We start from the raw sequence: 144,179 nt of genomic DNA on the forward strand, positions 1-144,179 counted from the left end.
ATAGTATAAAGTTTATTCATATAGCTTTGTTTTCTAGGTGACAATAGTACATCACTGGGAAAACAAATAAGTGCATAGTGGTTTGGGTTTGCAAGGACACTAAAAAGGGAGAAAAACCTCATTTATTTTTTTTTTACTTTCTGTTTTCTCTTTCCTATTGGAAGACAAAAGACAAGTTAACAGTGTAGTTCATATGCTGTATTATCTCCTCTCAGCCACCTATTTTTGTGTTCTGATCACATTTACTCTCGTATGGTGTGTCTTCAATTTTCATTTTTCATCCTTCAAATGTTTATTGCATGAAAACAAGTCTTATCAATCAGTTCCTTGAATATATTGCTTATGGCAGAAGAACTACAGAGTCTACTTTAGTGAATAACTTCATCATCTTTGCCTCAGCATCTCTGATCAGATAGGTGTCTGAGCTACTTTTCCCCTGTAGGTGGACTCCTCTCTAAATATTATTTAGAGTATTGCTGGAGGTGGTCTACTGCAGAAATTTATTTGGCACTGCAATCTTTGTGCATAAAATATGTGCTGATCTTTTAAACATGAAAAGATTCATTGCTAGTCCTGCAAAAAGGTTAAAAAATTGAGGAAACATACCATATTGGGGACGAGCAGGAAGAAAATGGTTAACCAAGTGTAATTTACCAATCATTCCAACAAAGAAGCACATGGTTTCAATTTTCTTGCTGAAATTGAATTATTGGTTTAGAACAGGTTGGCAGAGTAAAACCATTTCATATGTAGCCATCCAATACTCCCTCCCTTTCTTTTTAATCTCCAAGTACATGTGGCAAGTTCAGAGATTGTTTTCTGGAATTAAGGAATCCCAAGCCAAAGGATTCTCTCACTGTGGTATTATTTCACACTTTTTATTTTTCATTTTCTGGTAATACAAACAGAACTTTGTAGACTTAAAATATCAGAGAATTATTTTTCTTACTTTTTGAGTACATTTATCTTAAATGTCTATAAATGCAGACACTCTGTTCTTATGTCCATCAAATGAGAGGAATATGCGAAGGAGTATACTTTTTGGGGAAATAGGTTAACCATGTACATCATCATTACTTGAATTGTCAGGAAAAACACCTAGAATATATTTTATCGTTCTTATCACTATTAAAAACCACCTGACACAAATATTCTAGTGTAAATATGAAAGAATGCCTCAGTAATCAATAGATTTATATTAGTGTTATTGCACACCTAAAAATATCTTTAAACATCTGGGCAACATTTTGTGGCATTCGCAAACCTCTGCTCCTCTGTCTCCCTGGTCTGTATGTGGTTCACATGCTTGCACCATAGTTGTGAGACATTTGCTTGCAAGGTGTATGTAGCTGTTTCTGAGGCTATTGCTGTCCACCTTCACTACAGACTCTACAGAGCTTCACTCAAGTGAACCTGTTCTTCCTTGCACCCGAGTCCACTATTGGACTTCCTGCTAAGAAACCTGAAGAGTCCCTACCAGCATCTGAAGTGTGGCTTCATCTCAAATTCCTGTAGCTATTTTGCAAACAAGGTTACGCCAATGCACAGTTTCCTTTCATGAACATGCACATACCTACCAAATTCAGGGTGGTCCTCAGAAACTCAGAGCATCAGATCTTGTCAAAAAAAATGTCGTCCTCCTCTTGGCATCGTTGGTTTAGCTATGGTTTGCAATAAATTATGTGGGGAGGCAAGTTGGAAGGTCCCAGAGAAAGCGGAGAAAGGACATGCAGTGAGAATGAACAAATAGTGACAGCTGAGAAAAGATTTCCCAGTTGGATCAACAGAATCACAGAGCAATGATCATCGAATCCAACTCATGGCCCTGCATACGACATGCCCAAGAGTCACACCACAAGCCATAAAAAGAAAAGATGGGGGCAAAGACACTACTGCACAGGCTTTATTCCCTTACTTGCTTGACTCATCATATCAAATGACATCACAGAGCAGGTGTCTGAGCTTCACAATGCAAAATCAGGCTTTTTTTATTAAATTAAACAAAATAGAGCTAGGAGAAAAATAAGATCACAGCTCACAAACAATAGATTGAAAGCTGAAGAGTTATTTTTCAAATAGATTTCTTTATTAATGTCATTCCTTAATATCTATATGAATAGGTTTTTCTTCATAAACTACAGAGTGACTGTTTAATAACTTTCACTAATTCAGTCTGGGAGCAGGAATCATTTTGTCTTGGTGAATGATCATTAGCATGAAAGAAAAACTGTACAGGTGACGTTAAATGTGTGGGAACAGACAGTTGGCTCAAATATGTTTTGATAATCCATAGAAAACTTTGGGAATTACAAATACCACTGTAGAAACCAGGACGGTGAACTAATTTCCAAATGAACAAAATCTAGGAACACATCTGTGACCAATTAATCTATGTGATTTGTTCTAATATATGTTATTATTTTCCCAGGTAGATTTACAATATGAAAAGATGAACAAAATTACTTTCATAATAACATACATCCTTAACTTGATGGATAACATTTCTTATTTACTTCATCTAATACTTCATTAACTCAATGAATGCTTCCAAGTTCCAAAAATAACACTTTCCAGAGTTAAAGTCTTTTAGACAAAGGATTTGAGAACAAAAGTGAGCAAGTGCATTGAAACTAAGAGAGAAATCAAAGAGAAGGGTCATGAATACCAGCCATAATGCAGGTTGCTCTCCTACAGCCCATTCCATGAGCTGTTGCTGTCGCCCTAATACTTTATCTGACTTGGGTTTGGCTCCTCCTAATTTTTTTTTAGTATTAGAAAGTCATTTTTGCCTTAGCTAGAAGACTGCATTTCTAGGCAATCCTGACAACAGCTGTTATTTCTGTTGATTTTTATAGACTTCCAGAATTATTGAAAAATTTATAGATCTTTATACAGGTATATTTAATTTTTTTTCTGTATTATAAAGAATCCTCTTTATTAAAAGAAAACAAAATTATTTTTAAATATAAATTACCGTGTATTTTTAGTGAAACTCGGAAGCCTTAGTTATATATACTTTCAAAACCTTGAAGAGGATATTCTCCCTAAAGGTGGAATGAGTACTTCTTTTTTAATAAAATGTATTTTCAATAGCACTTTCTAAATTTAAATACACTCTATAATCAATTTGAACAGTGATGTGTGTAAATGTAAATAGAATTTCATCTCATAAAAAACTGTGTTTTGTCCATGAACAATCCTGTTCATGAATGAGAAGATACAGACAAATAAAATGCTAAATTGGAAGCATGAGCAATTCAAAATCTGCCTTCCAGACTGACCCACAGAAACAAAGTTCTGCTCTGAGGCCCTTAGAAGGAAATTTGCCACTTGTCATATTATAATCATGAATATTCCTTATTTTCCAGCTGTAACTGAACATGTTGAAGACACTCATGAGCTGGTTTGGCAGATACTTATTGATGCAGTTTAAGTCTTCTGTTAGCTATAGTCTTTAGCCATTTTAGTATATTGAGAACTAATCTCCAAGTCTGTCAGTCCCATTTTGCATTACAAATCATTTGTAGTTTTATAACTGTCATTTCCAAGGACATCTGGAAAAGATGGATTTATGAAAGGTTATCATGCATTCTAAGGAGGCCAGGAATTAGCATGACTTTGTAAAGGTTCTTGTAAATTGAGCAGCAGCCATCACTAGCAATAAGCTGTTTTCTGCTCCAGTCAAGTATCTTTATTTAAATATTAAGGAAGAGGTGTGACCTTTGGCCTCAAAGATGACTATGATACAGCAATAGCACAATCTATTAGCTGTCAATGCAGTATTATGGCCCTGGCTCTCTCAAGACACCTATTTGTGGACAGTGTTATTATAACCCTTCCATTAGGCATCCCCAAGGCAAATAACCTTGGCTTTAACAGAGTCAGTTTAAAATTCCTTGGAGTAACATTAAGAGAATATCTGGTTTGTGTCAGTTTAGGATCAACTACCAGCATTAGTCCCATTCTGTAAACTGTAAGTAGCTGTGGATTTATTAGAATTTTTTTATACATGCCCACAGGTAAATATTAAATACAAAGAATGTGAAAACTTATATTGCTTTCTACTTCCTACATGGAATATATATAGATTAATGGACATCTGACAGATCGGAGCATTTTAAAACAGGATCCATTTTCTACTATATACATTTAATTTCTTTTGTTGATGAAAATTACACAGTGCCACTAGAATTAAATTGCATTGGGGAAAAAAAAAGAAATAAAACAGTAAAAGCCATAAAAAGTAGTCTAGATAACATTCCTATGAGTTGATATGTTCTGCTATATAAACTGTTAGGTACAATAAGATTAGAGGACTATCTAAAAAGCCAAGAAATTTTCACATGCCGTGTCTTGTTTGCCTCCACTGCATTTCTATCTCAAGATGTCAGTGTATTTAATACTCAAAGTTCAGTCCAAGACAAAGCATTTTCAAACTTATGTGGGATGTTCAGAATAAGTCCGTCCTTCATGCCTCCTTTATTGTTTAGACAAAATAAATGTGATTATTCCCCTCTAATAACAGTTGAACAGCCTTGAAAACTACAAGATTTTCCCTCCATATATAGAATCTGCTAAAGTTGTGTTTTGCACCTTGTGCAAGAGAACTGCTCTAAAGTTGCCTTTTCTCAGAGGTAACAATCAAGGTCAAACTCCATTTAAACATTTTGCAAAATTAGAAGTACACGCAAATAGTAAAAACAACCCACTAAAAATCCTATTAACTTTTCAAATATTTTGGCCAGTATCCTGGTTATAGTGTTTCTTCTTAATCCAGCTTTAATATCTTATACAAATGGCTTTTGTTTTTGAAACACAAACAATTGAATGCGCTTGCTGTTCTGAAATCAGAAACTTGTCTGGTTCTGTAAGTACGGCTTCTGTAAAACTTCATTTTCTGTTGATTTTTAGCAGTGGAATATAATTCCTTAGCCAGGAATAAAAGCATTCATGTGGTGGGGAGCCACATGAGCTGTCCCCCAGCAAGGTTCAGTGCCTCCACGTCACCTCCCTGTCCCCAGAAGGGCTTTGATGGAGCCAAGAAAGTAATGGATCCCCTCCAGCCACAACCCCCAGGAGTCCTCTGCTCAAGGAAGGTTTACACATTGCAGAAGAAGAAAGCACCTGAATTAAAATAACTCAGTGCTAAATTGGCTAGTTCTCTCTGCTAGTTTTGAAGAGTCCCCTCACCACCCGCAGTTCTTGACCTCCTTAGAGGGTTTTACAGGAGGAAGACGAATAAAGGAAAAAAAAACTGTAGAGGCAGTAGCCTACCATGCTGTGATCCATCTTCTAATGGGTGCATTGGGATTTATCCCCTTGCCTAAGAAAGGCAGACAAAACAACTTGTACGTGGGTCAAGACTGGAAAGACTCAAAACTGTCATTGCAGATTCATGCTACAGCCAAGAATATCTGGCTCTTTTACGAGTGCTATCACTACTCTGGGCAATATGGACTTCAGGATTAATATTTTCAGCCTGGGAGCTCTGCTTCCCCCCAGGAGGTCATGGCATAGCAGACAGTTCCTGCAAGACGTAGAAGATCCTGAATCAGACTGGACAATTCAAGAATGTTCAGCAGGTATTTTGACCCTGACATTCTCAGAGTTAAAAGCTGTGGGTCCAAAAAGTACAGCATGGTGAAAGATGCCCTCACCCTTCCTGTGACTCTGACAAGCTTATGGCAAACCAGTGTTAGGGAGCTCCACATAGTTACAGAGCAAACAGTTAAGTTGAGGATTACAGCTGTTGTTTTCAAGTGTTCAGTTCTCACATATTGCACACCATGAAGGCAATTTTCTCTCTCAATAAAGGGCACTTGACTTTTGGTTCATTCTCCCTTTAGCACTCCTCTTACAGTGATATTGGATACAAAGCCATTTTCTTTCATAGGGCAATACATGGCAGAATCTAGGATGTAATTTAAGGGGCTCTATTGATATCATAAATTACAAGAAGTCTGCTGAAGCAGTTTATGAATGGCAGTAAAAACCTGAAACTGAACTACATCATTAGAATCATGCATTGCATACATGTATTATTATTTATAATACCGATCTAAGTATCCTTGCCTTTTATAGACATGGGAGATAATGTAGGATCTTGCCCTAAATGTGAACAGGGCTTTCACAGCCTTCTTGATAGCAGATGTGCTCTAACAATGGAATAGAAAAGTGATGTTTATGAAGTTACTTCATAAAGGAGGAAAGAAACAAATCTTCAAAAGTATAATACTGGCACAATGCTTTCTATAACATCAGTTCCTTGTTCCACTCTCTGAGTAACACCTTTGCTCCACATACCAGCAGACTGAATTTGAAGAGGACACTTAGGACCTTAATTATTTCTGTACACAAAATCTGTGTCCATATTTCAGAGTATATACAGAAGTCTGATTTGGCTGTAAATCACATCACTGTCTCTGTTCCTACTTTTAAATCCTCTGGCTGCTGCTGGTATCTAGCACAAGCGCTTTAACAATACAGTTAAGCAAAGAGAGAAAGAAAATAAGAAAGCTACCTTCTCACTGAAAGTCTATGAGTAGTCCCAAATCACTTGCTCTCTGTTCGCTTAAGAACTTAGTTCCCCAAAACAAAGTAATTCATAGCCTTCAAACTTCAGACATCTGCTTCACAAAATGGGCTTTGAAGGGGAAAGTCCAAATAGTCATATTTTTGCAAATATTTTAGCATGAAATTTACTTAATTCTCTGCATTACTTCACTGTTCAAAACAGGACATGAGGCTGATGGCTGCAGTAATAACCATATTTTTCTTAACTATCCAAAAATAATTTTGAAAGTGCAAGCAAAAGCCCTTATTTAGAAGGAAATTCTCAGTTAAGCCATGTGCTCTTGATGCAAAATCTGGTCCCACCAGCAGTGTTACTAAGAACAAGCCATGTGCACCACCTAGCAACACTAAGAGTGCCTGAAGCCAACAACCATCCAGTTTGGGACTTCAGGGGTCTGAGGGAACCAAATATTTATTTCTTACTGGATTTCAATACACTGAGCATCCAAACTAAATTAGCTTTTCTGAAACAAAAAGGAGTAAAGGGCAAATATGTTTATTTTATTCTCATGCTTGGTAACTTTTAAGATCAAGATACATAAAAACCCATTCTGGCCTTTAAAATAATCACATAAATACTTGACACCAGTAATGTATTGGCACTGTTTCACAGTTACCAACCTGTTAAACCACGGACTGGTCTGGCAGATTCACTTGGGGCTGCAGCTCTCCCTGAGAAGCAGGGAGAGCTGATGCTCCTCACACTTCCACCAGCCTCTTCGGGAGGAAGAGCAGTGAAGAAGGGAGGGGAGAGATTTTTTTATCTTTCAGAATTAGGCACAGTTTGAAAAGGGAGAGAATAATGTGAGAGCTGGGCAAGAAGCAGTACTCATAACTTACGCTACTGGAAGCTTCAAATACCCTGAAATAAGCTCCTTTCTTTTCCTTTGGGAAGGGACAGGTTCTGACAGAGCCCCAGTATTTCTCTGCCTGCTTCCCAGGCATATATTTGCCCTTGAGCAGAGATCTTCCTTTGGGTGTAACAAATCCCATTTGTGACATTTTGGGATCAAGAATGTACCTTCTTTTGCTTTCCATGCTCCTTAACTTCAGTTTTATCATGTTTTGCTTTCACTTGCCCAAAGGATTCTCTGCCCACTGCAAAAGAGCAAGTCAAATTTAATGTAATTTGGAGTGTAAATTTCCAAGTGGAGACAATGCCCCCTGGGTGCTTATTGCAGAAGTCAGTTCTCTGGTCCATGCTTAAAACTGACCATGCTTACTTTACTTTGCAGTAAGATTAAATTGCTTTGTGTCAGTTTGTTTTTATAGCAAGCCAGCTGTGTATATTAAGTGTTCTACAGTAGAAATTATTTTCCAGAGGAAATGATGGAACGGTGTTTCTGCAATTACTTTTGTTATTCCCTTTACTTTCCAAGTGGCTCTGTAAAAATACAAGATTTTTTTCTTTGTTGAGGTTCCTCCCCAGAATGATGGCAGGAGGTGCACGTCACAGAAAAGCTCATTGATAAAAAGACTTATATTAAGAATTTTTAAGGTTGTCACGTTAGGTTTTAAAAAGAAATATTTCCTTTAACTCAACCTACTCCTGCAAGAGTATGTAAAATACTTTAGCTAACAAATTTTTGTCAAATTCTGAGTATTAAACTTAAACAATTTGGATTCCTTTGTAACTGAAGACAAATCCTTTACAAGTAAATACAACGTACAAACGTGGTTTTCAGTAAAATGCTTAAAAATAAAAACCAACCAAAACTCCTGTTAACCACCATTAACAAAATTAATGTTCTCAGTGGGTCTGTAGGAGGGAGCTCTTTTGGTCTGACACTTTGGCTGCTCTCTTACTCAAATCTCCTCAGGGCTCAGAAGTCTGGGAGGTCTGCAGAAGAGCTCAAGTATGTTGTCAAATCGTGGCTTGGTATCATGGGCCAATACCAGATTGTGTAATATCAGTATTATACTTACAGATTTTGAACCTGTTGGATGTCAGCAGGGTTGAAAAGTGACCCAGCTCTGGATCTGAGGCAGGATGATAAGGAACCCTGTGCCAGCTCTGAAGAAGAAATCCAGGTGGAAAGTGAGACTGGGAAGAGGTGTCCGTCCCTGGAGAGATGGGACCACGGGGCTCACCACCAGAGCCTTTGTTCATTTGAATCTGCTGGCAGTGGGACCGGCTGCAGAATGGAGGGAATGGTGTCACTGCTGCCTCAGTTGTACAGCAGACATGTGGTCCTGGGATGTCCCTGAGGTATCACTGGGTGGTGACTTAGGCCACATAAATGTTATGTTCTAGAATTCCAGAGGCCTAAAAGAGGAAGTAAATTTCTAACCCAAGGAGTATGTTTCAAAAATGTAAAACCTTTGGGCAGCCACTACTTTTTCAATGGTCCCTCTTTTGCAAGCAAAACATCCATCTAGAAATATTTATGCATTGATTCCAGAAAATTAATAGATAGGATATCACTTGAATCAAGGCCCTTCACAGAAAACGTTGTTTATTGCCTCCTTTCACAAGGAAAATTTCCAACAGTAATGTATCTGCTAATGACAGCAATCTGTGATTTGCAGCTTTCTTGACAACCTAGCATCAAAAATCCTCACAAAATTTCAACAATTGAAAATTAACATGTTAAGTCTCACCTGGAAATCAAAGGGAAAAATGTATCAAGTCTAGGTTTAGGTGCTAATGCAAGGACTGATAGGTTTTCCAAGAAGGTAAGATAATTAAGATGATTTGCCATTGAAATCTTTTGAGATCCAATTTACTATACACTGATATATACTGCTGTAAAATAGGAAAGTAAGTATAAGAGTCATGAAATTTTCTGAGGAAACTACGTGGCAGGTAAGGATGACAACATCTTAAAGTGCATGAATTAAATGAATGTATTAAACACAATCTTAGCGCTTTAGTACATATGCTTAGATACAGGGATCTTATTTGGGCAGGAAAATGCAGTTTGGAAAGACCAAGATTGTCTATCTCCGTGACATTTGAAAAAAACTCACTGGTTATTTCTACCATTTGGAGCATTTCCCCTTCTTATACAAAGTGTTGTCTCGAACTCATAAGCATATGAATCTCTTTGACTATACTACTGTTCAATCTGCCTGTTCATAACTCAGATTCTTGTTCCATTATAATGCTTAAATGATTCACATGCAATGTTTCCAATCCACTTTTCCTATCTTGTGAAACTTTTTAACAAAATGTTAGCGTTTGCAGGCACCAGATGTTTTGACAAAAGGAGAAGCAATATGTAAATATTAATCCATGGTAGGAACAATAGCCTGGAGGCACCTTCTTCTTATTACATGAATCATATACTTAACCACAATGTGGTGGATTATATCAAAATCATCACCACCCTGAATATAGAACACTTGTCTTGTGGTTGCCAATTAATGAAACTGATATATATTTAACTTGATGGGTACCAGTGATTTAACCAATAAGCCTTAGCATACTTCACTGCTGTAGTCTCCTTTACAATAGGACTTTTGATCTGATTATTATCACAACTTCATACATTTTCCTCTAATCTTCCACTGGTTGTCATCACAAATGATGCTGACATTAAATCTGTTTGTCTGTCAATTGCAAACCTCACTACTTTTAATCAAGCAGTATATCACATAGGGCTTTCCTAATCTCTGAAATAACTTCTGATTTTATTTTCTGATGTTGTTTATTTAATCATTAAGTGTCTGAAACAGGATAAGCATTGGCTTTCTACAAAGCAAAGTGGGGGCTCTCAGTCCTTTCACAAAGGATCTGAGTACCTTTTATGGTCAAATCCTAAGTACATAATAAATATGTAAAAAAGCAAAGCTTCTTTCCATAGATAATCACTGAACTTTAAATAATATTTGTAATAATATTCCGTTTTAATACTGATGGGGTGTCTTAGCAATTTGACAAAATAGAGACTGAAGAAATCTTTATTACAAATAAAATATTTATCTGATGTATACAAAAAATGAGAATATTTTCCATGAAATGATGAACTATTACAAAACTGTAGTTGAAACTTATATTACTACTCAACAACTTTTACATCATTTCATGCACAGAAAGCACCAAATATCTTCTAAAGAAGGCAGCACTTTTGATATTAGGAATTCAAAATGAAATCTGAATCCTTACTTACTTCCTTAAGTGAGGATCTTTTAGTGCCAAATGCTACCTAATTATCAGCTTTAAAAAATGTTTTACATCTTAAAATACAGTATTCTGTTTATCCTAGATTGTCTGGGGAACATCTAGTACATTAAAAGGTTTTTGTAGAGCTTCTTAGTGATTTAACTGATATCATCATGCCTGCTAGCAATTTCGCAACATTCTGAAAACACTTTCCATAAATCAAAGCCTTAGCAGCAGGAATAAGCAGATGGCAGGAGACCATATTAAAGAATGTATCAATTATTTTTATTAATGGGATGCTGCTGGATCATGATGTATCATAATGGCCTAAATGTTTAGCAGTTGTGAAGTGTTTTGTCTGTTAGGTATCTCAGATGTTCTTACTGGTTGTAACTATATTGCCTTTTGGTGGCATTTTTGAGGGTCTGGACAGTGAAGTTGCACAAGGGACATATAAAAAGATGTTTTCATTTCAGTCCTTTAATTATATTCATGTGATAAACATAAAATGCTAGCAAATAAAAAATGTAATTGTAAAAAGATTGCATGTATAGTGTGCAATAAAGTACATTCTGTCTGCATACAATGACTTAGAAAACAAGATACTGTATGATTAACAATGAAAAATAACAATTATTATAAAAATATTCTACAGTCTCATAATAGCAATGTAAATGCCTTTACTTATCTAAGAGACTTAACATAATTTTAAATTACAATAATTTTACATCCTCCATTCATATATACAACTCTATTAAATTCAGAAAGTATTATAATATCAATGTTCTTATTAAGATTATGCAACTGAATTATATTTAGTTATTTTATTATATAAAGCAACTGTGTTCCTGTTTGTTAAAACTGTTTGCTTTTCTGTAGCTTTTCACACTATCCACACTATGCACAATGAAATAATTTAGTTTTCTGTTCTTAGTATAGCATCTATATCCATGTCATGAATTAAACAGGATGTTAATATTTCAACTCCCTTTCCTTTTGTGTAATTATCAGTCTGCTGTTTTGTGGACTCTGTAGGACTATGTCCACCAGCTTTGAACGGCTGCTACTGAAAACATCTTGACAAAAATACATCTTGACAAAAAGAGTCAGTTCTCCTACCCCCTGCCCTGCTTGAGGTCAAGATCTGTAAGACTTTAAATTCATCTCTAGGCCTAGAGCACATTGTGCATCTTTTTCATGAGATTTCACTAAACAGATTTCTGCTGGAAATAGCTAAAAAGTGTATTTTGCTTGCACCACATTTCAGCCCAACAAAACAGCAAAGAAATTCTACCTCACAGAAGATGTCAGGATTTGTCCCTGTAGTCATGAAATCCCTTTCCTGTGCAGAAGTTGGTAGGACCAGACTTGACTCTGCCCTAGAAGTCCTCTCAGCTTCACAGCAGTGTCTCCAAGCCTGGAGTGGGTGAGGGAGTGTTTACTCCAGAAAGTCTGGGTTGTGACTACCAGCACACACATCTCCTAAATACCTTCAGTAGCACCTATTAATCCCCTGAATGTCCTAGACTGGTTTTGCAGTCTGTACCACCATTTAATTTCAAGGATGAAGCTGTAATCCAGGTTATAATTATTAGATGAAATACTAATTATGATGACTTCCTACTAGAAAAAGTGTTGGTGAAATACCACTGCCATTAAAAACACTTAGGAGTATTGATGCATTTAGTGTTTTGGGCAAGGAGGCTGGGGGTTTTGTGTGAAGGAAGAGAGCTTGAATATTTTTAATACAGTGCCTTGCAAAAAGAGCCTTGACTATCTTATGTTAAGTTTCTCATGCAAGAAGAGAGAGAAAAATTCTGGTGCTTTAGACTGAAGCAATTGTCAAAAGAATGAAAATCAACTTTAAAAAATTTAATGGATGCACTATAATGTTTTTTTAGAACAGTGCTTATAAAAGTGATGAAATTCAGGATGTTATTTAAAGTCAGTATAGTTCAGAAGTATAATCTAACTCACATGTAAAAGTTCAATGGGAAAATCATGTAATACATTCATATTTAATTTCTTTTTCTCCATTATGAGCAATCCACACTGGTATATTTAAAACTAATGTAGTAGAAACTGCAGTACAAGGACAAATGGCATTTGATATCAACCAAATAACCCTTCCTTTCATCAACTGAAATGGACAATACTCATACTATGCTAGACATAATATGGGCATAAATGCTACTTTTAATTCATTATGTTTTGTATTCAGGTGTCAGTATTAGCAATTGTCTTCGGCAAAACTAGGAAAAAGTTGCTCCTCTTTTAATTAATCCAATTAAAATGGCAGTCAGTTCTATATCAAGTTATCTTTGGTTAATACTTGTTTGTCTTTCTGATGTGTTACAAAAACAAAAAAACCAAACAAACAAAAAATAAAATTGAAAAGCTAAACCAAAAAAACCAAACAAATAAAAAGACAAACAAAAACACCAAAACAAAACAAAATACCAGAACCCTGTCTGTTGCTGTTATTTTTATCCATGAAGTGGGAGTGTATCAAAGCCCCTTCTAATGGTCAGGTCTGTTCTTACAGGTCAGTTTACATCCAAGTAGTTTGCACAGACTCATAGAAAACCTTGATATTCCTAAAAGCATAAATATTCTTGTGAAATAGGACACACCATCATCTTTCATAGCCATCTGGGTGTGATTTATTATCCAGCTGCTAATTTTCCAATTATGAAACTATCGTGACACTGTTGGGGTTGGTCAGGCACGTGCTGTGGCCTGAGAGGAACACAAACCTCACAAAGACTGTTAGGAGGGCCCAGGTACCAATAACAGAAGATGCAATAGTAAGAAATGATTGCTCTGGCTTTGGATAATATGTTTTTAAAAAATTAAAATATGCATGCAAACAGTAATCCACTTTAATCTCTTCTTACTGTTTCCAAACCTGTGACACTTCTGGAGTGAGGCAGGCTCAGTGATAGCAAAATTAATACACACTTTTGAAACATATTTTGAATCATTACAGAACTCCTGTAGTGGTTTCAGCTGGGGTAGAATTAATTTTCTTCACAGTGACTAGTATGGGGCTGTGTTTTGGATTTGTGCTGAACACAGTGTTGATAATAGCTGGTTTTGTTGTTGCTGAGCAGGGCTTACACAGAGACAAGGCCTTTTCTGCTTTTCATGCTGCCACACTGGCAAGGAAGTTGGGGATACATGGGAGGCTGGGAGGAGACACAGCTGGGACAGGTGACCCAAACCGACCCAGGGGACATTCCAGACATTCCATATGCTATGTATATAAAGTGGAGGGAAGAAGGAGGAAGAAGCAACATTTGGAGTGTTGGTGTTTGATTTCCCAAGTCACCACCATGTGATGGGGCTCTGCTCTCCTGGAGAAGGCTGAACACTTGCCTGCCCATGGGAACCAGTGACTTAATTCCTTGTTTTGCTTTGCTTGTGTGCACAGCTTTTGCTTTCCCTGTTAAACTGTCCTTATCTGAACCCATGAGTCTTCCAGGTTTTACTCTTCCAATTCTCTCCCCAACCTCTCTGGGCAGGCAGTGACCAAGAGGCTATGTGAGACTTGGTGGCTGCCTGGGGTTAAACCACAATGGCTCCCTAATGTGATCTTTTGGCTTTGATTGAAGAAGACCTATGAAGAACCTGTTCCAGTTTATTTTGCTGTGTTTTAATATTGCAATTAGAATGATTGCACTTAATGTTCTTCAGGGACATACATCACTCTCCAGAATTTCACTATGTATACAAGCAAGTTTTCCAAATGCCCCCTCCTAGCAAGCTAGTTATGAGAGCTAGTACCTCACATCAATGTTTCTGAGCATCCCCTTCGGTTTGACTAGTCTTCCTTTCCAGCTTTTCTGTAGTGAGTCCAAAGTCAAATTTCAAATTAAATCCTCATTGTTTAGAGTGTATGCAATGAGAATCTTATCATTTCCCTCTGCTTTCAAATGGATCAAAAGCACATGTATGGACAGAGTCCCTTTGGAAAAACCTCACTCTGCTGTCAAAGGATGCTGAAAGTGTCATCCAGCAGCCCGGTATTGTATCTCTGAATTCCAATTTCATCCACATAAGAAAGGACACAGTTTCAATATTCTTGGAATAAGCACCTGACATAGTACTGTTACAAGTACTGCTTGTTCTAAATTGTGCTAATTGTAACATGGAGTGTCTGTGCTGTCTTGTATATCCACACAGTCTTTCTGCTGCAATGCTGTATCTTTTTCTATCTGAGTTCATTTGAGTCACTGTTGCTATGTTAGTTTTCATTTTTCTTCTGTGTCATTAAAATATATATTAAAAAGAGTGTTCTTTTTCTACAAATGAAATTTTAAAAACTAATGACATTCCATGGAAAGCTTAATGGATTTTCTCCTTTTAAAGAGAAACCTACACTTCATGCTTACTTGTGTGAAAGCATTACCATTCTGGCTTTTTCAGATTTTAAAAACTGTAACATCTCTGCAGTTCCAAGCTTAAATAGTTCTCTCTTGCTTCACATTTTGTAGAATTTTTTGTTATAAAAAAATAAAAAAAATTAGCAAATTACTAAAACTCATATTTGCAGCAGAGAAAAGTGTAAGCAGATTGAAAAGAGTTTGAATACAGTTTTGCAACATAGGTATTCCTTTTGTGGTAACAGTTTTCTTAGTACTGTAAAAAGTCATGGAATGATAGTAAAAATATTCCCAGTGAAGAGAGATTTGTGCAAATGCCAGCTGTGAACAGATGGTGAATATGGGGCAGAGTGGTATGAGTTCATGTCCATTTATTTTCCTGTGAAGTAAGGGCTCATTGAAAACTTTGTCATGTAATAATTGATTTTCACAGTGTCTTTCCTTATAAGTATCTAAAATAAGAATAAACACCATGCTTACGTTCAACTCAGTCTTTTAACAAGTGGTTTAGAGAAGTATGAGACCCTTTCTGCTTTTATAAATCATCTCCATCATCTGTGCTAAAGCTGCTTCTCCTGCTGCTCTCCTTTGAGGCAGCTGGGGATGTGGAGGACAAGAGTGGGTCTGTTCCAAATGGTGACACTGTGTCATCCAATAAAATTTCCTCTAGACATTGTTCTTCTTTTAGAGCTGCGCTGAAGGACAAATCCGTGAAGTGTGAAAGTGGATCAGAAAAGCCTGTAGATCCATCGCAGACATCAGAATTTTGTCCATGTACCAGAGGCATTTGTTGAGAGTAGTCTACAGAGTTCTCCTCTGGATAAGACTGTTGCTTGATGACCTGTGCAGCTGAATCGACAGCAGTGAGTGAAGACATGATTGGAAGACCATGTGCACGTGCCTGGATCTCCAGTTCCTAGCATTTCAAAAAAAATTAATTAAACAATTTTAAAAGAGAAAACAGTCTCTTCAAAACAATTGCAGAAAATATACAAATCATGCATGAAAATTTATTATACCTGCTGCCCAGTTGTGAGATTAAATTTTAAAATATTAATTTTTTAATCTAAGAAAATTAGCCACTCAAGTGTTTTTACATCCCCTTCTGTCATTAAGCAACTATTCTACAGGAACAGAAGAGATAGGACAGCCTCTCTAAAACCACTGCATACTGAATCCAATGAAGGTAGCAGAAAAATGTTGCAACTTGATAGTTCATTATAAAACTGTTATCCAGAGAAACAGAAGATTCTTTACTTGATAATGCTTATGTTATACAGATATATGAGTAAATCAACATACATAAGGTGATCGATTTTATGTCTATCCAGCTATTTATCCATCCCATTTCCATAGGTGTGTGCCTATATTAGAATATTGCTTATCAAGCCATGAAGGGCTATATTCTGCCTCTTCATGTCAAAAGTAGATATAACATAATACCAGGGAGTGTAATGCATTAAACAGCTTGAAAGGGAAAATTAAAATACTGAGGGAACTTTGTGGCCAGTATTGATTTTTGGCTGCAGGAATATACTTATTTCCTTTTGTTTTGTCTTTCTTTGTTTCTAACACATGCATAATGAAACTGTTTGTACAAATACTTATTACTTTTCCACAAATTACTTTATGTAAGGTATAATTATCAAAGAAATTTCCTAGAAATCTAAAGAATACCCCCTCCCCAATATACACAGAAATAAACAGGAAAAGTAAATTTATTTTTAATAAATGTCATTTGAGAAAAAATTATATAGATTAACAAAATTTGATGAGGGATAAGTTCTGAGAAAGCTTTGTAGTTCGTGGCAACATTTATACAAACCTGAATTCGGAGTAGAAGTCTTCTGTTAGCGTGCTCTAATTTCTTCTGCCTGTGTTCTAATTCTCTGGCTCTCTGTTGTTCTTTTTGTAGCCACTTGATGTACTCCACCGATGCTTTTAAAATAGTTCCTTTGTTCCAGCGCATATCACTGCAGAATGTAGAGATAACCTTTTCACAATTGTGCATGTCAGCAGAATTCATAAGAACTTACAAAATCCTTTACATTAATATGAAATAATGATTTACATGACTATTATTCACTCTTAGATATTATTGCTTCTGAATGGAAATTTTAATAGAATAGTTAAGAAGCCCTTATATAGTAAAATTAATCCCAGAATGAAAATAAGTGTCAAAAGAAAGTAATAAAGTGACTTTTTGTGGGAGAGCTAAATGCAATATCATGATTCTACCATTACAGTTTTTATATTTTTAGTGAAAATTGCTTTTATTATTAACTCTAAGATTAAAATCTATGTGCAGTATTTCTGCATTAATGAACTAGGAAACATACATTACTGAGGACTTAAGCCTAAATTTTTAAAGATCATTTTGAATATACTACTCCTTTTACCTGACTTACTAATGAGGTTGCTTTTATGCTTGCAGAGAAAAAAATGATCTGTGCTGAATGCCACTCCTCAGTGATGACAGATCAGAAAAATCACACTTTCATAACCATCATGACTAGGGAATGACAAAAATCATGTTCAAAAATCTTGAAACAATATAAAAACCAAGTTAAAATTTACAGCTACATGCAGACCCCAAGTCAAAATAAAAGCTTTGCAAAAAAAATCGGATTAAATCTGCCCATCATTCAGGAAATCATGGTTTGACCTCCAGCTTACAAGCGGCCTTACTAGCAACAAAACACTTGTTCAAATGAATCTGTCCAAAGACTTTCATGTACCCATTTATCAACTTTTCATGTATTCCTTTAAGTAAGGTCTTGGAACAAGAATGAATTTTGTTTCAAATGTTTAATTTCTAATAAATTTCAGTATTTTATGATACAGGATGGGTTCACTGCATTAAATATACCGATATTTGGCTTTATCCAAAATATTCACTTCACTGCAAGATTGCTTAGGCTGAGCAGAAGGTTGGCAGAGCTTCTGGTCCCATAACACAACCCTGAGAAAGAAAAGCTATTTAAACGGGTAAGAATCTGATGTTGGGAGGGACAAGCATTTTTTCAATACCTATTCCAAAAACATGTATTTGCACACTGCCATTTTTGGAGCCAAAAGAAATATAAATTATACTCCAGGCTATTATCACTTTGTTCATATCTCCATAAAATTCATCACTAAGATTCACAGAATCATAGAATATGCCGAGTTGGAAAGCACCCATCAGGATTAGTAAGTCCAACTCCTGGCTCTGCACAGGACGCCTCAAGAATCACACCATGTGCCTAAGAGCATTGTCCAAACACTTCTTGAACTCTGTCAGCCTTGGTGCTGTGACCACTTCCCTAGAGAGCCTGTTTCCAGGGCTCAACTACCCACTGGGTGAAAACCTTTTCCTGATATCCAACCTGAACCTCCCCCAACTCAGTCTCATGTCATTTCCTTGAGTCCTGCCACTGGTCACACGAGTGAAGAGATTGGTCCCTTCCCCTCCAGTTCCCCTCATGAGGCTAAGCACCATCAGATATTTCTGCAGTTATTTTTCTTCTGAATGTATAGTGAAAAAACCAGGCAGGTACAGGATTTAGGGACCTAGACCACCCAGCTTTTCCTGATGCTTTACTAGGCATAAAACCTTATGGAGCTGATAACTTTAAGACACTAAGAAGAATACATAAAATTATTTGTGATAAAGCATCACAGTGTTTAACCATACTGTAGAATTCAGAAAATTTGCTAGAGATTTGAGGGTAACATTTTTTTGATCCAAGAGTGCTCAAATGCAAATGTCTGTTCTCTCTGGGCAGCACACAAATTGTGGAGCTTCCCTCCTCTCTACGCTGCAGGCCAGGAATCCAGAGCTTTTGGGATTAGAAAGTGAGGAGGTCAGAGAGAAAATAATTGTTGTCTACAACCCTACTGTCTACAAAGCCAAAACATAATTGGGTATGTATTCTGATTTAGACATTGGCTGGCCAAAAAAGCCAGAACAGAGGTGGGACTGGGAGCCAAGAGAAGAATACATCTCCCTCATCATGGCTGAATCATCTCTTGGAAGCTCCTCTGCCTTCTCCTTCCTGTCCCTGTACTTCTTGACCAGGTGGGAGGACAGAACAGTTTCCTGCCAGCATCCCATGGGCTCCCTCCTAGGAGAGGACTTTCTCCTCTCAAGTGCTTTACCTATGTTCAAACTGTAAAGGTTAAGGAAGATTTCTGTATGCATAATGCATTGTTTCTGGGCAAATCTTTGACTGCCATCACCATGTAGAAGTTTAATTTTCTTCAGACCTCTTTGGAAAGTTAGGTAAAATACTGAGAGGTCCCTGTTTATGACTAAATTGCAGTGGAGTTTGAAAGGCAGTAAAGTGTCTGTCTGCCTATGCTACAGCACTCATGAATAAAGAAGCTAAATAAAATAAATAAAGTTAGAAGGACAGAAACTTCTCAAACTGGGATTCTCCACTCCCATCTTGGATATGAGCTATATGTGCTATATGGAGAAACACAATCCTGCTCAACAAGGAGGTTAGTGTCTAATAAGTACTAAACACAAAACTAAGACAGGTTTGAGCTGATGGTCAGAACCTAAAGATATAGCACTATGAAATTAGAAACAAATCCATAGCTGGAAAAATTGAAATAATTGAAGAAATGTAACAACAGCAGGAAAATTTGAATGTATCACATATTTAGAAAACATTTCATAGTGTTTTCACAAAAAATTTCATGTCAGTTATGAAATTTTATGAATTCAAAATCAGAAAAAATTATTTTTGGTTGATTTTTCTGATTGACATATGAGTAAGTCATACATTCATGACTGTATTTGGAATATTTTTTGATGAAATTAATTCATGTTGCACTTAATTGTTACACTTTATATCACCTTGTGATATGGCTTACTTTTAGTTCCTGTTTCCTTGATAGTTTTAGTTTTTATTTTATGGTAATGATTTTTTTTCATTGTTTTAAATAAATCTTCACTGGAAGATTAATTGCTGGATTTAAACTGCAAGAGAGATGGACCTGGTCAGCTTCTGCATGAGATACATAGGGATAGATATCTCTCGTGGCAATATTTACAGATCTGAGAGGCAAAACTGTAATGAAGAACTAGGATAAAAATGCAGTGGTCACTATTATTATTCAAGAGACTGTTCTTTAAGCAGTGTACACGTGTGTATGTGTGTGTGTCTGTGCTTATGTGTGTGTCCCCCATGTTGCTTCTACATCTCTTCTCATATGTACATATACTGGTTAGTGTCTTATTAAATGAGGAATATTGAAGTTAAACCTTCCAGTGTCTGAAGGCAACACAGCAAAGGAACAGCTGGTGACCTTAGAAGTCAATGTGTATTTCACTTTGTGTGCCTCTTTACCAGGATGTAAAGAAAATACTGAAGGTGTCTGTGCTGATTATGCATCACAGGCATTCTTCATTCATTCTAGCCCAGAGCACCACACAGCAGTCACAGGACAGTGCTGTGGAGCAACAGAGGCTCTATGCAGATGTGCAGAGCGGCAATGCAACTGGTGAGGATGCAGGCAAATTTGGGCTGGTAAAGGTGAGATTCCTGCATAGCAATAGTATGAAGTGCATCTAGCTCTGCATATCAGGCAGGCAAGAAGATTCGTCTATGATGGGAAGAAAAAACCTCAGCATTTGAAAATGGATTAACTCAAAGCACGACAAGTGCATAAGAAGAACTCAGAAATTCTCCAATAAGTTATTGGGTTTCTGTTGTTTCTCTGAAAACAATGGTTTCTAAATTGGTTGTAAATAAAACTATCTCAGAAGTTATAAACATGTCACTAGGAACTTGTAGTTTTTGCTTTTTAGAGATATATAGATTGTGCTTATATATAATAGAGATAAAAATTACAATGAAAAGGCCTACAAACCCATTTGAGAAACCTTAAAAATTCAGGAATCGCTGGCAGTCGTTACTCATATAATTGGAAACTTCTTTATAAAAACAGACAAAATACTTGCATTTTTAACTGTTTTGATCCTACAAACTTAGATATAGATCTACTGATCTTCAGATATGGCAGGAATTCTTTTCTCCACTTTGATCTTTCAGTTCTATTAATTTGATTCTTGTTTGGCCTTTTTTTTTTTTTTTTTTTTTTGGTTTGGCTTTTGTTTTCCTTAGTCTTGATTTTTATTAAATGCATGTATGGCACCATCCTGTAAATACTGAAATACATGGGAAATTCTACATCCAAACCAAGTCATTTGAGAGCAGTAAGACATTTTTCAGGTCTGGTCATCAGAAATGGCCTCTGCAAAGAATTACTTCTTTGTTCCTGTGTGTCCATATGGTAAAGTAATTTGAACTTTTTAGCAACTACAGATGTGTTAGTGAGTTTAATTAACAGAGGTCTACCAAAAATAACAAGATTCACATACAAATTAAAAAAAAATAAGTGAAAAACATGTTTTATTAGTCTCTGCATCCTGTCTCCTCCTAACTTTAACACCTGAATTTCTCTACAAAACTCAAATGCCCAGAACAAAACATATAACTCTCATCAAGTTAAGTTTCCCATTTTGGAGAAACGAAACATAGAAAGAGACTGATCTTCATCTCATTTCCATTAATTTAACTTTATTGAAGTCAAAGGATCTTTACTAGTTTACAGAAGTTGAACTCCTGTAGGAAGGATAAGAGCATCTGGTCATCTAAGATTAGATCTAATTAACAAAAGCAGTGTTTGAGAGAGTGTGATAGTTACAGAGCTTGCCAGAGACAGGTCAGTTACTAGTAACAAATGCATTTGCAAAGCTGAAACTGTGTTTGCAGACCAGCTCTTTCCCTGTTTCTTAGAAATTAAAGAAATTTGCTCAAAGAAATAGTTAGAAGGACTTTGTACTTGTTTTGAGGACTTGCACAATTTTGAATTGTATTATTCTGAAAGAGGCAGCAAGTTTCCACTTTATAATAGCACGAGTGTACACAAGGTTTTCCTTTGCAAGAAATGTGTCTGTGCTGGCTGCTAGAGGGTCTGACCACAGACACTAGAGAGGTCAGGCACAGGTAGATGCAGAGAGCAGAAAGGAGAGAGTGAGAACAAGCCGCTGCTTCTGCCCAAATTCTCAGCAGTTCTCTCAACATCCCATTTCTGTAATATGACTAGAATTCCTGAAGGAAGGGGCTTTTTCTTGTTTAGCTTCCTGGCAATTCAAGTCCAACTACATTAAACTGTTCTTGTGTAGGCATTCCCAGGCTCCATCACAAAAAGAAATCCTGTTAACCATGTAAAAGGTGGATTCAGAAAGGTTGAACACAAGTGGAAAGGTGGGTATAATTAAAGGAGCAGGTTATGAGATTTTCAGCAAAATACGACAGAGTATTTTTGGCATTTTTAAAATTCTATTTTTGAATTATTCTGTAAAACTGATTTGCATTTCTGAATCATCTAGCACTTGGATATCTAAGCATTGAAGATTAAACAAAAGAGTCATAGTTCTTTGTAACTTATCTTCATTTTCTAATGCTGATGAAGTGAACTTAGAACACCCATTCATTTATGTAATGTAATCCACACTTTTCATCATTAAATTAGAAAAAAAAAAAATACATGGAAAGAATAGGGGTTTAATCCAGTCAAAAGAAAGTCCCTGTGGAAGCTCTGCAGGAGCCAAACAAGTTCACTACATAACTAACAAAACAAAAGTGAAATAAAAACCCCACACAGCACTTCTAAGAAATATAAATCACAAAAGGTTTCCAAGTGGCACAAAAAATGTCCTTTTCTATTTCTGATTCTGAATGTAATCTTCTTGAAGCAAGCCATCTGGGACAGGCATGCTAACCACAATGGCTTAGTTATAGTAGTATTTGCTCTTCAATGCAGAGGCTGATTTTCTTCACCGTCCTTAGTCTAAGTATCAGTAAGCTTTCTCCTTTTACAGCTAAGTTTCCACTATAAGAAGAATCTTCTAAAGTCAATATGAGGCAAAAATGCTATGTGTGATAAAATGTTACAGATGAAGTATTGTAAGCCATGATAAATATCTTTCTTTCAAAGGAGAGGGGGCAGATTGGGGGCACAGTAAGCTGTTATGAAGTAAAAAGCAAGAACTGCAAGATAGAATAAAGATACTGAGTTATGATTTGGCAAAACAAGACCATACCAAAAAGTAATAATAATTTTGATCTACTAAGCCAACAAAACATGTTCAAATTAGTCTATTTCCACCTAAAAATACAAATACAAAAAAAAAGGTGCTTACACTTCTTTGAATAAATTTATCCTTGCACTAAGCTATAGCAAAATCATCTTGCAATCTGCTTTTTCAAAAGCCCTGCACATTCTGGTGCCTTTTTTTTCTTAGCACCAATTTAAAAGCTTTTCAGTAGGCCTGCTTTCCAAAGGAGTACTGATTATCAGCCTTTTGAAGACAGCAGTCTTCAGAATGTGAGATACTTAAGTTCACCTTGTGCTTTTGTAAACATAAACCACTCTGGGTCTGGTCACGCTGCTGAGCTCAGTCATGGGTTTGCAAACTAAAACAAGTAAAGGCAATGACTTCAAAATCTATACCTGAAACTTTTTCATCAGGCAGCAACACCAAGATCTGAGGATAAAGTCCACCATCCGCTTACTGGAGCAAAACTGCAGGTCCAGGTAAATAATTTTAAGAATAGCTTAAATGATTGCTCTAGATATTACAGTTTTGATTAAGTTCACAACGTAAGCCTGAATCCAGACCAAAACATACAAGTGAAACACCTATATAGGCAATCAAAAAGTGCAACTGGAATTTGTACCCCATGCCCATCTCTAATTGCAGTGTAACCTATTTCTATTTTTGCTTTATAGCTGCAAACCAACAGTGCCATCCACTGTTTTTCTGAGAAATCTTTCAATTACTTGCCCAAACAGTATTGGATACTGAAACATGCACCAGCAAAATTAAAACACTTGTATCACTTTCTGCTTGCAACAAATCACATGGCCAAAACTTTATTTAGGTATTTAAAGTGCTTTTTATTTTAACTCAGCTGTAACACCTAATTCCATATTAATAATAAAAACATGCCCATTTACCCAATATTTTGTGAATGCTTATAGAAGGAGCTGAGTTTGTGAATTCTCTAAATGGATGCAGTATGTTAACTTTCTCTCTGGTGACTTCACTCCAAGTAAAGCCAACCTTGTACTTATGTAAGTCTCACACAGTTTTATATTGTTGCAGAAATCCTTAATGTAAGCAAATTTTCTTAATCCTAAGGTAAAAAAAGCTGAAATATCAATAGGTGTTTTCATTTGAAGTATCATGCAAGTCTGTATGCAAATGATGCAAATGATAAAGACAAAATCTGTATAATCAACTTTATGCAAGTGACAATCATACTGGTATATTGTCTTAAGTTTTCCCTGAGTGACAAGAGAAATCTAAGGCTAAAGTTCAGCATTAAAAATCACTCTGAATTGTTATTACTAATCCTGCAATGGGCTTTTCTACAAGGCAGTTTCCTTCCTGTTGATGACAAATATAAGCTTTAAGGGAATGCGCACATAGTTCAAGCAATATGCATTTTGTGTTTCTTTAAGTATATGCATTAGTATAAAATGATATTATTATAGCAATTATAGCAATTATTACTTTTATCCTTGCATTTTAGGACTTGTGCTTTCCCTGCACTGAGTTGAGGACTTCTGAAAAATGCTCAGTCTACAGACTCTTAAATTGTTTTTTTTTTCCTTTAGTCAAAGGGCAGACAGTGACAATGTAAATTTTGTGTTATCCCACTAGAGGGCCATGGCAAGAGCTGAAAGCATCACTACTTCCTTCTCCAGAGACACCACACAATTGTGCTCAGGGACAGAGAGATGGACTTTCTGTTGTTTGGCTTATCTTTTCCTTTTTTCTTCTTTTTCCTTTTGTTTGGGTTTACTTTTTTTGTTTGTTTTCCCTTGAAGTGGTAGTCTCTCTTAAACACCCTGAAATTGCTTTCATATTATTATGTTTTCACATAAGTTTTTCCAAGGCACTAAAAATCTGTCAAAGGTTTGCTACTTCAACAGCCTGATCTGAGCCAGTGACCTGTCATAGAAGAATTTTGTATCCCATTACTTAATCTTATAGCCAGTATATGCAACTGTCTCTTTTCTCCTGTATTTATACTGTAAATATTATTATAGGAAAGACAGTTGAACTCACGGGTCATTAGACTTGGGGATGAGTGTGCCAAGCTCCTTGATTCGGTAATTAATATTATACCTTCTTCTTCTCTCAACTGTTAAAAAGAAACGGTTACTATTTTTATGGTGAAATATTTTTGGAGAAATTCAACATAAAACGTTTTAATTAGTTAAAAACAAGTTAGTCAATATACAGAAAATGTCTTCCTCAAATAGCAGTCCCAACATGAGCTCCTACTCTGTCTCTGACTTATTCTCCAGACAAACTCCATGATTAGTACCTTCTGTATCTTACCTTACCTATAGGTTTTTCCCCAATTTAAAATTAGATTTCCAGAGAATAAATAGTCACATATTGTCTAAATGTGAGTTAACACTTCTTTTTTACTGATGTTAATATATTCTTTCTCTACCATGCTCCCACAGAACAGAGATTTCAGCTTAGTGGAGTTTTGCTGGTGACTTCAACAGGGATACAAGACAATTCATTCAGCAGTTGATATTTTGGCAGAATTGCTGTTACAGAACACAGGTAACAGCTTTATTATCCCTTATTTATAATTACTAGCATTTAAAACCACAGAGAGCACATGATTACAACCATATCCTGTCATGGAAACAGAGCAAGATTATGTCCCAGTAACACTTTGTCCCCAGTACGTCTGTTTCCTTTGGTGACAGACAGCACAAACATATTTACGATAATTTTTAAAGCAGAGAGAAAACTAAAAAAAACCCCATGGTTTAAACAATGAAATCTATTTTCTGGATTTAAATTTATGCTTCTCCTAAGACAAGCTATGTAGGTTATCTTTGTTTACGTTGTGGTTTAGTTAGAAGGAAAAAAGAGAAAATAAATGTCTTCAAATTAGTACCCCCTCTCTGTGCTCTCAGTTCACTTTACCAGCATTGTACTGGTATCCAGTCTGGTGTATGTGATCCTTCAGAAACTTTACATTTTCTTAGTGGATAGGTGCAGAGGACATCTCATTGGTTTGGGGAATTAATGGTATATAATTTTGACACAGAAAGTGTTTTTAGTGAGAATGTAGTCCCACTGGGGTACTGCTGGCTATCAGAGACTGGTGTTCTACTGGTGTGAACTCATGCTTTTGTCCACTCCCTCCACTTTAACTCAATCCAAATCTTGCTGAATAAGCAGGAGTCAGCTTTGGTCCATCACTAACATCACACTGAGCTCTTTCTCTTCGCCTTCGCATCTTGGAAGACCTTACCTTGGGCTCAATATGCTAAGGCCACTGTTCTCTGTCAGACCAGCCCTGGCCAGCCTAGAACATGGGCAGAATGGATACATGTTCCAAGTTTGGAGATGTTCACTTTAAGTCTAATGTCCTAATTTTGAATGTTAATACAAAAAGGTTGGTAGAGCTAAGTTGTAAGTGTTCAGCCAAGGGCATCCTGGTGGGTCTTCCAAGGCTGACTTAAATATTCTCAGTCATATGAGCATGTTGCTTTCAGTCTCAGCCCCACCACCTGGATCACTTTTAGTCTTCTTCTTCCTGTGTATAAAAGTGTTTTCTTCCAGTCTGTGTAGGCTCCTAGGTTTATGCAGCAGTCAGTTACTTCTTCCCTAGCAGATTCAAGCTCTGGGAACAACCTGAGTGTTTTCATTTACTCTGATTAAGTACTCTACCTTGGTGGGATGTATTATCTTGTCTTGCTTTCTATAGAAACAGGAATTTCACTCAACAAATTAAAACATCTCAGATTTTTTTCATCATGATTCACATATTCAGAAGACGGGGTTATAATCCTCCTAAGTGTACTGCTTAGTGAGCCCCCACATCCCATTGGAATGAATGTGCAGGATCTTGTAGGAGAGCAGTGTACAAAAACACATAGCAACTGAAAAATTTAAAAGATATATTTCAGTTGTGTTGGCAAAATTATGGCATGGCAAACAAAATTGAAGAATGTGCTTAACTGTACTGTCCTACAGCATAATAGCTGTTGTTTAATCAATATTTATATTGTGGAAAACTCTGTAAGACATTCATCAAAAAGCAGTCAACTAAGCATTTGCTATGAAGACAAAGAAAAAATTATGTGGATGCTTACAGAATTCTTTTTTCTTTGTATTTTTCTTTTTCCTGAAAAGAAACTTCCATTGGTTGTGTTAATGAGTTAGGGGGGATATTTTTAAGCTTGGAAACATGTTTCAACAGAACTTTCCTGATGTATGTCTGTAACCTTTCCAGAGATATCCTGAGTTATCAGTAATATGTCAAGCATCAAATATAAACATAAGACAAATCAGAAAATGATTTTTCAAACTGCGTGGACAGGATGATGACATAACCCCAGGATGAAGAAAAAAACCCTAAAGTCAAAAAAAATTAAATAATGTTTTAAACTCTGCTACATGAAGGGGTTCCATTTCTTAAATCTAAATCCCTTTTCATGGTTTCATCCAATATACAACCTTTCAAAAGGAACTTTTTTCAGTACTTTCATTCCTTCTTGTTATGAGAATGTACAAGAACATTTCTGTAAAATTTAGACCTTAATTTGACCTGCAAATTGAATTTTTGTATGATTCCAATCAACTTCCAAAAACTGATTTTTCAGACCATCACTAAGAAACCTGATCCTCATAAAAGAGTAAATCACACAGATAAAGCCTTTATAGGCAATGCATTATTATGACCAAGCCTTTAGATAGTAGAGCTATCTCCAGAGAGACTTTGAGCTCTGTAGTATACACCTGGAGCTAAGCCAAAACAGATGCTGCCTGTCTGCAGTGGGATCTTTATGGTCTTCAGTTTAGTTGCCAGTGGTGAGGGAAAATTCTCAGACATTTCTTCTGTGATCAGGAAGGACTCTGATAAACCAAAGCAAACAATGGAGGCAATAGTAAGGCCTGCCATTCCTGATGTACATATGAGCCTCTCTTTCCCCTTGTAGCTCCAGATAACTCCTACCCACCCCCTTTCCCATCCAGCAAAACTCCCCATTTCTGCCCTAACAAGACAGACAGCAGCTGCATTGGCATTTCAGAGATTACGTGCTAGCAACATGTCTAAGAATCTTCATGGTCTGTCTGTAATCCACAAAAAAATCACAGACGAACATAAGGATGACTTCTGGAAATTCTGAGTAGCAGAAGATTGTCCACAGTCATTGCTAGCACATTGTGCCAGTGGATGTATACTTTTGGGTGTGTAATTTCATGCAAAGAAAGCCATAAACCCCTCTATGGAATACTGGAATATCCAGAGAAGCAAGATAGAAATAAGAGAATAAAGATACAAAATAGTGGCTATTAACTAATTACCAATTTAGTTTTAAATTCATAGAATCATAGAGTATCTCAAGTTGTAAGTGATTCATAAGAATCATTGAATCCAACTCCCATACTATTTCTGTTGGAAGAACTGCAAAGGAGAACTTGGAAGTGTACCTGCTGTACTCAACACTTTCCAAAAAGAATCTTCAGGCTTTTTGTTTCAAATTATGCTTTAGAGGGAAAAATTGTGTAATTTTATAGGCAATCTTCTTCCAGTAATGAAACAGATTTTTTTCTATTCTATATAAACCAAAATGGTTTTTTTTATTTTTATAAGTCTAATACTTAGACATTGAACTATGAATTTCACTATGTTCCAAGACTATTTATGTTCCAAGACTATTCTTCTAGAACCAACATGCCATCTGTACATAGCTGCACTGCTGTCCATAATGGAAACAGAACTGTATATCAGGTGACAGAGGTTACAGGGCTTGTGTGGCAGAGTCCTGCACTGATCTCCTTTGGTGAGATACAATTTCCATAACTTTAAGAGCTAAACAACCACTTAGAAATTGTCTGATAGCATATGCATTCTTTTTTCCTTCCCCATCACCCATAAAGAAGTACAGCCTCTTGCTTGGGTGTTTCAATAAATACGGTGTGAAGACTGGATTTTCACTGTTGTTTTTCCTCATAATCTGCCTCCTTTCTTGTCTGCTTTGCACTGTAATTCTTAGAGAAAACATCAAGTAAAGTGTGCTACTGTAAAAAAAAATAGCAGGAGATGATATGGAAATAAATTAATTGCAATATGCAAAGTATTTTGAAAGACAAAAGTCAGTGACAGAAGTTGATTTCAAGAAAGAAAGCTTTGTGGTTGGCTGTGTTTGCAGTCTGAGTTCAATTTGATTAGCCTGCTAACATGCTGATCTAGAAGAAGAGCAGAGATGTGGTAGCTAATGTATAATGGTTTTGCATTCTCCATACATTCCATTTAATGAGATGGAAGATGAACATATACTTACTGAGATTGTGGTTATCCTTTTTTTGTCTCTCCTTTGCCATTGCTCTTGTATCTGCTTCTGACAGAAAGTAACATTTATTAAAATAGTCCTTAAAATGCAATTCCCATACTTCTTTCATCTTTTGAAAATGGCCTCGTATCCCAAAGACCAGACTTCCAGTACTTTTACTACATTACTATTTTTATTATTAAAGCAGATCATAGGCAAATCTATATTCTACCAGTACTAAATTTTTACCAAGTCTGGCAGGTTGCTTAAGATTTTTTTTATTGCACTTTTTTTTAAATTTAAGAATGTAGAAATGCTGTGGAGGGGTATTTTTTTCTCCAATTTCCTGTATTTTACATCAGGATAAAACTTACAATACACTAAGGTGAATATGGATTTTTTATATCCCATAATGCAAGAGTTAATCAGATTTGTAAGATATTGAATAAACTCACTGTTTCCTCTGAGCAACACTAATAAACTGTACATGATTTTTAGCATTCTTTGGATTAATTGAATGTAACTTTTAAAGTTCTTAATCCACTAATATAGCTTTACGTTGAATAGGCTTATTGTTAAGTTTTAAAAGAACTATTTGTTCTAACCTGGAACAAATTTAATGGATGATAATTTATTTATACTGTTGGCCAGGAGCCAATATTTAGAATAATATAATGTTTTCTAAAATACAAGGTTTTTTTAGAAACATGATGTTCATAAAAACAGGGGGCAAACATGGTTTCTGAATTGCTAAAGAGAAGTACAGAAAGAAAATATTTCTCCTTGATCTTTGTTCTTTTCCTTAAATGAAACTACAGACTGAAAATTCTCAGGAATTTAATTATGGACATCTTTTTCATGGATAAGATTTATTCAACTTTTAAGAGACCCACCATCACTTATGCAGTTATATGCCAAAAATCTCAGAGTTCTTTTACCTGTTAGCTCCCTTTTTACTGGTAGATTAGCTGGGCAAGAGGCATTTGTGAGACCCATATTAGCTGGTGCCATTCCCTGGTCACTGTTATATATATCCAAAATGCTGCTAGATAGCTTGAGGGGTAGGGAAGGAAAGAAGAATAAGAAAAAAAATTTAAAAAAGTTAAAGACTTCAAAGATCAAAAAAGCAAAACAACATGCATGCAAGGAGCAAACATCTTTGGATATGAGTCTGGTGTTCTTTAGGAGGAGTACACGTACATATAAAGGGAAAGTTTACTGTTACACAATATTAAGTAAAATTGAAAGCAAAGGGTCAGTGTCTGCCATTTTTCCACAGGTGCCGTTTGTGTGGGTTTCAGATCTACAGTGATGGCAAGATATGGGCCCCAGTTTCTATTTTCCAATTGCTTCTACAGCATATTTTCTAAATCCAGGGTTGCCATGACTGCACTTCAAATATTCATTAGGTTGAAAGCCGAAATAACCTCACTGATTTTGACCATACTCACCAGTACGTTTTTTAACCACAACTCTAAACTCTGAATTGGTACTTCCTATGGGGCCTGGTTTAGCAGTACAAAGATTCAGGGACCTAGTTACATGTAACAGTTAAAATTAGAGTGGACAGAATATCAGAGAAAATGCTTTGAGGAAAGGAACTGTATTGTTGTCAGGATAGACCAGATAACCTGATGGATTTAACATGCATAACATATAACCATGTATATCAGTATCCTTATTACCTTAAAAAATACCATATACTATTATTTAAATAAACCCATAGAATGCACCCAAAGAAAAGTAAGGCTAAAGTATGTGGATTTCAGGTAATTGCGCAAATATTACCTTTACTTGGACAACTTTACATTTATGAAATAACTGTAAAATATGTAAAAGTTTACTGAAGAACACTTCAGGCTTTGCTCAGTTTCTATGACCCTATGATCAGCCTTTCAGCACTGATCCTTTGCAGTAAGAGATAAACTTTTTTATCATGCATATAAAATTTGTACTAACATCTTTGGGGTTTTTTTTGTGGCCGGCACACAAGGACTCATAAACTGAGTTTGGGTCCACATGGCCAAAATAACAGAAAAAAAAAAAACCAAAAGAAATCAAAAGAAAAACACCAAAAACCCCAAAAGGATTAAAAAGTGGGTGAAAAAATGTGGATAAAACCCTGACCTGAGACAGAAAAGCATGAAGGGAAATTAGGAGTTATTTAAGAAAATTGTTTTTCATGGACAAGAAAATGTGTTTTTACAGATTTGCCCTGCACCTATGGGTCCTGAAACAACTCAGAATTTTCCAGGCAGGTCACCAAGACACCAACTGTTGGTCTGCTGGGAACCAGCTTTTTTCAGGCTCTTGTAATTTCTCTTTTTGTAGAGACTGTGAGCTTCACCACAAGTTACTTTGAATGGAGACAACTTTCCCAATTACTTGCTCAGTGTGAAATTGTTCCATGGCAGTGCTTCCTATATTTTATGTTAAATCTGAAAGTTTTAAATTGGTTTTATTTTTAAATAATGATTTTATTAAATTAACTAATAACTTTACTAGATCATCTGAGAAACTATTTTGAGTTAAATTCTCCCAGTTCTATTGCATACAGTGAAATGAAACAATCAGAATTCTTTTCGAACACACGTAAATAACATGTTCATCTTTAAAGTAGAGCTTTATTACTTAGGAAAACTGACAATTCTTGAATACCATTAGAAATCACAACACCAAGTCAGTTTTGAAAATCTGCTTACACATTTGATCTCTCAAGGAAAATACTTTTTAAAAGAATGTTTGGAATTCAAATGAGTATTACTCAGAACAAGCCATGTTTAATATGCAGGATTTGAATGCTAAGAGCATTCTCACGTTAAGTACCTTTGTTTCATTCGAGGGGTAAACTGACAAGTACTACAGAATTCACTGCAGTTTTACTTTTGCATTTTCTTTGTTCCAGTGATAGGATAACTACATTACAAGAGTGAACTCAGATTAGCTCTAGTCATATTTAATTACTTCCTACATTCATGTAAATGAATTTGGCTCATTGAAACTATATGAAAACAGAATGACATAAAAAATGAGAGTCAATGTGACTCCTACACTCCTACATGTCCAAGTTCCAGTGGACTTTGGTAAGGCTGTTATATGATTTAGGCTACTGTTTTTGTGAAATGCTAGGAGATAGTAATGACTAAAAATTATATAATCTAATAAATAATCTAATAAATGAGAAATACATATCTGGCATACTTTACATATTTCACACAGCTTTGTACATAAGTTCAATAATTTTCATGAAACTGGTGGCAATCTTCAATTTAGCAGATTGTCAATGCCATTAATGAAAAAAACAGGCTTGTAAACCACAGTTTGACACAAACATGAGATACTTAATTGATTACTTCTAAATTTCAAGCAGAAACTCACATTTATACTTGCAAGGTAGTTAAATTTCTATAGCCTATTCACAAAGGTGTGAATTTAAATGACAGTGTCCAAATCCAAGAGAAAAGTTCATGAATGGCCAATTTAGCTGGCAAGGAAAACATAATACCAATACACTTCAAAGTTCAAAACCATGTGATGGTTCAAAAGAGAATGAGTAAATTCAACTTAAAACCACAGGTAGACATTTCAGTTGAATCCAATAACACAGCTGGTGAAGGCAATTCTATGTAACTGCTGCCATTGTCCAGAGTGATAAGACTTCATGTACTTCCTTCCATCACTAGAACCACTGGGGCAGTGGCTGCAAGCATCTGTCCGTGATCTATATCTGACTACGTTAATACTTTCATCAAGCAGCAAAAGGTATGAAACATCACAGAATCATAGAATACCCTGAGTTGGAAGGGACAGACATGGATCATCAAAGTACAACTCCTGGCCCTGCACAGGACAATCCCAAGAATCACACCATGTGCCCAAGAGCATTTTCCAAACACTTCTTGAACCCTGGCAGGCTTGATGCTTTGACCACTTCCCTGGGAGCCTGTTCCAGTGACCAACTCTGGGTGAAGAATCATTTCCTGATATCCAACCTAAACCTCCCCTGACAACTTCAGGCCATTCCCTTGCGTCTTGCCACTGGTCACCACAGAGAAGAGATCAGTGTGTGCCCCTCTTCTTCCCCTCATAAGGGAATTGTAGACTGTGATGAGCCTCCCCCCTGCCCCCAGTCTGAACTGACTAAGTGACCTCAGTCACTTCTCATATGGCTTCCCTTCTGGAGTCTTCACCATCTCTGGGGCCCTCCTTTGGACACTCTCTTGTAGCTTTATATCTTCCCAAACCTGACCAGAATATTCACGGTGAGGCCACCCCAATGCAGAGCAGAGAGGAACAATCCCCTCCCTTGCCTGGCTGGTGATGCTGGGCCAATCCCCCAGGAGAGGGGTGGCCCTCCTGGCTGCCAGGGCACTGATGACTCATATTTAACTTGCCATAGACCAGGACTCCAAGGTCCCCTTCTGTGGTGCTGCTTTCCAGCATCTCATTCACAGTCGGTCTGTACATTCACGACTGCCCCATCCAGGTGAAGAATCCAAGACTTGTCTTTGTTAAACTTCATTCAGTTTAACAAAGTGACTGTCCAGCCCTCTAAATTGTCTAATTCTCTTTGCAGAGCCTCTCTGTCAAATGTCCCATATCATCTTTGTTTCTTGCAGATGCTTTCCAGCATTCTTCCCCTTGTCATTTCACATTTTTTATCAGCCAAAAGGAAAAGAGGATCACCTGTTCATCATATGGAGATGATGAAAATCAAGCCCAAACCCAAGTCATTTAACTACTGATGACTACAATCCTATCATCTGACTAATTAGAAGGATTCACATAAACACTACTCCAGAAGGGATGGGCAGGGAAGAAGAGACAGTGGGGTAGCTCTGTATTTTAGAAAGTGTTTTGATTGTCTAGAGCTTAATGATGGTGATGATAAGGTTGAGTGTTTATGGGTAAGAATAAGGGAGAAGGCCAGCGAGGCAGTTCTCGTAGTAGGACTTTTTATAGACCACCCAACCAGGATGAAGAGGCAACTGAAATATCCTACAAGCAAGCAGCTGAGAGAAATCTTGCAACTGCTGTGCGAAAAGATGAGCCAGTGAGGAAGACTGGCCTGGCTGAACAGAGAGCTTTGGCTGGAACTGAGGGAAAAAAGGACGGTACAAGTAGAGCCAGGCAATTTAAGAGGACACCAATGATGCTGTGAGATTATCCAGGGAGAAAATTAGAAGGGTCCAAACATAGTTAGAACTTTTTCTAGCCGCTGCTGTAAAAGACAATGAAAAGTGTTTCTATAAATAAATCAGCAACAAAAGGAGGGATAAGGAGCATCTCCATGTTTGTACTGGATGTGGGAGAAAACACAGTGACAAAGGATGAGGAAAAAGGCCTAAGTATATAATGCCCTCTTTATCTCAGTCTTTAATAGTAATACTACTTGTTCTTTGGGTGCCCAGTCACCTGACCAGGGAGACAGAGCAGAATGAAGACCTCACAAGGGAAATGGTCAGTGGCCTGCTATACCACTCAGACACACACAGGTTCATGAGGCCAGATGGGACACACCTGAGGGCCCTGAGGGAGCTGGCAGAAGAGCTCACTGAGTCACCTTTAGTCATTTACCAGAAGTCCTGACTAACTGTGAGGGTCACAGTTGACTGGAGCAAATGTGATGCCTGTCTACAAGATGGGCCAGAAGGAGGATGGAGGAACTACAGGCCTGTCATCTTGACCCCTTGACAAGAAATGTTACAGAAAGTTAGTGCCAATTGCACTATCAACTGTCTCTTTCTTCTGTAAATTTAGTACAAATCTCAGTTATATGTCAATGGCCACTATGACAGATAAGTGTCTTTGTGGATACGGCCACTGGTGGTCTCCGTTTGACACACTGTCTTCTTTCCCAGTTAGTCAGCATAAAAAATCTGCTATGAATTAGTGTGCAAGGAATAATTTTCAGTGTCAGGATTCAGGATCAGGAGAAGAAATAGAGCATGATTAATCTGACCTCTTTTGGACACTTAGAATGAACTGAATAATCTCTGTTTCTTACTCTTGACTCTGTAGAAAGTTTGGGGTGAATGTTGCAGGGCTCCCATGTGTGCCTTCTCAGGAAACCTCACTGGGCTCCTCATGCGAAAATTTTCAAATAAACTCTTATTTTAAAAATCATGTAAGAAGGACTTCCTTTAAAATTAATCATATTTCTGATTACCAGGGAGTTTTTAAAAATACAGTCAAAAATATATCAAAGTATTTTGTTGAAACTCTCTACCTGAATTTGATCTGCATTGATATCAAGCATAGAAAATCCCAAGGAATTTCCTTGCTAACGTTGCTGAACACTAAGAGCCGTCTTAGAGTAGAAATTGGCCGATTTTGATACAACATGAGGAAACATACTATTTTTGTCTGACAAAGAAGGAAGTCCTTTTAGAAATGTAGACATTTGTAAGTAACTAATTTTCAAATTATAAAATCAAAATATGTAGCACAATATATTATAGGAATTGTGAGTAAAAATACATGTAGCTGTTTGCATGTGTACCAAAACTCCATACATCATAATGCGATTTATTGTTTATAGTGCCATTTAAGCAGGGAAAGTTTTTGCAGTACTGAGGCTTCAAATACCTTCCAGTCTTACATAAAAGGATATACATATATATATATATACACACACACACATAATTCCACAAAAATTCAATGCAATGTTACTAAATGTACAAATCATTTAAAGTGGCACAATTATACAATATGCTTGCAATGATGATCTTACAATTCTATAGCATTGTGAAACCTGATGAATCCCAAAGCACTTTAAAATTCCAGCTGATTCCACCATATGAAAAGCATGTTCCTGCTTTCAGTTTAGATGTGGAAACAGAGATATTTGGATATGAAAATTCCCAGCCATCAGGAAATCATTTGTCCTGCAGGTATCATGAGCTATGTTGGTTCACACCTGTGCTGTTCTGAGAAGTTCTGGTAAGTCATATAATTTCCAAACCTTATATTCATGATACTTATATTTACATATATGTATCTGAGAATTTAGATGCAAGCAGCTCATCAGGAATGAGAACGCAAATATTAAAAGTAGCAGAATATAATACACCATCTTTCCTACTTCTGAAATACAGACAGCTTTGGACAAACTATCAACAACCTTTAGCACAGCAAATGGTTAATTGGGAATAACCAGTGACAATGTGGTACAGGAAGAGAATAATACAATATCTAATTAAAACTGCAAGGAGCATTAAAGAAAGCAGACTGTAATTAACAAAGTTAGCATTTGGCAAGGACACTGGGGTTAACATTCTTCCTTTTGTATAAAGTGTCATGGGATCTTCAATGCCTGTGTGCAAAGACTGGAACATGAGAATTTCCATTCATGGGGCTCAGTCCTGAAAGATACTCAGCTTTGAAGCTTAGACCAATTATAAAAGCAAACTTCAGCTGTACTACCTGAGTGAATACACCTCACAAGAGCCTGTGACCTTGTGCTTGCTGACAGTGTCCAAGGGAAGTACTATGGAGGTCTCATCTGGAGAAGATTTTTATGTTCGATGCTTGGGTCTGAACTGCTATGCAGGCAGGACTGTGTAGCAAACACTAAGAGTTTGTTAACAGCATGGATGACTAACAATGGACAGCTGTGATCACAATTTGCAGTCTCTAATAACAAGTTTGGGGTTTTTTTAAAGGAAAACATTATATGAAAGACATTGTCTTATGAAAGTAAATTATGTGGTATTCCAAATCCTATAGCACGATAGTTATTGGTAAATACCATGTAATTTTAAGGGAGACTTAAACCAATAGCATTTCCATATCCTCCAAGAGAAGGACTCTGAATGCAGTAATAAAATATATGAATACAGATTGTCCATGCCTGTTCACTTGTAGTTCTATGTCACAACAGTGTTCATTTGTATGATCACATATTATTTAAGTATTTTTCCATTTTGGCTAATCTTTGCATGATGTGTTTGCCCTACAGCAACAGTCTGTAAGGATCATGGTTGTATCACAATCAGTGTTGCGCAGTTAGAAAATAACAGCCAAAACCTTTTCTAAAGTCAGCTAGAATTTTCTTAATTTAAGAATCCTGCTGAATATGATAAGGCCCAGTCTGGACTAGAAAGCATTTCCTGGACATCAAGTTCATTTAACATATCATTACATAATCTGGTTCATAAGCCAGTAATGCTCTGTCTAAAATCAGTTAGGTTTCACATCTCCAAGATTTTTATTTGGAGTATGCTAAAAAAGCTGAATGATTGCAAATTATTGTCAAACAAGCATATCTTTAATTTCCATTTGTAGACAAATTTTATTTTGCTTTGTGTTCCTTTAACACATATAGTTTATTGTTCAACTTCCCCAGGTGACTACTGGGAGTGAATTTAGCTCCCTTAAGACTTTGCTTTGCTAAATTGAACGGGCCATGCTTCTTTAGACAGACTTCCCATGCTATGATAAGTTCTAACAAGCCCCTCTGTACCTTCCCTGCTTTGGTTTAGCTTTCCTGAAGGGAGGAGACCTTTTTTTGCCTACAGCATTCAAGGAGTTCTGCACCCAGTGAATCCCATGCTGGATATTTCCTCATGTCTCTTGGAAACCAGTCTCATGATGGATACTAAGACCATATTTATCTCCTTTATGCAGTCCCATCATTTTGATGGCTTATAGTTATCCTCTGAACAACTAATGTAACCAGATCTTTTTCTGTCATCTCCAGTTAATGAGCTCCCAGCTTACAGCAGACATTCCTGTTATTAGTATTTAAATGAATGGCCTTCTTCTCAGTACTATTACATTCCTTCCATTTAGACTATTCTGTCATCACAGTCATATAATTCTTCCTCTATGATATCCTCATCCTTCTTTGTACTGGCAATACTTTTTACTTCTTCTACCTCAGTAAATTTCATCAGCATAAATGTATTTTTTGTAGCAAGAACACTAATGAAAATATTAAGTAAACTGAGATCAAGGATTGGTTATTGGTGCACTTCATTAACATATTTTATTTTAAAAAAAACAAATTTTATAGTCTCTTTAGCTTGCTCCTTAGGCTGAAAGGAACTCTGTTCTGTTACTTTCTAGATAACCTGTATTGCATTTTACTACTAAGTGTTCATACACAAGGTTGTAAACAGCTCTTCATACATCCAAAGGATGTCACTACTCAAGGATGATGGAGAGTGTGTGTATATCATTGAAGAGCAGACACCTGACATGTTCTAGTTGTCTAAAATGGCTAAACCCTAGGATATCAAGAGCTCTTCATCAGAGTTATATGGACTGTCCTGATAGGCCAAAAAAGTTCATCAGCTACCCTGCTTTCCCTTGAAGAACCTGCAAACAGACAACAGGAAAGACTGTCCTGCAAGCCAGCTACCATTTCTCCCAGGGACTTACTTCCTTACAGTTACATTGACAAGCCCAAGTGTGTGATTAGAAGGGTCAAGATGTCCCCAGAAAAGACAGAGGTCAGGACCAGACTTCCTCCACCAGACATCTTCATTCTGCCCAGATCAGAAGTGCTCATGAAAAGAGGCAAGTGGGAAGTAAGTTGCAGGAATAGTCCTGCTAGCAGAAACTTCCTTCCCTACCCTCTTTTCCAAGGTTAATAACTGCAGACATACAACCCAACCAAGTGTGCCTGTTTCCTGCAGTAACAACGTATGGCACGCTTCCACAGCAGCTGCTGTGCAGTACAGACCATTCTGAGGATCGCTGACCCTATTACACATGGTCAGGTTGCCTGTACTGCACCTGCAGCCTTGGAAAACTTAACAGGGAGCCACAACACTTGTGGCTTTACTTGTCACAAGAAGAGAGAGACTGTGTAGCTGCCTAACCTGAAAGGTTGGGTACTGCATCTGCAAGAGAAAATTTCTTTTGGTGCTTGTTAAAAATTGGTACTTGCTCAGACAGCATCTAAGACAAAAGATTTGTGCAATATTTTATCATTTCCCACCCCTAAATATATCCCGCTTAAATCACGTTTTCACGAGCTTAATTGATAGCATCACTTCAGAAAACAGTTTTGTAAAATGAGGTTACTTCGCCTTCTTAGCCGCGAAAAAGTTTTAGAACCCATCTATTTCAAGGTGGTTCTTGCTTATTCATTTTAATTAAAAAGAAAAAGAGAAAGAAAAAAAGAAAAAGAAAAAAAAAAAAGAAAAGGAAAAAGAAAAAGAAAAAAAGAAAAAAACAAAAGTAGGAATTTTGCAAAAATTTTAAGTTGTCATCCCATATATGCATCCCAAATATAACAATCTCATTATGGAATTGTGTCCACAGTTCATTTTGCATATCAAGTAAGAGTTTATATTTGTGTTACTGGGGTACACAACCCAGTTGAAAACATAGTTAATTGCTTGTCGTGCCTTTACAATTTATTCATGACAGGTTGACTTTTTCTCAATCCTTTACATTCACAGATTGACATCAAAATGTGCACTGAATTTGGCCAAATAATGAGTTGATCAATAAATGCATATTAACACATATTAACAAATCCTTTTGCTAAATAACAATGCCTGGTATAATGGGTGTTTCCAGGTTTTGACAAGGGGAAAACTGGGCCAATTCTCGTATCTTCAATGTGTGTTTCAATAAATTTTGACTTTTCATCTTTTCAAATTTCTTGCAGACGGGATGCACAATCTTGTCAATACAAGCACTGTGCTGAAAGACTAGGCCTCAGCTTTCTTTTTCAGTTGCTATCCTGCTTGAAGAAAGTTGAACATAAGCTGTGTTATCCTTTTTATTTGTAAGGATGTGTTTGCACTATCAATTGCCAAAGAAGTTGTAGTGTACTGTTTTCAGAATCTACAAGATCCCATTTACAGCTAAATTTTCTTGGTCCTTTTTTAATTGCAATACAAAATACTTGTATTTGAGTACATAAAGTCAGCAATAACAATTCAAAAATGTTCCAGTTTATCTTTTTATTGTGTAGAGACTAGCAGAAAATACTATCCTTCTCAGTTTTGTTTTCATCTGAACAAATTGTATCTCCTTCTATATTTATCTTTAACATGTTTCATAATTACACAATCCTCAACCAGGGACTTAATGTTCAGATGTCTTATATTACATATTATATATTATGCATGAAAACTGGTTCATTTTTTATCTTCCAATAATGATCATAAAGCTGGTTCATTATTCATCAGAGAAAAATGAACTCTCTTCATATTCCAGTCATAGTACATTTCTGCCCTGATCATATACATAGAAGTCCATTGTCTAGATAAATGTCTGATCAAATATGACCAAGCAAAGGAATTTTCTGGAGAATCAACCTTTTGCAAGAGGTATACACTCTTTCAATTACCATCTTTTAATTGTATATTTTTAGCTATTCTTGTCTTTGCTGGTCACAAAATTAACATAACAGACACAGTCCAGAAGTGGAGCAATGCTCTGATAATGTCATCATCCAACTTGGAGCCAGAAATCAAGTCATGAGGGTACTGCCCACTAAACCCCAGGTTCTGAAACCCAAAGATGCCAATTAAATGACATACCTGTTAGCTATTTTACTATTATTTCACTAGTAACACCAGTTAATGTACTAATGCCTGGTTCTGCCTTATTCAATTTTGTTGGATAGCGCATGTCAATACATATATCAAATCATTCAAATTCTTCCTCTGAAAACAATGACCAAATGTCAGCACAAAAAAAAGTAAAAAATTGAGCCTGAGGAAGAAGTGAAAACCACATTTATTTATGTCATATACTCTATATATTATATGCTTTATATCATGTCCTCTTAGATTTCATCTAACACCTAAATCTCTGAACATATTACAGTAAGGCTTCTGTGTTCTAGTGTGTTCATATGGATGTACCATGCAGAATTTAATTTTGGTTGAAAATTCTTCCTGTAGTGTTTGATTTCAGATATATTCACAAATGTTTATTTCTAGTGTGAATATAAATATGTATATATATAAATGTAAATATAGTGTAAATAGCTACTTCATAAACTACTTTACACATATATTAAAGGTCATGGAAGGCCTAAGCTGATGGAGAAGGAAGTGCTAAGAAAATCAGTCGTACTTTCAGAAGTTTATTTCTCAAAATGTACTTCAAGAAATCTTTGTGTTTTTCACAAGCTAGTTTTGTCTTGCAATAAAAAGCTTGACTGCTCCTGCAGAACAAAGTGGCCACTGTTGTCGCCTCCAAGCTCACAAGTCTTTTATTCAACCTATGTAAATGCCTTTGATGGAAATTCATAAAGTTTCTCTCAAGAAGGGATCATAACCTATATGCTGCAGACAGCAGTGAGTTTAGCATAATCTTCTTTATGACCTGTCATGTCCTAAGGACTTCAAGCCTTGCATTGCTGTATACAGACAACAACACAAGATGCAGCAGAGGCTTTGGGATACAATAGAATCTTCTTGGTGGCCCCAAACAGCAGGAGTTTTCTGGAAGATCCTGCTGCACATGGGTTTGGAATTAATAAGGAATGAACATTAAGACAATTAGAAGTTTGTTTTAACTATCCTTTTCTCTTACTTCTGTTAAACAAATGTTAAGGTCTGAGATAAAGACCAGGTTTTTAAAAGGTACTTGGATACAAACAACTGTATATTTTAGAACAATACTTTCATTTATGTCTATTTACCTTTTAGAAAGAGAAAACCAAAGAGAAAAAAAAAATTTTTCTCTTAATTTCAGAGTTATGGAAACTTTACTACAGTTGCATGAAGGTTGAATCTTTTCATTCCCTTTAAGCCAGAGAGTTCTGCCCCCAAAATAGAGAAGGATTAGTAAACACTTGTCTGTTAGCATGCTAGAGACAGAGCTGAAATTGTTGGTCATTTTGCACAGCTTTTGAATGCTGCAGCTAAGTAAAAACAGACCACAGTTCTTCTCCTGACCCAAAGTAATGTGTGCTCTATTCTATGAAGACCTTTGCTACAGCATGAGGTAAATTGTGCAGGCAAGAAAGCTGTACACTGCCCATTTCCACCTCAAACTTCTAAATTGCGTGAAATACCAAAAGAAAACCTTCATCTGACATTTGTATGACATTCAAAACAGCAGTGGCAGTAATAACAAAAGATACTTCCAGCTGCAGGAAACAGGCCTGAGGAGTTCTGCATTTGTGCTTTTCATAGTTAGTTTTTGCAACTGAAGCAACTGAGAAACACAATTTCCTACCTAACACTTTTATAGTATTGAAAAAAGACAAAGAAAATGTTTTCTCACCAGTTTCATTTTTGAGGTGTCTATTATTTCCTCAATAGCTACCGACTGTTCCTTCTCCTTCATTTTTCTTGTTAAACTTGTAAATGATACTAGAGAGCGCTAGACAGAAGTTTATATACTTAGATGAACTTTGATTCTTCCTTGGACTTTAAGACTAATCTAGTGTAGAATGTGATTGACAAAGCATTTTCATTGATGTTATGCAGCCTTTTCAAGTTAGCCAACCTAAGCAAATGAGGTTGTTAATGTTTACTCTGGCCCTTTCTCTAAAATGGTTTTGAACTTTAGCAGATTTTATCAGCTTACAAGGGTTGCCAAATTACATCAGTATTCACTAAATAAAAAATACTCATGATTATGCAGTAGGGGGCTGCCTAGATCAGCAATGCTATATTCACCTCTAATGGAAAGCCGGGTTTACTTCATGATTGAATAACTGCAGCAATTATTGAATAAAATACTTTGGAGCATATCTACTTGAATTTCTTCCTTCTGTATGATTTCTGAGAATGGGACAGACAGCAGGTTTTGTAATCCATCCAGATGGTCACCATCAATATTTAACAAATAATTAATACAAATACGAATTATTAATGTCATGATGAGAAACTGTGACCTCAAAGACCTTGTAATAGGAGAGAGACTTTGCAGACAGAGTGAACTATGCTTTTACCAATAAATAGTGTCTCCATAAAATCAAATGCAGAGTTAACAGATGTAGTCAGAACTTTATACCAGCTGTAGTTAATAGAATCATAAAAATTAAAGAAGGAAAACATCTATCTGTCCTGTCCTGATCTAACTTCTACTCCATACCTCTCCATACTCCATACAAGATTTTTTTCAAATGCCAAAGGAGCAAAACAAATACAAGCGAGCCATGCAGCAACTGAGGATTTTCTCCACAAGCTCTTTTCCTGCAAGAGTGGCAGAAGTGAAGGAATCCCACTGACCTGACTCCCAAGCAGACTGGATATAGACAGTAGCTCCCAATCTTAGTGAAATAGTGAAATATGAATACATGAAATGAAGTCATGAAAGGAAAGGAGTGAAGCCTCAGAAGATCCCCCAAGAGGTGCCATTGCAAGGCATCACCTTTGCAGAGTATTTCCACCTTTCCCCTGTCCAGCTTTCAGCATGCCCAGGTGCTTTTGCTTCCCTTCTCTGTTAGTGGTTTAAATCTTCTTTTCCCAACATTCTTGCTGCTAAGCTACTTCAAGGGGATAGTTAAAGAAAACATTTCCTAAATATTACAAATAAATCATAGTATCATAGAATGTTGAGAGGTGAGTATGGCCCTTAAAGACCATATAGTCCCAACCCTCCCTGCCATAGGCAGGGACACCTCTCACTAGATCAGATTGCTCAAGGCCTTAATCAGTCTGGCCTTGAACAATGCTGGGGTTGGGGCATTCACAACCTCCCTGGGCAATCTGAGCCAGTGTCTCACCACCCTCACAGCAAAGAATTTCTTCCTACATGAACATGGAAACCTTTTTTTCTTGGTTTTATTTGCTACTGGACATGGAAAAAAATTCAGCAAAAAGGCTTTCCATGAAGAAGGTTTCAATTTTCTTCCAAGCAATCTGAAAGGAACTGCTCCATTTAGTTTATTCATTCAGTATTGACTACTCCAGCAACATGGAGCTGAACTGATCCAACATACAAGCAGTTGGGCCTCTCCTGGTGACTTTTTGAAATCCAATTTCATGGTAGTGCTCTGCCTGAAGCACTTCTCTGCAACTACTTCTTAGCTCTCATTGCCAGCCATCTAACTGCTACAGAGCCTCTGTCCCCAGGCTTCTTCAATAATAGTGCTGAAAGCTCATGTTTTCTTGTGCACCAGAAAAAAAAGACAACTTAGAATCCTTGAAAATGTTCACAAGATTAAATTATTTTTCTTGCTGGTCCCACCCAGGTCTGTGCAAGAGAGGCCCATGCCATTGCAGAACATTAATTTCCTCTCACTTCATTCTCATTCCAAGCCAGTCAATCTCCTAATGCTTTTGACATAAGTTTTAGTGGACTGCATATCAAGTAGAGAATATTATCACAGTTGTACAGTGATTATCTGGACTGCAACAGTTATTTCTGAATGAAGGTACTGGTAAATTTCCAGCTGCTTTCATACAGATCTCCACTGTGATTGCTCGATTACTGGGTTTACTGGTGAGTCTTAGAGCTGTATACGTATAATAACAAAACATTTAGTATTAAGAAGTGGTTCACAAGATCACACACTGTTAAATCCCACCCCGAAAAGCACAGAGATCCTATTTTTTAACTCTGCTTTTTCCTGTGTCTCTTCACTGTGACTAATGCCCTCCACATCTGTTTTAATACAACGTTCCTTAAATTTCTCTTTTTCAGATATTAAAAGCAATGTAGAGCACAGATTTTACTACCTGCCCTAAACTTTTAATGATGGTGCAATATTTGCTTTGTATTAACAGATGTAAACATCTACACTTCCTGTGTTCTGAACATTTGGAAGTATTAATATACTTTAAATTCACTACAGAATGTTAAATAGACTGTAAGGATTTTGATTAAGAATGAACTTTTGATTAAAAGTATTTACTTTTCAAATGCCTTCCAACATATCTGACCTACATGACAGTAGTTCACTTCTAAAACTCACTCATATTATTTGTTTCATTTTTTTTAATGATTTCTGTATGGTCAGGAACAAACCTGTTGCTCCTAATATGATAGTCAGAGAAAAAAATATTTTCTTATAATAAATAAATACACTGCTGTCTGTTAATAAGATTTTCATAAAACTAAATTATTACAACAAGAAAAAATTACTTTAAATTGGTGTCATCTTCAAGGGTCTTTTTAAATTAAATCTTACCTTCTCCATGATGAACAAACAGTTGTCATTAAATGATAGTTCATAAGAGTAGTTATGGTTTTATTTCAGCTATGTTTTATGAACAAAGATATTATTTGGTTTGGAAATACTTTCCGAAGAATCAAGACCTTTTGCATGTATGGAGCACCTAATCTTACATTTTAACTGAACTTTAAAAAAATTGTTGTAAAATGTAGGTCTCTGCCATAGGGTACTCTGAAGAGCAATAGAAACACAGTCAGAAAATTCCCTACTTTGAGCAATTCTTAAGTGACCACCCAAAACCAGACAGTTTCATGAAGTTATAAATTTGGATCCAAACACAGTAAAAGCCAGATAATCCACTCTTCAGAAGCTGTAATTATTTAAATGAGAGATGGAGGAATGTTCTTCTTTTCACTTCTCTGATTCTACTAATACATAACTGTAATTCAGTAATTCAGGGTGAGATAATGAGCCTTTGAGCAATTATTCACGAGTGGTCTCACAGAATTCAATGTCTTCATTTAATGTGCCATTAAAATGGTACATGGGTGCATTTGACTAATGCAAACTAATGCATCATACAACAGGTTACACTGTAAAAAGTGGAAAAATTACTCAGTCACTATCCATTGAGAACACTGAGACAGGAAAGTGGCATCATGAATTTGTTTTTTTTTAAGAAAAGATTTTGCTGAAAAAACACCCGAGCCTTTTACCACATTCTGAAAACCAAGTCAGCCCATTTCTGAATTTCAGAGAAACTACTCTGCCCAGTTTGCAAAATCAAGACAATCCCAAGTAAGGAAATTCTAAGAAGAAATTCTAGAAATACTTAAGCATTATGCTGGAGAAATTTAACGAAAAAACAAATGCCAAATCAGCCAGATACAGAGGCAACTCAGTCTCCCCTGAAATCTCACTTACTCCATGCTCATGTCAGCCACCACATTAAGGCATCTTGTGCAGAAGTACATCAGAGCTACAATGGGTCCTTGCTGAAGTACAGCACAAACCCAGCACATCTTCTTGGGGAAATTAGATATGCTCCCATTGCTGATTGTGTCTCCTAGCCCAGTACTCTTTTAATGCATACATTTTTAGCCCAGATAACAAAATTTCATTATTCTTATTGTGATAATGAAAAGCTGGATATAAAAATATTATTTCTACCTGTCTCTCTATCTTTCTCTATTGAACAGCTTATGACCAAAATTTTGCTGCCAGATTTAGGATGTTGCCTGAAAGATGGCATAAAACCAAGTGGCATGAGCTAAATGCCTGACATCATCTCCATATGCCTAATTCTTTTGTATATTTTTAGAGGACATGATGCTAAAAGAGAGATAAAAGAAGCAAAGGCACTGCTCAATTTCCTCATACTGATGCAGTTTGCAAGCCTTGTTGAAGACAGGCTTTATTTTGCCATAGTATTGAACAGAGAGATTGGAAAATGCATGCTATTCCCAGGCTTACCTAGCAGTCTGCTGATTTCCTCAGCACAAATGAAAATCCAAATACCATTACTTGTCCCAGAGGCACTTCAGGAGTCCCAAAACTTTGCAAGTACGATACCAGCAAGGCCTAAAAGACACTGCATATTTTCTTCCTCATCAAGAGTAGGGTATTCAATAAATTTTAGAGAGAAATGTCCTTCATGGCTGAAGATAAAGGCTAATGAACCTGGAATTAGCATAGATTAACATCATCCAGTTTTAAAAGGTTTTGAGGGAGTATGACTTCAACCCAAACCCAGAATTCATACCACTCATCACCATCCCACAGTATCATACCTGACAGAATCCTCCCCTGCCTTACTTTAATTTGAGCCAAAATATTAATTCACTCCCTGGGGACCACTCCTTTGCTATGTTCTCTACTGAGATATGCATAAATCAGTCCAGCTGCATCAGTTTTGTAGTTGGCATGCAAACTTCAGGTGTTCGTGGAAATGTTAATTGGCATTAATGCTGGACTCTATAGTGGGCAACATAGAAGAGTAGAGATTTTGTCTCCTAAGGTATTTTTGTAGCCAGTGAAGTTCTGCAAGTCAGAAAAAGATGTTCCTCCAGAGGGCGATTAAGAGCAAGCACCTGACTGTATTCCGAAGTGAACTTGGTAGATTGTCAAAGCCTGTGAAAATCCTTCTGCCTTCATCAGGGTGAAATTCCCCTTTACTGGTGTACAGTTTAAAGCCCTGAGGACAAACAGTTCCCTACATAAGCTAGGGTAGAGAGGACAACATACATCCTTCTGTAAAGTGCATTACAGTTATTGATAGGTATTACTTTCATAAATAATAATGCTCTGTATGTTGTTGTGTCCAGAAAAGAGTCATCCTTCCTCTTCAAATATGTAACATATATGGAAACATAAATAGACTTTGTTAGTCCTCTCACATTTCTTCGCAGACACATCATAAAATTGAAGTTTGTTACATTAATTCCCGTGAAGAAATCACATTTCTCTTGTTTTTCCTTGACAAATTATTCAACTAAATGCCACTTGTCTACATGAAAATCTAGAACTAGAGCCTTGCTTCAGCATAAGACACTGGAGAAACCACCATACCATAGAAACTATCACATGGGGAAGCTTTAACTTTTTTTTAGTTGAGGTAGAAGGATCTTTAAGAAAGGCTATAAAAGGCCTTCTAGGATTCAGACACTTTTTATCCTTATTATTTTTAGCACTGAACAGGAATTAGTAGGTTATGCACCAGACATTTTTCTGATCTAGAACCACAAATGTTATTCAGACTACTTAAAAGAACTGTCTCACCACATTCGTGTCCTTTTCTGTACTATTTATTGACAAAAAGGCAATCAACTGAAGGGAAAGGAGAATAGTCCACTGGTACTATTCCTTAGTCTCTGAACTCTGATACACTTGAATCACTCAAAGAAGTTTTTCTAGTATAAAAAGTAAGATGAAATTCAACAAAATACTTACAGTTCTTTGCATTAGTAAAGGAGTTTCAGAACAACCTATCCCTTCATCATTAAAATTTGATTCCATATTGATTATGTCTTCAATCACCTCTTCCATCTGAAAAAATAATATTTTAAGACAAATCACTACAGATAATAATGGAAAAAAGTTATTTTAAAAATACAGAGGAATTAATCTTGAGTATCTATTACAGCAATAAAACTGAATTTCAGAAGTTCATATCTTAAAATTCAAACACTTCTATACAATCTTCACATTTTTTACTTCTTGTGAAACCAGTTGTGGTTTAGCAAGATACATCTTTCCTCTTAAACATCAGCCCATGCCCCTATTTTAACCCCTTATTGCAACACCACGATCAGATGACAGAAGGGCATGGTTAAGTTGTAACTGTGACCTGTCATGTTGATCAAATGTGTCATATTGCTGCATTGGTGCAGGAAGACTGAAAGGAACCTCTGGTTCTGCAGCTGTAGGGGTCACTCAAGGTTTGGTGTTACATGCTGCCCTCTTCAGCAGGTAGGGGTTTTTTTGTTTAGCAGTACAGTGGATACTTTTCCAGACAGCCTTCTGGTCCCACTTTTGATCTAATCTGAGCCATAAACTATTGAGGCAGATGGAATAGCTCATTAATTACTTGGGATGAAACAATGAACACTTTGCAGGCCTATAGAGATATATATATAGATTTGGACAAAGTGCAACATGAGTTTTCAATTATAATTTTGGTCTAGTTCCATTCACAAAATAATTTTGGGGTAGATCCCATGGTGAGCATGTCACTTTTAACTCTACTATCTTCAGCTCTTGGTTGCTGAAGGAAGTGTAGATGGTCCTATGCAACGAAAGTATCACACAGACATTTCAACACAGACCTTTCAACACAGACTTTTAGGCCACATGGCCCAGCACAGCTCATACATGCATTTCTCTTCCTCTCTAAAACCAGAGAAGTGTTGTGCCAGGAGCTGTGCCCAGACTTATCTAGGAAAGCACCACCAGGGCCAAAAAGGGTACCAAGAAATGTTGGCACTTAGACAACATGAAGGAGTGCAGTTTACTGGGTGTTGGGTCTATATTACTTACTGATATAATTATACCCTACTCTTAACCACAGGGAACACCCACACTAGGAAATTACACTGTGCCAGTCATCCCCCTGAGATGAGATTATTCAAATCATTGCAAAGATGCCAGGATCTTGGCCAGTGCCGACCATCATCCTCCCAGTCTTCACCAGGCACTGGTCTTGAGAGGGGTTTACAAGAAGCCTTCTTCTCACCAGAAGTGACAGAGAGTGGTACAAGGGCAGGCTCCTGATCAGACCCAAAATGCCTGAGAACTGTTCCAGCACACTGCACTTTGACAGCATGGAGGTGGTCACATAGATGTCCACAAAGGCCGTTTAAAATAGCATTTTAAAGTAGCTCCAGTAATCCATAAACCTGACTTAAAATGTCAGTTGTTAATGCAGGAGGAATAGAGAGGCCCCAGATGAACTCTCCAGGAAGCTTTATGGGCTCCCTCATGCTTTGCTACATAACATCCAAATGCTCAAATGAGTCACTGTGTATTTGTAAGATTTTTCTGTTCTATTAAAGTCCAAGACATGATACAGCATCTCCATTTCTCATTTCTGTAGGAATTCCCCTTTTACCTAATAAACAGTCTCTTTTGAAATCTATTGAAGTATTAAAAGCCATAATGACCAACGTCTCACACTGACTAAGAATCCGACATTGTATTATAGCTGCACCTCTATTAAAATCGATGGTGACATTAAAGTTAGCATATCTTTGCCAATTTACCCAAGATAACCCATATAAAAATATACCAGCTAACTGAAAAATGAATGAGTGGGTTTTTCAGTTATATCTTGAAGGTAATCAGTATTTAACTTTTTTTATGCGGCTAGGTTAATACCTTTACACAGAAACAACTCCCATCTGAACGAAAAAGTTTTGCTTTGCAAAGTGCATATTCAGCAAACATACAGCAACATATGATGCATATAGAAAAGATGCAACAGTACATTTTATCTGGCAGCAGTCTAAAAGCTTGATCCTGCAGTAAGCTATTCACAGGCATACAAGGGAATGACCCACATAATTCAAAACAATACAGAAAGCAACTGCTGTAACCAGAGGCTCCTTGAAAGCAGAGAAAGAAATCTCTTGCCCACTTCTAGTACAAGGTGGGTCATGTAAGTTTTTTGTAGAAGCAGACAAAGCCCAGCTCCCCTTTCCTTCACCCAGCACTGCCCTACCGCATTTTCGTGTTCTCCTCCAAGGGCCAGCAGCTTGGTGACAGGGCTTTCCGGAGTGCCAGTGCTGCTCACTGGTGGCATGTGTCCGTTTCTTAGAATGGAGGTCACTCCCGCAGGCTGGATTGTGTGAGAGTGGGACAGGGAGAGCGTCTGGCTGGACAGCTTGGTATCAAGGGTCAGGTATTGTTTCACCTGGTGCCTCTGGCTCTGCTGTATGTGGTATCTAGACTGGTTTTCCAAGTGTGTTTGTACCTGGGAAGGAATGGAAATAATTGCTGAAGTTTCAAGTTGCTTGTATTGGTATTTATCCATATGCTCACTAAAAAATACTTCAAAACAATTATTCAGCTTTAATAACACTTGGATAGAATTGTTAACCTTTTTTTTTTCCAGTTTTACACCCTTACACATTTTTTATTTATTTACCCTTTTCCCTTACACAGCTGAACAAACACTGAAAAATTATAAAAAAAACAGAATTAGAAAAGATAACCATGATCCTGAGAAAAGACCAGAAATATGCTACACATTTCTCTCATTTAGAAGTGATCTCTCTTGAGATCACTGCAATCGAATCTACATGCATAGTACTCTAAAATTAATATTGACTCTTTTGTACATGATAGAGTAAATAAGTGCAAAAAGAGAAATATAATCCAACCAACTTTAAATAACATCAACAACAGCAGACATTCATTCACACCTCAATCCACATTTGTCTCACCTTGTAATAAGTACAGTCACTTTAATGAAGCACTGCTGTACTTTTGCAATAGAGTCCAAGCTATAGTTCTGAATGACTGTTCACTATCCACAAACTGCACAGACTTCTTGAAGGGCCTCTTGAGGACAGATCACTTTTTTAGTGGATAGGGCTTTATAAACTGAGCGGTCATGCCAAAATGGCTGATTGAGTAAGACTTTGGGCCATCCTTTGATTACAGAGATTGACAGTTGCTACTTCAAACAGCTCCCATTTCAGATCAATGTCACATTCCTGCAATTTAACTACCAGAGGAGCACTGCATACATGAACCTTACTGTCATTTCAGACCTGTGGCTCCCTCCGCTTCCTATGGCACGACTGGTCACAAATGTCTTGTAATAAATTTTTCTCAAGTGGCTTCTGTGTAGTAAGCATGATTAATATTTGTTATTATTTGTTATTAATAGAAAGACTTGTTTTGTAGACTTTTTCTCAAAAAAAATTTAGTCATTTAAGCAAACTACTTTTTGATTCCCCCCAAATACATAAGCAGAGATAAATAGCCATAAAAGCAGTTTGCATTTGAAGATATATTTTTGTACAATATTGCAGCACCTACTTTATTTTTAATCATTACAGAATAATTTTATGTTTCTTTAAACTAATTTTCCATTCATATAAAAAAGACTATGCCATGAAGTAATGAATATGAGATTAATTATTTTGATGTAAGCCCTAAAGTTATTAAATAATATTCCATTAAAATATTGATATAAAATCTTAAATACACTGTTTGGATTTTCCCCTGGTTTGTGTTAGGAAGGTGTGCATACTTACATACATAAGGTTGCAAAAATTACAGCTGTATTTGGGATTTATTTAAATCATTATTTGTCTTAACTTAGATCTTTGTGTTAGTTTTAGAAAGTGCATAATGCACTGTTTAACTTCTGATTTATCATGTGTAAGGATATATGTAAAATCACAACAAATAATTCAGATACTTATGCATCTATTTATTCCTTCGTACTTAAGCTCGTATTGAAAATTAGATACTCAAGCATTTTCTTAAATGATAATCCAATGAAATCTACTGCATGCCAGTTTAACCAGAGTATTATCTTTGGGAAAAATCTAATAGATTAAGGGAAAACAAAAACAATACAACCACTGGATGGCTGTAGCAGGGATTCTGTGTGTAACTTTGTTTTCTGTTTCTCTTTCAGAAGCATTCATGGACAATTCATGATTATGCTGGACTCTGCACTCACTGACTGAGTCCATGCAAAGTGACCGCTGCCCAGAGGCTTGCAGTACCTAAACTGATGAAGATCTCTTTCCAGCAGTGCAGAACTCTGCAAGCAAGAGCTTTGAAAACACAGATTCTTTATGTGGTGTAAATGCGAGTGGGATCAACACATAGGCTACAATTGCATTTACTGCATTTCACCCCAACTAATTTTTTATCTTAAATGAAGCTGACGAACATTTTGTAATGAGCAATTAATTTCTGCCTTAGAATTTCTATGGGCCTACCTGAAGCATAAAACAAAGAATATCGTATACCTTCAAATTAAATGGGAAACATAAGAAAACTGGAGTGTCCAAAATCTACACTACCTTGTTTTAAATTTGTTTTTAATAAGGAATTTTTATAAGTGAGTTGTGCTACAAGGAAACTGCTGAAAAGTCAATGGCTTGCTTTTTTTCTTTCTCTGGGCCCCAGATTGCTAGTGGCAGACCAAAATCTCTGTGCATCCTGTTTTCTTAGTGAACCACCACGGGACCATCCCACGGGGCAAAGGGAAGATCTGTGAAAGACAATCAGCTAACTGCTGACTAGGTAAAAATTAGTTTATCAGAAGTGCTTATTTAGTATGATAGGCTTTCAGTGATTATATCCTGTCCTGAACTTACACAAGCAGAAAAAGAATTAAAGCTTTGCTGATGGGATCTATGTTGCTATGGTTTTGCAAACCTCTCCACCCTTTTACTGTGCCAGTTACAGTCATTACAAAGCAGAACTTTTGAGGCTAAAAATGGATCTGTGCCCTGATTTTCATCTTTATATATTCTAAATAAGTCTTAGTACTTACTGCTAAAGTAAAGCACTTTTAAAAATCAAACCACAAATGAAATGACAAAGCAGAATGGGAAAACTATTTTTATAATCGTATTGTTAATGTATAATAAAAGCGGGCGGGGGGAATTCATAGTGTGAGAAAGGAGTACTAAGATTGCAAGTCAAGATCTCAAAATGTAGAACTTACTTTTAAAACTGTCCATGTAATGTGTGTGAACTAAGAGTAAAAACTCAAATCCTCATAATTTTATAAAACCAGATACTCTAGTGTCCCATTCCAAGTATGACTGTTTTATTCTCTACTGGGATGTTGCATGACTTCTGTTATCTTTTATTAGTGGTATTAAGGTAAGTTTCAGTTTAGATTTTCTGAATATTGCAGATGATTTAAGCTATTTTAAGTAAGTATTGCTAAAATTTCAAGCATTAAAGCTTGACTTGATTTTGAGCTTCATTTTAATGATTCACAAGGAGTGGTTAAGCACCGGCACACATTGCCCAGAGAGGCTGTGGAATCTCCATCCTTAGAGATTTTCACCACTTGTCTGGACAAGGCCCTGAGAACATGAAGAAGCAAAAGAAATCTAAAAATGGGGAAATTTGAATTGATAGTCTACATATAGAAACTCTGAATAACCATTATCATGTCTGGTGAAAAAGTGATGTGACAGGTTAGAAGTTCACTGAAATTAATGCAAAAAGCAAAAGACCTGAAATATCAGTTCCACATAAAGTAATTTCACAAGTAAAATAACCAAGATCAACATGCACTTGGCTGCTTAGAGATCTTAATCATGCATTTCTTAGATCCACCAAACATAATCTTTCTCCAAAAAATATGGGGAAAAGAAGAGATTTTCCAGGGAAGAAGAATTTTGATTTTTCCCAATAATCCTAGTATGGTATCCTCCAGCAGTGCTGGGAGACTGATTTGGCAATTCAGTATCTTTTGAGGAATTCCCATAATCTGTGACAAAATTTTATCAGAGTCTATGTGGGATTTTAAGGTTCAGATGTTTTTGCTGATGCACCTTTTACTGTCACAACAGTCTGAATATAGATTTACCTTCTTTATTTTGTCTCTGTGTGTCAATGAATAATTAATCATTTGTTTAAAGCAGAAAAGCATAAAGGAAGACTCTGAAATGGCTTTCAGGATAGAGCATCCAATAATCTGGCACGTCTGTGGGGCCTGGGTTCTCATGTCTGACAAAAATTAAGCAGTGTGATTTGATAAAGCATATCTTCTAGCTCTCGCAGAATATTTTCTATTAAATGTCTCTCTGTCATCCAATTTTTTGATGAGATGGATGACTTTCCTTGTTTGTATACCTGATTTCTAGGAATCCCTAGCAAAAAATAGGTGCTCAGTGACCACCTTATGATCCAGACCCTGACTCAGACAAACCTCAGACACAGCCCAGGACTTAGTGTTGTTCTCCTGGTACATCTGCTCTAGCCCTTAGCATAGTCGCTGATCTGGCCCTTCCTGCCGAGTGCTCCTGATATCACATGTGCAAAGTGTAACTAGCTGATGGATTTGTGCAGATGAAGTGATGGTTCTCCTCCCAGACATTCTCTTGCAGCAGCTGTAGCCATTTACCTTAAATGCTAATTAATCCAGATTATTTGAGGAATAAAGGACAGCATAAAATCTAACAGTTAATAGATTATCCACTCCCTCCTAGGCACTGTTTTGTCTAATATCTGGCTTTCCTAAACATAGTGAATTTAAAGTCATCTCAGAACCAGAAACATCAAGCATGAAGGGAACCAAAAGCATCCAACACAAATGCAAATATTAAAATTCTACCAGTTCCACAAAGCTGAAACTGAAATGAACACTTTGAGATGCATTTTATAATCCAAAAAAATATATCAAGGCACAGGAAACTGACTGTACCTATTTCTATTTTATATCTCACTGACAACCCAGTTCTGGGAACAAGAACATAAGAGTCTTTCAGAATTACAGATGCATATTCAGATTTCTTTAATTGCTCTTTCTAATTTGAGCACACGTCACCATGTTGTAACACTGCAGTACAGTTGTGTAACATCTTTTCCCACATTCACACTGTTTGGTTTCATTTCTAATATGTTGCACAATGGCATAACTAGACTTTCAGCAGTTTATTTACATAAACTGCTTCACTTCACAATTTGCTGATGGAATTTTTCTTCTTCTAGTAAAAGAATATCTAGCATGTCAAAATTAAGAAAGAAGACCTATTTGGGAGACCTAAAGAAGGCATGAGCAATGTCACTGATATTCCATTAAGCAGAAGTGCTACATCTTTTTTGGTGTTCCACTAAGAGCAAGCAGGTGTTATCTGTACTCCCAGGCTGCTCAGCCCAACATCATTCCCGAAAGAAATAATATGAAAACTGAAAAGAGATTCAATTAATAAATTATTAAAAGATAGGAATGTAATTAATAATAAATTAGTCAACATAGTTCTCTGCAAAATAAGCCTTGTCAAACAAATCTACTTCTGCTCTTTGATGAGATTTTAAGTTGGGTTGCCAAAGATAACGATGTAGGTATAATACACTTCAACTTTTGTGTGCCTTTTGACTTAGTATCACTCAATATTGTAATTAAAAATATAGCACTACACAGTATCAATAAAGCATGTTTTAACTGGATTAAGCATTGGCTAACGAACATGCAAAAGAAAGTGATCAGCAAAGGCTTGGCATCAGAAAGAGGGGCTGTTAAGCATTGTATTACTCAATTTTGCCATCAGTGATGTGGGACTAATGACAAATAAAAACAACTAAAAAGCATAAATATTTTTTAGAGTAGTGTTTCCAGTCAGAGTAATACAAATCTGCATATACTGGAAGAAGAAATACAGGATTCAACAATGAGGAAAACACCTCAAGCAATGAGTCTGCGAAGAATTTGGGGTCATAACAAGCCAGCAACTCAACAGGAGTGTCCCACTGATGCTATAGGAAGAAAGGAAAAATGGCATAAAGAAGGTAGTGAATAGGAGCCTGGCTTTACTCTGCTTTTATTTATGACTCAGGAGAGTTCAATAATGGAAGCCTAAGAATATTTTTACCCTAAATATTTTTGAAACACTGTTGAAAAATAGAAAGTATGTAAAAAATAGCTATGGAAGTAATTGAAGGTTGAGAAAAGGGTATTTCAATGAAAGCTTAAAGAAGCTCAGCTATGTTCTTGTTGTCAGTTTGTGAAAAAAAATTTGTGAAATTCGTGGGAGATGCTGAATGTGAAAGCTAGCACAAAAAGCAGAGTAAGAGCCACTGGCCAAAAGTTGAAATGAGGCACAGCAGAAATTGTCTGCAGAAACAGTGAAGTACTCAAAAGGAAGTCCTCTAAATACTGTTTTCTTCAAACAAAGAATTGATGACTTTCTGGGAAACATAGAGTAGCCAAATCCAAGATGCACTTTTATCAAAAATATTCTTGGACTTAAAGCTGTGTAGTAGGGTAATAACTGAATGCAATACAAAAGCCCGTGGTTTTAGAGGAATTAGAATGAGGGGCCTAAAAACCCTTGCTGTGTTTAGATTTTATGGGATTTTGGACCTGAGACCTGGCTATTTTAATAGCAACCTTTTCTTTGATGAAAAGTCACTCTAAATTTTATAAATGTTTAAATTTCTGCTACAAAATAGTATGCTTAAAGATAATCATAGTGTACTGGACAGAAATCAGCAGACTTCACTAAAGTTTGCCATTTATACTGGATATTAATTTGTTTCAGTTTTTTAATAGTTTTTGAAAAAAAAGTTCTCCCCCTGATAGGATTGCATAATTTATTATCAATCCTGAACAAAACACCTCTCTGCAAATGAGTGATGGGACTTCATGTTCTTTTCAGCCACTGTACTAAAAAATAAGCATTTAATTATCCACTCTTAATTATTAAAATGTTCTGTAAGTACCCAGAAATTTTAATTCCATTTTAAGATAAGAAACACAGTCACAACACAGACTATTTTTTCTCCATATCTGAGGACTTTCAAATGTATTTTAAGGGGTAGAAAAAAAAAGCATTTTTAGTTATGAAATAATCCTTTTTAACATCTATTACAAATGAAAATCAGTTGTTTGTTTCTCCTGCTCTCTTTATTAAACTTTTTGAGGAGACTATTTGTAAAATTATTTCATAATAAAATGAAAATTCAATTTAACTTAGGAATTATACACTTCTCATCTATCCTAAAGACTATCACCAAATACTGTAGCTGTTCACTTTAATGTTTAGTTTATAAAAGCATGTTTGATTATGCCAATTAATTACTTAAGCTAAACACAGTAATTAATTTTTAAATGTGAATATTTTTCCTATAGGAACTTTGATCTGAGTTTATGAGACCTTCACATTAATATGCATGAAGAAAGAATACAAAAGACATCTAGTCTGGAAATTTACAGCTGTGTTTAGTTGATGACTTACAGTAGCTTTCAAGTTAAGAAAAGATCCTCATGTGACTCTAATGCACTATTTTTCATCTTATTTAACCTTTGACATCATATTCATCAGGAACTTGTGAATATTACTCCAAGGGTGGAGGGACTGAAGAAGAAACATTTAAAAGTTCATTGACAAAGACCATGTCTTCAACAATGACTACTGCTTGTGTATTTTAGTATCTCAATGTCTAAAAGTAGCTGATAAATGTGGGGTAGGGTGGGAGCAATTGGAAATTCTCCATCACACTTCCAAGGACTATGAAAAGCAAGAGGAATGTGGGAGCAAAACAACTGCAGAGCAGACTTTGCAGAAACCAATGCTGGGTAAGAAAACTTTCTTTGCATAGCATAGGCGGCAGAACAGTGTTTCTCTCAGGAGAAGAAAGGCAGCAGAGCTCTCAGGGCTGTAGCTAATAGAAGCTAGATCTTACAGCTAACCATTTCCTGACAAATCCCCGTGCAGGCACTGGGATTTTGATAGCATTTCCCATTGTGGTATTCTCTAACACTCAGTGAACGTTGATGGAGCTCAGTCCTTTCAGGTATTCCTCTGTGCTAACCTCCTTGTGCAATCAGAAATGAGTTGGGGGAAGCCAACTACCTGCACTGAGCAACTACAGAGACATTATCAAAGTAAGCACTTCCATTTGCACCGGTGTACCTGAGACACTCTTGGCTTCTTAATTGAACTCCTGCAGTTAAGATACACACAGCTCTGATGGCTCCTTATCCATCACCAGCTTGACTTCTGAAGAAAGGATCCCTAAGGTCTTAAGGCCAGCTTGTCATGTTTTAAAATAACTATGAGTCTCGATGACTTTGTGGTCTTCACTGGCAGAAAAGAATCAAGTTTTTAACATTGCACTATAAAAACAGCGTATAAAGTTAAGCAAAGCAAACTACAGGAAGTATTTTTACAAAACCATCCCTTTGATTTAACTTGGAATTTAAGCTGAAAATCTAAACTGTGAATAAAACCAACCACTACAGTTAACCACTACAGGCCACACAAGCATAGCAATGGTTCACAATCAAATTAAGAAACCCCAGCTAATATCCTTACTTTGACTCTGCACAGTGACCCTGTCCATGCTCTCACTGATTCATGAAATCTGTGAATATAAAAAATCTTTACTGTTCCAGTTTGTCTTTATTGTTGGTGTTATTACAGGACTGTATTCACTATTGCATTTCAAGAATGTAAAAAAACCTTTTCCTATGGCTAGCTACATTTAAAGAGCTAGGTCCTGATACCTTTATTTAATTACTTGTCCCTGCCTCCAGAAGTCATTCAAATTGGGTCAGCTAATAAGTTGCTATTAAATGTAGAAGACCGTATCACAAACAGATTCAAGGAAAATCAGTTTTGAATATAGAAAGCACAATCAACTCCTTTTGAGTTAAAAATGTTAGTGTTAGTGAATTTCCATCAGTGTGGGTTGTTCAGTCCTTGCAGGAGAAACAAAATAGGAACATTAAAAGTTCTGTGTTTGTCAACTGCAATGACTAGCACAGACCCATAGAAATTACAGTTATAGATGCATAGGAAATCCATAACCAGATGTTTTTTATTCAGCAGTTCCAGATTTTCTGGCAAGTGGCATACATCTAAAAGAAATCTACTCCAAAATATATTACTCATATAACGCAGGCCAATAGGCAATAAGGAAAATTCTTGCGGACACAAAAGCTTATATTTTAATTTCAGCATTTTTAACCATTAAACTTCCAATGAAAGCTCTCAGAGAAGAAAAAAGATTACTGTATTATGAACACCCATATGGTCTATTTTGTTATCCATCTGTAAAGTTTGTAATATAGATCTGACATTGCAGAAAACCAGTTGGTATGTGTACTACATCAATGTGTAAGTAAGAATAGTTTCAAAAGACTTTGGTTTGTTCTTTGACTTCTAATTCTTTTCATGTGGAAACTATAATTTCTTTCAATTTTGTCTCACTTTAAAGGTTAAGAGAACTCAGAAAGAAGTCAGCCTTAAAAAGTATGAAAAGGGATCATGAAGTACCAATTTAGTCATTTTTTGCTGTACGCTTTCTCTGGCTCCCCAGGTGAGCAGACACTGCATCATTTGAGATTAAATGATGGCAGTAATATCCCTGTTGGTCAGTTACAAACAGCAAAACAGTCCTTGAAGCTAGATCTAAAAGGTGTATTTTCCTGGTAGGTAAAGATATGGACATCAATTATAATGCGGCAGAAAAGTACTGATGGTAAAACAGTAAGAGTAGGAAATAGTATTTTCACATTTGAGTATATATCTGAGGGAGGGATAAGTGCTTTTGTCTTTACTTCTCCATTCCTTTGGACCATTAGTGTTCCACTCCATTGTTGTTGGCACACAAAGAATAACATTTATAATTCACACTGCAATAACATTGTCATGTTTTGGCAGCACAAGCTGAAGAAAACTTCGAAGCCTGAACACAGTAAACCTACCTCTGTGTCCTATTTTTCCACAAAAATGAAGTTTAAAAAGTTTAGTGATTTTGGATAAAATCACTGGGTTTGCCTGTTTCTAATATGAAAGATTTATGAATCTATGCCAAGGGGACTACAGCAACAACCTCAAAAAAAAAAAAGAAACCTATTGGTTAAAAAGCATGGTCAGTTTGCTAAAAGTGGTAGCAATTTCACCACCAGATGACAGCACCGCTTGTTACTACCCTTTGTTTTTGTGTTTCAGTCCTCCCTCATTTTGAAAACAAACTGTAAAGAGGTATGCACCCCCCAGCCCATGCACTGCAAGAATAGAGGAAATAAAGCCAGTGCCATAAGGTGGTTTGGTGAGACAGTTGCATCAGGAAGGCTGATCTGTTGGACAAGATATTTTAAGCCTGTGAAGGGTTATAGATTCTGTAAAGGCACAGACAAAACTAGCTTCAGTCTGAGAAATGTGCTTTCTATTTCTATTTCCTCCGTCTCAGAATGATAAAGAGGGCAAGGGAGGAAGCTTTCAAAGTAGGCATCTTAGGTTCAGCTTCACAACACGATTTTTGTGAAGTCAAGGCAGCAACATCATTTTGAGCCAGCTTAGGATCTGGCCACAGAGTGTGCTTTCATACAAAGCGAGCGGACTGGGTTAGCTGACAGCAGTAGGTGATGTTTCTGGCTTCTGTCAAAACCAGGAATGGTACTTTGGTACTTCAAGGATAACTATAGGAGAAAAAAGTAAAAAAAAAAAAAAAAAAAAAAAAAAAATCTCATATCAGCTGGTAAAAGCAGTTTTTAAAAATCTACCTGGCCAATTTTGTGTCCAAATATGTTTTATGGCTGTAAGCAGCAATGAGCCTAAATGTGTGTTCATGCCCTAAGGATGCTGCTGTCATGCTGTTCATGGGGTTAGCAAATATTACATTCATTACCTAAACATCAGCCAGAAATCTGTGTACACTTTTGGCAATACACTTCCACTTATGGACTGAGAGTAGTAGCAGTGGATTTACAGTGCATTAAGCATGTGGCCCTTGAAATATTTTAATAACTTCAAAAAATTTGTGTTTGTCACTATTCTTAAAAAAAAGAGTTAAATTAAGAGCCTAGCTGTAAGTGAATAAACACCTAATATTACCAGAAATGATCATGAATACAAATGTTTGCTTAAAAAATTGTAATTTATTTTGAGGAATATTTACTGAACTATAATTTTGTATGTTTGAGTCGGAAAACATGCATTTCAGACTAACACTGAAGAGCATCTGCTGAATACGAGGGAAGCAAAAATTTATTCAAGGAACACTTACAGCATGGAAAGCTCCAAACACTTAAGTTTTGCTGTACTCTGCAGTTGACAGGAAATCTCACAAAAATAGCATAATTGGTACTTTCAGTACTGAACTGAGAAGGCAGTCTTGCCTTTTGATGTGTGTTTAAACTAATCTTAGATCACAATATGTTCCATTCAACACTAGCTCAATTAGCAAAAAAAAAAACAACAAAAAACCAAAAGATAAAATGTTAATACCGTTTTTAATATACAACAGATCCAAAATCAGTGGCTTTATGTTCTGAAATCAGCCTTTAAAAAATCTTAGAACAAGAACTGCTGTAAAAACACCATAAATAGAATCAAAAGTCAGCCTAGCAGAAACACATACTTTACACATACTTCAGTGTTTGAGTGGTACCCTATAGCATTTCCATTTCAATTTAGGTACGACAAACCTTTGTGCACTTAGTAGACCCTATAGAACTGGAGCTGGAAGAGTGATATTTGGCTAAGCTCAAACTACTTAACAGTTTCCAACTAATAGCCACTGAATAAAATCGTTAATTAACAAAAGATGATTGATTTTACTGGGATTAATCAAGAGAAACTCCCACTTAGTTAAATGAGAATTCTGTGTGAATACAGAATTAAAGCTTAGTACTGGTAAGCCATTATTAAGAGCATTATTTATAAGCTGTATTGTACAGAATAAGTCTTTCAAATTAAATGATCCTAATGTTGAAAGGAATGTACAACTTAAAAAGAAGTTGTTAGAGTTGCCTAGGAAAATTATTGTGATATTTATGTATCTGTGTGAAATATTGTTACTTGAAAGTAAGAATATTTAATAATGATAGCTGTTTTAAAGAGTCCTTACTATTTTGCCACAGAACTTTCAGCAGGAAAACGTCACAGTGTTTGCACTGCAACAAAGTAGTGTGCTGTGAATGTTAATGCTAAGATTTAGTAAGTGAGTTTATTAGTATTAAAAAATTTATTTAATATTCAAGGAAGTTAATTAGCATTTTGCAGCATAACCAGTAGGCCATGTTACAGAGAGAAGGCAAATGCTACTCTCTTTGGTCTGGCTAAGAGGCTGGCAGATAAAACTGTGACTCCATCACACACACAAAATAAAGTATGAATCAATTACCGTGATTTTCATCAGAAAGCTAAAAGTACAGACACATTGATTTGCCAGCATCACTACCTATCTGCAGAGCCTGGGACTTCTATCAGTTTTACCACCTCTCCACAACAGCATCGCCCCAGAGCCTGGGTACCCAAACACAGAACGGCAATCGAGAAAAGACTAGTACAAATCTGGCCATGAATAATGTATGTCTGTGTATATCCAGTCAGTTTGAGGGAAAGAAAGGAGAAATGGTTCATAAGGGCATTTCCTTAACTCTGGCTGGAATTTCAGTTAAAGAAGAAATGATACAGAACTTTTAAGGTAAGAAACTTCCTATCTGTATCTTAAATTAATTATTTACTGTAGAATATATGCTGGAAGAAGTCAATAGCATAACAGTATGGCCGTGGTAGCAGTTTCCATCAATCATTTTTGTCATTCTGTCATCACTGTTGCCATTCAAAAGCCCACAAAGCCTAAATGCTTTGTGACACAGAACTCTTCCTATTGTAGTCTTTTGTTATTATTGAAATCTGGAATGAGATAATTATCTTCAACATCTAACACTAGGGTTATTCTCAACCCAATTCACAATCACGGTTTGTTCAGCATTATCTCAAAGTAGTTTAACACAATTCACAGAGATTTACTCGGGTTCATCACATTTTTCTTAGCTGGATGCAGAGCATATATGTAAGACAGTTAAATTTTGGTAATACTTTTATTTTTCTCACTCAAGTCCAGATTTTATCCTTACATTAGTGGGCCTCAGGAGCATCCCACTGAATTAACAGATGGATAAGTGCTTGTCAGAGTGAGGAAGGCTTTCTTACAGAAAGCTGACACAAAATACAGCATAGGTAAACATGGCCTCAGACTGTAGCTGTTCTTGTCTCTGAGATTTTTTTCAGTTTTACTCCTTCTTTGACCACCCATGCATGACTGCACAGCCCACAGTTACAGTAAGGATGATCTCTTTATTAGGCAGGAGTATCCTTATCTAAAGATTATGAAACTACTTGAAGTGTAAAATTGCTGCTGTCCCTCCTCACGGCTGGATTTCCAGCAGAAGAATTTAGCTTGTCACATTAATCCATGAGTCTCCAGCCCAGCTAATTTAACTCACATTTTCAATTCTTGAAGCAAGATTTTCATGTAGACTACTAAAATTTCATATTCACTTCCAAAAATACATTTTACATTATTGTAGATTTTCTCTCTCCAAAAACATTTATAGTGCAGTTCAGTGCAAATTTACATTTAACAAGGTAAATGAAAAGGTCCTTTTCAATTATGTCAGCAACACTCTTTTCTCCTGTAAGGTCATGTAAACCTTGAATAAGAAACTAAGCATAGCAGTATCAATGAAGAATACTCAAGTCACCTGAGATTTGCAGATGGCATTATCCTGCTATTTACTGGAATGCTTTGAGGCAATGTTCAGAGTAGCTGGATGAGCAGGATATGCTGACTCAGGATGAGTAGACTCAAAACAAGAACTGGGTTTAATACAATTACAAAAGAGGAGAACACTATGACTAATTAAAAAAGCAAAATTTACATCAACCATCTAGATTTAGCAGACTATGTAAGTTGAAAAAAATAGGCTTTTTGTCAAAAAAGCTATCAGAATACAAAGCAATAGAAAAAACATCACTTTTTACTTAGAAGGTATTTGGGGTCTCCCTCTATACCTAACCATAATACTTGAAAGCAAAAATAAAGACCTTGAAAAGAAAATAAGTGAAATAAAACTAATGTCCTGGCTGCAGCTAATTTTCTTCTCAGTAGCTGCGTTTTGGATTAAGAATGAGATTAATGTTGATCATACATGGATGTTCTAGATGTTGCTAAGTAGTAGCTACTCTGAGTCAGGGACTATTCAGTGACTCGTGCTCTGCCAGTGAGGAGCTGCACAAGAAGCTGGGAGGGAGCATAGCAAGGACAGCTGACATGAAATGGCCAAAAGAATATTCCACACCACTAAACACCATGCCCAGTATATAAACTGGGGAGATTTACCTGCAGAGGAGAGCCAGTTGTGGCTCAGACAGGCTTAGCATCATTCAGCAGGTGGTGAGCAACTGTATTGTGCATCACTTGTCTTGGGTTTTATTTCCCTCTCTCCCTCTCCTTTCTACTACAATTATTAGAAGTAGTGTTGTTATTCTTGTTGTTCTTGTTGTGGTTATTATCTTTTACTTCTTTCAATTATTAAACTTTCTTTAACTCAACCCATGATTTGTGTTTTCTTTCCTTTCCTGATTTTCCTTCCCTTCCCATCACTGGGTGGCAGGGGAAGGGGAAGTGAGCAAACAGTTGCGTGGTATTTTGTTGCCTGCTGAGGTTAAACCACATCAACTGCAAAGGAAAAGAAAGATTAGTCTGTCATCACAATGAAAACTAAACAGCCTTAACAGAATAAAAGGAAAACTGGAGAAGAGAAGACTTCTGTGTATTTGCACAGAACAAAGGGCCCTGATGTTAGACATGAAGCTCAAGGCACCACAGGAGTACATCAGCCAGAAAGTTCTTTGCCAGCATGAGCTGGGAATCATACAAAAGACTACCAGCAAAACAAGAAACAGTCATACTCCCAGCAGGGGTTTTGATCATCTTATGGATCCAAACGATATGTGGTTGTTTTATTGCTAAGGTTTTCTTCAAGGTGGTAAATTTTGGACAGACAAAGGATAGGCAGGCAAATAATTTAAAACTTTTATTGCTTCATTAAAGCAAATTTCAGCCTCTCTTCCTCACAAACAAGAAGACACTACCAGCAGCATGGTTTCACTGTTAAGAGGATGCACACAGAAACTTATTTGAAAGAGATTTTATGTCAAAGTGTGAAAGGTGTCCATTGTGTAAAAACTGCCGTGGCTGGGAGGGGAATAGTGTCTCATGGAAGAGAAGTCCTGGCAGCAACTAATTTACTAACCATTCTTCAAATACTGACCAGTAAGGGACCTGGGAACATATTTTTTGGCTGAGGACTCATTAAGAGTCAAAGAAAATTCCACAGTTAACATTTTTATAGCTCAACAATAAAATCAACCAGTATTAAAATAGAGTGTATAGAGTATTGCAGATGAAAACTGGGGGGGATTAGGGGATCTCTACTAGTGATCAGTAGATGTTGAAGGCCACAAGCCATGTCACCATCCTCCTAAGTCTGAACTCAATAGCTTTAGCAACACAGTAAACACAGAAGGTGGACACAAAAGCAGTATGTGATTTGAAGAAGGGTAAGAAATAAATGTATTTAATAAATATTAATTCTCAATAATTCCTTCTGTTTTTCTGTTCCTCTGGAACTTTTTATAATTGCATATTTTTTGATTCCACAGATAAATAGGAGGGGTTTTACCTACTTATTTCCAATTCCCAAATTCCCCATTTAGTAGCAGCTTACTTTACCTCTACTTCCATCCACCTCATTGGAGGTGGGATGGTGAAAGCATTGGTTTCTGTTTTATCATTGCTTATAGGTGCTAGATGTCCTTATCCTTGCTAATACCTTTCTAGGCCCTGATCCTGCAACTACCTAGAGTTTTCCATTGTATCCTGTGAAGAGCTTTCACTAATTTCAGGGAAATAGTCACATGGACAATTGTTTGTATGACTGGAGCTTTAATCAGTAATTGTCAAGTGCATCCTGCATTAGTGAGCTATGAAAAAAGCCTTTAAGAACTGTACCCCATTTCAGCTGTGTGAAAAAGAAGCAATATTCTATGCCTCTTTACACTGCTGAGAATTGATCATAAAACTTTGAATAGCCAAAGGATATGCATGTCTTGGGAGAAGTAAGAAGACAAACTGGCATTTCTTGGCTTAAGTTAGCATTTTTTAATCACCAGACCATGATGTGGCTCCACTACACTAGGTTCTTCTTGAATGCAGCAAAACAGTCATGCCATTCACAGGAAAATCACTCTTTCCACAACACTTGCCAGTAATTTAAATTACGGTGGATTGGCACTCAGGAGTGCTGTGTATTCCCTGCCCTTGCTACATTTTCCCTATACAACCTTGAGCAAAACTTTTAACCTATTTTCCTTGATAAATTTCAATAACAGTATCTATTTATGACTATTAGTATATCTTTTTCATTTGGGAAGATTCTGAGGGCAAGGATTATTCCAGTCCCCTTGGGACAAGGTCACCACCTCTTCACTGGGATCTTGAGTGGAAACATCTTTTTCTTCTTCTACTACTATTACTACTACTACCGCCACTACCAATAATAATAATAATACCTTACTTATTTGCAGTAAAAAAAAAACAGATTAAGAAACTTTATTTTTCGAAATACAACATAAGGCTTTGAGACTAAATAAAATAATTCAGTCTTTTCTCTTGTATGATAACCTATAAATCCCTGTTAAGAAATTGTTAGTTTATAGACAAGAACAGACATGCAAATATTTTCTTGCCCTTGTAAGATTTATTCTTCCAGTTTATTAGAAAATTAATTGTTGGGTCACAAGAAAATTCACAGCACCCAAGATTATTTTTTCTTTTTTAGCTAATGAAACATTATCATATTTTCTCTAAAATATTTACAATATTTTCATCTATAAGGGCTTCAAAAGAGTATATAACACTCTGGATATGGTTTCTCGTTTTGTCCTTTTATTGATAGAACTTGATGTTTCTATCCTTAACTAGAAATGTCTTGTCTGCTCATGTTTATGCAAAACAGATTTTTTGGAAAAGAAGAAAAAAAGAGGTACTGTAACATCAGAAGGAAACATCAAAGGACTAGTGGCAACATCTTACAGCTTTTATCAAAGTAGTGAGGGAATGCATTAAAGCAACAATATAGATAGCGTACAAATGATAGGTCTATCAAATTCAACAGTATGTCTGATGAATATAGAGGACACATATTTACATGCATTCTTTGTTTTAAAAGAAAGAGTTGATCAGTGGTTTTGCTTTAAAAACTATGAGAGAAAAAAAATATTTTTACATGGGTCTTTAGGTTATGTCATTTAATGCAGCTACAGTGGAGCCACAGGCAGCCAAGCCCACTTACACTCGATGACAAGTTACACTTTTATATTTTTCAAACCCACTGCCTTCAACACACACACAAAATGTATTTTGGGCTTTTTATTCCCTTTCCCTCTTGTACCTATATGAGAGCTGCGTAACAAAGTACTGGGACTTGGCCTAATGAATAAGTGCAGGTAGTTCTAGTAGCTCAGAACAAGTCTGTTATGAAATGGTGGAGCATGTCCACAAACTACCTTTCTGTCAATTGTTTCCCAAAAAGGTTTCAGGAGTCTCCAAGTTGGCTTCACTTATTAAGGAAATGTTGTTCCTTTTTTCCTATTTTACCCTAAAACTTAAATTTAGAAGCTTTGTTTATGCAAGAAGCACCACCACATGATAAACTCCACAACTAAATTACAGTCTCACCTAGACCCCTAACCTCTGTGTGGAGCACAGACGCCTGTTGTTTTCAAATTCATGTGTTTTGCAGCCTGCTGTAGGAAAAAATACAGCTTATGAATCTACCCCAGGAAGACATGGCTCTGCTCCCAGTCCCTGCAGTAGTAGTCAGCTTCAAGTCGCAGAAAAGCCCAGAACCCAACACCACAACTTTTGGTCCCAGCAAGTCCTTCAACTGCTCCTAATATTTCACTCATGCTGCCATTCCTATACAAAAATGCTTAGTGCACTGATAGATAATAAACATTCACAAGTTTTACAACCAAAATACCTAAGAGTTCCTACACAGCTAGTTCAGATACAGCTGAGATTAAAGCCTAGTTCTATGTGTGTATGTTTGTGTATACATACATACATATATATATGTATGTATTCATATATATTTTTTAAAAGCCTAATCTTAGTCACAGTGTCATACCAAGAATTTAGGAGTAAGCCTGACCTTCATAGCAGCAAGACAATATACAGGGAGGCATGAGAACAAATAATTTCCTTAATAAGAAACTTGTCCATTTAGCTTATGTCCACGTAAAAAAATGTTCTAGGTCTAGTTGTTGCAAATTTTTCCTGCTGGGTCATTATTACTGCAGTTATGTTTTCTAGGATCCATGAACCCTGGCCAAGAAGAACCAGGAATAGCTAACAAATGTTCACCATCACTATATTCCCTCTGCATGTCTGCTTGACCCCTCACTGATGTGCCATGAGTGTGTTGCTCTGGGTAGGGTGCTGTAGCTACCCTACAGCTAAGCAGCTGATTTCTATTGATTTGCAGCTCTTACAGCATATTCTACAGATCTATAGGCTGAAAGTTCACAGGCAGATGCTAGTCCACGTGGAGGTGAAAAGCAGTGGATAAAAATTAGCATAGGAACTTGGAAATCATAAACCTCAACTGCTGCAGTTTGACTGCAAAGTACAGAATTAAAAAAAAAATCTAATGATTCATCTTCACTGTGTCATTTTTGTTTGCTTTTAATATGGGCACTCTTTTTCATTATAGGATGTGACACAGTTAGGCCGTATTTTAGCCCAATACAAGATTATTTTTTGCACGTCCTAAGTCATCATAAGTTCTCTACCCATTTATACTACTTCAAAATATCAGCAGGCCAAATCTGTCCATCAGAGCTCATTATTATTTATGTATTGCCTTATAGCAGCACAAAACAGTAGTGGAGCACATGAAAGGAAAAATGAGGTACCAACCCATCACACCACTTATACCTACTTTTGGCCATCTTGGCAGCCCAGTACCTGCCACCTCCTTGATCCATATAGCTGCGGTCCTCAGTAGCCATGTTACTCCTAAAATCCTGTGATATCAGAAACTCTTCACACTATATATTTTGCAAACTTGGGAGAGAATTTCAGGCTCTGTCCCACGTCACAGGTTGCTCAGGAGGCATAATCAGCCAGTAGTTATAACCACTGTGTGGTGGTAATACAATGTGTCCAATTTCCTGCTTTTTGAATACACTGGAATTTTTGGGGCTCCTATAGTGAAATTCTGATTTTGGAATAAATCCTGAAACTTGTTTCTGTAATGCTGGTAAAAATCCAATATGTGAAGGCCTCTTTGTTAAAACTGAGGAACTCAAAAGGGATGACAAATTTAACAAACACCCATTTCTGTCTTTTGGAGTGCTTGATTGGGGCCTTACACATTTACGAAAGATGCAATAATAAATGCAACTCTGAACTAACAAGAGAACAGAAACAGACCGGGAATACACATTCTGTGCCTATTAATTGCCTTGCTACATGGTCCTCCGTGCTTGTGGGAAGTCATGTTTTAGAAACATTCATGGAGACATCCAGCAGAGAACATGATATTCTTGTCATTAGGCTTACTCATTGACCTGCAACAGCTAATGAAATAATGTCAACTTTTTTAGAATATTCAGAGAGCTTTTGTTAATGAAAAAAAGAAGGCATTATAATAGCCAGCTAGTATGAAGGCTTGCACCAACTGTTCAACTTTCCTAACAGAAAAAAATAACTGTGTGCAAATTGTTTTGCTCATGAAAGTGAGACAGATATAGGAAGAAGGCAGGCAGACACCACAACACTTGCATCCCACCTGAGGCTCCACCACCTGGAACACCAGTTATTCAATTACCGGGGCTGACCTCTGCAATCCCCACAACCTTATGCAGCTTTGCACAAAAGGATTAAGTGGATAATGATTAACATAGGTAGATAATTTTTCAAAACTACAGCACGTTTGTAGACCTGCATCTTTCAATGCAGGAATGTTGAAACAATAGAACTCAATAAGGTTGTGACCAAAAAAACTTATGTTGTCCATTTATGGCCTAGTTCAAATTCAAAATTTTATGTAAAGTTTTACATTCCCAAAACAGGGAATCAACAGGCTTACAATTTCTAAATGTATCTAAGAGGTATGGTAAACATACAAACATAAGGACTGCTACTTAAGTGTGGCTCCCTCTCTTCTAGAAAAACCAGAGTGGATAAGTTGCTGTTTATGAAAAAAAATCTGTCTCTAGCAGTCCTACTTTCCCTGCAAGTAGTGATTTTCACTTTCAGATGAGGGAACTCTGAATTTGCATACATAAATGGATGTAGTTGTCTTGCAGCTGATCAGGCAGTGCCTAACCTGAAGACATCTGTTACTCCTTTCCCTCACCATCCTCCCTTCCAAATGAGAGCTCTGTCCCTGAGCACAGAGCAAAGACAGACAGACATTTAGAGCATTCAAATATTTCATTTAAATTTTTTATTCTAACTGAAAGTTAGTAGTGGTAAAATAGGAAGTTCTAAGTAAGAGTTCTCTGAACTCATTTTACTTTAATGTTCCATAACATTCACTTATGAATATTCCTCACTTGCACAAATTCTGCACATCTTTAGGCATATTAAGTTATGCTCAAAACCCTTGAATAACAATATTTATACTATATTTTTAATTTCCTTGGTGCTTTTCCTTGTACTGTTTGACAAAAAAGAGCAAAACAACAATGGTGCACCCAGATTTTCAGTAGCTGCTAAAAATGTATATCTTTGAATCTATCTTATTAAATTTCATTTCATAAATTTGTTGACATTTTACAGATATGACATCATGATTGTCCTCATTGACACAGTTTTTTTGGCAGTTTCTGGCACAGTTCACTAATATACAAATGCAACATAGCTTAAAATAAAATCTAATTGAAATGGTATGAATTCAGAATAACAATGTGGAGAAAAATAATGAACCAATGGAATTAACTTGAAAGAAGACCTTTAAACATAAAGTCCTTTGGAAAAAACTGATAGAAAAATGTTCGTGCATTAAAAATAGTCAGCTTAAATGATATTCAAACAAACAGAAAATAAATTTTTTCAATTACTTTCTGACATAAGTAATTATGCTAATTCCAAAAAATTGAATTTATAAGAATAAAATTTTATCATTATGTATGAAGCTACATTATTAAATATAACAGGAAATCTACAGTTTGACTTTAACCCTATAGAAAGACTTTTTATCATTTAAATATGATTTGAAGGAGGGGGAGGTTCTCCTGCATGTGTCTGTGTTCTATTTCATCTTTAATTTTACCCTTTGAGCATTTTTCAGAATGAACAGGATTCATGTGCATCAAAAAAAAAAAGATAAATTTGATTAATTCAGTTTGGTTAAAAAGTAGCAGTATTTCAACTTGCTATCATGTTAGTCACTATAAAGATAAACTACATTCTTGTTAGTATTTATAACTGGCTGGATATCTTTTTTCAAAGACTTCACTATAAAGGAAGAGAAGCTGCAGACCTGATCAAGCATCTGCAGGCACTGAGGTAACACATACACTCCCTTTACCTGTGGGAGCACAGGCTCTCTCAGAATTATTTGCTCCAGGAAGGAGAAGGAGATTATTTTGGTTCTGTGTTTTCTCAGGGCTTGTTTTCAGAAAGAGTAACTTTTTTTCCAGCAGTTAAACAGCTCATGGGTGCCCTGAGCAGCAACCCAACCATCCACTCTGAGGGGGAGCAGAAAGCACCCCAGAGACATTAGACAGGTATGTGGCAGAGTCAATCTCAGCTGCTTGTAGCTCTCTAAAGAGAACAGGAAACTCTCACTATGTACCAGCTTCATCCACCTCAAGACATTACTACTTGAGTGGGGTCTTAAGCAGCCAGATACCAGCAGCAGGAATTATGTTACCCCAAAACATTTCTGGAAACAGAACCTGAAAATTTCTCACACTGCAGTAGAAAGGTTTTGTTTTATCATAATTAAATATATTAATGCTGATGAGCTACAGGTGCTGTCAATGATATAGTTCTGTAGTTATCTCATATGAGAAAGGTAAATGACCATCCTTATTTTGTGTGTTGGTCACACTGTCTGATATGACTTATTTTAGTAATTTCATTAAATACTGAGATATAGTAGTTGAAGTTTCTATGGCATCATAATTTATACAACAAAAATTTGAGCTGTCTTTACTGAAGTTCTGCAAGAAAGATAGCCTAGTATTAGAAATTAAAACTGAACAGAGGCCATCTTTAGTTTGAGTTAACAGTGGACTCTAAGAAAAAGTAATCTGAGTCATGCCATTATTGCTCAAAGTCATTACACTTCACTTTTCTATTTTTAGTACTTTTTTTTAAATAGATGTGAAGCCCAGAGACTGAAGACTTAGGAACACTGAGATGAAAAAGAAGATTGACTTTTTTTGTTAGAAGATTCACCTTAGAACAGGGAGGCAACATTTACTTGATCCACAGGTTAAATTTTGTGTAAGTAAACGTCTGGACTATAGAAGTTTTTGAATTTTATTAAGATCTTTGTTTTTTATTTCATTCACTGCATCATTCCTAGTTTTCATCTTTTAAGTCTGCCATCTCATCCACGTTTCTGTCGGGTGGTGAACTGCCTGGTTTTCAAACTATTCTAATGTTATTTCTGCATTCCCTCCTTTTTTCCCCCAGTGTGAAACATATCTCATGTTGAATGTCAGTACAGTCCACTGATGGCTTGTATTTACATTTGCATATCGTATATGATGCAACTAAAGCAATTGCATTTCTGCAAAAAACAGCAGAAATGATAGAAGAATGGTTCTCAGACATACTGATTACATTTACAGAATTTGTGAAGAGGAATGGAAATTATGTCGTCAACAGAATGGAAGTTGTAAAGAGAAAAAGCAAAGTGATCTGAAAGGTATTTCCATATTTCCGGTTCATAAATTATGTGGTATAGATTGTGAATTTCCACTTACAGCACTGTCATGATCAGTTCATATAATAATCAGAAAAACCCAAATTTTCTTGTTTATTTGTCCACTTTCAAATCAGTACAACTTAGAGTATATGTAGTAAAATCTGTTGCTGAACTGGTTTGCAGTGGAATTGGTTTTGGCTCACTGCCTGCCTTAAACTGTCTCTGAAACTGGTTGTGAAACACACTGAAGTTTTTATTTTTTGAGAGCCTGATTATCTTGCAAAACCTCCAGCACTTCCTTTTCCAGAATATGCTGAAAAGTCTGACAAGTCTCTCATGCTTTGTTTTCCCCTTCCCCACCCCAAACTTTCAGCTGTTGCTTAAGACTCTGACTTAACAAGGAAGTTCAGAGGAGTTTGACAAAATCAATACCACACACTCGATTAAAATTGATCCAAGATGTATGGTGAAGAATTTTATCTCAGGACAGCAAGGGTGTATTCCCTTGCAATGACTGAGGAACTGGATCCTTCTGGCAGATGAAGTACCTCTAACACAGCTTGGTAGCCATTTAGACTTAATAAATCTCAAAGTAAAGTTTTATCTGAGCTTGGTTGCACTTATTTTAATTGATCAGAATTACTCTTCATTTCAAAGTCACAATTCGTTAAACTCCCAAAAAAGGGGGAAATTATTTTGCACTGCTATATATCACTTCATCCCCTAAAGCTTTTGTAGCACATCCAGCCATTGCAGGGAGTTGAAGAGAGGGATCCCACTTATGCAAAGGCAGGAAGCCAGATAGAGCAGCCTCTGAAGAAGGGAGGCTTAGAAACATGTGAAACTGAGGAAAACTATAAGTACTTCCTACAAGATAGCTCGCCTGAGACTTGAGAAGCAGATTCCCCTATCCTAACTTAATTTTTCCTGAAATAAACATCAAACCAACAGGTTTTGAACATACCTATATAGTCTCTGCCAAGATGAAAAGTTAATAGATCCCAAAGGGTATGGCTGCTTGATCAGCAAGGTTATTTTGTGCTTCACTCTGCTGGGGTTTGCAAGTGCTCCTTTACTGAACCGTGGTATAATTATCGCTTGCAGAAAAGAGTTTGTTCAGTTCCCAGCCTTGTGCTGACAACAGCCTGCAGCCCTGTGCTTTCATAGCTCAGCAGAGTCTGCCCCATTGGAAGAAGGCCAGTTTCAGGCAGATGTAACCACAGTATTGACCAGCCCTTCTCACCAATCATCTAGATGGGCAACATACTGGTTCCAGGAAGCCTCCCAAGGTAAAAGAATGACTGTGAAACAAAGCCTGGTCCCCTGCTCACTTGCTCCTCACTGCTTCAAGGTATCTTCACAGCACGACCCTCCTATGCCTTTTTGCCGAAGGATCCTCACAGCATTCCTGTAGCTTTTGGTGCAGGGAAAACAACTGTTTGGGAAAGCTCACAGTCTTGTCCACTGGCAATACAACTCTATCAGAAGCAGCTTAGAGTGGTGGATTAAAACAGAGCACACCAGGACAACACACAGCTCAAGGCAAATTTTGCCTTTTACCAACCTGGTTTAGAAACTTCTAATTTGCACCTTTGTTTTCTTAAACGCATTACATTTACAGCTATGTACACCCTCACACCTGCATTCCTCCAACATGACCAGCTACCCTGGAGAGAATATGGAGTGTGTTTCTAGTAAGAAGGTGTTATTCCTCACAGCTCCTGGTCACATTTGTCATTTCCCACATTTGGGTGCTCTTGACCTTGGGGAACGTGTAGCAGGTCAACATGAAGAGAAAAGAATGGTTTCAAATATGACATTGTTACCACTTTTTAAATTTCTTTTTTTTTGCTGCATTTCTTTCATACAAATTCATTTCAGTTCCAAATGCAAGTTTTGGATCTTAAAATAAATTACAGAGTTGTGCCCTGATTATATCTAAAAGAGGCAGGGGAATTGCTCTGTGTTAGATCTTGCTTCTCCACAATGACTGTCTCAGCCCACATGTCAAACTTTTAGAACGACACAAGATGAGCTAACTAGAAGCAGCTTTATTATATTATTTGGGATAAAAAACTGTGGATTTTTAAAATTAATCTTGATTTTAAATTAGGCATCTAAATTAGTGCTCAGTCCTGTCAGTTGCCACAGTAGTGCCAGAATACCTGTATGTATAGCTCTCCAAAAGCCAATTGATCTGCTCAGCATTGCAGGGAGCATATTGATTTAGATGTGAAAGTATACATTCAGGATATTCTTGTGAGAACCACAAAAGTGATTAAAGAATGCCAGTCTCCACTGATCTTATTGTAGACCATGATCTTAAATCACCTTCAGGCTTTGAATATTCATTTACATTTTGGACATCCAAATTTGAGTAATTTATCCATGGCTGTGGAGACAAAAAGACCAAGTGTCATTAAATTCTTTAGATACCAAATTGTACTTATAGGTTTGGGGGGCAGAGGGGTCTTTTCAGGGTGTTTTTTTTTTAGATCAGTGGGTTTTATTTTCCTTTCCCTTGGGAAAAAATTGCCTATATTTAAAATCAAGCTTTTATGGTGAAGAGTTTAGTTGTGAATGAGTATAGCTGTCTATACATCTACATGGACTTAACATCTGTACATACATGATCAGTAAAGTCACTATAGTTCTAAAAATTATTTAATAATAAAATATTAAATGGATCAGTGAAAGCAGTAAACTACACAATGAAAAAGTGTGCTGTCATGTCAATATTATTTGAATAGAGGCTTGCTCTGAATTCATCAGCAAAACTTCCACTAAACTCCACAGAAGCTCCATATAAATAAGCAGTAAAAAGCATGTACTCTTTTATGTAGTACAAAAAATTTAATTTTATAGAACAGTGAAATTAAATCTTCTTGTCTCCTCAGAAAGCAGTTTGTTAAGTTAATGGTCTAACTTAAACCCCATTAGCTATGGTGCAATGCTATGGCTATAGAAGTACAATAGTTTAATTGTAACGTGGTCTAAATCCAGAAGGCATTGAAAACATCTTTTTAATCAACCACAAAAATACACTGCAACCTCAATGGCAGTTAAGATACAAGCATTAAAATCGATTCTTAATAGCTACACAATCAAGCCCTGTTGTGCAGTTGCTGCTCTCACACACACTCACTCGAGAGGTGGGTGCTGCCTGCCAGCCTTGGAGGGGTTCTTGGGCTCTTGCCAGAGCTGCCACCACCACTGCAAGGTCCTGCATTCTCTCCTGCAGTCCTGGAACCCAGCTTAGTTCCTGCCAGCTGGTTGTTCCCACTACCAAGAAGCAGAATAACCCCTAGAAGCAGGTAGTTGCCGGTCCCGGTACTCACCCTAGTTCCTCAGGCATACCACAAGTGGCAGACATGACCATGCAGCAGGAGGTCAGTAATGCCAAGAGAAGCAAGCACAGGGGTTTCACAGCTTCTCTTTCCCTTCCCATGAAGGGTGGGGACAAAGTTTGTTTTTTAAGGAACTACTAAAATGTCTTCTGTATTTGACTTTCAATGTCTCTCATAGACAGTGCAAAGTTTGCATAACACCACCTTCTTCTCACAAACAAACACGGTTTTTTGAACTATTTTAATAGTTTAAAATTCTCAAAAATATATGAGAAAACCTTCCCTATAGCATAATAAAAAAAAAAACTATAGCATAATAATATTCATAATATATACATATTGAGACTAAATTAATACTAGATGAGATGACACTTTCATCACAGCAGGGAGACTCAAGAAAAAAACTTGAATAAGGATCAAGGCTTTCTGTATTTAATAGGACAACTCAGGTCTATGTTATGTTGAAGACATATTTACCTTGGATTGAGATTAAAAAATTCTGTGATCAGGATAGGATCATATAATCTAATTATTTCCTCCAAATTAAGAATAACGAGAAATCACACTAAGACCGCTAAGCTTTTTTTTATTCTTACAGTAGCACTTACATACTAGAGCCTTCTGGGAGGCAATTTTGCCTCTTTAAAGCCTAGTTTTTAATACTGCTGTAAGTGTTATGGGCATATTTGAATCTTCACATTCAAATACTTTTAAACGTGGGAGTTACATCCACAAGTCCTGTTCAGGGAACATGCACTTTCTCTCACACTGTATGATTCTCTGTGTAATATTAAATGATTTATCTAACCCTTCATGAGAGGCAAATATTGGAGGACACCAGTAATGACAAATGAGCTACAATTAGCATGGCATTTTCCTGGTTTAACTGTTCTTTACTTGAAAGCTACAAAAATACTTTGAAAGTTCTCACAAACAAGTTTTTACTGTATTACACAAAACCAAATTCAAGGAGGCTGAGGTTCAAACAGCAGCTCACAATTTTTAGCAACAACACTGGGAGAAGTCTATAGTGCTTCTGATGTCAACAAGCAAGGAAAAGATCCAATATACCAAAAGTTGTTCAGGGACAAAAACTTCAGCCAGATAAAACACTCGGACACTGAAACAGAGCTGCTATCTTAAGTGCTGAAGATGACATTGCTATCCTCACAGCATTGCAGAACTTAAAAAGAGATAATAGGACATGCACTTGCCTACCCCAGAGCTCTACTCTTGACAGGGATAGCCTAGCTCCCCAGGGGCCCTTGAAAATCTTAGATGGATTCACAGGTCTAAAAACAAGACAACATTCACAGAAGTTTATTTTTTTTTCATGAGAAAACTCATTTGATCCTCCAGCCAGAAAAAATTCTGGCAAGCGATATAAAAACTGTCATAGAAGAGACCAGGAGGCAAAAGGCACAAAAAATTGAAGGCCTGGCCCTATGGAAGAGAGGAGACATGGGCTAGTCACACTCCTCATAGTTGGGCAAGACACATTAGCAGATACAATATCTAAAACATTGTCCTCAAATTTTCCCTGTTTCTGTCTTCCACCTCAGTAATTTCCATGAGAAGCGGCTGGTCAGGATTCTTTTTTTCACCGTCCTTGCACCCTTCCACTTCCTGCCACCCTTTTCCCTGAGATCCAGACATGATTTCTTATTTTTTTGTATAAGCAACACACTTTGCAAGAAAGTACAAACATTATTGAGTACAGAGGACAACTCCCTTCCAAAGCTATGAACATTTCCTTTAATCACTGTTAGAGAAATAATTAAATTTAAATGCCATTATTGTAATATTTTCCTGCTATATAAACCTTTTGCCTAATAATCTCAGAAGGCTTTGTCATGGTGAATATTGTTATCTTTGGAAGACTTGATAATAAATTTGGTATATGAAATTTTAGAAATAAAGCTTAGAAATAGATTGTAGTCCCTACGTCTAATTACTGCCATCCTATGCTTTTCCCTTTATAGCACCTAAAAATTTGGGAAAAAAAAATACTATTTTCTCTCCAAGATCGATTCAGCCCGTATTTTGCTAACAGTTCCTGTAAGGCACTGTGCAGCGGATATCAGGCCAAGTGAAGCCATACCAAGTTAAGATAAAAATTTTACAGCAAAGGAGAATCCAGATTTTGAGAAGTTTACAGCCTTTGAGATTTTCAAGCACATAATATGAGCCAAATGAAGACCCTGCTTCAGAAAGCATCCGGTTCTTAGTCACAGACACCTAAGGGTATGCTGAAATGCTTTTTCAGGGAACAGTGATTTGAACGGAAGCTCAGCACTTCCCTGACCACAGGCCAGCATGAATCCAGCCCCTAGGTCCCTTCCTATGGGAACACCAGGCAGAGAGACCCTTTTCAAAGGAGGTCAGCCTTTGAAACATGAACTGACCTTCAGCAACCAAGACTCCCTTCTCTTTTGCAGGCTTTGTGCACTTTCTATTAGAAAGCAATGCAATGAGTTATATTTTAATTCTCATCTGCTAAACGTCCTTAAAACTCTGGAGTTGTTCCTGTTCTCACTAAAGGAACTGAGTATGTTTGAGAGCCACAACTGTCCCTCAGCTCCTCTTCCTCTGCATTTCCCACTTACATTTAGTTCTGCTACCAAACCAAATCCATTTTTAGTGCATAAGAGTTATTCTGATAATCAGAAGTTAAAAATATGAGATCCCTGTGTGTTTCAGGGAAGCTTTCTCTGGTCCAAAAAGATCCAGGTTGCTGCCTACAGTCACATGCAGCTTTCTGCTGCTTCTCTGGGGTGCAGCTACTCGCAGGAGAGGGAGAGCAGGGAATAGGCTTCTACTGTTGTCACTTCCAGCAGAGAGAAGGAAAGCAGAGGGTACCTGATGGAAAGGATGCCCTCGAGAGGGTCCAGGTCCCACAGTCCAGCCTAGGATCCCAACTTGTATCCAGCTGCTACAGTCAAAACTCCAACCCCAAATAAAGATAGCCTTTCTTTCCTAGTCACATAAAGGGGAGCTGTTTAGGTAAGCCCCATATCATAAATACATTATGATATCCAAAGTGAGAATATCAATTTCCCTGCAAAAGCATCTCCTCTTTTATGGAGGTTGATAGGTGAGAAAATGGAGAAGTTTTACATTTCATTTAAAATTGAGCGACAGAACTTTCTAAATCAATATTGGTGCCCTCAAATCTCAGACAAAAAAAAAATCAGTCAAAGGAAGAGAATGACTGCTCTTATCATTCTAGCCATCAAAGTTATTTTGATCAAGTCTGTGTGTATTTTTAATAATGATTTTCCTTCTCCCCCAAAGTCTTGTTATTCACTTGAAGGCAAAATTATACAAAAAGAGGAGCAACTTTCTGAAAAAGTGTAAGAACCTCTGGGATAGGATCAATCAGTATTTTGTCAACTAAGGATCTTGAATTATATGTGTGACAGAAGGCACTTGTAGCATGGATCTTCACAATGCAGGTAGTTTTTACATATTTATTTTAACAACATATAGCAGAGGCAAGACTAAAAACAGTTGACTCTTTCTTTGCCATCCTTAAAAGTTATTATTGTGAAAATATATCTATATATTCATGGCATTCATGTCCTTGTGTGAAGAGATGGAAAAGACTTCCTCAGTGCTACAAAAAGCCTCCAAAAGAACTACAGTTTGAACTTAACGATTCTGAAATACTCTCAAAGTGTTTCATATATCATCTAAGCCATGCTGAGATTTTCACAAGAAATCTCTACCAAAACCACTTGGAATCACAAAGAGTGAGAGCAAACATTCTGACTAACAGCTTTGTCACACTAGGCTTGGACCACTGCTCCCAGTGCTAAGCAGTGTTTTAATATAAAAATTAGAATTTTTTTAAAATCTAAGAAACATTGCTTAGAATTATCAAAAACCAGCTATTCAATTTAGAATATCTGCTAATAAAGCTTTTCCAAAGCTGTAGTACTTTTTTCTATAGCACAGGCAAAACTATTGATAAGGCACATGTTCTAATGGAGGAACCTGTGTCATAGAAGACAACAATAAAGAACTACGCACAGATCAGTGACATCATTATTTCAAACAGTATGACTGCACTTAAAGGGCTGGGTTGATGCTGTTGGTCATGGTCACATATTTGCATTTATAGCTGCATTTTTACACTGGTAATTCATATATGTATTTGAATATTTAATAGAAAATTGCTGTTCTCTGAAATATGACTAAAATGAAAATTAAGTACCACAAGTTGTATCAGAAATTTTTTATCTAATTTTATTATTACTCATTATTCTACTGTATGATTTCACAATTATAAAACATAGTCCTCTTGAAATGAAATTCTGCATGAAGCTTGTTCAAGCTCTTTCAGATCAACAGTGGTATAATGGAAATCAGAAGCTGATCTGCAAGACTTAGATAGAAAATAGTTTCACCAGCAGCTACCTCCTCACAGACTGTCAAAGGAAAAAGGAAGTTTTTATATTGCTGTCTATAAGAATAAGGAGCACAATTTGCTATTTAAAACACTTAAACCATTTTGTGTATTTGCTATGAACCCAAATTCAGAGTAACATCTTTAACCAAGAAGAAAAATAATTTTACATCCATTTGTGCTTACAAGCAAGCTTATAAATTTAAACCACTTCTCACATTTTTCAAATAATATATTAAAAGGGCAGGCTTTAGCTCTAGTGTCACAGATTTCAACTATAAATGCAACTGTATTTACTATGATTGTTAGAAAATAACAACATTCACTAGGGAGAAATGACCATGGCAAAATGACAGTAGAGCAAAGATACACATCATTCACTCTTTGAAGATGACTGTTGTAATATTCTGCTTCTACTTCTTCTTTTCTTTATCAAAAGCCATTCTAATTAATTAAATACCTCCTCATCAGTTTTACCAACATTTTACAACAGCATTTACACTAGAAACAAACAGAACAGTGGAGATTCCATTTCTGATTTCAGAAAAAAACCAAAACAACCTCAAACCCTCAAGTAAAATTTTGCAGATCAGAAAGATATTTTTATGGATTCAAAATAATAAATTTTCCCTTTAATGCAATGCCGCCAAAACAGGGAGAGAAAAGTCTCTAAACTGTCGCCATCAGTATGCAAATAATGTCATGTACATGTGACACATGATGTCAGGAATTCTATTTCATTTCTTACAGCTGAAGGAACAGAATATATGTGCTGCTACTCTAATAGCATTTGAAGCAGAGTTATACATACCTGCCCATACCAACTGTATTCCAGCATTGTAACCTCAGTGAACACCAAGTCTTAGAAAACTCAGAGCAAATTCGTGAATACAAACTGTTTCATGTAAGACACAGCCTGTGAATGTGCTGCTACTTTCCCTTTCAAGGGAGTGTGATACACTCTACAACTTTTGCTTAGCCACCAGCACTGCTACAATCATAGCTTTGTTGAAGTGTTGTGCTCTTGCAGCTAAAACCTGTTGATAATGAACCTGAACCCATTATTTTGAGTCAATGGATTGAAAGAAATAGGGCAAAGAATGAAAGCCACAGGGCCAATTACCAGCATTCTTTGATGTATTACTTGCTAGCACCCACCAAATCACTTTGTGTCTTTGTCTTGATCCCCTCTGTTATTCATTAATTATTCTGGAAGGGTTAGAGTTCAGATAGCTAATTGCACAGACAGTCTTACTTGGTGGGGATTCTCCCTACACTGACACTTTCCCCAGCTGTGCCCAGCCACCTTGCATTATGCCAATTAATCCAATTCTTGGCATTTTTGTACAGTCCTCCAGGTTCTTTTAAAGCTTTGCTTTAATATGTTTTTCTCAGGCTTGTAAACAGAGACTGAAGAAGGCTTGTGAACTAGACAGATAATATTTTGCCACTGTCTTCTTCATTCTTTACGGAGATCGCTGGCCCTAGTGACCCTGTTTTCCTCCCCATAAGCCTGTTGCTTTATTTACAGGCATGGTGTCTAGTACTCCTTTTGCATTTGTAGAAATGAGACTTATTTTACAATATTTAATTTTCATTTTCATTTTTTCCCTGCCCTTACCCACTCTTCACTTTTATCAGAACTGATCTTTGTTGAATTGAGAAGTAGATATCACTTTAAACAAGTGATAAGAGACCGTTTCCAGGAGAATAGTCTTCTAATTAACAAAAGGAAAATACCTCATTTCATTGTTGATATTAGTGCTAGGAATATTTCCATGTACAAAATTTTGTAACAAAGAAGGAATGAATTTTAATAATGAGAATACAAAACAGGGAAATAAAAGCTTCTGTTCTGTGAGGTCAAAAGCCCAGGCTCCCGTTCACAAACTCAGAACTGTTGATAGGCTACAAATTCCAGAAAATGCACACTTAGGACTCTTTGTTTTCACCCAAAATGGGAAAGATTATGCCCATTTTCTGGGTTTTGCCACTCATTATATGTTTGTTGTTCTGCTGCTACAGATACCTGCATTCCTGCTCCTACAACCCTAGAAAATTGGTAAGCTGGAACTATAGTTTGGGGGCACAAATCAGAAGGGGCAGGGTTAGGACCAAGCCTATTCGCAATTAGATATACCCTATTTTTTATGTAGTTACACTGCAGGCAATTTTAGGTCCTCACAGACACTTCCATATGTCTGGGAACTGTGTAATCAATGACTTTACCTGAAAAGTTGGAATGTAAAGAAAAGACGTAAAACTAGGTCCTGAGAGAGTACTGTGAGATGAAGTATGCACAGGCAAGAGGTCCTTTAAAAAAGCAGTCAGCGAAATAAACAGAAAACAGCAGCCATGGAGAACATGCTCTAATTATTTTCAATTATTATTAGCAGTACATAATTATCCAACTATGTAATTATTCTTTTTCAGAGATACCAGTTAGCGTATAACATTGTACTGGAGACCTTATAGTGCTTACTAAAAATTCATCCCAGGAATGTCATCCTCAAATTACCCTGAACAGATAATACAATGAGTTAAATATGAATGCTGAAGTCCAAGATATAGAGAAAAAATAAGGTTTTGTAATAATTCTGTTTTAAAAAAATTGGCAGTGTTTTAGCACTTCAGGTGATCTGATCGCTAATCTCCATTTGCAGATAAGAGAAATCCAATATCCTTCAAGCAATCAGGTCAAAAGAACAGTTCAATAATTACAGGAGTCTTACATTAGAATCTGTAAAACACCCAGGAGCATAGGGTAGTTTAGGAAGATTAAAGAAAGAAAGTTTGTTTATAGATTTCATTTTTCTACCACAAGAATCTAAATAAGATTAAGATGGTGACTCTTCCCCTGTACAAAGTCCAAAGAGAAAGTTATTAAACACAGTTCTGTGACACAAGTTATACTTTGCATATATATTCAGAGCCCCTCAAGCTCCATCTTCAGGAGAACGGTGCGCAAAATATTTCTGTTAGTCTAAACAAAATACAATCTCTGACCAGGCATCATAGACTGACCTGTTGACTGGACTAATGCAAAACTCATCATCCATGAATTCATATTTATTAAGCCTTCAGTTTAAACTTGGTTTTCATTAGCTCTGTTAGCAACAAAACTAAAAACCAGAGAGGTCTGTAAAGTAATTTATTTTTCATAGTTGTGTCCATGCAGAATATATGGAACATTCACAGTCCATGACTTGACTTTTTTCTCATTAAATATAGCCTGAACATAAGGTTTTGTCTCATTAATATGAATTTCAGGTAAACCAGGTATCACTTAATTTCTCTTCAAAAAATCATAATTTTTTAACATCTGAAAATTAAGATTGTTTGTACAAATAGGAGAATGTTAACCTAAAGCATATGAGTACTTTACATCAGTGCTGCAAAGTTGGCCTTGCAATACTATAGTCAAAAATTCGACAGGCTAAAACATTCCCAAATAATCATTCCTTAAAAGAGAGGCTTGTGCTAAATCCATAGACTACCAAAATTGGTGTTGTAAAATCCAGCCTCCAAATTCTGAATCCCTTGATAATGCCGAAAATATCACATAAATGGGGGAGTCACCATATATTGTGTTACCAGGAGCTGTGCTGAGGAGCACTTTCACCAGGCAGAGGAAGGTAGGAAGACCTCTGGTCCTCTGGGATCTTACCTCAGAATGTTGCTCACAGAAGACTAGGCACATTCCAGCATGTGACTGCTCTCTCCCACTAGTTTCTCCTCTCTCACTTGAAGAATGCAGCTGGCATTATTACTTACAGTGCTGTTAAACTGAGGCAATATTTGCAGGGGCATCTGACCACACAAGTTGACACCTCACTCTCCAGGAACCCATCACAGCATTTAAACTAGAGATGAAATAACCTATTCTAGGCAAGATAGTGGAGAATTTGCAGTTTTGGTGCACCAGACAATTTCTGTGTGTCAGTATTCTAAATTTCTAAGTATTGCTTTTCTACAGTGAAGAAGCCAATAAAATTTATTTTGTACACAGTCCTAATCTTTAAGGTAGATTTCATTTTTACAGGAATATTTCAGGACTTTCCAGAACCCCCAGCCCCACTCATTTAAGTGATCCCCAGAGCCAAGAATGGCTCTTTATTTCAGAGAACAGACAACTTTCTGTTTTCAGATGTAGCTCCATTTTTTTTTAATGCAGAAAAGTAAAATATGAGCAACAGTATTTAAACAAATATACAACTTCATTATCTGCATTGAATGGTTACTGCTATATTTTCCACTTTTTTCTATATTGCTGGATTTGACATTGAAACTTTTAAAGTTTAAGATGTGCTTTCTGTCAATAAAGTCCTTTAAAGCTGTAAGGCCCTTAAGGAAGTGGTTCGCTATGTCTGTATAATGTTTTGCACACTGGGGTACTGATCAGTTGAACAAACCAGAATTATCCAATAGCTTCTGACTACAACCTGTTTCAGTCACAGTAGAGGCTTCTGAAAATGTTCTGTTGCTGAGGTCAATATAAATTCCTTAAAATTTCCACAGGAGCAGTCCTGTGCAAAGGTCTGTCAGAAGTCCCAACTCATGCGTGGTAGCTAAGTTTGGAGGTCTTCCAGATTCCTTTCTCTATTTATAAAACAGTATGAATGTAAATTATTTTCTTCCTGAGTATCAGGAGGAACAGGAACTCATATTATTACAGCTTACAGATTAATATTCGACTCCTACATCAGATAATAAAAGGCCACCAAGAACCATGACATAAGCTGAACTTGAACTAGATGTGGAATACAGCAGGGAACAAAAATAGGGGTTGATTGCCTACAAGAAAAATTGATTTGAGCTTGAAAAAGAGCACAAACAGCAACAAAACTGCTCAGAGAAAAATTAGTTATTCTCAGCTAAATTCCTAACTCTATGTGAAATGTATTGCCCCGGCAGACTTAAACCTGAGCATCTGAACCCTGTAAGAACTGAACATCATTAAGCTGAAAAACACCTGTTTTTTCGAAGTGGAAACAAGTTAGATCCCTTGTCAGTAATATGATAAATAAAATACATAAAGGGTTCTATCAAACTACTTCTTAATTTCATTTAAAATGCTGCAGTCCAAAGTCAGCTGTGTGTTAAATACAGCAATATTGATTCTGAAATTTGTCACATTAATTCATCTTTCTAGTTTCAGTAACACAATTCAAAAATTGAGCTTTTCCCTTGGGAATTGCATCTTATTTTAGATCCTCTCTCTTTTCTAGTAAGCAGGATATCTTATTTAAAGAGTAGAAGCAGCCTATTGTTCTCATTTTAAATTATTGGTATTAATTAGGAACTTTGCCTGAATAATAAGTACAGGAATGATGATGATAATCATCGTTATCATCATCATCATTAATATGATACATTTTCCATGAACTTTCTGCACTGCACAGGACTTCAATGAAGTAGATAAGGGACCTCAAGTGTTCAGAGGAAAAGGGTATCTATTTTCAGATGTGGAACATTGTAAGCATAGCTACAAAATACAAAACCTGGTTCAAAATTCAACACACCAGTCAAAAGCATTGATTTGTTACACTACCTTAAAAACCTGTGGTATGAAAATAGACACAGAGGATCAGCCTTGAAATGAGTGTGAGCTGAAGAAATATGATAAATAAAATATAGCAGTAGTGTCTCCTGTCATGAGATTTTACATATACACAATATAATTTGAATGTTCATAGGAACAAGCTCTTCTATGAATAGTGAAACCAATACACTGCTGTTTCCTGTAGATTTCTGTTAAATTTCCCTTAAAGCTCTCTCTCCCAAGACTTCAAGTTACCCCATTTTGGACTGTTTTTCGTGATCACTGAACTGCACCTTCCAAGAGGTGATCACTTCTCCTGCCAGGGAAGGGAGGTTTCAGCACACGGGCTCCTGAGCCCACATGAACCTGAACATCGCCGCTCATCTGCTGCCCTTGCTCATTACCCTGCAGACTCATTAAGAGCTTTCCCATTGCACAGTTTACGTTTTTTTCCCTATCTGCTTGTGGATTTCCAGGACACCTCAAGGCAGTTCTATTGAAACTGGCCTGCAGGATCAAAAACATTGAGATGGAAGGAAATAAAGGTTTATGAGGAGCAAACAGATGGAAACTGCTATCAAAACATGCCACATTTCTTTAAGAAGTTATGCTAAAAATGATCAAATATTGCTGCCTTGGGGAAGCAATGGATGTCACTGTGAACCTCCTGGAACACTGCTTCACTCTGAGGCATATTCAAAAGGTTTTTATTTATTGAATACGGAACAACCTAAAGAAGCACTCACCCTATGGGAGATAACAAGAAAATCTGCATTTCCATAGTATACCTCCTTATTAAAACAAAAATCAAATATAGTTATTGAATCTGAGTTTACAGGAATTTTAGGAGGTTTTACCCAAAATCCAGAACTCTCAACTGATTTCAGAGAAGTTACAAAGTCACAATGGTATCCTTTGAATCCCAGAAAAGCTACAAGACCTCACATCTACAACAATATGAAGATGAGACAATACAGAAGGAATAATGCTCCTGCTCTTTCAGCAAATATTATTTTTAAAAAATATTATACTTTCTCATAATGTGAAGAACTCTTGTGAAACAACTCTCCAATTTTAATATTGACTGAAAGGTAAAAAAAGATATGATAAGGAATATAATTTCATTGGGTTTACTATGTAGTAAATAGCACACATTGAAGGTAGAAAAGGATTTAGGCAAGGGCATGTACAGGAGAAAAAATCTGATACAGTAAAACTGATATGAAAAATACTGGAGGGGGGAAAAAATTTAAAACCTTTTGAAAATCAGACCTGAATCAGTCTACACTAAAGCGGATTTCAAGCAGGTGAACAGGAGCTCCAATCTTTCTTATAAGTTTCTGAAGTCTTAGGATTTTCTCAAATTATACCATCAGTGTCTTGTATGATCTAGTTGCTGACTAACATCTAATAACTGAAATTACAGTGACTTGCATACTGAAAGAGATTGAATTAAAAATGTATATTATGTTTGTTGAAGCCTTGAAGAGCACCATTTAATATTTCACCTGGACATATTCCTTTTTCAGTGAGTATTTTAGAAATACTTTCTGAAAGAACTAACACACATTATGAACTTAAGAGCCACAGAGTAATCCAGTGAACTGAATCACTGCATACAGCCAACACTGGCAGCAAGGCAGCTGCATAAAAGACAGAATATGCTTATATTTGGAGGAACACCATGGAGCTATAAAGAAAATCCACATTCATCTTCCAACTGTGAAAAAAGTAATTGTAGAAAAAATAATTGGTAGTGTACTTCAGATTAAGTAGATGAATATTGTGTCTCTCACTTTGGAGAGTTTAGGTATTACTGATGAAAAATAGAAATTATATATTCACCTGTTTGCTATATAATTAGGCACTCACTAATTAACTGAAATAATGGAAGCTGCATTTCCTAGTCAGGAAGGGGTTTTTGGGAATATGGGCTTAATGTGCCTCATCTAAGCACCTGATCTAAGCACATCTTATCTAAGAGCTTAATTTTTAGTGTCTGTTTTCTAAAACTGTCACCAGTGGGTCAATTATAGTCACTAGCTTTCTTTTTTCAAGTAACAGTGCAAATGTAGTAAACAGTGTATCACAACTACCTCAACAGCAATCATATGCTGCTTGTCTGTTTGATGCTAATTTCTGTAATGAAACTGTTGATCCATTGTGAATAACAAGAGATTGGACTCTTAGGTAGCAGGCATTTGGGACCACAAATACACTGCTCATATGCATATTTATGGTGTTGTATTCAGTGGAGTGACAGTGGACCACTCCTCACAGCTTTTGACCTTTATGTACACTTCCAACATACATGTAGAATGACTTTTAAGCAGGTATACCTATGCTTGCAGGGAGTCATATGTATATTTATACATAACGTATACCAAATTATCAGAAAAAAAAAGGGTTGAAAAGAGCCTATGCCTTCTAGTGAATTCTCTTATTGCTATTTTTGAGAATAAAGTCCTCAGAATAAGCCTCATTTCCTCCAAGTCTATGTTCCATAGATATGGTTTTTAGCATTGTTTTTTTGAATCAATGGGCATAATGCAGAAAAAGATATTTCAATCTGTGGCAGATCATCACATTTTCAGAAGCAATACTGCTGCTATCACAAGAGTGGCCCATTTACCAGAGCACAGCAGTGAGGGAATCACTTCTGAAATGTCATCAGCAGTTCTTTTGGTAGCAACTGTGCTTAAAATAGCCCTGTACACTTGATATAAAGCCTGACTTGATATAAAGATTTCAAATAAGAGCACAGAAAATGTTTGTGTATTTTTTGGGGGGTTTTTCCCTTTATGTGTGTTCAATCTTATTCACAAAGACAGGGCTCGAAAGAGCTGGATTGTCCTTAAGTTTTCTTGCCTCTGGTCTAAAATAATATCTTTCATAGCATGTTTTTTTAATAATGTTTTAAGTAAAAATCAGTGGAGTGTCTGGTCAGACCAAGTCTCTTGAAAGTATCACTAGCTGGAATGCTTTCAAAATGTTTTCACAGCTATTTTTCTATTTGAACATAGAATGATTCTTCATGTAACCCTTAAAATGCTGTTTTTGTAGACTGAAAGTAAAGCTCAATAAAGTCAAACAGCCATCAGTGGGCTTTGAAATTGGTCCCAGCTCTTTAGACTTGCAGGTGGCAATCCTTAACCAGCCTGCAGGGAAGTGATATTTGTTTTACTGCACAACTACTGTAGAAAATTTTTACATTGTGGATACTCCAGACAGTTAACACACAACATCTAACATGAAATATTTTGTGTTAGATATCAGAAGACATCACATTAACAGTTCATCTTGTCCTACTTCTACCAGTGGTCAGCATGAGAGGAGCAGAAGGCTGTAAGGCGAGCACAAATTCAGGCAGGTCATAAAGTTGTCTATATCACTATCCTAAAATAAGCTTTGGCATCTCACAGAGCAGTATATGTTGTAATAGGTGCTGATCCTGCTGTGAAAGGATCAAATGCACATTACTGACTTCAAGGGGAGAAAAGACTTCATGCTTCACTTGGCTATAAGAGAAGTGGACTCAGTCTCTAGAGGAAGATCATCTGGATTGCAAGAATAGCTCAGTGGTTACCTGTTACACAAAGACATTAAAGACTCAGGTGCAATTTCCTACCTGAACTTGAGTCCCTGGATAATTTTGAGCATTCATCACAAGCGACATTCATCTCTAAGAGGTAATTTTCTAGTCTACATTATGAAAAAGTCTGTCTTTTGGACAATAGCAAGAGAAAGGACCTCCAGAAAGAGAATCACTTTCAGATACCCCTGAGAGACTTCATACAAAAGCAGGACTTTTTTTTCTTATTCTTTTCATTCCTCTGGACGTGCTCCTCTTTTATGGTTCACCACAGAAGGAGACATGGGCAACTAACTTTAATTAGATGCCTATTATTTACATGACTAAAAAGTTGGATCCATGCAGGCATTTATGGAAGCTAAACCTTATACTACGAGGAAATGAATTTGTGTCTCTGCATCTTAAATTTTTACCTGCAACATGTGACACCTTCCTCACAGTGGGACTGTGGGGGGTGAAACGTTAAAATTTATATGATACCATCAAAATGTCAGTGGAGGCCAGAAAATTGCTTAACATAAATATATAGAAGAGGATCCTGGAATCAATGACCACCAACCCTCAAAATGCATGAACTGAATACTTGTATTCAAATCTTGTTGGCATCTTTACTAACTAAAGAAAAAATCTAGAGAGGGAAGTAATCTTGGAGTTTGAATGAACTAGATGATACTTCAAGTACTAAGTATGAAATATATTTTAATTATCAATATTATCACTTAAGTGAAAAACCACATTTTTTAGTAGTACAAAGTGGATGACATTGCTTATCTGTTTTCAGTTCCATTGAATTTTTCAAGGCAAAATTTTCTCTAAGTCAGTTGGGGGTTGTAGTAGCAACAGGTTTTTTTCATCCTCTAAGTGTTAGATACCATAGCTTATCTCAAGACCTAATGCAATCTACTTTTTAATTATTCACACCCTTTATTCTGTAACTATAGTCTGCCTCTTTCAATACTAAAAAGGCAGGACACAGTTCAATTATTTATGGTCCAGATATGAACAAAATGTGGAAGTTGCTCTTTAGAAGTACATCTATGATTTGTAACAGCACTAATAAAAGTTATAAGCTTATATTTATCATGTAGTTCCAGCCCAGTATTAGTTTAATAATCTTCTGGGAAAAAAAAAAAAAATGAAGCCTTTTGTTTTCTTCAGAAAGCAATTGAGTTTTCTTCTGCATAAAGAATTGGCTACAACTACAATTGTGTCAATGAGCCTCACAAAGTTACCAGGCCTTCATGGATCCACTTTTGTTCTGAACTTTCAAGGCCTTTGAATGCAACAAACTCTGAAGAAAATTAATATAAAACATTAAGGGAAAAATTTGCAAATAAATAAAGATTTGATAATCTGTGCATTTGTCTGAAATCATAGTATACAGAGCAAGTGTTTAAATCAAATATCTCACTTTGGAACCAGATTTTGCTACCATTGCTAGTTATACATTTTGGCCAAATGGCCTGTTTAGACTATCTTCAATATTCATATGATGAAAAACCCTTTCAATAGAAAAAATAATCAATTGTTATCATATTTTGTCACCTCTAACGTAAAGTGAGTGGTGGAAATGCTGTATTTCAAGATGTGTCTGCTTTGCTCTGATGCTTTCAGTGTTTTTCTCCCTAATTTTTCATCACTTCTTTGCTTTCTTTCTATGTTTTGATCTCTTTGCTTGTTTACTCTGACTTCCAACATTACCTCATCATTTTTCTTCCTCTCAAGCACCTTTTTTCCATGGTTTTTGTGATATTTCAACAAGATACAGTTTTGAAATTATTCCTGCGTTCTGGGCTCCATCCAGTTTGATCTCAAATGACTGATTATAGCAGTTCCAAGGGTATAATAGTGAACATGCTCTATGGGTGTGATTAAAGCCAGAGCCTCTAATTCCCAATGCATGAAACTCAGAAAAATAGACAAAATAAAACTTGGAGAAATTCTCCATTAACTGGTGTTCCACGTACTTTTTAGTCAGGGGTAAAAATTATTTCCAAAGCCACCAAGTCAGTGGCCATTTTTCTTTTAATTTCTTTGACCTTTGAAAAAAATTCACCTTTTGTGTCTTTGAACAAATGTACAAGTAAATGTACTTGATTAGGGATCTGATATCAAAGGGGTGGTCTTTGTCCTGGGTGGTCTTTGCCCTTATTTTCCGTCATAAGCAATTAATCCATCATTGTGTGCATATCTTATGAGATATTCTGCTTTAAAAGCACAGCAATTTAAAAAGTACTCAAATTGAAAACATCAGCTAAAATTGCAGTTATCTGCAAAAGGCTAAATGGAAGATTTGGAACAAAATAGCTCCTGGGTTAGAATCTTGTATGCTGTATTAGCCTTGAGCAAAATTTTACAGTGCAGGTACTTAACCTACAAGGAAAATTTCATAATGGGAATACTGAGAGACCTGTAGCTATAACCAGTACTACTGGGCCCCAGTATAATATTTCATTTGCGTTTCTACAAAGCAATTTTTGTCAATCTTGCTGCATGAATGAAAAATCTCATCCCATAGTCTCCAATTCACTACCCTCATGAACTCATGAAAAGGTCTTTTAACCACAGCTGTGATTTTCAAGTGGAAATAATAAAATGGCAAGAGTTAAATATTAATATTCAGTTCTTGCACTGTGCCTTTCTTTGATACCAATTACAACTTGAACTTCACCTAACTCAAAAAGACTGCAGACTTCTCTCAATTAGCAGTAATAGGATTAATACATAGCTTTGGAATTGAAGATTTAAATAGCAAAAAAAAAAAAAACTTGGCAAATGTACACATGTACCAAATTAATCTCAAAATAAATATGCAGCCTTGGGTGAAATAAGTGGAATGTGGAATGCTAGAGATGTGGGGGTTATTGTGGTTTTTCTGCTCCCTTGACAACCTCTTCAGGTAGCATTTCTTTGAAAACTATCATGGCTGTAGAATAAGAGTACCTTTTAGTCCTAATGTTTATGGACCCTAGAAAGTTGCTGCCATTCAGAACAAGTAGTCTCCTTTGTAGAGCACCAAAGCTATTTCTGTTTATCACACTTTTCTCCATTACCAATTTCTATGGTTCTCAGCTTTGTGAGTTTTAAGCAATCTCACAGATGCAAATTATTGCATTCAAATAGCTGTCTCCTGAGAAAGGACAAAATATTAGGTAAAAAGTGCTAGGTGGACCAAAGTGTTTCTATACTACAGAAGTGAAGAGCATGCAACTGATTTTTGTGGAAGATAATTCTTGTGTCTCTTTACTCATGCTGAGTTGTTTGTGGTTTATTTCGTATTTGCATTTGATGAGCAATGAATGACTTCATTTTCCCTGCATTTTGAGTAACTGCCTCTACATTGTATGATACAATGGCCCAAACTGAGGATGACTCTGTTTTAAGGTGTACCTTTGACTTCTGAAAAAAAATTGTAATATCCTAAAGTTCCTTGTCAAATCAAAAAATGCTGACATCAGTTATAAAGAGCTGTTTGTATTCTTTTCTCAGAGGAAAATATGAGATACTTAATCATGTTTTACTGATCAAAGCTCATACAGCAGAACATCTGAAGTGTAACTAAACCAATAAGGAACCAGCTGTGAGTCAGGACAGATGGAAGTGACAAGTTTAGTTTTTTATTTCCTTCCAGCTAGTGGAGAAATCAAGACCAAAGTTGACCACAGGTTTCTGTTGACAATAACTTCTGTTGACAATGTGCTTCATTTCTGGAAAAATGCATTTCAGGAAATATCAGAGAATGACTAAGGGCCCTTTCTCAAAATAGTAGAGGAAGATGCCACAGAGATCTGGAAATTAGCATCAGTTTTTGCACATTACAAAAAATCTGGCCCTAATATTATGACTGATAACAAAAAAAGAAAAGGAAGAGTAGTACCTTCTTGGGTAAAGCTGATCACGAAGGAGGTTTGCTTTATATTTAAGTTCACTAAGAAAAAATTTTCCTGGGAGTGGATATAGAAGCATTGCCTCATTATGAGGAAAGACAGTGTAGTCAAGATCACAACAGAGATTACCAAGTTTTTAGAAGAAGTCTGACAGTGAAAGAAGCAGAAGCACCATGATGGAAAAAGTGTGAGATCTCTTAAAACCTATTGGTGTCAGCCTCTCTTGTTTTACTGGACTTGCAGGTTCTATCACAGATAAATCATGACATCTTGACACTATTACAATCATATTTCAGTTTAATTTCAAAAACCTGTAGAAGCTATATGGACCTTCCCTTCACTTCAATATGTTTGCCTCTCACTCCAACAAAAGAACTTAACCCAAAATCAATTGATCTACACATTTTAAGGATTCAATATTTAACTTGTAGCTCAAATTTTTAATGTCTTGCCTCTGAAAAAATATTACTTTCTCAAGTTTTGAAGTGCTGGTCTCCACCACTTCTAGACCTTTGCTCAGAAAGAAATAATGTATAGAAGCTAATTCACTTAGAGTATAGTTATTAATTAACCTAATCTTGTTTGGTACTGCTCAGAAAATAGGATCATCTGCCTCATGGTAAAAATACAGTGAACTTTGGGAGATGGCTGGAAACAGTCTTGAAAAAATGCATGAGATGCACTGGGACCATTGCAGGGCTAGTAAATGGCAGCTGAGATTAGCAAAATTCTCCCTCTACACAGATGGATCACAACACAGCCCAGAGGTCTCCAGCATACCCAAAATAAAAATCTCGCTAAATTCTTCCTAGAGTTTGATTTAAAATGTCCCTAATTTCCTCTTTATAAAGCAGAGAATCACCTAATATCCTTTTCTGATCTGTCCAGATACAGAAATGGCCAACACATGAAAAATATGGACTGTAGAAGTTGAGCTGGACAGAATTGAAACCAGTAAATTGCACTTTGGTGAGGAGCAGAGAAAGATGGGATGAATGCACAGGCTCTAGTCATTTAGAGATGGTTGTCATTCTTTATGAAGATTAAGGACTTGTAACTTTGCATTCCTATATTAATCCAAAGGGCAGCCGTTGTACAAGCTGCCAGGGTATGGGCTTCCAGACACTGCACTTTTCATCAGAACCTTGAGCAAAATGAACTCCCATTTCTACACTGTATTTTTCTGGCTTTACTCGGTTAACATTACATGGCAGAAATGCAAAACTGATTTCAAATTTCTCTAGAAAACATTTGAGAACAAAAAGAATAATGAGCAGAGTTGAAGAGGACTCTCACATGCAGTGGCCATTTTACTTGTATATTGAAAGAATATAACTACATGAATCCTTTTCAAACTAAGAAAACTGATAGTAAAAGATAAGACTCATGCACATATGATTTGCTTAAGAAGATCTACACATGTTTCAGAGCAAATGAAGTAAAGGTCACAGAATAGTGCATGAGGGTTTTTTTCATTTTTAGTATCTTCATATTGCTGAAAACAAAACAAATAATCCTGATTTTTCTAGGGAGGTAAGGGAACCATAAACATTACAGGGAATTTTAGCCTAGCATCCAATGATTTACGTAATTTTTTATAAAATTCAGAGTTGGTTTGAAGCCACAAGTAGATCAACTGTTTTTAAAATTATAACTTTTTCCCTGTTAGGTCCAGGTCTGATCTATGCCATCAGATTCTCACTTCTATGACTAATATAAAATTCAGACACAATTTCCATTTAAAAAGGAAACTATTTCTGCCATGTCTTCTTCCCTTATTTTTTAACTCTGTGACAATTCTGATATCCAAAGTGGCAACTAATTGCCTTGACAATTAAATGGTATTGCCACAGCACAGCCTTTATGCATTTGTCCTAATAAATGTCAGATGAAGCTCAACTGCTCACTTCAGCAGATGATAATTTAAACTGAATACTACCAGATATTCAGAGAGAGAATTTTTTGCTTTAAATAAGATTAATCTCAGAAATTAAGCATGGGATTCCCTCTTATAAAAAAGGCCATTGGTTATTCATTAAATCTGAATTACTGATTTAACAAACACTTGTATAAGAATCATTAACATTATCTGTTATGTAATTACTAACGTAGTGTATAATACTTAATATCTCAACAGTCAGGTCTCTTCAAAATTCAATTACTATAGCACTTGTCATAGAGACTAGAACTGCTCTTTCAAAGCTCCTTTTTTCCCTAGTGACCCTTTACCATGACTACTTCTTCTTTGGCTGCCATTTGTCAGTTCAGGAATAGTATGACTGTCAAGTCAAGTGTAGATTTATACTGGAATCCTAACTCCCATCATGGTCCTCAGCTTTCCACTGAAGTCAGTAGGAAGCTGGGAATCCTGTTATGCTTTTAATCCAGGGCCAGCATTTTAAAAAATGCTGATCTTCTTTGCAAGTCGGTGGAGCTTCTCTCTGCTGCTGGAGACAAGAAAGGGAGTCTCCTTTCATTAACACTGGAAAAGCCTGAACACCCTCAAGGTAGAGACAGCAGCCCTTGCACTCTTGTTCTCTACTCTACAACTGTAAAGTCTTTGTTAATTCTGTTTGGGAGCTGTTCATATTCTTCATGGGAAAAAAAACTTATCTCTTGCTAACGGGTTCCTCCCCCATTTGCACCACCCATTTTGAAATACGCATTGAGCAGCACATGGTTGTAAAAAGACAAGTTTTACAGGACCCTCTCAAGCTATAATTTTGTTCCTAAAATTGATATGCTTAGGAATGGTGGTGGACACTGAGCCCAGATGTCGTGGAAGAGTTCACGTTTTCGTCATTGAAGCCTTCAACAACTAGAGGAATGCAGCTGTTTGCAAAATGCTGATTATGAATTGTCCCAGAACCCTGTAACTTCCAAGCCTCAGTGAGGGACACCACTCATAGGCATAGGCTAAAACTGTGCCAGGAACTGTCCTAACAGTATGACTGCCTGGATATGTCCTAGACAAAGTTAAATGTACAAGTGTGGATAAACAGCTCACTACTGCTCAGAGTTCTGAGCTGAGAATACATGGGAAGAAATCAGGACATCCTATGATTAAACCATCATAGAGACTGGTTTTCTTCTTCCACAGTTTGCCTCCTTCATATCAAGAATCACAGTAGACTTTAAAATGAACCACCCTTACAGCAGACAGCTTCAAGTCTTTAAAAGATCGCTACCTGTGATTCTAATTTTGAGACAAAAATCAAATTTTGATTCAGCATCAATGCTCTCTTCAACTACTGAAGGCCTGCTGAACTTACTCCTTGAGTAGCAGTGACATCAGTGTTTTCCATACCATGGGAATTATCACACAGAAGTAGGTCAACAGCTGTGCTCAGATGTGTAGAGGTTTGTGCAAGAATAGACATAGCAAAAATAAAAATGCCTAAAAAAATGAAAAAAAAAAAGATGAGATGTACGGGGAAAGAATAGAGACTGTGGACTTAAGACACTGTAAATTTAAAAAGATGAAGTCTGTTAAGTCTGGAAAAGAGAAGAAAAGAAGATATATAAAAGTCTACAAAATAATGAGTGAGCCTGAGGATCTTACACAAATCTCTCTCTATTTATTTCCCAGGTACTCATATCTTTTGGTCTCCATTCTGCTCCTTGTCTTTCCAGATATTCCAAAATGCATTTTGCTCTCTTTCCCACTTCCCTTTTCCCTCTTATTTATGAACCCCTTCACATAATTTTCCACCGTTCCTCTTTTCTATATACTTCTTCTCATGATAGTAATACTAATACAAAATCCAAGTATTTTCTTAATATTAATAAGTATTATGTTAAAAAATAAAAATATTATAGTGCATAGAACTAAAAAGTAAAGTATTTTAAGTGACTGCCATGAAACAATCTGCAGATACAGACAGCCCTGCTGCTACAACCTGCTTCAGCAAACAGCCTAGGAAGACTTAAAGCATAACAACCTCAACTACTTTACATATGGTAATTTAACATAAAATTAAATTTTAACCCTCAAGCATCATCTCATAAGCTAACTTGAAGCAGAATCAAGAAGCTTTGAGAATCCTATACTTTCTCTGAAGCAAAAAACATAGAGGTGGAATTTATTTGAGTGTTTTTATGACAAAATGCAGATGCCTACATCCAAGCTAATTATCTAGACTTTTTTTTACAGTCAACAGGGAGAAAAATATCACTTTGAGGGTGAAATCCATCTTACTTAAAGTACATGCCCAGGATAAGCCAGGTAAATTGGATCTTAAATGGATCTGCTTGCCCCATTGGCTACAAAAATTGCTAAGGCATCTAGTTCAGATGCAGACACCTGTTTTGGAGATAGGGGAGAGCCCAGTGAAGGTATTATGAAACATATTATTAAGCTTTATGGACAGCTGATCTATTCTAGCTTAAGTATTCTTGTGTTTCTGTGTGCTGCTGCTACGTCATTTACACAGCAGTTGTGTTCTGGAGCAAAGCCCTTTAATGGTATTAGAGAGCCTATAGAGGCAGATGGAATAGATATGTGGTGCTGAAAGGGTTCTTCTTGGACAGAGAGTGCATTTTCATGCTTTTAAACGATATGTTTTTGCAGGAGCACTAAGACACTGCCATTATGTTTGCCCTTTCACACTGTCTCCTAATCTGTCAAAAATCCATCAAATTATTTGCCAATCCACCAAAAAACATATCAGCTTAAGAAAGTGTTTGCATTGTTGTAGGAAGATTGGGAGTTGCTGCAATCAACAAAGGACATCTAAAAAAGAAACTGGAAAGATGCCAGTGTAGCAGACACTGCGTAAATGAGACTCCCTTTTTGGGAGATATAAGGCAGGCAGCCCAGGACATTAAAGGTATTTGTAATTTTCAGAATGATTTTAAAAAGGCATGACTTCCCTCCTAGCAATGTCTGTACAGAACCTGTTCCGTCTTTAAATAAAAATTTGCCCACAGAAAGGTGTCAAAAGAGAAAGTATTAAAATTAAGTCCCAGCAGCATAAAACAAATTATTTCCAAAAGAAATATAGCCATTTATAGACAGACATGTTTGTGAGAAGCTTATCTTCAAGCTTCCTTAGTGTCCCAGGTTGCTGCAACAATATTATTCTTCCTAGCCACTCATACAGAAAATCGTAGTAGAGTGGGGATTTTAAAGTGGTTAACAGGCAGCTCTTAAGCAGAGCATTTCCCAGGATATGGAGTCAAGCATTACTCTTATGTAATTACTCGTTACTCAGGTGCCTGAAATCAGCTTCCAATAACTGCCCACAGCAATCCTTCGCTGTGTTTGTTGGAGAACATCTTCTCAGCGTTTTGGTATCTCTTAGCTGTTGAGGAATTTTTCTGCAGGTTGCCTTTAAATTTCATTTTGCACTAGTTAAACAGATAATGCTCCCCAAATCTTTCATGGTAATTTAGATCTTTTTTATATTTTAATGATTTACTGCTCTCTGGTTAGTCCTCACCTTCCCACCAGTTTCCTACTGGATCTGTGGTGGTATGAAAGGACGCAATGGTCAGACCAGCCCCAAATACACAGCTAAATCAGTATCCCTAGTCCTACTTGATGATTATTTATTTATTTATATGCATTTTCGATATAGAAATTTGGTTTATTATTTTGCTGCGATTTTTCTCACTTCCAATTGATCAAGGTCTCTGACTCATGTCTTTGACAAACTTACAGGTTTCCATCATAAAGAGTCACAAGAAGAAAAGAGGAAATGTCCTCAAGTTGCTCCAGGGGAGATTTAGATTGGGTATCAGGACAAATTTCTTTGCAGAAAGTGTTCTCAAGCACTGCAACAGACTGCCCAGGGAAGTGGCAGTCACCATTCCTGGAGGTGTCTAAAAAGGATGGAGATGTGGCACTTAGGTGCAGGGTTTAGCGGTGGACTTGGCAGTGTTAGGTTACCTGTGCAGTTGATGTTCTTTAAGGTCTTTTCCAACCTAAACTGTTCTATTATGTTCCATTTTATTCTGTCTTGTTTGTTTGTTTTAACTGATTGCTTCAAGAATAAAAGATACTGAAATTTCCACCAAAATTAATATTTGACAAAAACCACCCCTAGAGAAAATAAATTTTCCTTCAAAGAGTGTTTCTAGTCAGTATTTAAGCTGAACTTTCACTAATATACTGGAACACTCCTGAGAAAAGGGCAGCAGGGTGTAAACAGACAGAAGAGGAACCTGGCCTTTGCCCAGTGACTGATGGATGGCATTCCTCATAACATGTTGCCCTTCACCTTATCAGTCATTTGTTCAAGAGCTAAAGTCACACTTTTTGAGTTACAAATGGAATCCTACTTTCATCTGGGTTTTCTTTCAAAATCTTCAATCGGGATGTTTGCTAAAGCCCAAGCTTCTTACTTTATAGAGCTTACAAATACTGCAGGGGAAAATCTGGTAGCTCTTTTACTGCCTTGGATATTTCCATAGGCTAACCTGCCTTCCTGGAGAGCATAGGTAACTTCCCTTGATCAGCACAGAAATTAATCTGAATTAAGATTTTGTGTCTCAAAAAGAGGTCTCAGACTTCAAACTCTTTGTTGGGCCTTTGCTGTAGTTTTGTTCTGGTTTTTTTTTTCTAAAGTACCAAACTAACCTTTCTTGCTACTTCCCAAATCCTTGATCTCAGTGTTCTCAATGGCATTCTGTGGTAACACCATTCACTCAAGATGGATTCCCCATTAGTACTCACTCGGGGAAATGAAAAACAACTTTAAGATGTTTTTATCACTTGACTGCCATGCAAACATGCTACATCTGGGAACACCAGAACTTCTGTGCCAAGAAAATCTGAGACTTGCTGAAAGATATAAAACTCCATCCTTACCTGCTGTTAACCCCAACATGTCACTTTACATGTTTTTGCCCCTCAGAGATTTATAATTCCTCCATTCTTCTCAACAAATCTTTCTTCTCCTTCCAGACAGCCAGCAAAGGCTTTTCTGAGAAACCTCCAGCAGAAAATTTACAGAATAGTAAATCTTGCTATAGGGCAATGATGCTGCATCCTTAACGGCATACTGGCACCCCACAAAGGTGAAAAGGAATCATGTCTAGAAGTCAACCTATCTATAGGTATATAACTTGAAACACTTCTACTTAATTATGGATTGAGCACAATTTCTTGTCTAAATCCTTAAACCTGCCATAAAAAATTCCACCAGCCTCCTGATCTTTGAGATCTTCTGGAGATATTGCTTCCTTTTTGCCCGCAATTTAGGCACAGGAATATTTTTGGATTTCTCTTTTTTTTTTTCTTCTAGTCTTTCTCTTCAGTAATATATGACTTTCCAGATCTTCTTTACTTTTATTTCCTTATCTCTTTCTCTCATCTTATTTGTTTTCTCACCACTTTTTCTCAGCCCTTCCAGTTTCTACCTCCTATTTCTTTCACCATTTCTCTCTTCTATTCCCCCTTGCTTTAACTTTCTTCAGCCCCCTTTTCTCCACCTTTTCCCACTTCTGTTTGCATTGTGATTTCCAACCTGCAAAGAAGTGCTATCCCCACAGGCTCTTCATCACCCTTTGATCACCCTCTAGCCTCTGCAAGCAAGCTCCTCCAGAAGTTCCACCTGCTACAGTTGACCCAGAGACTCCAAAGAGGTTGAGAGGGACTTGCCTTGCAGCAGGAGCTAGAGGGTTAGCTCTGCCCTGAAAGGGGAAACAGAGAGGGTCAGTTTGCCAAAGCAGAGAGATTGGCAAGAAGACATGGTGCCAGGCACATGATGCCTCATTCATGTTCCCCCAATTAAAGCAGCCTGTAGGGTAAGTAGCATGCCACTGTAGTGCACTGGTGTACTGACCCCTCCGAGTGCTTGTTAGTGCTCACCATACTCAGCATTTCCTCTCCCTGATTGATAGGATGATACGTGTGTGTATGGCAGAGAGCAGATTCATTACAGCACATTAGCCAGACAGGCAGGCAAATGCCCACAGGGGCAGAAAATCTGTAAGGAATAAATAAAAACTTTATTATTTTTCTAAAACTTCTTTTCCCCAGGCTACAGTGAGGAATACTGGAGGAACAGGAGAGTGGAGAGAGCCCAGAAGAGAAAGGGAGTGGTGAGAACTGGAGGGAAAGTTTATTAGCAGTCAAAGAAAGGTTTAAAATATTCATTGTTGGATTCAGAGTTTGGATAGTAGCTGAATCTCTATTTATAATTTTTTTTGGTCCCACTGTTAAATAGGAAAGAAAGGTTCAGTGCATCAGATACCAAGTTATCAGAACATTCCTGATGTAACATGTTTGAAATGTCTGAAATCTGGCTGCTCCACTTATTGAAATTTATCATCCCTCAGTTTTAAAAATGAAAAACAAACTAGTACCAGCCTTTATCAACAGCTGCCACCATGTGGTATTTGAAATATCACAGTTACTTCCAAATAGAAAGAAATATGGTGGCATCATCTCACATGTTCAGTGACGAGTTTTAAGCATCCACTTGGTAACTCACAGCTCATAAGAGGTGATGTGGCTGAGGAGCAGCTCTGCACCCCTGCATACACTCTGCTAAGGCCAACGAGTAGATAGCCTCTGCAAAACTGTCCTGGACACCATAGCCACCTGCCAAACCACTTGCCCATCATTCATCCTTGGAGATGGGGGACCAGACCACAGTCCAGAACTGCCCCAGGCTGTCAAAAACAGTGCATAAAAAAGTGTATTCCCAAATAGCTGGTGCCAAAACCTTTTCTGCCAGGCACAGATTTACCAGGTTGCAGCATCCTCTCTCCCCCTGTCATAAGAGGCTGCCTGCTCTGACACAGGGCAAGAAAGCAAACACAGAGCTGCTGAGCCCTGTTCTCACTGCCCTCTGGCTGGACCTTAGCCTGGCTGCTGCCTGGAAATACATTGTGTTGTGGAAAGAAAACTCCAGAGATATTCCTCTATCCAAAAGGAAGATAGAGTGTGAATTGTCAGCCCTGGACCACTAGAGAGTTGATCCAAAGATTAATGATTCAAAGAACATGTTTTGAGGCAGCACAGGGACTAGACCTAGTTGGTTTAATACCTTGGTATTTGCTTGCTTGAGCCCTATTTATTTTTTAGAACATGTTAGTTCCAGCAGCTTCATCCTCACCTCTCTCCTGATTTCATTTAGCTGCACTCCCAAATGAGCTGTGTTACAATTAAGAGTATTTTTCAGCAGAAAACACAGCATTCTGAAATCTGCTTTGTAAATATCTGTTGGTAATATTCATACCTCTGAGATTGCTGGAGCTTTGTCTGATGAAAACTGTGTTCCCATTGGAAAAAATCCATTGAACGCAGGATACTGTGAAACTGGCATATGACACTGTGCATAATGTGCATGGGCTTCTTCTCGAGGGTGCTTGTCTGGCCACTTTTGATCCTGTAGCTTTCCTCTGAGCTGAAACTGTAGTCCAGTAAGTGCCTGCAGCATTGCTTTATTTCTTCCCTTCCCACTATGCGCAGAGCTGAAAGAATCACTATAAAACACACACACAAAATAGAAGCAGCAATTTAATTTCTTGAACAATGTACCTCTACCATTAAAGAAAACAAAACAAAACTTCAGTATAAACCCAAATTAATATTATGGTTATAGGGCACCCATAAGGACACAATCCCTAACATAGTAGCAAGAAAAAAAAAAAAAAAGATGAGAAGAAACAGTTGGCATTCAGTTAACAATCATGTTTGGAGGTTTGTGACTGACTTTGTTATTCCAAGGGAAGCCAGGTACCAGGCTCTTGGGATTAGGTACAAAGGCAAGAAAAAAGTGGACACGTATGAATCTCAAAGGTGACCGCTGGGTTAATAAAACAGTCTGTTTTCTGTTCACCCACTCTTCCTCTCAGTGTGCAAGTACATTAAAATATGTCAAAAGGAAAGCCATTTGCTGGGGAAAAATAATTCAGCTAAAAGTCAAAATTTCCAGCTGGTGTGTTGCCTTGGTGTGTGCAAGTGTGCTAACAAAGTGACCCACACATCTCACTGGATGAAAGTTGGTATCCTCATTAAAGTAGAAACAAACACTTGAAAACAGGAACAACTGCCAGTTAAAAAAAGGACCACAATTGAAATGAGAAGCCTTCATTTTTCTCCATTCTGTTTCCTACTCGCTCTATAGCAGATACTATATCTATATATATATAAGTAATTGCTTGAAAAGTAATGAAAGCAAAACTGATTTTGTATGCAGTAACCATTCCCATTTGCTGGAGGAATTGTGTTGCTAACAACCATCCACATTATTGTTGTGTGTTTAGAGGAAGAAATATTTTCACAGTCCAGTTTCTGAACTGCCACATACAACACAAGGGCTGGTTCCTGCAAAGAGTCACCCTTTCAAAAGTGAGTAGCTCTGGAGAAGAAAACCTTATATCAGAATTGCTCACACTAGAAAGTGTTTGTAGGATCAACCTCCAACCCTTTAAAATAAAAGCACATTTATAGTCGTGTATATTGCCTTTGCCCCCAGGAAACACAATGAGTCCTGAACACAATCACTAATTCCCTGCAGTGTGAACATTTTATGTAATATGAACAGCACGAGATATTAGATCTCCTGTTCCTTGGCCCAAGCCCTGACAGAAAGCACTATTAGATAAACAGAAAGCAAAATGAGGGAAGTGGTACACCACAGTGTGAGCAGCCTTTTGTTTATTGATGACATGATTTACCCTGGAGTTGAAAAGAAAAAGAAAAAAAAGAAGTAAAGAAGTATTCTAAAATCTCTAATGACTGCAGCAGAGTTTATTATGATGAACCACAGAACTCCTTCATGGGTGAGTTTGGAAAGACCTCTGGGGATCATCTAGTCCAACTGCCCAGCTCAAAGCAGGATCAGCTATGTTGCTCAGGGCCATGTTGATTTTTAAATATCATCGAGGACAGAGATTACACAACCTCCCCAAGCAAACTATTCCAGTGTTTGATCATGCATACACTAAAAAAATAATTTTCTTATGAGGAATTAAAATTTCTCCCATTTCAGTTTGTGCGTATTGCCTCTTGGGCTACCATTAGGCACCACTCAGACGCCAGCTTCACCTTTTTTCCTCCCAATCCAGTAGGTGTTTCTACACATGAAGGTCATCCTGAGCCTTCTGTTCTCCAGGCTGAACAGTGGTAGCTCTCTCACCCTCTCATAACTCACAAATTCCCAGCCCTTCAGCGTCTTTGTGGCCCCTTGCTGGACTGACTCCAGTACATCCAGGTCCCTTTCATGTTAGGCAGTTCAGAACCAGACCCAGCACTCCAGCTGCAGCCTCTCCAGTGCTGAGGAGAGGAAAAGGATCACCCTCAATGCAGTTATGTGGTGTGGTTTCTCATGTACCCAAGGAGAGGCTGTTGCACTTTCTTGTTGAAAGGGTGTGCTGTGGGCTCATAGTCCACCAGAGTCTCCAGGGCCTTCCCTGCATAGCTGCTTCCCAGATAGCCAGCCCAGCCTGCACTAGTTCATGCAGTTATTCCTCCCCAGGAGCACAATTTGACATTTAATTTTATTGAATTTCTTGAGATTTCTGTCACCCCATTTCTCTGGATGGTCTCTCTGAAGAGCAGCACAGTCATCTGTTATAGCAACCAGTCCTCCTGATTCTCTGTTGTCTGCAAAATTGAACTCTGTCAGACCATCTAGCTTATGAATGTAGATTTTAAGTAATATTGGACTCAGTACTGAGCCCTGAGGAGCACCACTAGTTACTGGTCTCCAGGCAGCCTTTGCAATGCTGATCACAGCACTTTAAGCTCAGCAGTTCAGCCAGTTTTCAATTTACTTCACCATTTACTGTCTAGTTAAAAATTTGTCAGTTTGTCTATGATGCTGTAGGAGACAGCTTCAAAAGCTTTATGAAAGTCAAGGTACCAGCTCATCATCTCACTATAGAAACCTATCAGCTTGATTGTGCATGATTTTTCTATTTCTTTAGTCTTTATTTCGCTGTTGATCTATCTGTAGAAACAATTCATGACCTTCTCCACAGTCAATGACAAAAATAAAAATGCCCACTGCCTTCAGGCCTGAAGTGGCCCTGCAGTTGGACTAGATGATCATTGTAGATCCCTTCCAACTGAACTATTCTTTTCTATTCAAATAGACTTTATTAATATAGCCAATGTTTCAGTGTATATCAACAGGACCTTTTAAAATGTGCATTATGTTTCTGATGCATAGAATTCTTTTCCCAATTATGCAAATGCCTGCTTAGGGTCTTTTCAAAAATTTTATGGACCTGTTAAACTACAACAACCATTAAAAAACTGTCATGCATTAAGATGTCCAAGAAAATAAAAAAAATTTAAAACATTATTAGTTGTGCCAGCAACAGCAATGAAGAAAAAGAAGAAAGTCTTGCGGTATTTTTCCTTTTGACCAAGGTTTGGTCAATGTATTTCTTAACAGATAATATGAGCTAAAGAGGGGATAACTGTAATAGCATAAAAATGCAAGTTTTAACATTCTAACATTCCATCTTCTTTTTGTTCACAAAATAAACATCAGCTCTGAAGCTTATTCCAGTAATTTTGACCCCTGAAATTTGACCCCATAGAGCACTGCTTGAGAGCCTAGAATAAATGTCAGGACAAGGATCTGGTTTTTTTCTTTCAGAGCACCTTCTGTTAAGGCTCTGATGTTACATACATTACAAAAACTACAGCACTTCTTCTCACAGCAGCCTCTTCTAATAGATACAAGTAAGAGGGAAAGCTGAGGAACAGTCTAGCTAGCACAACTGTGCTGATTCAAAAATAAAATGAAATAAAGTGCTGTATCTCCTAACTGCTGATGTTGTTCCTTAGCCACAGAGAGTTCTTTCGTACACAGGCTTTGATCCATTGTGCCTGCACTATTTACCTGCTCTACAGGTAAATGTGCACAGTCAGCACCAGACTAAAGCTCAGCAAAAACTGAAATCTTCCCATGTGCCCAGAAGGTCACCTTGCTCTTGTGCCTGAGCATCAGGCTGCCTTAACCATGGGACTAGCTGGTGTTGCTTCCCAGCTGTACTGCAGTGTAAATGGTTTCTCTTCTTTACCTCCCTGGCCCTCATTCATTAGGACAGACTACTTCGATGTGAAAACCTGTAAAGTCCTGAAATACGAAAAATGAGAAGGTGGCTGTACCTGCCCCTTCCTGGTCACCGCAGTCTTATCATGCCTGTTTGGTTGTCACACTTGCATACTAAAAACCTAATCTTGCAGTCCTTTTGCAAACTAAACTCCCCATTGACTGATATGCCTTTGTATTAAAAAATTTTCTGGATATGCAGAGCAGCAGTTCTGAGCAAAAGAATTTAGTCATTTTCCTTTTAGTTTTCCCTTTCAAAAATGCCCTAAGGCAGTCATCTTTTTCAGTCAATGGAAGGCTGAAAATGTTCAATCAAAAAAAATCTATTTTTGCACGATAGAAACATAAAAGAAATCTAAAAACCACAAATATTATTTTTGTACACATTGAGGACCAAATGTCTTCACATTTCATTGACCTTTTTGTTAACTCTTTACTTGACAACATTTTGCCTGGAGCTGCTTTTGACAGTGAAGGAATATGTGTTTATTAAGGAATACATACTTATGATCTTTTAGTTATATTATTAGGGGAAAAGGAGGACAGTTACATACATAAATGTTAACTATAAAAGACATATAGAAACTTCAAACATACTTCCATTTATAAAACATTCATTTATCTGAGCAATTTTGCAATTAAAAAATAAAAAGTAAGTTAAATCCATGTTCTGAAACTGAAATCCAACTTAACTTACATGGTTTGCACAATATCTTACAAATAGCCAAAGTAAATCCTATTAATTTCTACAGTAATTTGAAATACAATTTACTTTCTTCAGAAGCATTCAAGTAGTATTAGCAAATTCTTTAAAAATCATGAAGTATCTTTTTCTTTTATTCTTTATAATTTTTGGGCTTTCAAAATTTTCTTGTCATACCATCAAGTCAAAGAATGCCAATGGAAACAAAAAAAATTGAAAGTTCTGTTAAAACAATGCATATGTTATTTCAAAGTAAAAAATATCATAAGAATTTTGCATGAAGGTTAGTTTCAAGTGAAAGGTAAATATATACTGGTTTGAAAATATTCAAATATAATCTGTTAACTCTGATCTGTAGCAATGGCAAGCAATAAACGTATATTTCTGTTGGTAGCAGTTTAGTCCTTGCCACTCCAGTAAAAATAAAATTGATGTTTAAAAGATAAACACACTTTATGTAATGCAAATTCTGGCTGCTTTTTTCTTTTTTAATTTCCAGTTTGAATTAAATATAAGATACGGAAATTCTGAAAAAGAAAAATTTTACACTCTACAAAAGTGCATAGGCATAAGTAGGATGAGTTCAAATATTAATGAAGATGAAGATAATAAACAAATTGGCTTACTTGAGAACTGAAAAGATAATTCACTAAAATAGAATTTCAGCAGTGTGGAAAAGATAAATTGGTGCAATAAAAGACAGGAATGAGAACTGGTCAGACAGCTGCATTAAAGTATAAAGGGGGACACTAAGGAGATTTGGAAATTAGCATCCAGATGCATCACGTTATGACTCAGACAAAAGCCCTGCTGTAGAACACTAACACCTGAGAATCACACCTAGGATAATATAATGAGCAATACATATCTTTTTGAGCAGCCTATACCAGACAGATTAATAAAGTGGAAGGAAATTACATGAAAGTAAACAGTAAACATTAATAAGGGATTTAGGATCTGAGCTATGAAGAAAGCTGGAAAGAATTACATGATAAATACAGTGCTTCTGACAAAATATATAATAAAAACATGCATGTCAAGAGAGAAACAACTATGACAAGAAGAAAATAAGTTATCCTTGTAATTATGGTGATATAAAGAGTATTAAGTAGAATATCACAACAATTCTTCATAGAAAATATGAAAAAAATGGGGATATATTGTTCCCCCCCCCAAAAAAAAAGTGATATAATCCCCGCCACTTGATTTGTTTAAATTGAAACTTGGCAAAACATTAGTGAAGTTATTGTACAGTAGGTCATGATCCTGTATTGGCAGGGGATGGACAAAATGACCTAGCAGGTCTTTTCCCTCTCAATCTTCTTTGATTCTAAAAGGCTCTAAGTCAGATGCTTCCATCATTTGTCTACAAGATCAGCAAAGCTAGAGCTACCACAGGGAGACCAGTAAGGGTGAGGGTGAAGGTAGACTGGCTAATAAAATATCAGAAGCCCATAAAAGTCAAGAAATTCTTTCTCTTTTATTGTTATAAATATATATGTATCTTCTTTTCAGGGTTCAATGTGAATGACTGCACAGAAAACTAAATTTTAAGACATTGAAAAGCAAAATAAGTGTAGAGGTCACTACTGCAGAGGGACCAGGCTGGAGTTGCAGCAAAAGAAAATGTGCAGTCCCCTGCCATCAACTTTTTGAAAATGCAAGTCTCAAAGGTAAGGCAGTAGCAGGATTTCATGCACAAATTTTTTTTCCTGATTAACATTCCCACAGAAACAAGTTTGTGAAGAAAAGCTCCTACCAATAGTTGTATTGCTGCCTATGATATTTCCAGTCTTTCTTTAGCAATCAAAAGTATTAGAAAGTGATGTTTGAGGAATAACCTAGAACCAAAGAAAGTTATTTCATTTGACGACGTTCAGGAAAAACGTGGTGACCCTGGTGACAATTAGGGTTTCTTGCAATGAAAGCAGGAGGTGTTGGCACACAACAGCAACCACTGGTTATTAAGATCCGTTGTGGCGTGGGTCTGTTGCGAACACAGTCTGACCATCATCCCTGGAGTTCCTACCTCCACTCTAGGTCAGAAGTGTGTTCAATTGTGTTGGGTGTCAGGCTTACAGCGTGTGAATGGGACAGCTAAATATTACTGCTTACACCTCCATTAAGGTTGTGTGTCATGCTGACTTTCTGCAGAAGTGTCCAGCCTAATGCCCAGGTGCCAAAAGACAGAAAGGGCAGCATCAGTAAGTCTCCAGCTAATGACCTACAGAAGTGGGGGTGTCTGTGCGTGTAGCATCCCATTTTGCCTCCTTCTGAATCTGAAGAGAAAGCCCTATGATTTGCTGTCAGCTTCACCTGAGGTCAATTATTACACTCATATGAGGAAACAGAGAAGTGCACCTCTGGGGAAAAAACAAGGAAAGGAGTACACAGGATAAAGTAATAGTCTTCTGCAAGGTAGCAGCTATTTTTTCTTTTTTTCCAATGTATAACAACTAGATACTGTCAGGTTTTTAGCATTATCTTAATGAGAAATAGCCTCTACCCACTTGTATTTTATGATACTGTTTTTTACTTTTGCTGTGCTTTTTGAATGTGTACATGCGCACTCAGGTAAATACACGCATATTTTCTACCCAAACTAAAATGCATAAGAGCTGCCATTAGTTTACAATCTAAATTTATTGGTTAATATATTCTTGTGGTGCAATTCTAAGGAGAGTGTTTATGCAACAGAAGTCCCATTGCCTTTTTGAAGGGCATTTGCTCTTCAGTTAGCAAGGGGGTTTGAAAATTCCACTTCAGTGCATCTTCCTCCCTTCAACATCAAAGGCAGATTCAGGAATACAGGACATAAAATCCCAATAATTCATTAAATTAATATTTTAACACAATAAAAGACACCAGAGACTATAATACAATTAACAGAGAACCTTGAATCACCAGCTCTAGAAGCCCTCAGCTGTCACAGCGCTTTCCTGTCTGGAGGGTGTTCCTTACCGTGTTAGTCCCAGGGTCCTTAACATAAATCCATTCACCAGACTGCCAAAAAAAGGAAGTTTCTGGTTTTTTAAACCAAATAAAGATAATTTCTTATCCTGGAAAACATACTAAATTGTCAATATTTTCTTTTTTTAAAAAATATTACTTTCTCTATTTTTTTCCAATACTATATCTGCATATATGGTGTTTTTGCAATAATTTGATTAATCACTCCTGGTATCCTACAAATTAGCAACAATCCACAGTTCATAACTACAATACATTGCCTTACAGCACTCAAAGTGGAAATTAGAACAGCACATGGCCAATTAGTATATTCAAATGCTGATTAGTACTGTCAATTTTGTTAATGAAAACATTAGGGACTATGAATATTATGTATAGGCATCTTTTCAAAAATAATACATCTGCTGCGAATGATCAGTCTGGATGTTGACACAGAATGTGTAATTTGATTTGAAAAGTTCCTTTTCAGCTTGGGACAACTTTGTTTATATGCTGATATTTAGGTTTCCAGCTCATAGAGCCAAAACCAGATCTGGTAATTACCAGTACAAAGGCAAGTCTTCTATATGAGGGCTTCTGTGAGCAGATGATCCCACTGTGCTGGGCAGTTCAGCCCTGGGGAAGAGACTCCTTATAGATATGAAGGAATCAAATTTCATCAGGAAGCTGCAGTCAAGATGAACAATGTAATTTTGTCACTTAGGTGGGGTTGTTTCGTTCCATTTAGATAACTCACTAATCAAGACAACAAATTGTGTTCAAAAAGATAAAAGCACAAACATTTATAATACACCCTATAAGGATATATGCTTGAAGAACTGTGTAACTCCATAAAAGAAATTACTACTTTTCACCACCAACAATAAAGAAATAAACACAAAGTCCTTTGATTGGTACACTTGATACTACCAAGACATGAGAATCCTGTCCAGCCCAAACAGATGGAAGAACTAACCTCTCTTTGTCACACTGCATTTGTGCCACCACATCATGAAGTTCCTGTCTCAATGAAGCAGCAGGATTAGTTCAAATCAAATACCTGGGACTGTATAGGGACTAAAGATGTTGAGGAAGACTCCATACAGCCCTCTCCATCTTCATTCCCAGAGCTCAACTCACAAGGTAGACCCCTCTACTGACAGTCTGAAGGCATCCTGATCAAAACTAGGCATACTGCAAGCACAGTGACACAAGCACAGAGCCATCTCATTACGGTCAAAAAGCACAACTCTGGTACACTCCTTCCCACTTCCACCCAGAAACTTCAGCACCTGCCTCAGGCTGCTTCCTGACCCAAACTGGGCCTTCTGCAGTCCCTTCAGTAAGAGCCTTTCTACCTCCTAGGCAGTGCAATGCAAGGTTCTCCATGACCTTTGATAGAATATTCATCTTTCAGACGAATGAAGAACAAATTCAATTTCCATGGACCCTCTAATGAAAATACATTGTATCCTATACGAAATGCAAATTCAGATCAGATAAGTTTGACAGTCTCTCCTTATGCAAAATAGATTTAAAATTGTGTTATGAAACCATTAATTTCATGCATTCATTTCGTGCAGCAGACCTGTTACCAGAAGCACAGTTGCTACATATTAAATCAGATGAAGAGCACAAAAATTCCTCCACAGCCTGAAGACACAAGTATTCACAGATAGTGTGAATACCTGCTGGCCAGTTTTAAGTTCCTGATATTTCTCAGCTTTTCAATAGGGGACTTTCCTGCTTTTGTGTTCTTCTCCATCTCCCTGTCTCTGTACCAAGGGGGAGTCCTGGAAATGGAGATGAAGCATCTCTTTGATCTTCATTTTGTGACCTTCGGCAGGCAAAAGATCAGCTGTGCAAAAATTTTTTCTCAATCTCTGAAAATATATGCTGCAGCAATGCTCAAAATGATACAAGAGATTTGTTGCTATAGTTTAAGTAATCCCAAGAAATTATATGTAATCTACAACTATTGAATATAATAATATGATATGATGATGATGTCTATTATTATCATCATGTTTTACATTGATAAGACTTGCTCTCAGAGATGCTTTCTATACAGAAGCATGCACACAGAAATTTGCCTGGGGCCATGTCCAGGAATGAGAACTTTTCAACAAAAATAGTTCAGAAACAATCATAAGGTTAACAAGTTTAGACAGTCTAAACAACAGATACTTCTGTAATGTTCACCAGAATATTTTTATGTCAGGTTCACAGATATTTTTAAAAATCTTTTAATGCAGCCCAAGTAGTCTCTCCTGTAGTTTTCAGGATAATTTTTATTCTAATTAATAACTTCAGTCCTTGAGCATCACTCTTTAAGGGTGCCCTGTACTCACAAATATATGTACTTGTTATGTCTTGCTTGCTTGCTCCTGATCTGCTTTCCTTCATTGTAGGTGCTGGTATGGTGAAGGACATGGATGGATATTCTCAGTTCTGAGTTGTTATCAAGTAAATGCTGATATATACTTCCGGCATTCAGAGCTCACTTCTCAGGACAACTGGTCTCTCATAATTCTCTTTCAAACTATGATGTTGTAAAAATTATATATGCAATTGTGTAGCTTCCTTGCTAGATAATTATAATACCTGCAAAACTGTCAAGCTTTAACCTGGACATGATTGTAAAATACCATTTTGTAACTACAGAAAACTGCTTTAGAATGAGAAAAACCTGATAGTTTTGCCTTTTTCCTGTTTCACATGCTTTATTTTCACCTTCTCAGTTCTAGAAAACTCATGGCATATGAATAGAAATGCATATCTCCTTGGAGCTGAAAAGACTTAGGGATTGGGGATACCATACATAGTTTCTTATTATTCGTATTCAAAACAAGGTTTTACATGCATCCCAATTTAAAACCAGAGTATGTGTCTGCATGCCTGAGAGGAAGTGAAACAGAATAATGTCTGAAACCTTTTTTTTCTAGTGTAAGTAGGAAAAATATCTTGCAGATTGGAAAGAAATATAAGCAAAAATCACCTGACTTCTTGTACTGGGTTCTTGATATGGTATGTGCATGGCACCAGGTAGAACTTTTCTAAACTCATCAGCAATCATGAAGTGAGACTTAAAGTGCTAGAGAAAAGGATCAAAGCTTCTGCCTACCCATAGTTATAATATTAATATAAGTCCTGAGTCCTAAAATTAGGATTTTAAATCTCCTTGATTAATCTTTAACAAATGCCACTACAGATGTATAGTTACTACATTTCAGCTACCGGTTTGAGTATGAAATTGGCAGCATCAGGCTAATAATATCAGCTTTAAGAATCTTGTGCATTCTTTATGTCTCACTATTTGCCCTTCCTTCGGGTCTGTCTCTTCTCACTTTTCCTCCCTGAGTAATATTTTTCTGTGCTGGACCTGCAGGGATAACAGGCCAATACTTTATACTCAGGCAGTTCCCTTCTTGTTCTTCTTCTGGGATACAGTTTCTTTTCTCATGACTGCCACAAAATGGAAGTTTGGCCTCCTAAATTACTGGATCTTAATGATAAGGCCATTTACCTTCACATATCAGGGCCCCTTCAAGCAATGTGCTGCCCTTGCCTTACTACACTGTGACTGTCTATTAGGTTGCTTCTGTGAGGTTTCTGAAAGATTTTCTCGTCTTCTCTTTCACCTTTCAGTCTTTGAGCATGAACCTGCAGGGCTGCATGGAAGGAATGCACAGAGAGGCCTGAGGACAAGAAGAATTACTCTCAAGGGAACACTAAATGCCATCCCAACCGTTCTCTGCTGACAGAAGCAGAGATCAGTGCTCCTGTCCTGGCACTCTAGAAACCTTGGGCCTGATTAAGTGATTGATTACATATACACTGTTGTCATATAAATAAACATCTGGTTTCATATATATATATAAGCACAGTGCTGGAAAAAATACCAGTTACTGAGTTCTTGAGAATTATTCTATATTAATTACAGCTGCTACCTTTTTCAGAATCCTATGATTTAGGATCTTTCCTGTTCACCTGTCTCAAGGTACCCATTACTAATGTGCTTTTCATGTAAACACATTTATAAGTGACCTCTCCCATTTAAGTTTTCCTTGAAAGAATTTCCTTCTAAGAAGGTTGCAACCGGTGACACATAACACCTTTTTAAAAGATAAAAAAAGCACTGTGCAATGAGTTATGAAGTGAGAAACCCCATGGATGTGTTCAAGCTAACAAATGCATCTAGAATTTGGTTAGGACATAGTTCAGCATTCCTGCTAAAACTGCCATGGAATCTGTGATGATTGCAACGAAACCCAAGGTTAGGGTTCGTTTCATTCAAAGAATAACTCAGCAATGTAAAACGTCCCACAGTTCCCTATGGCAACAGTGGTACTTTATTACATAATCAGCTAATTATTTGATTCAAATATTTCCACAGTGGTGTACAGCACCTAGACTGTCCCTCTGTATGTCTCACACTCATTAAATAACCTTCTTAAGTCCTGACAAGATCATAAAGCATGCACAGCATACTAATGCAGTGCACAATGATATACAGATGTATACATCTGCTTGCCAAGGACCCACCAGGTGTAGCTCACTGGAATGTTCTGTTATCACTGAGTTAATATTTTAAGGAAAAATCCAACAAGATATACTGGGTTTAACCCAGCAATATTAAAACATGTGCAGCTACTTCAGTACCAACAGATATTTCCTTTAGTACCAATAGACATTTAGAGTAGCTTCTAAATAGAAAATTCTGTGTTAAAACATCATGTTCTGTAATAGAAAAGTCCTGAGAAACCTTTTCTGTGTTATAGGGATTGACCTCTCTTTTTCAATATCTGCTGTAATACCTTGCCCAAAATAGCACATAAGTCTGCTTCAAAAATATTGCAGACTTTTGTTTACTAAAAAAAAAGTTCACACTGAGAACCAAAACTATATTAAAGTTGCAAAAATAATTTTGATATGATCATTATTTTCCGTACAATTGATATTTGATAAAATTTCAGAAGAGTTATAGAAATATATAAATTTTACAAAATATTTCTAAAACTTTTAAACAATATGTTTATGTAAGCAAATCAAATATTTTTGAAGATGCTCAAATCAAACTACTTTTCATACATTTTGATTAAAAAGATAAAATATAGGCATGAAAACCATAAACCTATTAAGAGTCACTAATGGCAATACAAATAGATACTCAACTAATGTCACATAATGTTATACACATATACCATGATGCTTCTATAATCTTACAGATATTTTAGTTTATGGATCATTTCATTTTGAAGATACATATTTGCCATTTAATGAAGAACATCACTTTATGTAAACAAAAAAAAACTAAAATACTTGTTTTGCACATTGTCATGTGTTTTGTTTGTTGTTGTGTATTTTGCTTGTTTTCTTTACCAAAAATCCATCTTAACAGAAAACTGGTAGTTTAAGCTCTGATTACAAAAAACAGATATATACCATTTTTCCTAGATTATAGCCCTTTATTTTATAACTGTCTCTAAATGTAGGGGGCTTTTTCAAAACTTACATCTTTATGTCTCAAGAAGAAGTTAGACATCGGCTGCAGTCAAAGAAGTTAATAATTGGATTTAATGGCATTCAGTTCAGAAACATTCAGTAGTCTTGTTTTATGACAGTTATATGAAAGTTTCCAAGAGCTGCCCACATTTGCTATCAAAGAACCCTACAACACTTTTGCTTTAGTCAGAGAATCATTGATACTCTAATTATAAAAGCATACTTACTAGTCAAACTGCTCCAGGATTTCTACATCACAGCTTATTCACTGAATCAAAGAGTCTTTTCTCCTATCATGTTGATTCGCAAAACTTACACTTGTCATTACTGCTCTAGATGTAGTTTGGGATAATTGAAAGCAAAATTCAGAATTTCAGAATCACCTTTTCCTCCCCTCTCTTTTTAAACATTTATTTTTCAATGCTTTGCTTACAGTCCTGTAACAAATACTGCTACCATGCTGGTTAAAATCTCTATGCATAACAGCTAATTGGCTATCTAAGGCATCTTCTTTCAGTGAGCAGTGGTTATTGAATAGAATACAGTGGTATTCTTGGAAAGGGAAAAAGAAAGACAAGAATAATGGGCACTAGAATGACCATAAAAAAAGAGGCAAAATCTCAGATTAGCCCAAACTCCCAGGCCCTAATCACTGACAGAAGAATCTGGTAAATCAAGGAAAAAGACATCAATCCATTCAAACAGGATTAAAGGTTTAAACTGAAAACCAACAAACTTTTTAGCCTTTGGGGAAAAAATTTGCATCAGGAATTTTTTTAGATATGAAACAGACAACTAAAATATTTCCAACTGCCTATTTAGTACCCCACATGAAGGAGAAGAAAACAATACCACAGAATATAAAATCAATGCTTAAGTAAACTGATTCATGTGACAATGTTGCAGATTGCAATGAACAGGCAATAATTAATATTTGAAGCTGTAAGATTATTGGCATAAAAATAAATATTTATTACTAGAATGTATTTTTGAATGGTTTGTTAACTAACAGATATATGGGATTTTTGTAGACTTTCAATCTCCAGGTTAGAATTACATGCCTCATTAGGTGGACATTTACTAGTGCTCTGGAAAAAACTGAGAGAAATTGTTATGATAGAAATTTCCTTTCTGATTACAGAAGACAGCTACCAAATTTGTTTTCCCCCTTTATTTAGTGGAAAAAGAAAAGAGAGGTGTTGTACATTATGGTTTATGTTACCCTTAATTCTCTTGACATAGTGACTATAAATTTAAAAGGTCATACAACAAAAGGATGAAAATAAAATTTCTGCGGCACATGAAATACCATCTACACTAGCTTTATATCACTGTTGCTGATGCTTTTCCAAATGAAATTTTATTACTCATAATATCATCATACCAATCAGTCTAAAAATAGAAAGGCCTGTTACACAGCTTTTTCTGTTTTAATGAATAGGTAAGTCAAATTTTAGCCAAATTATTAACCATAGTACAGATTCATGAACATTATTTTACATACATTTGTATTCTTTCTTAGTGTTAGAAACCTTTGAAACAGAGGGTTAGAAATCATGATTTTAATACCTATTTCTTTCACAGGAGCAATTGTTTATCAGGAGTAAAAACTGTTGTCAATTTTTAGCTATTTCCTTTTTTCAATAATTATTGGCAATCCTGATGTAATTCCAGTTGTGAGATACCCTTAACTTAGAATAATTATTTGATTTACCAGTACCTTCTTTTTGCTAATAGTCTCTCTAAATATCCTTAAGGAAGCTTCTTTTACAATAAATGCATGGTAGTATACATCTTATTTATTAAGTGTACTGTGGACTTCTTCAATCCTAGTCAGCATATACAATATGCCAGAAATTTAAATAATGACATTCTACGTAGAACTTGTTATTGGGCTGGGAATATTTGACCTGGAATGCCATTAACTTAACTTATACATTTTAAAATCATGTTTGAAATGCTGTAAAACTAAGATTGTAGTGAATTTAATTTCAAAGTCATTTTGGATGTCCTTTCAAACTGTATGTGGTAATCCTTGATTTTTGCACTGATGCTAAATGTTAATGAACAGAGCCACAGTGTACCATTTCACCTAGAGCAATGAAAACATTAAAATCTCTTTAGAAGATTGAATAAAACTTTATTTTATAAATATAATCCTTGTTGAAGCTCTACCATTTCACTGTACTTTTGAAATAAGAGCACATGGAAAATATGGAAGAGTTCCTTTGAGATAGCTAACTAAAGCTACAAAATGAGCACAGTACAGTATTTCCAAGGAACACGGTTCAAAAGTTGTACGATTACTACTAAGGTTGTTTTATTCTTTACCACATTTGGAACAGGAAGTCTGTGTTGTTCTTGAAGAATTCTGAAAAGCAATGTCACAGTCTGATGACCTCTTCTCCTCATTAAAACGTTCCCAAAGACAGCTCTCTGCATGATGTTTTGTAGCTTCAGCAGCCATGAACTAATTTGTACCTCTTATTTTGATCATGCACTGGTGAAAGAACCAAACAATATTTTTCTTTAAACACAGAGAGGTCTTTCAACAGCTCAGCATGCACTTCTACCCTCTTTTTAATCTTGGAGCACCTATTTATTTGCTCTTTTCACCACTAAATCTTCTTTGCTCCCTTCTGCCCCCCTGCAAAGCTGCTAGTTAAAATCTTCAGTGTTTTTTCTTCATAGGCTTAAACCATTAGAAGGGTATTACCATAAAAAGGGAGACAAGGACTTAGAGACATGGTGCACCAGAATTTGCATTTCTAATTTTTAATCCAATTAAACTAAAATAATATTTATTTAGCTACAACCTTTCTATAATGGGTATAAATTCACTAAAGCTAATGGAAAATTTTCTTGCTGGAGGAAATTAGTTATAGGTGTTCACTGTGATCACTGATTGGTTCTGCATACTGAATGTCTCCAGATTTTGCATATAGGCAATTAGTATTCAGCTAGTTGATGTGTTTATTTTGCACACCTTCTTTTTTGTGCGTGTGCAATTCATTATGCAAGTAATTTTTTGTTCTATATAGTGGATTCAGTATATGCAAATTGTTAGAATGTCTAAGGGCATTAGCTTTTAATACATACCTGGAAAGAAAGGCTGCATGTGTTGGCATATTTGCATTACAACCAAGTGTTGTTTTTTCAGACAGCTACTTAATAAAAGCTTATGGCATTATTACTTGTATTTCGTTTTCAATCAGTACATTTTAATCACTAATGTATACTTGGTGTACAAAGTATGCATTTTGTAAATCCAAGCCCATCTAAACTCACAGAGAGCCTCATTCTGCTCCCATTGATTTTGGCTCAAGTCATGAAGTCAGGCTTTTAGCCTCCCAGGTTTTTTTAGTAAGGAGAGAGGACAAGGAACCACTTGGAAAGAAGGTACTAAATCTTGCCTTTTAAGGCGAGAAAAGCTTCCCTGCACTCCTGTGTCCTCTGTGGCACAGGTCCACGAGGGCCCACCCCACGCCTGAGCAAACACCCTGTGCACGGGGGACCACCAGCATGCTGCCACTGGAGACTGCAAACTGGCATCTGGAAAGATATCCACCCTTCTTGAGGAAGTCTGCCATAAACCACCATTCTTTCTCTCCCATCCTGGCTATCTGATTCCAGAACTTTGTGGTCCAAACTACTAAGGGTAGTCACAGGCTCTGGGAATGATAGCAAAGACTGCAATAACAGAGAAGCAGCATTCCCTGCATCCATAGCTCACCGTCATGTCTATTCACCTGCAGAAGCACGTGGGAGCACTGAGGATGAGGATGTATTTCATTCATTTATTTAATATTGTACTGGATATTTTCCAGAAGTATGAACCATTCCATTATCTGGAGAAAATGAAGCTACAGCCAGTTAACCATTCCTGGTTGCTGCTGTGTATTCTACAAAGCAAGGAAATTCATGGTTCTAGGATATGATGTTCTTATCAAAAAGAGTATTTTTGGAATTTTGTTTTGATTTCTTGGGCTCCAGGGTGTTTCTCAAAAGGGCACATTAACAAAACAAACAAACAAAAGCAGTTCTCAGCCAGCCCTTGCATTACCCTTGGTGTAAATTTTTCAAATTCAAATAACCTTAAATTTACAGGAAAACTTTCTACCTTGCATTATAAGAGGAACAGACATGCAAATAACAATTAAATTTTTCAGAAGTCCAAATAAATAGGCAGAGTTGTAGTCACAATTTACCTACTTAGTTATATTTATCCTGTATGCATGTATGGATCAGTGAATTGTCATCATGTACTTTCTTGCTGATATGTGTTTTCCAGTATTTCTACAGAAAGAATAATGATTTGTTCAATACTACTCAGAATGAAGTTAAGGTTCTAGCATGTTCCTCAGGAGAAAATTTCATATTATAATATGACTCGTCCTTCCTTTGTATGAATAATGTTTTGTTAGAGGATATAATTTTTGCATTTTACTTCGAATTAGCTTATGTTTTTCATAATAGAATGTCATTGGACTGAATTTTATTGTGGGGTTTTGTTTGCTTTTTTAAATTAAGGCTGAAATAAATAATATGTCCTACATTCAAGTGAATTCTAGACAAAAAAGTCTGTTTTTTGAACATGTCTGACTGAAAATGGGCTGTATACCACTATACTGGTCCCCCACCACACTCTGGCAACCCTTATTATGGCATTTTTCTGGAGCAACAAGACTTGCCCTTGGTGGAGAAGGATCAGATTAGGGAGCATTTAAAACACATAGGTGCATGTGACTTAGTAACACATCATTTGTGAAGCCACTCTTGATTATCTTTCCTAGAAGAAAGCAAAGATCAGTATTACCTCCAAGATGGGCGAGAAGAAAGATACAGGGAAAAACTGACTAGTCAACCTCATCCTGATCCCTGTGGAGCTGATAGAGCAAATCCTTCTGGAATATATTTACAAAGTTAATCACGGGGAGATGACTGCGAATGGTCATTAAGAATTTACAAAGAGGGAATAATTTCTGACCAACCTGATAGCTTTCTGCAGTGACATGAATACCTCATGAACAAGGGGAGAACAGTGGATGCCTACTTCGACTTCAGTAATTGTCTGCCTGAGCTTTCAAAGTTGTCTGCCATAGCATACTCATAGACAAGAGGATGAAGTTCCAACTAGACAAGTGAAGTAGACTAACAACTGTCTGAAATGTCGGACTCAAAGTGCCACCAGTAAGAGACAGTGGTCAGCAGTGTACCCCAGGGGTCAGCACCGGGTCCAGTATGATTTAGCATCTTCATCAGTGACCTAGATGATGAGCCAGCCTGCACCCTTAGCAAAACTGAAGATACAAAGCTGGGAGAAGAGGTTGATACACTATCTGGTTGTACTGCCTTTTGGGAGGACCATGCAACATGGAGAAATGGGGCAATAGGAATCTCAAGAATTTCAAGTAAAGGCAGGTAGCCCTGGGAATTGAAACAGCATTCACTAATACAGGCAAGGGAATGAATGATAGGAAAGATTTGCAGAGGAGACCCTGGGGTTTGCGGTAGACACTGAGGCAGCAATGAGTCTTTACAGCAAGGAAGGCTAATAGTCCTTCCTCATCTGCATCAGGAACAGCATCACATTGCCTGCAAATCAAGGGCATGATCTCCTCAGCAGGAGATCAGGGCACATCTGGACTGCTGGTCCAGTCCTGGGCTCCCCAGTGTTGCAGTGGGGATCCTGCAACACGCATCTATCAAACCAGGAGTCCCGTGGAAAGGAAATATATATAGACAGACAGATTCTTGATAGCTGTTTCAGAGAGATGTTTATTTCTCCAGCCGCATGGCCGGAGCTCTGCTGAGGAACTGTTCCAGTCACGGGACCAAGGGTCCTTCTGCCCGCGCAGGGAACACAAACCAACCAATGGGAACGAGGCTGAGCAGGGACAGGGAAGCCCCGTGTCTGTGCCCTCAGGGCCCCTCTCCCAGGGCTACACGGCAGGGGAGGGACCCCAACACCTCACCCGTTTTATTTTAATAAAAGGAGAATGAAAACAACTGGATAAACATAACAAGAACAGATTCAAAACAAAACAAGCCACCCTCCTGAGTCTTTAAATGTCCAAACAGATTCTGTGGAACATCTTAGGGCTGACAGAAGGGAGACAGAACTCTGAGCATGCTTTGTGGGGAAACTGAGGCAGGAGAGGGTTTAACTTCTTCCCTCCCCCTTTTCATCCCCCACTCGGCATTGGAAAGGGATTTTTGGGGAAACAATTGGCAAAAGCATGGTTTTGTGAGGGAAACCATGGATGAAAAAACGGATTGGGAATACACTGGGGGTAATAGGACATAGGGTAAAAGGGAAAGGTGGGATTAGGAAAGGGAGACTGTAGGGGGGACTTACAATGGAGATACTGTCTAACATGACTACGATTTTTTGCATATATACTGCCTTTTACAGGAACACCATCAGGCCCAGTGACCTGCGATGCTTGTAACCCTTTTCTCCCTAGTACAATATTAAATTCCACCACCTCTCCATCTCCCAAGCTTGGGATGCATTTTTCAGGGTTATTCTTTTTAATAGCAGTTCTATGCACGAATATGTCTTGCTGGTTGTCACACCTTGTTATAAAACCATAATTTTGCTTAACATTATACCATTTTACTATCCCTAAGATCTTAGTTGCTATGATCTTTTCCTTTTTCCGAGTGGCTGCTGTTTTCTGTCTCGCTGCGTCTTTGCTGTCTCTTTCGGTCGCTCCCGTGTTGGAATTGTCGGGGCTGCTGGTGCCTGCGCGCTCTTCCCGGGGTCGCGTTCGGGGCTGTGTGGGCCGGGCCGGGCCACGCCGCTCAGTTCTCCGTGCGTCGCCTCCGCTGGTCGCAGCTTCGCTGCCGCTGTCGGGCGCTGTACCCACGTCTCGGCCGGGCCCCCGAGCGATGACTCCCCCGCGCCCCGCTCCAGCGCGCGTCTCGGCTGGGCGCGGCTCCGTTCCACCGCCATCGCCGCCAGCCGCCGCCCGCGTGCCGCCTCTCTCGGCCGGGCGTTCACGGGGCTCGCTCCACCACGCGCTGCACAGGACCGGGCGGGCACTGCCGGGTCCCGCCGCTCCCCGCTCCGCCGCCGACACTGCGGCTCGCGTGGCTCCGCCCGCACGCGGGAACTGCCTCGCTGCTGCTCGCAGAGCGCTCGGCGCACGTGGCCTGGGCCGCACGGTCCCTGCGCCACGCTTCCCTTCGCCAGGACACAGCTGACATTGCTCAACAGTCTCGGTAACTAAATAATATTCACGAAAATATTCTTCCATCGGCATATATTTTGACTCCAGTATTAACTGTGTCCAAACGGTTTTCCAAAAGCCCTTCGTAAGAATTAAATCCCAAGAAACATAGAAAAAGTTCTTAAACAACCATGCCAGGAAGTGTTTCAGTTCTTTTTGAGCTTGAATCAAGCTAAAATTTACAAATCGTTGTTCAAGAATCATTTTAAGTTTAAGATAAATGTCCATATGCGGCTCTGAGAGCCAAGAGTCTTCCCACGGTTCCTCCATAGTTTAGATACGGAATAGCAAAGCAAAACCAAGAAGAGGAATCCAAAGTTTCCAGGGTTTACTCACACAAATCAGTCGCTTAGGGATCGGGGATCGTTCTGCTCACAATTCTCCACCATTTGTTGCAGTGGGGATCCTGCAACACGCATATATCAAACCAGGAGTCCCGTGGAAAGGAAATATATATGGACAGACAGATTCTTGATAGCTGTTTCAGAGATGTTTATTTCTCCAGCCGCATGGCCGGGGCTCTGCCCAGGAACTGTTCCAGTCACGGGACCAAGGGTCCTTCTGCCCGCGCAGGGGAACACAAACCAACCAATGGGAATGAGGCTGAGCAGGGACAGGGAAGCCCCGTGTCTGTGCCCTCAGGGCCCCTCTCCCAGGGCTACACGGCGGGGGAGGGACCCCAACACCCCAGTGCAAGACATACACAGGCTTACTGAGGTAGTAAGGCAGAAGACCAGGAAGATGATGAGAAAGATGAAGAGGCTGAAAACACTGGGACAAGTCAGCCTAGAGAAGTCTAAATGCCTGATGTCAGGGAGTAAAAAAATAGAGGAAGACATTCTCAGCAGTGCCCAGGGACAGGCCCAAGAAACAGTGAGCAGAAATTGAAATACAAGAAATTCCAATTAAGCATCAGAAAAACCTTTTTTTTACTGTTCAAACACTGGAGCAGGTTGTCTGAGGAGGTTTTGGAGTCACCATCCTTGGAGACATTCAAAAGTCAACTGCACATGGCCATGGGCAATGTGCCATAGCTCACCTTGTTCTGAGCAGGGAAGGTGGAATAGGTGATTGTCCGAGGTCCTTCAATTCAACCATTCAGTGATTCTGTGTTTTTTCAGTGCAAGTGAATGAGAGACACCAGGAACAACTTCTGACACAATGATAAATGTTCCGAATTTGTTTCCATAACCACGCAATAATCCTAGGGAAGCTCTGTAGCTGTCATCCCCTGTTGTTTGGATTAAAAGTATTTACCAGACAGAGACAGGTTGTATTTTCCATAATGAAATTATAAAAAGCTCTTGCAGTGCTAAGAAGGATGATGTCAGTGGATTGGTGTGACTTGTTCATAGCCCAGGTAATCCAAATAACCCCTACTAGGTTAGAGACATGCACCAATTTTATAAATATTTCTGTAGCTTTGCGAATAAATTTGCTCACAGCTAAAGAGAGCCTACTTGCAGCAGGAATAGGCTGGAATTTTGAAAGGAAAAAATCAATCCCACTCTGCTGGAAAATTCCCATGATTTCCTCACCTAAAATCTGGTGTTTATAATACAATCTCTGTTTGCTATAAGATCTTCTGACCAGATCCAGACCAGTTAGGTCCAGATTTTTAATGATGGAGTATTCACCACAAATGCTTATGGTGTAAAATATTACAGCGTTTTTTGCTCCATAAACCAACTTTCCAACTTTACTAAGCCTCAAGCTTGTTGAAACCTTCCATTCTGATGAAAAACCACAGATAAGGGTATGACAAAACTGAGGAAGTGTCTGAAATCTCCTTTTTGCCTAGTACTGCTAGAGCTACTGAGGTAGCTGTTGAACATGACACAGAAACAGTCCCAGTTGGAGTAAGCAGCTGTCTGTGACTGCTGTGTAATGCTTATGTTTCCATGCTGTTCCTCTAACTGCTGGGATAAAGGAGTACACTTTGTTTATGAAAGACAGGCTCTAGGGAAAAAGAAGCAGATGCCACACTGCACATCAAAAATGTGGATCCTTGCTCAACTGCCAGAAGAGGTGAGAGGTGCATTGAGCATCTCAAGGAAAAAGGTAAAAGTGAAAAAAAAAAAATATATAAGGCAATGTCATAATAGGGATATGCTAGAAATAACCTAATTAGAAGGACATAGTAGATTGGAGTTTGGTACATTTTGGGGTAGGCTTTTTGTTTCCTTCGCAAATAATACAAGCATCCAAAGGGTGCCCTCTTACTTGAAATGGGAGCCTTGAATCATACACAGAAAAGTGCTGGAAAATAATCTCAGGATGAAGAAAGTCTAGCAGGCTTTCAGAACACGTTGAGGACAACTTTCTTTTAGGATGATGGAAGAAGGTACTAAGAAGCCTGCAGCTGTTTTAGAATGGATTCTGACTAATAGGGAGGATCTTGTTAAGAAGTTTGAGGTAGAACGTAATTTTGGTTAAAGTGATTACAAATCTGTAACATTCACAAGTATAAAGAAAGGGAGGAATCAGAGCAGCTGAATAAGGACAGTGGAATCCAAAAAAAGCAGTCTTCATCAGATTGAGGGAACTGGAAGGTAGGGTCTCTTGGGAAGTTATTCTAAGGGGAAAAAAAGACTGCAACAGAGTTCACAGTTACTGAAAGGGACTATATTAAAGATATAATGGCAGACTGTCATGATGTAAAGGAAACTTGGAGCACAGTAAGACACTAATACGGGTCCATCAAAAGCTCTTTAAGAGACAGGAAAAGAAAAGGAAAGCATAAAAATATAAATATAAATGATATAAATATAAATGATATAAATATAAATGATATAAATATAAATGATATAAATATAAATGTAAATATATATAGAAATAGAAATAGAAATAGAAATAGAAATAGAAATACAAATACAAATACAAATACAAATACAAATACAAAAGCAGGAACAAGTACCTAGAAGCATGGATGTAAGACTATGAAGGAATAACATACAGTGTAGATCAAAATGAATATGAGTTTCATCTAACAAGAAACATAAAATGCAACAAGAAAAATATTTTAGAGATGGGAGGACAGCAAGAAAATAATGCCTAGTACTTAACAAGGAAAGAAAGAGAACAGCAGACAGTAAAGGCTGAAAAGTTAGTAAAAACTTTGCTTCAGTGCTCACAAAGGGCGAGATTTGATCAGATATTTGGTAGTGCACTTAGTAATGCTACTGGTACTGTTTTCAGTATCATTCTTGCTCACAAAATACAGAAATACAGAGTACAGATAGATAAACATTGGTAAATAGGTGTGTAACTACCCAGGAAAAAGCACTCACAAGGTAATTATTAAAAATTATCTGCCCAACTGTGAGAAGAAATCAGACACGCTGCAGACATTCATTGCAGGCTGCATTCAATAATTTCCTCAATGTCTTGGATGACTGACTAGAGAACATATTTGTTACATTTGCAGAGCTGTTCAAACTAGAACAGGTTGAGAATGTTCAGCAAAATTTGGTTTAAATTTTTTTAGTAATGTTAATAAACAAAAGGCACATCTTGAAATCAACATGGTAACATTCAGTGTAGACTAAGTAAGGAATATTCAAGTAATAAATACAACAGGGAAATAGTTGACTACTCAGCAATACTGAAAAAAGGCTTTGAGCTTTCAGTGAATCAGACATTTTATTTTAGCCAAGAATGTGATACTATTGTAAAAAGACATTCCAGGACATATTTTGAGGAGCATCATAGGCAAGACACAAGAATTGTTTAGTGTAGGAGACATCACCTAGAGTGGAGTGCTTGTTTTTGGATACGGTAATGTAATACAGAGGTTACTTCTCCTTTGGGAAACAGCCCAGCATTTAATAATATAAGAAACTTAGAAAATATTACCTTCATGTTCTGTTAAAAGAAATATTCTGTTTTATGGAAAAAAAAAAATAGAGGAAATGGGAATACTCTTTCAATATATGAAAGGGTTTTGTAGCTAGTAGGAAACCCACTGTCCTTTATGCCCTCTGCAGATTTGATAAAAACTAAAAGGATTAAGGATTTCTATCAATAAGAACATTTAAAATTTTTAAATGGTTAAGTATTTGAACAGCTGCTTGGAAAACATTCCATTAGAGGTGTCTAGGAGTAGGTTTGATAAAGAGAAAGACAGGGTTGAAAATCCCCAATACACCATCTGGTCGATCTGCCCAGTATTGTCCTATACTAATTACTCTATCTTGATTTATTATAGCAAGATTTCACAAGCCTGCTGTTTCATTTATTCTTGAAAAAACTATGCAGCATCTCCAAAAACACTTTATGACATGAGGAACTTTAAGAAATTTGCAGTAATGATGGTCAAATTTTTCAAATCAAGTAGCTAAAATACTAGAAGCTTTAAACAAAACAGGGTAAAAAAAATAGTGACCAGACAAAAATATTGTCAGGCTTTCCATATTTCAAGAATTAAAAAGTTCAGGGCCCTCTTTTTCAACAGTTGCAAGTAACCTTCTTGTCAAGCAAGATTTTTCTTATTTTTCCAAGTACACAATTGGTTATCTCCCTCGCCTAGCAGCACCCTGCCACATCACAGTACTTCAACAAATCTGTGACTGAGAAATGGCTGTAAGTTTAGTCAAAATCTGAATTTAGAAGACCTGGATTTTTATGCTCTACTACTCTAAGTGCCATGTAAAAACTTTTCACATTAAGGAGTTCAGAAAATGTTGTCTTTTTTATTGCCTAAGCCAGCCATTTTTGAAAAGGGCACAGATCTCCCATACAATTCCAGTGTTTTAAAAAGGGCCAGGCACAGCCCTGGGATTAGCACCTCACTGTCAGAGACTGAAATATTATAGTCTATGACTTAAACATTTTCTTAAAGGACTTTTAAAACTCTATTCCAAAAGCTGCAGAGAAGACTACTGCACCCTGAATGGGGGCCTGACTGAGGCCTTACACTGCTCACTGATGAAGTAACAACTCAGGGCTGGGGACATTCACTGAGCACAGGCTTAACACCTCCAAAGTGGAGAGACCACAGCCCCAGGGCTATCAGCTGCCCAGGCTTGCACAGACCCCCTGCACTAAAGGGTGGGGGAAGAGAGGTTTTGGGTATCTTGGACAAGCCTCTGGTCAGAGGTGCAGTGACTGCCCATCCTCCACTGTGCAGAGGAGCCCAGCTGAGGGGTCCTCACCAGGGGGGGAGGGGGAAGCTTATCCACAGCAGAAGGGGTGACATGGCCCATCACAGGGGCCCCCCTCAAAGGGGTCCCCAGACCCTGCACCAGAGATGATGCAACAGACCCTCAGTGTAGCAAGGGACAGTGTCAAGCTGGCCCCTGCAAGGGGAGGCACGTGGGCATTCCCACCTGGCCCAAAGTGTATGGTAATCCACTATTCTGTACTCCTTGGCATGGGGCGGTGTGTGGTGTGGTGGCGTGGCCACGGCGGCGATGGGGGACCCTCACCATCAGCAGACCAGATGGAGGGGAGCAATGAGACGTCATTGGGACCCTCAGAGGGGTGATATGCTTCCACCTAACCCCTGTCACCTCACCCTGTCCCCCCAACCCCCCATGCTTGCTCTTTCTTTCTTTCTTTTTGTTTCTTTCTCTCTTTCTCTTTCTTTCTTTCTTTCTTTCTTTCTTTCTTTCTTTCTTTCCTTTTCTCTTCCCTTCTCTTTGCCTCTCTACTATTAAATAAAATACATCAATTTTTTGGCATCAACATCTAAAGTCATTTGGTTTTAATCTTGTTTCTGGGGATATTTTGAACCTTCTAAGTTCTTTCTGGTTTATGCACAGAGACTTAGCTTTCTTTGCTTTTCTGAGTCTAAACCAGATCGTAACACCACCTATCCTACATGTGGCCTTATATCATTGTGCGCCACTTTGATAAACCAGTTCTAAAAACCTCACTTTATATTTTTCAGTTTTTGCAATCAGTAAATCTTGAATGTGATCCAAGCCACCCTTACCCCAGGGAACATATTTTTCTTTTGCTCAATAGAAATAAGGTGCTGTTGATGTATTATTGGGCAAATACCTTCATTCTCCTCAATGAGCTGGTTCACCCAATGCTGAAACTGGGTCTAGAAGGAAATAGCACTTAATTAACTTTCTTCCATAAGGAAGAATGCACTGTGCAGCTTGTCTAAAATCTCATCAGTCTGAGAGTGAGAATTTGAGTCTTTCTGTTTTCACAAAGACCCATTAGTCTTGAGTCCTCGTGCAGGGGAGTGAACAGCTTGTTTAGCCTCTACCTTCACAATGTCTCCAATTTCATGGGCAGTTTCCCCAGTAACTCAGACAAGAGCTAGAAAGTCTGACCTTGGACATCACCCAGAGACAACCACCTGCTTACAGGACTGACTTCTGTTCTCTTTGATTTAATGGAAGGACAGTCTCTTCTATTAAAGAGGTCAACTGATCCAAGAGGGACTCTGCTTACAGCCAGGAAAAAAATCTCTGGTGCGATTTTGTCTAACAGCGGATGATTTTTTTCTTTTCTAATCCACTACTCACACATCACTATGCCTAAACTATTTCCAGTTCAAATGTAGTTTCATCAGAGCTATAATTTAAACTCTCTCAGTGTGAAATATCTGAAAAAATCCCCAAGAATGTAGTTTGCGTTATTTAGCTGCTTAGTGACCCCAATGGACTGGTTCTCACTGGAGAAAGAGTTGAACTTCAGTACTGTATAATTTAGCTATATGATGCAGAATCTTGGTCAATCTTTCTTTTCTTTTAGGTATAAAATCCAATTTAAATAACTGTTAGACCTTCACTACTGATTCTTCCTCCAAAGAGGCTTTTGCTATTCACTCAGGGCCTATAAAATGAAGGATGCAGAAGGGCAGATTTCAGAGGGGAATTCCTGTAAACAAATAGCAGATAAAGGAACAGTTTATCACAATCCCATAGATTCCAATACACAAAAAGCTGAGTCTCTTCTTTTGCTGATCTTACAGTAGAACTCCATAGTAATAGTGCCTGACCCACATTGTTCTCACTATTCTCTGGAAAATAATAGTCAGGACTGTTGAGAACCTGGCTAGTGTAACCCAATTTGTGGGAGAGAGGATTGTCATGAGATTTATTGGGAGAGAGGAAGGACACTCTTCTACAATTCTAAGGAAGTAAATTTTACTCCTGCTTATGGACTCCCTCAATCTACCTGCCTTTCCGATTACTGCTCTTTATAATAACTCCCAATGGGTAAGGGTCAGGGTTCACATACATTTATTTGACTTTTCCCCTTTTATAGTAATTGTGAATTTTGCCATTCTGAAGAACGAACTCAAACCCTCTATGCTAATACAAAAATCCATGGCACCTTTTCCTTTATCCAAAGATCTATTGATGCACTGAGAATAATATAGTATAGACTGAGTAGAATAGCTTGAATATTACCTCTGAGGAACTGCTGTTTCTTGATTCTCTCAAGTTGCAGATCCAGAGTAGCCCAGTTCTTCCTTAAGGTGGTTGTTATACAATCTGTGCTTCCCTGCTTCTTTACAGAGGCATTAGTAGGTGTACCAGTCTGAAACCACTGCAGCTATTGGCCAAAAATATAGCTCTCTTTCACCAAGAAAAACATAAACCAACACATGTTGGTGGTGTACTCCTTTCATACTGGACCTTGGTATGGCCCAGTTTAGCTGCATCCCATATTATGTTTTTCTACGTGGCAGGGGAGTTGGAATTAGCTGATCATTAAAGGTCCCTTGAAACCCAAACCATTCTAGGATTCTAAGATTATATCGTAACACCTGCCCTCCCATGTTTTCTAGCCTAAAACTTTGCTCAGCACTGGGTGGTTTCTTTGCTTCGGCTCCTGACATCAGTCTCAGACTGCTTCCGTAAGAAGTGATTTAGCTTATTGCAAGCCTACCTGTACATACCTGTGTGGGATTCTTTCTAAGTGAATTGAGTACATAAATGTAGTGAGATAGATGGGAAGATGTTTATTGTGTTTATTAAATATTATTTGGCCTGTCTATAATCATAATGACATGTCAGTAATTGTTTTGATACTGCTCCCAAGTAGCTCTAAAACATGCAGGCCCCTTCTATTGGCCAATCTCAAGGCATACCGCTCTCACTGATGTCCTTGCAAGTCAATATCCCACTTCCTGGAGATTTAAAATTGCCCTGAGAAAGACTTAGGATTCTGAATCTATGTTGAAGGTAGTCAAAGTAAGCATTTTTTCTTGCTAGTATGACAGTACAGTTCCAAAACCAAGTTGAGTTGTAAGGTCATATATAAAATGTCACCGACGAAATGTAAGAACATTGGTAGTATCAGTAGTACAAATCAACTTAATTGACTGCATTAACTCTGAAAAGTCTGAATTCTATGATTCTATTTTAAGAAAGGAATGTCTGAGCTACCTGTACATACCACTTATAACATCTTCCATCCAAACATCTCAAAATTGATAAAATATTTGGCAAATGTTATTTGGCAAGCATTACCTTTGTTTTATGTCAGGCAAGGAATCTGAAATAAATGCAAGAAAGTAACTTGCCAGATAAATGAAACAGTAGGAAAAAAACCCAAAAAATATGAAATAAACTTCCACATCCATAAAGAAAATAAATTAATTATAATGTATTATTTAAAGACAAATACGAGGACACAATTGGATCCTCTAAAAATAGGAAAAAATTTTATTTTGTCCAGAAACATTTAATTTGGAATTTAAGAGAGTGAATTTCTGTTCAGTCGTGCAAGTCCTGATTTTGATTTTTTTGGCAACAGCATTATTCGTTTCTGGCATTTTTAGTATTTTACTTTTCTTCCACTAGATGTCCCCAGCCAGTCACAGTGCGCTTGCTTTCACTGATCGGATCCTTGTAATCTGGACGGGTAGATACTTCCTTTGAAGTGCATATTATTAAGATATCACGATTAAGGACTTTCACTCCAGAGTTAATTTTATCTGGAAGATTAGCAAGACAGATCCTCAAGAAGAACACAATGATTTCATTCTCTGCTGAAGATACAGCAGCTTCCCAATTTAGGAAGCAATTAAGAATCATGTATGCTTTCTTCTCTGAAAATATTTAAGTAATCAAAGTCTTAAAATAAATGAAAATCCTTTTTGTACAAATCCTTCTATATCAAAAGGGAATTCTTAGCAGGTTTTTTCCTGTTACTCGGTTACTTTCAAAGGATGTGTAACAGTTTCACAGAACCCTTCACAGCTGACTGAGCTAACAGCAGGAGTCTTGCTTAATTTGAGTTTTAATGGTCTTTAAAGTAAAATGAGACCAAAATCTGGAATGATCACAAATATCATTTTTGCCTTTCTCACCTTCCCAAAATGGTCCCTGCAACAAAACATAGGAGGCTGGAAACAAAACTTTGATATTAGACTTTTAAGACAGGTAAGCTGAGCTAGAACCAGTTTTGCCTTTTCTGACATGCAGTGAGCTCTGCGAGGCTTTCGGGCTTTGCAAACCCTCAGCTGCAGGCACTGCTACAGCCAAGCAGTGCAGTGGATGGATGCCTCTCTCATTTTGAGAGATGCAATAAGGATTTGTAAAAGGCAACAGGGGGTCTTCAACTAGAACCATTTAGCAGCATGCTTCTGACTCTCAGAGGATCAGCTAAAATATTAGTGCTGTGCAGATGAGCAGCTCCTGTCCCAGAGAGAAAAAAAAAAATAAAAGCAAGTTCTCTGCAACTGACTCATTCCCTGGAATAATGGTAAACGCTGACTATGGGCCCACAACTTTCCAGTGGTTTCATCAGCAGAGCCACCGGGACTCACTGTGACAATAAAAGGCATAATTTTGCCAATACAAGCAATGAATAGATGTGAGAAACAGTGAAACAAAGCCCAGTGCTCTTGTTGCCATCCATTTGTTACAGTTAGTCAGGTAACTTAGTTACTTCCAGAACTCAAGTGAGATACCATTTGCTACCAGGAACAGGGGACTTTGTCTGGGGTTTTTTGTTTTTCTTTTGTGTAAAAGGTTTGAAAGAATTTTACAGAGGAAAAATGTCAGTCTTAAAGGTGAGTTGGCTGAGAAGGCTGCTGAGAGGCTTTTTTTGCTTTTCTTACGACAGGAATCTTGCAGGGTTCGTGTAGGGTTTGATTTTGGAAAGACAATTAAGAGTCTAACTTGCAGCTGGTTTCTCTCAAAGTTTTTTCCTCTATAGTCCTGATGATCAGTGCATTCCCAAAAAAAAAGAGATGGTGAAACAACAGTATTACAGGACTCAGGAAAGCAAAAACCAAGCAGTCAAAAGTAGAGTAAAAAAAAGAGTGAAATCTTTTCAAAACTTTCTGTTGTTTTCTTTCTTTTCATGAAGAAAAGCAAAAAAGGGACTCCCCTATGCCAGGGAAAATCTCCATTGACCCCATTGCAGCAGCTTTCCTGTCCCCTTATGAGCATCTGGCCCACAAGCAGTTCCTAACTGCTGTCACCTGCAGTAGCTTGTGCCCAGGGTTTGGCACTAAACCCTCAAAAGTCAGCCTGACTTTTCACAGTTTTAAAACTTTCCCACACCTCTCACTTACGCAGCTCTGTGCCTTGGCCACTGGGCTGCACAGGGGCCAGGCAGGGATGGGGACTGGGGGCTGGCATGTTGTCAGTGTGTGAGGACAGCTCAGAACTGCCCTGGCTGGGCTGCCACACTGTGGGACGGGCCTGGGGAAGCTGTGACCCCTCCACCTGCCCTTGCTCCCACCTTGCAACACAAGGATAGCGGGAGCAGAGCTGCCCCTGCTCTGCTCACTCTGCCTCACCAATAGGAAGGTGTTTTTTCCCTCCCACAGCAACATGCAGCCCCAGTTGCTTCTTGCTTAGGCAGAGAAATCAAACAGAGGAACATCAGTGTCACAGATATCTTAGAAAAGGTAGCCACCCTGGCTAAACATAGGCCAGATGAGATCCCTGATTCTTTTTCTTTCAATCTTTTTTGACTTTAACAACTAGAGTAGTGTTCGTCCTCTTCTACATTCAACTAGCCACAGGCAGCACCTTGTGAAAGAATTATGTGAAGTAGAATCAGTTTGATACTTCTTTGCTTAGGCCTCAAGCAAATTAAACCAAACAAATTGCAATAAATGGTTTGGGTATTAGTCCAAAAGTCAGAAGGGTTTACAGCACAGTTTTATTGCTGGCTTCCTGTGTCACCGTCAATTCTCTGAAGAGCTGCTTCTCTGAGCATCCCTGACTGCAAAGCAGAGATAATATGCAACCTTCCTAATGCTGTGTGAATCTGTGAGAGAGTATCAGCTTCTAGGAACTAGTCTTGTTATATGGTCTGCATGCTCACTGCATTTTATATTTTCTAACAAACAGAGTGAGGTAAGTTACCACAGAGTTAAGGTTTCCCTGAATAATGTGCAAAGGTTGACTTTTACCTCCTCTGTGTTCTAAAATTCATAGAAGCATCCCAATACCTCCAAAACTGAGAGCTGAGGTCTTTGATTGTCTGGATTTTCTCCAAAACTAGGGCAGAGTATCTGAATTAACACAGTGCAAAATTTCGGTGACTTTTTTTTTTGTCATAGAAATAGTGTTCAGTGCGTTCAAAATGTAACTTGCTCACAAGGGATGTATGACAATGTAAAAGGAGAACATTTCCTCCCTGATGTTCACGTGGTAGGCTGAATAAAGCTCTCTGGGGGTTCCCCTTCTGCAGACTTCAAGCAGGGGAAATATTGCCAAATATATCAGATCATCTCTTTTCTTCTACTCTTTCCTGTCTGCAGACAGAACTCCCCTTTGATACCCCATAGAGTTCATCTGGTAGACAAGGTAAAAACCTGAGCTTTTCTTTTTGTCATATGCTACACTCATGAATTTCTCCCTCCACATTCCCAACTTCTCTGCTTTGTCTTCTACCTATTAGAAAACCACATGCTTTCTCAGTGGTTCAAGTGTCCTGATACCATAAAACAGGGAAAGTTCATTGACTACATAAGCCCACTCATTATCCTCTTCTACAGAGTTGAGCTCTGCCTTATTTATCCTTCTCATCTTTTTCCAGACTACATTCATCTTGCTGAAAGTTCATGTGTGGTCTAAGCTCGCCATCTAGGCTCCTTAATAGAGACATAGAAAATGATTCATTTCATGTCTGTTTTAAAACTTCAGAGGATAAAATTACTCACCTTGGGAGGAGCTTTTCTACTTCTTACCCCCCCAACCCCCAATCCTCTTGAGAGGAAGTCTAGACAAAAGTTTAGACTGAATGCTTAACATGCTTTGATGAAAATTAGATGGGATGACTTTTAGTCCCACTCACCAAAACCTTCCCCTTAAGTAGTTGCTCTGCTCCTCCATTCACTAGTAGTTTGGAAATTGCAGAGGCATCTCAAGGAGCCTCAAAAGGAAGGAGGCATGTCATGATTTATAAAGCTTGCAAAGCAGTTGATCCACTGAGCCCAAAAAGGACTGGAAATACTACACAAGTATTGGAAAAGGTTAGTGTTTCCTGTCATGTCTGTGCCTCTGCAAAAGATGTGATGTCTGGAAAAAGGGGATACATTACTTCCAAGGACCTCCACCATCTCAGCACTTCACTGCTCAAAAATTACAAGTTAAAAACCAAAAAAACCCACTAAATTAAACTCCACCCTCAAAAAGGACATTCAGATTACCACAACTCAAGACTCCATTCACAGGCCAATTAGCTAACACTATATTGAGTTTAAAGTCGTGCACAGATTGACATACATCTACAGCTTCAGGATCCTGGATGAGGAACTTCCAACATGAGTTCTATTTGGGATAAATATGTGACACACAGTTGCATGTAGCCCTAAGGCCTTTCCTGCAGGAAACTCATAGAATGTTTTGCTTGATCCAGAGCTCGTGAAACAGGAGAAGGTGGTCTTTCCTTACAATTTACTGAACCAGAAGAATTTTTGCCATTACATAGAGGCAGTTGGGAATATCATTTACCATTAGTGATTTTTAATTTCCCATCTTGAAACAGCATAAACAAATGAAATAAAAATATTAATACGAAAATGTAAAGAAGGTGGTAAATACATATTTTTTGTAATAAGTGGTATTTTGTTCTGTATAAACACTCGTAGAGAGGGTGTTTTGAAAATTAACAACTATACTAATACGTTGTATATTTTAATTAAGCCTTCTAACTACATTCTTGTGGTTAAAACAGTATTATTTCATTATATTATGAGGCATTAAAGTGTATTGTGATGCAGAGTTCAGATGAGATTGGGTGGGTTTCCCTCTGAACTCCACAGTTTTATTTCATCTTTTTATACTCTATAACTCCCATGCTCTTGAAAGATGAAACTCAAAAAACCTTGCCGTGCATAGGATTTTAATGAAGTTTTCAGAAAAAAATTTGTTATTAACACAACCTGATAGATGGTCTGAACCAACATTCTTTCTCCTGTCAGATGTAGTACACTTCCAGAACAGACCATGTTTTGATGGCTATAATAAGCCCAGATTCAGGAATATTCTTCACCAGTTGTACAGAATTTGGTAAAAAGTTTTTGTGTCACTTGCACTGTCACTCATAAGTATATGTTTAAGTGTTGGGGAAATTGAAGGATTCTGAATTTTAATTTCTGGAAAATATACTATTCTTAATTAGTAAAAAATTTTTATCACCCTTGAAAGTTCAATTTTAACAGCTCTGTTAGTTACCTTGTTAGGAGTTCCTTCCAAATGTAATTCTCTTTTCTAAGATAAAAACTACCAGACCATCAGATGTTCTGCTAGACCTCAGGCTGGCCTCAGATCCTGGATTAAATCATTACAATCTAGGAACACCTTTGCAAGACGTTAGTTTCACACTTTTTTTTTCTCTTTTTTTTTTTTTTTTGGCTAGAGATTAAAATATTCCCAAGAATTAAGAGCAGTGAAGAGGAAATTACAGTAATCCTCTGGGAGTTCCTAAAAGCAGTCCTCAAAGACGAAATAAATGCTTTTTTTAAAAGCATAGCACTGCACAGAGAAAATCCTTACGATGTTTCAGGATCATAATTGCTCATTTTAAGGTATGGAAAAAATCCCCCAGGAATATTAAAATAAAATCTGGAAAGTGCAACAGATGAGAATAATAATAATTTTAATGACTGTCATAATAATAAAAATAACAATTTAAGATTAACTTCTGAGATGTATAAAATCAAACTTGGAAAAGATGGTGCTGACATTTTATCTGAGGGAGCAGAAACCCTCCAACACAATCCCACATATTTTATATTTGTTGTTGACTAAAACAACGAAGGAGATAGAGCTCTGGTTTTCCTAATGATCAAAGAACACAGAATGACAGCAATCCCATATCTCAGTACTGAAATACAGATCTGTCCGATTACTGTCACATAGCATGAGCACTTCTCAGAGAATTGCTGGGAGAGTGGAATAGTAAAATTCTCATCACTGAACCTTTTAGCACACACAGAAATCTACCCACTACTCAAAAATCTTTACTGAACACTGAAGAGCATAAAGTAGCCATCAGTAAAACCAAAAAATAAAATGTAAAATCAGCATTCGTCTACTTTTACATCAGATCATAAAGATTAAAACACACTGCTACAGAAGTACTCCAGGTAACAACTGTTCAAAAATCATGTATATCAAGAGGATTCTTTGGCTGAGGTTCAAGATTAAGAGACATCAGTTTCAGTACCTATATGTAGAAATCCTCACTGCATTAGGTATCAAAGCTTCCATTTACAGTCAGCGATTTTGAGGCAGCAATGCAAGAGTAATTCAGTTCACATAGGAGCAGCTGGTCAGCTGAATCACTCTGCAGGCAGTTCTGACCATATCAACCATATATCCATTGAGGTCAAGCAAGTTTAGACAGCTAACTCACAGGTGGACACAAGGTTGTCTGAATCCCAAAGCAAATCCCATCTCTTTAAAGGATTTTAAAACATGATACTATGGAACTTCCTGAGTAAAGTATAGCTTCATTCTGTTCCATCTGCTTCCAGTAAGAATCAGCCTGGTCCCTGGCTTGGAAGAACAACTTAAATGCTGTATGCCAGTTTTGGTATGCAATTGATCTTCTTCTGTCCTTTGTGTATGAGACACAATATATTATCTAATTGTAATATCATATGCTGTTATATTTTCACTCAAGACCCTGTTTGAGAAGGGAAGTAACCTGATGGTACACATGATAAAGGAGAATTTCAAGCACAGAAGAAGACACTGCACACTTGTTTGAGATCTCCTTCCATGGTTCTCATATGATTTACAGAATCTATTTGGGAGTATTTATCCTGTCCTTTGCTATTGTATTCCTCAATGAATACTTCTCTCTGTCTGAATCTCTTTCTCTCCACTTCTCATTATTTTTTGTAGGCAAGTGATTTTTATTTTTTCCTCCCTCTGATTCTAATTCAAATCATCTGAGAAACAATTTACATGTAAAAGCTGGATACCACAGCTCAGCCAAACACTATGAAAAACAGACAGGAGGGGACTGATCTGTGATGCATTCTTAGACTTAGAAGTCACTGATTTCAATGAAAAATGACAGTAAACACATTGAGAGAAGTACAAAAAAGTCTCTAGAATGACTTCTTAAATTAAGACATTATTACAGTGCTCCAGCAACTGTTTGGGACCTTCTCAGGCTGCTGAGGCTGAAACCGACAACCCACTACTTCCCAGGAGATCGCCCTAACCACACCACAGATTGTTATCCCATGCTTTAAGCTAAGCCAGAGCTCAGCCAGACCCACTGATGAACACTGTGAGAAGGAGGGATAGAGGTCTTGGGACCCGACTCAAGGGCCTGCTTATGCATCATGGATGAAAACATCTGTGGAGAAAATGTACAATTGGCTTGCTTAGCAGGGACTAGCCATTGCAGCTGTCAGGATAACAAGCCAGACCTCTGAATCCCAGTCTCAGCCACTGCTCTTCCATCATTTATAAACACACTTGGCTCCTACTCTTAAGTACTTCAGTAGCTTCTGCTGCATTAGAATGATTTCATAGAATTTTTTTAATCCCTTTTTCAAGTAAATGAACACAAAGACCTATAAATAAGTTTTAAATTACTGTCTCTATCACACACCGCTGTGGAGGACATAAAACCTCCTGGGAGTTTGATCTGTTTTAATTAAATCCAAAAAAAAAAATCTCCATAAGGTCTAAAGCATGCTTAATGAATTAACATGGAGGCCCCATTGAGCAAAAGCCTTTCAAACTCCGGTGAAACAAATCAACGCACATTTTATTATTATCCACTTAACAAATTTAATCTGTTGCTTTATATCATGTGAGACCAGTTTTTCATAAATGCTAATTAAAACCATTAAAAATGGAAATCTTCTTCTAAGGGGCTTATGCAAAATGTGAATATTGATGCAAAGAGATAGGCCTGTTTGTCGTTCCGTAACCAGCTGTGCTTGGGAAATCTGCTGGGAGTAAGCACAGGCGCCTAAAGCAATTTTAAGCATGAAAAGGCTACAAAAAGCACCACTTAAAGGAAGCTGGTATTGCCATTTCACTGACAGGGTAGCACCAGTTTTGGTAAATGCCATCACACTTGAACCACAGAAAGCTGGAGAGAGGAAAACAAGCTAAAACAAAAAATAAAGCACCTCCCAATGTGAATACTTAGAATCCACACGTATTGAAGCCAATTTAGTGATGCTCTGTAACCTGACCCATGATTGATCAATGCATGGGAAAAGTGATGCTTATAGAAAAGATTGGAACTCTCTGGTAGGATGCTCAGAGCATTCCAGGGAGTAACCCTCCCAGCAAGCAGCAGGAAGTTAGAGAACTCACAGGCACACAGATCTTCTTTAGCAACTGGTTTTAATCTGCCAGATTTTTTTCCAAGCATGCCATGAGGAGCACATGCATATGATTTCTGCCAGATTTTCTGCTGTTAGATCCTAAACAAGATGGCAGATCAGTTGGTAAAAACATGAAAAGAATATGAAAAGTTCACAGTTTAAAAATCTGCATAAAGTTCATGTAAGCAGCCTTTAAATCTTTCTTTCTTTATGCATACATCTGACCTTTTCTGTTTGTCTTGCACATACAGTCATTTTTCTATTTTTTATTTAAGCTCTTTCAACTAATTCATTTCCCAACACTTCAACAAAAATCAGAAATATTAGAGCCTCTCATTCACAAAATCATGGAAAATAACAACTTGAATCCCCATCAGGAAATCATCTCATCCATTCCCCAGATCTACTGTGTGATAAACTGTACCTATATCATTCCTGATGGATGCTTGTATAATATGATTTTTAAAAGCTCCAGTAAAAGAAACACCTACACAGAAAACTAGACACTTCTCAGTAGCAACATGTGTAGGCCTTAGCATAAGCTCAGTTTTTACTAATATCTGCTTACTATATTTACTAAACCAGAAGTCACTTGCTTTTATTTTACTTTTATATTTATGTCATATTCATATCATATATTAAAGTATCTGCATATACATAAAAATTTTGCATATTATATAGCAGTACAGTTATATTTATAAACTTCATAATTATATTTATAACATGAAAATTCTCCTGGCTATTTAATTTTATTAGACAAATATGTCTATTAGAAAGAGTGAGCTTTTTTTAGAAGCTGCACATCATGATTTTAGCACAGTGACTATTTGCTTTTAGTCTCAACTATTCTAACAGCATGCAGACCTCCAAACAATATTATTCATCTGTAAGTGATACTTGCTGTCTTACTTTACATTAACACATACCACAACAGAGAATAATTAAGCTAAATTTACCAAAAAGGGCTGGCACATATTACTGGTAAATGTGGTGATATTTTATTCAATTGAGGAAAGACAGATCTGAGTCACTCTCACTCACATGATGTTCAAGTGCTCACACGCAAAAAATAATATACACAACTTTTTACCCCAGAGAATTTATACCTCAAATGTCTTAGATCTGCACTTTCACTGTAGTTTCACTTTTTGTCAACATAACACCCTGAGAACGAAATTTTGCCAACATGGAATCCTACCCTCAATCCTGTTTCAAGAGACATTAAGTTGGCTCAGCCATTCCAACCTAAGATTTTTCCTCCATCAGGGGATTCCTTACGTACTTTTAATCAAGGTTATTGTCTTCCCCCTTTTTCCTAAAACTTAGTTGGAATGGGAAAATGAAAAAGAAAGAAGCGCTACTGTGAAAGCTGCAGTTGCAAAAAGTTTCCAATGAATGGACCATATCCAGGACACTGAAAAAGTGACAAAATGCCACCTTTATCACCTCATTCTGATTCTGTGTCATTAGCAGGTGAGAAATCTGAGAAGACAGAAAAACTCATAGCAGTTAAACTGATGTAATCAGGAGAGGAGAAAACTGAGTCATTTCTGAAAAGCCAGTAGTCAAGTTGTCTCTTATTTTCAGTGGGACTGTCCAGAAGAAGGGAAAAATTAAATAACTACAAATCAGCATTTGGCAGCAGTAATAATGTTGCAAAAAGTAAAAAAAGGTCAAGCTAGAGGAAAACAATGGGGCATTTCCAAACTTAGCAATTTAACTATGGCAATATTAATTTCAAAAAAGCCAATGGGAATATTTAGGCAAGAACATGACAGTGCCTTCTAAAATGGCAGAATGATGTGAAAGTGGCAGTCTGAAAGACAGGTACAAGTCAGTGCAAACACAGACATCACTCTTGAGTTCTAGTGATAAAATAAAACTGTCATGGATATTTCTCTATTATTAACTAGAGGGTGGTATCTAATCAGTAAATAGCTGTTCTATTTGGGCTACATCATTCACAGCATGGAACAACCACAATCAATTTTCACATTGGGTAGGAGGCACATGCAACATGTTTGGGACCTAACAAACAGAGTCACTGAGAATTTTGAGAGCAGTTGAACAAAACACATAGAAATATAAAAAATAAAGAAAACTTGTATTTCATCAGAAAAGAAAATGGCATGCAAATACCAGGTTAATGCTTTACATAAGGAAATTATACTTATCTTTTTCTGTTGTTATTTAATTACATTCCTTTATTTATGAAAAGTGAGTGTAAAATTAAGCTAAAGCAAAAAGGTAATGTTAAAATCTATGACACAAGATAAACCTGTCTTGTGCACACACTCAAAATTTATCATGATGTCATTTTATTGTGTAAGACAGGCAACACCTATGTATAAAATAACTTTTTTCTAACTTTTCTTCTAGCTTCCAGACTCTTTATGTCTTTCACTTTCCTGACTTTTCCTTATGTTACCTTACCACCCAAAAGCCTTAGTCCTACAAAGAAGCCAGCACCTTATTTTTTTACATATTCTCTAAGAAGTAAGGCAAATGGAGAAACTTTCTGTTTTAGACTGAAAAAGTTAGAGTGAAAAGGGTCACAAAGATACCAAAACTATGGTGAGTCATTCAAACAGGACATAGACACAATCTTATGGAAAAACCTACTGGCAATAATGTGGCCAAGAAAAAAAAAATTGGTCCACACAATAGCAGCAAGGAAAAAATACCATTTTGGAATTCAAATACATGACATTAAAAGAGTTTCTTAAATCTACATCAAACTTCATTTTTAAATTAGTTGTTTAGCATCCAGTCCTGCAATAATCTCTTCTCTTACTAACAGCACAGATTTTTTTCAGGTAAATGCATACATAACCCTTCTTCCTTCTTACTCCATAAGGAAAAGGCTCCTAATCATTGAGGGTAAGCAAAGAGAAAAATAGGATTCATGACACTTCCCACCCAAAGCTACTTTCAAAGCCATAGAGAGCTGGATGTGCTGCACCCTGTACCCATACATAGATGAGTATTTGTATTCTGTGCCTGTACACCTATATATTGCCTATTTCTGTCCATCCAGTTCCAGGTACTCAACCTACATCACAAGCTGGATGACACCGACCTCAGCGCTGACACAATGTGCACGCGCATAAAACAAGCGCACGGAGCACAGTGTCAGTGCAGGCTACACCTCCATGGCCATGGCACACACGTGGAGGGGCATCTCCTCTCTACGAAGATCAAATCCTTGGATGTATGACAGATATTTCCTTTTCAGAGGCCAAGTCCCCACTCTAGGCTCCAGGACTTATTTCCACAGTAGAAAACGGTAAAGAAGCATAACTACATTTAGGATCAATTTAAAAAGGGCATGTTTAAACATCATATGTTTTGCAGTATGTTGAAAGAATTTAGATCCCCCTTTCTCTATGTCTAAAAATACACAGTGACATTTGAAAGAAGGAAGTATGGTCCAAATATAGATGTGGGAGATTTCAGCATTGTCATCTTGTGCTACTAAAAACTATGATAAAATAACCAAACACCCATTGTTCCGTACACAGAGAGCCATTACCAGAAACTGAGCAATTACAGAACACTGCATATTTTCCACACATTCAGGTCATGATTTTGATGTCTTTGTTCATGTTTAACAGTGCTACACTTCTTGAGTAGCTCCACTTATGTCAGTAATAGCACTCATGCAATATGAATAAACATTAAATTGCATTATTTTTAATATTCCTTTATTATTCTTTTAAAACATAAGTAGATATAAATACATCCTTCCATGGGTTTACTTTGGAAGAAATCTCCTTTCAAGAACAAATGAACTGAAACAATCACTGATA

The 144,179-nt window shown here is 37.2% G+C and overlaps 1 protein-coding gene across 3 annotated transcripts; it reads right to left on the minus strand.

Moving 5' to 3' along the window:
- Nucleotides 1-14,053: 14,053 nt before the first annotated feature.
- Nucleotides 14,054-103,619, minus strand: TFEC (transcription factor EC). 3 transcript variants are annotated; one of them, XM_048302612.1, is made up of 8 exons: nt 103,407-103,619; nt 50,703-50,954; nt 48,437-48,532; nt 30,381-30,495; nt 29,455-29,508; nt 25,199-25,274; nt 16,889-17,036; nt 14,054-15,979 (listed from the first exon to the last, which is right to left on the minus strand). In XM_048302612.1, the coding sequence occupies exons 1-8, from the start codon at nt 103,605-103,607 to the stop codon at nt 15,599-15,601; spliced, it is 1,323 nt and encodes a 440-aa protein (XP_048158569.1). In that variant the 5' UTR covers nt 103,608-103,619; the 3' UTR covers nt 14,054-15,598. The 3 variants fall into 3 exon arrangements, with proteins under 3 accessions (XP_048158569.1, XP_048158568.1, XP_048158570.1); XM_048302611.1 differs by having other exon boundaries at nt 29,455-29,511; XM_048302613.1 differs by lacking the exon at nt 103,407-103,619 and adding an exon at nt 82,009-82,132 and having other exon boundaries at nt 29,455-29,511.
- Between the last annotated feature and the right edge of the window lie 40,560 nt (nt 103,620-144,179).

Source organism: Corvus hawaiiensis, chromosome 4 (assembly GCF_020740725.1).
Source record: "Corvus hawaiiensis isolate bCorHaw1 chromosome 4, bCorHaw1.pri.cur, whole genome shotgun sequence".
In the NCBI taxonomy this organism is placed as follows: Eukaryota; Metazoa; Chordata; class Aves; order Passeriformes; family Corvidae; genus Corvus; species Corvus hawaiiensis.

Excerpts from the sequence above, each read along its gene's own strand:
- TFEC (XM_048302611.1), bottom strand. The coding sequence starts at position 103,607 with ATGCTGCAGGCACTTACTGGACTACAGTTTCAGCTCAGAGGAAAGCTA. Across the intron at positions 50,955-103,406 it reads AAGCTCCAGCAATCTCAGAG|GTACAAACACACTTGGAAAA; the intron begins GTATGAATATTA and ends ATTCCTTCCCAG. Across the intron at positions 25,275-29,454 it reads AAAGGATAACCACAATCTCA|TTGAGAGAAGAAGAAGGTAT; the intron begins GTAAGTATATGT and ends TCTTTTTAACAG.